A 125,123-nucleotide genomic window follows, 5' to 3' on the forward strand; every position below is an offset into this window, starting at 1 on the left:
AATATACTAACCTGTCTGATCAGCCATCTCCAGATACATGCACTCCCTTTTTCAAAACATACTGCTTATGCAGTAGCTGTTCCACGAGGGCTTTGTGCTGCTGATTGTATACAATGTCGATGACTGGGATTAGATATGTTGACTGTATGTTGTAATATGTTGTTTGATTTGGAATTTGGAGATTGAGTAGTCCGGCCCAATCATAAATTGTCGTTTATGTGGCGCCAGTGAAGAGAACTGATGCTGCTATAAGAAGATTGTTCTGTGGCATCCCTCTAATATCTGGACAGGAAGTCCACTCTCCCTGATGCTGATTAATGCACTCCCAAAAATTTTGATCAGGCTCCCAGATTTGTGAACATTTGTTTTGTCAATTTCTGATCCACACTGATGGCACGTCTTAAAGAGCTGAAACAACTTTGACTCACTGACCAGCCATTTCCTCTCATCCCAGGTTCCCACGTCTTCATTTTCCTCAGAGGTTGGAGTTGAGGTTGATGTTGAGCTTGGCATTTTAAAACTGGTGTCTTTGGGTTCCAGAGGGACAACAATTGAGGCCATGCTAACATCCAAACCTTCCAAACATTCCTCTGTCATCTGTGCTTGCACATCCTACAATCAACAAAGTAACTATTAGACTTTTTGAGGAATCATATTTAGTCGCTTTCAGTCACTCACAAGCAAATGCTTTAACGATTACTTTGGCCATAGCAGCCAGTGAATGCGTACTTACAGTTTGAGATGACCATGTCAGGGGGAAGGCATGATAAACTGCCAGATGTGGACGGACGTGTGCATTCTTTGCTTGTTTCCGGACTTGTAAGGATCAGCTTCAGTCTTGCATGAGAGTGCTCAGGTTGATCACTGGGTTTCTTTGGTTTCACTGGTGTGGAGTGTGGCACATCATCGAATGAAGACCCTGTGTTGTCTGTGTCAGTCAATGCAGCTACAGGATGGTGTGAAATATCCTAAAACAAGAATTGTCCAAGAATTATTTCAAACACTAATTATGCTATATGAGCAAAATATATGAGCAAATCAAAGCTGCAGCGTCTAAAAAAGGTATTATGCGGCACTGAAAGTCGTTCATTTCACAAAAACTTTATCATGAATCTCATTAGTATGCCCCTGTGTGCGCAAAGTAGTGGTGTTATTATCATCTGGATGGTTTTTTTATTTCAACTCTAACAACTTGCTGACAATCACTGACATGAGCAGCTGCAGTACAGCTCACTCACCCTGTCTCACTAAATTCCTGAGAATTAATTTGTTAATTGATACATTTATTAATGTCGAATGAAATTAAAATGATGTCACTATGAACTGTGGAGCAGGTGTTAGTAAGTAGTTAGATTGTGGTACAGTTTTGAAGATATTGAATGACAACAAAATTAAAGTGAAATGACTGGTTTAACAGGCCAACATTATGTAAAAATTCATGGACTACTGTCAGAATCAAGGTATTTTTGACATTAAACATCTTTTAACATGATCACGTTTCCAAAAAAAGTTAGTTAATATAAAACATGTAAGCTGAATAAATGATCGACAAAGTACATGCCTCTGTTCTTACCTGTAACACGGTCGGCACAGCTGTTATCTTTAATAAAGGTCTTCCTTTACACATTCGAAAATCATCCTTCGAAAAGTGTTGACTACAGACCCTGAGCGATTCTACGTTCGCGGTCCCGACATCCTTGCCAAGAGCTATTAGCCACAGTTTTAGCCTTTCAGGAGCCTGGACAGGTAACTTGTGGAAAGTCATGGAACGGGATCTCCTCAGGCACCTGCGCTTCATTTGATTGAAGCACCCAGGATAGGCACACACTCAAACCATTTTTTTAATTTGACAAATAACTAATCAAGTTTTTCTTACTTGGGAAACGCTAACCTCGCCCTCTTCAGGCTCACAGCAGAGTGTAAACAGCGGACTTTCTTCTTCTACGCTTGCAATTTCGCACAGTAGTCCCCGAAAGCGCGCATGCGCCTGGCTTGGTCTGCCGCGGCTTCTACAGTTCAGGGAGCGCGCATAGACGTGCACTGCGGAAGAACGATATAGCACTGTTTAGGCTCTAAAAATGTACTAAATGGCCTCATTTCGAATTATTTATGGACGTTACCCGTTCAGGACACTTGGATTACAGCGGACGAGCAGTATGAAGGAAAATAGGCACGTTTTTGTGGACTTTTATGGCCCTTTTTCTCTCGGGCTCCATCGGCCCCTGTTAGCTGGAAGTTTGTTGACAGTGAAAATCCCCCCGGATCTCCGGCTGCATTTGAGATATCAAAAAAGTACTCCAGGGTGTTGCTCAGCATGAGGGTGAGTAGAAAATGAAGGCATATCATTCTTTGGGTGTAGTATTCCTTTAACACAACCAGTCTACAGTCCTGGGGGCAAACTTCCCCCAGGTGGCGTTGCCGAGTTCTCCTGTACACCTTAGCCCTGCCACATATGGAATGATGGATCAGAGTTTGAAGTCTTTGCTTCATCATCAGGCTCTATGTACGCCGTACGTGGAGTAGGCTGAGGACAGGATGGATCCTCAGAGTGAGACATCAAAAGGAAACATGGAGGAGGAAACAGGATGGTCTAATACTGGAAACTAAAGCCTTATCAAGATCAGAAATAACTTAACTAACTGAAGAAAGAAAACACAACATATGGCACTGAACTGTTGCAGTTGGACAATCCAATAATCAAAACAAACACACAGTCCCTGAGGAATGTTGTTGAGGCTACTGTACCACTGTCAGTTGTGCCTGTGACTGTTCAGGAGCTGACTGTACCCAGCGTAGATATGCTTGATGTGTCTGCAGGGTCTGTGTGGTTGTTTTTTGTGGATGAATGATGTCATTTGAGCACCCTCACGCAGTCCTTTTCAAGTGGAAAATTTCAGCGTAATGTGCCTCTAAAATGTTCCAACTTCTGAGCAGAGATGCACAGAGAAACCCGAGCTCCCAGTGTCCAAAGAATCAAAAACACTGGCATTTATATGATTCATCACACAGAGACCTCTGGGATAATCGTGTGGTGAACAATTCCTGGTGTGAAATTGTGGCCAAACTCGGCAGACAAGAGGAATTGGAAAAAAAAAAATGTAGCAAACAGTTGTAAGAGGCTGAGCTGTCAGGTGGTGGAAGGGGTTCTCCTGCAAAGTGGCTCACAGCCATGATTGACAACAGGTGTGTAAAGCCACACACCTGCAGCTGACCAGGGAGTTGAGAGGAGAAGTGATCAGTAGGACAGCTGACAGAGGATGCTTCTCAAAGCTCCAAAGTTCCATCCTTGCCTCCTCCACTCGCCTCCTCCACTTGTGTCTTACTCCCGCCCACCAGAGATGCATGCCAGAGACGTAAGGAAATGAAGAGAGGAGACGAGGAGGTTGCTATAAGCACTTAACCCACCCCCCTTCTCCTCCCCCGCAATTATATTGAAATTTGTGGTAACAATGTGATCCTGTCAGTGGTCTCACACCAGCTGAAAACAACCATGTCAAATCATGCCAGCTGAGTCTTGTTTGGGCAAACAAGATTCAGCAAGATTCAGCCATTATTTCTTTTAGTTTTGTCTGAAGTCCTACATAAGCTTCAGTTGCGGCTCACTGAAGATTCTTCAACTGTTACTTCTTAAGAAGTAAAAATCTCTTTTCTGATGTGCTTAAATACATTGATTGGATGTGATCTATATGTTTACACTGTGAGGGGTCTGAGTGAACTCATATCATAGATGACATTGCAGCTATACACTCCGATGCACCAGGATGATGGGAGAGATTGAATCTCCCAGATTGTGAATAGCACATCTTCATTTGGGCACTAAATCTGTCTAGAAACTGTACATAATGTCTTGCATTACAGTAAAGTTGTTTGAATGACCTCCCGTATGTTGGTGTGTTCTATTTAACTTTAGGGTATACTGCAGCCTGTTTGTGTGTCAATGGGGGACACATAGAGAGACAACTCTTAATTCTTGGCAAGCCTAATTTCAAAGCCTCAGCCAAAGCAGTATTGTCTTTTGCTTGTTCATGTCAAGAGGTTTCACATCACTTTGATAAATTGTAAATGTGTACAACCTGACATGTAAAAGAAGAGAACTCACCTATCCTGAGGTAGGTCAGAGCTTTTGTAACATGTACATATTTGGCCTACATTGCATTTCCATGTGTGTTTTTCTTTTCAAATGTTTTCCAAGTCTCATTTCAATAAAAACAATCATGGCATTTCAAAGACTTTTTTTGTGATCAAATATTTATTGTCTTTGCAATATAGAAAAACACAGAACAATTAATTACAAACTAAAACAAACAAACAAGGTCCAGGACATTACAGACAAGAATTTGCATCTGCACATGACAAAATGATATAACATACAATCATACAACAGAACACATGAATACAACAAACCCATGCACGCACACCTCATACCAAAAGGGCTTTCAGATCAGTCCCACTTAGGTTCAAGAGCTCTATAGTTTCTTCCTTTGCATTATGCATCCGCGCTGTGGATAATTCTAAGTAGGCCACGTCGATCAAAGTTAGTACCCACTAACGGTGAGACAGCAAGTGTGGAGGTTTCCATCTTATGGCGACCATCTTCTTAGCAGCAACTGATGGTTTAGAAAAAAAGAAAAAGAAAATAATCACACCAACTGATAACTTTAAAAACCAAAGCGAGCAATAGAGCAAACCAAAACCTAACTACAACTAAAGCTTAGAAAGTAACACTCAAACAAACTAAGAAAAACAAAGCCCAAACAAAGCAAAACCTAAACAAAGCAAAACCTAAACAAAGCAGCAGTGGCAGTCAGCCTATAAAGATATCCAGTAAAAAAGGTAAAAACGCTGCTCACTACAACATTTTAAAATCAACACAAAACATGATTGGGGTACCTTAACAGACAGCAACAAGTATGAGTCAGCTCCAGCTACTCAGAGGGGCATTGCACAAAAGTAGGATAAATACATCCAGGATAAATGAGCAGGGGGGTATTCCACGAAGCTGGCTTAGCTCAAAGCCTGGCTTATTTGGGTTAGCCTGGCTAACTTTAGCGAGAGTTGGGTTCCACAAACGAGGCTTAAGGCTAGCGTGGCTTGGTAACCATGGTAAATTAGCCAGTGCGACTAGCCTGGTCCCGGTCAGGCTAAACGTCAGGCTTACCTTAGCTGCATCTCAGAGAAGGTCAGACCGGCTTCTAAAAGACGCCTTGTGAACTGCAGGTGTCACATTAAATTAATCTATACCTGTAATATTTGATGTTGTTGTTCAGAAACATAAACTGAGATCTTTTGGTAACTTTTCTGACACCTGCTTAAAACCCAAAAAGTCAGGAGGATCGTGAGGCTCCGCTTTCACGGTCCATATTCATACTGAAAATCAAGATCAAGCGAGCTTTTGTCTTTCAGCTCCACGGGAGGTTTCCGCCCTCCCTGAGCTCGCTTTAGGACACCTGCGTGATCCTTTGACAGGTGAACCGCCCCAGTTTTACTAGACTGGAATAACCATGAGTCAAGACATGTCAGATACTAGACTGTCTGTCCATAAGGTAGGAAAGTTTGTGGTTGAGAGGTTAGAGAGTAGGGCACAGACGCACGGGGATCCATGTTTTATTTGCGGCGTGGGTTCAATCCCACTTGTGGTAACTATTTGAAAATAACTGATTTTCTTTCTTCTGTCACCCTCAAAGTACAGTCAACATATAACAGAATAAAGGCACAAATTGTCTTATGATATAAAAGGTGACAACAGCCACAATTTTCCATAGAAATACCTTCCTTTACCAGCAGTCCGTTCTGATCATGATGATAATGTACATGTCTTTTTCTGCTGTTTTAGTCAGTGTTTGATGAAACATCACCCCATGAAGTATATAGGCCTATATATATGAAAAGCTTTAATTTAATCAAGGTCAATCTCCTCTGGGCCACAGCAGTGTGAGGAGCTGCAGAGTGAGAAGAAAAAGGGTCATCAAACTCAGCAGAAACAGTCAGTGTTGATTTGACACATAAGCATGATAATCTTGAACCAGCAGCGTCTCTGGCTTTAATTATTGCCACCGTATCACCCTTTTATGTGATTTTCACTTTGTAGTCATCATACGACTCCATGAGGAGTTTTTTCTCCGCTGAGGGAAGCGTCTCTGCTCTCAGTTTTGACATGATTTGGCCATTTCGACAATCGACACGTCAGGGCTTTTTATCTACCGCGGACGCGCGCTTAGCCGCAGCTTGGATCAGCCTGGCTTGAATAAGCGTCTCTGAAAATCAGCTGAGCCTCGTTAGTGGAACGACTTGCAGCTCAGATTAAAGTGGCAGTTTATTCAAGCCACGCTTACGGGGGATAGCCCAGCCTATTTTAGCCAGCTTCGTGGAATACCCCCCAGGCACGGCTTGAATAAGCCTAGTCGGCGCTTTCTTGGATTAGTTGGCTGCACGTTTGCCGAGCCAGGATGAAACGACGCGGCTTAGTCAAGGCAGGTGTAGATCATTTGGATAAGTGCGCGTTCAAGGCCTTCTTAAGAAGACCACGAGATCGATCACAGAATCACAGATTGAAAATAGAACAAAGACGTGCATCTTCCTTCACGCAGGACGAACAGGCAATATTTCTTCAACTATATGAAGAAGTAAAACATATAATCCACAAGAGAGGCAACACGAGTGTGGTAAAAAAAAAAAAAAAAGAGAGGGAGAAAGCCCTGCAGTTAATAACAGACCGGCTTAATGCGTAAGTAACGCGAACATGTACAATTAAGAAACAGCACTCCACACACTGTCATAATTACAGTATAAAGATGTGGAGCTGATGACTTTTCAAGTCTGTGAATCACTACTTATGTTTTTCTTTAATGTGGCCCATAGAAGTGCATGTTACTCAGGTTATTTGAAGTATAATTAAGTTCAAAGAAAATGGTCACTCTGTGTTCGTGTTATCTATTGAATCCAATGTTCTTATGTTGTGTTCTGTTTATCCCTCATCTGTCATGAAGAACAAACCTGTCTGGCCAGAAAAGAACCTGGCAGCAGGTGAAAACCAAATATAAAATTATTCTGCAGTCTGGTAAGTTACTTATGCGTAGCCCAAAGAGCAATGAATCAAATGAAGTGATACATTTGTTGTATGCTGAGAATGAATTTCTGTACAATTTTAGCCATGAAAAAAAGACACATCAAACCAGCGCAGGGGGTGGCCCACCAAGCCAGGACCTGACCCCATCAGAGGAGCTGGGACTCCACTTAAATAAAAGGAGGCCAGTGATGGAGGGGATTCAGGGGGGACTGTGACAATATACATATTAATTAAACCTCTGACAGCAATTTGACAAGCTGTCTTTATTAGTATGGCAATATAACAGTAGGGCTGACAATGAGACCGAATGAATGAATAGAAAGATTGTTTAAGTTAAAAAGTGAAGCCAGAATGATGTGGGACCCTTTCACTCCTAGAGGTGGAGTCCTAAAACAGGACAATTTTCCTATTTTCGCAAAACAGTTAAGACAAAATTATATTCTGTCTGTTATATTGTAGTCCATTTCAGTGGTGTGATATATTTATTTTCCTTTGTTTCTCCTACTCATTCTGTAAGTTTAGGGTTGTTGTTTTTTTTCTTTCTTTCTTTTTTTAATCTATTGATTTATTTTTTTTACATCAGTTTGGTTTAGTACCAATGTCAGTAAGGCCTGTTTTTTCCATTTTCTTTATAATAATTTTAAACCTTTTATTGTAGGACTTGTATTAATAAAGAAAGGATTCTCAACTGTCTGTGTTAAAAGTTATTTTTGTCTTTGTGTAATCTGTGCAAATAAAAAATACTAAAGTCAACCAGCAAATGCAATGACTACAGTTGTAAGATTCGGATGCAGGATGATTAAATGATGTACTGTGTAGAGAAAAGCATGGAAATGCTGTAAACCATGCTCATTTCTTACATTACATAGAGCAGAGCCAGCGCAGAATTAATCTTATCCTGGTAGTTAGCCTGGTCTGGAGCAGGCTAGCTGCAGAGAATAAATCACCATGGTAACTAGTCTGGGATAAACTTGACCAGCTTTTGTTCAACCAACTTGAGGCTTACTTCATCCAGGATAACCAATGTTTGCCAGCTTAATCCCTTATCCTGGTTTTGTGCAATACCCCCCAGGACCAGAGGGATATTGCACAAAAGTAGGATAAATACATCCAAGATAAATGAGCAGGCGCGGCTTGAATAAGCCTAGTCGGCGCTTTTTCTTGGAATAATTGGTTGCACGTTTGCCGAGCCAGGATGAAAAGACGTGGCTTAGTCAAGCCAGGTGTGGATCATTTGGATAATTGCGCGTTTACGGCCTTCTTAAGAAGACTACGTGATCGATCACAGAATAACAGATTGAAAATGGAGCAAGGACGTGCATCTTTCTTCACACGGGACAAACAGGCAATACTTCTTCAACTATATGAAGAAGTAAAACATATAATCCACAAGAAAGGCAACACGAGTGTGGTAAAAAAAAAAAAAGGTAAAAAGCCTGGCAGTTAATAACGGACCAGCTTAATGTGTAAGTAGCGCGAACATACAATTAAGAAACTGTACTCCACACACTGTCATAATTACAGTTTAAGGATGCGGAGCTGATGACTTTTCAAGTCCTCTAATCAATACTTATATTTTTCTTTAATGTGGCCCATAGAAGTGCATGTTACTCAGGTTATTTGAAGTATAATTAAGTTCAAAGAAAATGGTCACTCTGTGTCCGTGTTATCTATTGGATCAATTTATCTAATGTTGTGTTCTGTTTATCCCTCATCTGTCATGAAGAACAAACCTGTCTGGCCAGAAAAGAACCTGGCAGCAGGTGAAAACCAAATATAAAATTATTCTGCAGTCTGGTAAGTTACTTATGCATAGCCCAAAGAGCAATTATCAAATGAAGTGATACATTTGTTGTCTGCTGAGAATGAATTTCTGTACAATTTTAGCCCTGAAAAAAAAGACTTGTCACACCAGCAGAGGGGGTGGCCCAACAAGCCAGAACCTGACCCCAGCAGAGGAGCTGGCACTCAACTAAAAGAAAGGGAGGCCAGTGATGGATGGGATCCAGGGGGGACTGTGGCAGACAGTGATATAGGCTACGTATTAATTAAACCTCTGACAGCAATTTGACAAGCTGTCTTTATTAGTATTGCAATATAACAGTAGGACGGACAATGAGACCGAATGAATGAATAGAAAGATTGTTAAAGTTAAAAAGTGGAGTCAGAATGATGTGGGACCCTTTCACTCCGAAAGGTGGAGTCCTAAAACAGGACGATATCCCTAATTTAAGGAGACAGTAAAGACAAAATTATGTTCTGTCTGTTATATTGTAGTCCATTTCAGTAGTGTGATATATTTATTTTTCCTTTGTTTCTCCTCTTTCTCATTCTGTAGGTTAAGGGTTGTTTTTTAATTTTTATTTCTTTTTTAGGCCCTTACATCAGTTTGGTTTAGTACCAATGTCAGTAAGGCCTGTTTTTTCCATTTTCTTTATAATAATTTTAAACCTTTTATTGTAGGACTTGTATTAATAAAGAAAGGATTCTCAACTGTCTGTGTTAAAAGTTATTTTTGTCTTCATATAATCTGTGCAAATAAATAATACTAAAGTCAACCAGCAAATGCAATGACTACAGTTGTAAGATTTGGATGCAGGATGATTAAATGATGTAATGTGTAGAAAAAGCATGGAAATGCTGTAAACCATGCTCATTTCTTACATTACAGAGAGCAGAGCCAGCACAGGATTAATCTCATCCTGGTAGTTAGCCTGGTCTGCAGCAGGCTAACTGCAGAGAAGAAATCACCATGGTAACTAGTCTGGGATAAACTTGGCCAGCTTTTGTTCAACTGACTTGAGGCTTACTTCATCCAGGATAACCAATGTTTGCCAGCTTAATCCCTTATCCTGGTTTTGTGCAATACCCCCCAGTTCATGACTTTTAGGAAGAACCCAACACCAAAATACAAACATATGAACTTACCCCTGAGCATCTCATGCCTGATGCTTGCCAGACAGCGGTCATGACCAGCCCGCCTTCCCACAGTGTTTAGAAATACATCAACTACTCGTGGGAAAGAGTGATTTGTAAGTGACTAGATATCAATCAAAGAATCAGACAGCTGAAATAAATTTAGCACCTGGCTATCCAGCTCCTGACCTGGGGCCAGGTCCTTCAGGACGCGGTCACACTGGAGGAAAGTTTGCTTTTAATCCAAAACTTTGAAGAACTGAACATAATTTCAAGACTGGACCAACACTCGCAATATGGGGTATAATACCGTGATTAAAAAAAAGAAAAAACTGTTGTCCTCTATCTTTGATAAATCTTGTGATGTTTACGTTTTTCTGCGCATGCCCCATTGAGTATTCTGTTTGATTACAGCGGCGCATGTAGACCAGAGATTGGAATATTCCTTTCCATTTATACTATTGTTTTTGGTAAAGTTATTCAGAAAGATTCCATTCGTAAAGACGTAAAACTCCTCATCTAACCTTGGCTACTCACTCTGTCACAAACAAGCTCACTTTTACTACCACTCTATCGCTATCTGTATCACTATCTTTGACTCTTCAACCTACGAATAAAACCACAGAGTTTTTCCTTGTCCCCTGCACTTATATAGGATGATGTTCATTCCCCCTCCTGTAACCTATAATCTTTCAATCATTCAATTTAGGGTCCTTTTTGCAAATTATATATATATATATATATATATATATATATATAATTTCCTTGAATACAGTAGTATGTTTGAATGTGAAAAAACTGCCATTAGACTTCAAATGTGGATGTGATGGATGTTTCATGTTGTATCACAGGTTAATCTGATCAGTTACTCTAACACAGGTGTGGACTGACTTTGAGCAAAGCTCAAGAATAAAACTGAACTCACACAGACTTTCAGTTGTACTTAGAGATTTCTGTAGATATGAGCATTGGATAAAGAGTCCCAAAATAAATTAGTGAGGGAAACTTGACACAAATTTTCAATTTTTATTGAAGTCTGAAGTGTTTTGAACAGGCATCAACTTATCCACCTATATATTCATTTCGCCTTAATAAAATAGGACAAGAAGTCAACATTATTCCTGTTGTATTAGATAGAATCGACACCAACACAACATTTTTTTTTGCATTCATTGATCTTCTACCGCTGATTCTGTGAGGAAACTCTGCAATGAGCTGTTATAGGATGAATGATACAACAGCTCATTGCACAGATATCTAGAATTTGACTTTGTGTTGTATTTCTAATTACACAGCCTGCTGGTGTTTGTGTCCATCAATCTAATCCAAGCAGCAGATCGGCATTTATTGTTGGTGTTATGGTACCTGACAGAGCAGGGGCCCAGGAGACTGCAGAGTGGCCCCTCAGTCCTGGATGGGATTAGAGAGGTCCCCTGTCACATCTAACAAAAGCCAATGAAAGAGTGGATAGATGGTTCCTTGGATCACACAGACCTTGAATAGAGCCCAGACACAACATCAGAGCAGACAGACCTAGATTCAGGTTGGACCTGGTTACCTACAATAGACAGGAGCAGCAGAGCCCTCTGTGTTTTCACGCAGACTGTCTGGACTCCTGTGCTGCCATCCTGCCTCTGACAAAGGAGTTAACCAGCCCCACAGCTGATGGAGGAGTTCTCAGTGATGTGCTTACTCTCTGGGCTTTGTCAGGAGCAGCCTGGGAATAAATAGCAGATAGGATTACAGAGAGAGGCAGATAAAGTCCATCCCGTTATTTTGGGCTGGGGAGTTCATGAGAGCTGAAAGCTTCAGTCAGGACTTTTATCTGGTCATAAAACGCACACAGTTTATTACCGACACCTCGTTATGACCTGCATAAAAAAAAAAAAAAAAAAAAAAAAAAAAAAAAAAAAAAAATGACAGGCAGAGCAGGTGATAGCGTGCATGCTGCTGATACAGGCTTTACCACATGCTTCTTGGAAGCACCAGTTATACAAATTAAGGTCAAAGTCATCAAAGACTGCTCTGACAATAGGGGGCACTAAAATGCTCACAAATTGAGTTCACAAAGTGGAGGGGGAAAGTAAGACTGGACTATGAATCAGAAAAACAGAAAGAGTTGATCCCACAGCTGAAGGTAAGTGATGCCAGAGCGGTTTGCCAGTGTCAGCCAATCAATCTTTCTAACCTAATTCAAGCTAGCAGTATAACATGTATACACCTGTGGTAGTTATGCAATGTTTCCACTGTTCACATCTTTGTTTAAAGAGACACACTGCACCAAAATGTCTTGAAATTGCAAGAACTGCTATGCTTTCCCCTCCTCTTACACTGCTCCTCTCATTTACCAACTGCTACAGTACAGAACCATCAGTATTAGCAGAGAGCCAACATGGAGACAAGACAAGGGGTGCGTTCGAAAACTCCTTCCTAACTCCTTTCCTTTCGACTCTACCTTAACCCCGATGGAAAACATCACAGGGTCAAGGAAAGGAGGGAGTAAGAGGAAAGGAAAGGAGAACTGCGGTAAAAGAGGAATTGGACTGCACTTTCACTTTGATGTCATATTTATGCGACGACGGCTTCTTGTGACGTTGTAAGCCATGACGAACGACAATGTTCTGAAAAAGAGAACTACAACAACAGCCCTTCAGATCTGCTTTACCTCACTGCGATGTTTTGTGACCTGCTAACATCAACAATAGGTGTTTTTTCTATGACCATGCATTGTATTTTCTGCTCACAGCTGTAAGGTTAGGGTAAATAATGTAAAATGTTTACATATAATATATATTGGCGCTGCCCAAGTAGCTGCCTGTTACAGCAGCTCTCTCGTCTTTGTCCGTTTCTTGTAATTTTTTTCGTCTCTTTTTCGTCATCTTTGTATTTGGAGTGGATCATCACTTTGTATGGTTCATTGTCGGTCACAGACACCAAACTTTTTGTGGCTTCGGCGATATTTTTTACTACTTTTCTCCTGTGTTTGTCTGGAGATCCTACATGTAACCATGGCTGCATTGTTTACATGTGAAATTAGCTGTTAGCAGCCTGTAGCATGTCAATGCTAACTAGTGTAGGGCTTGATGATTTCCCTCGAGCTGAGGAGGTGAGGACGACGTGCTGGTTCTTGGATGTGAGCTGGGAGGTGATGACGTGGACCTGTCCTTCCATCCATCGTTGTTGGGAACGTGGGATCTAGCTCCGGGGGATGGATGAGCTAGCCGTGCTAACCCAGCGGCATCGTGCTGATCACGGACGTGGCTGACGGAGCTAACATCGGATGCCAGCGCCAGATTGGAGGAGCTTCGCCTGCTGTGAGCAGACAGGATCCAGGAGACAGAGACTGAACGGACTGCTGGGGAGGCTCAGTCCTGGACCCTGTGGAGGTGGAGACTGGCTGGGCTGGAGAATGATGGACAGGCTGTCGTAATCTAATTTCTTATGAATTTTTTTGTGCTTTCTATACTCTTTCTTACTTTTGTTTTCTAAAATGCTGCGGTGACTCCTGAATTTCCCCTCGGGGATAAATAAAGTATTTTCTATTCTATTCTATTCTATTCTATTCTATTAAAACCTTAAGCCTGCTAATACATGTCTATCTTTTTTTTATTAACACATTATCATTGAGAACAATTGTAAAGTACCAAATATGTCTTTCTTTTATTGATTGTTTTATAATAAACATTACTGGAGACCCCATTGTTCTGTCTTATTATTGGAATGATTAACTTCATATATTAAGACGGATGAAAATATGGTAATTGGTATATAGTATTAATATAGGAAACAAGTAGCACAGTTGTTTGATATCCATCAACATTATGGGTTATTATGGAGAAAAGTAAATGCTTGAAAGTAACTGCTTTATAAATAATAATTTGCAATTATTTATCTGTCCACCAATAAATTAAATGTTAAAGATATGAACAGAAGGTTATCTTTGAAGCATATATTTTTCTTTATGCCTTCCCAAATGTTTACTCTGTACTGTCTACATATCTTCAGTGTCCCTCAAAACTAAAACATAAAAACACAAAGTAAAATGTTATGTCTTATCTACCTGTTCTACACAGAACTCAATGTTTCCGTACATCTTCGGCAGGTGACGTATTTATATACATCAGCTGCTGCAATGCATTATGGGGTGCCCTTTCTCCTTTCCTTTCGGTAAGTGTTTGTGTTGTGAGGACATCCTTTTTTTGACACAGTAAAAATGTGTGTGTTATCTCTGTGACTTTGGTCTTTCTGAAATACTCCAGAGGAGGTGGATTTTCTGGAGGTGAGATGTGTGTTCCCCTCATGAATTTTTCTCCTCAGACAGCATCTTGTTTGTTTCCTTCAGATGATTGTTTCCTAAGCTAAAGGAGCTAATGAAGGAAGCAACGACCTTCCTTTCCTTAACATTTGAAGAATTCAAACAGCCTTTATCATGGCCGATGCTAAAATACTTCCAGGTCATTCCTTCAGTAAGGAAGGTTCCTTACCAAAAAGGAGTTTTCAAACGCACCCAAGGAGTCAGCTCTCATTATGACTTCTAGTGACAGAGGTCAGAGGGAAACAGGAGCCTTGTGTGACATCATCAACTCAGAATTCGGCCATATTGGAGGCGTTGTCACAACACAATGGAATTTAACCAGGGGTAACAACAGAAAAAGTAATCTGGGGTTCAGTGATTTTTCCCCTGCCAGTTTGGCATTTGACTGCAGGAACTTGGACCAAACTCCTGATCTACAGAGGGGACAGCTCCCCTAAATCAGCAGGACCTAACAGCATCCTCTCAGCGGCTCGAGCTAGAGGTGGCGGTTGGGTGCAGCTTAGACACATTCACCAGGATTTCATATAACAATAAAATATTGTTAACTTATAATACCAACAAATAATTCTGGAGACTAGTGAGGGTTAAAACATAAAAACATTCATACAACTTCATGAAAACTTCACAACTTGCAAGAATAAGGTACTCCAAGATTTCCAGACTTAAGTGACCTCTGGGCATTATAGAATAGAATAGAATAGAATAGAATAGAAAATACTTTATTTATCCCCGAGGGGAAATTCAGGAGTCACCGCAGCATTTAAGAAAACAAAAGTAAGAAAGAGTATAGAAAGTGCAAAAAGGTCCATAAGAAATTAGATGACGACTTCCCGTCCACCACCCGTCCACCACTCTCCAGCCCAGCCAGTCTCCACCTCCACAGGGTCCAGGACTGAGCCTCCCCAGCAGTCTGTTCAGTCTCTGTCTCCTGGATCCTGTCTGCTCACAGCAGGCGAAGCTCCTCCGATGTGTCGCTGGCGTCCGATGTCAGCTCCGTCAGCCACGTCCGTGAACGGCACGATGCCACTGGGTTAGCACGGCTAGCATGTCCATCCCCTGGAGCTGGATCCCACGTTCCCAACAACGATGGATGGAAGGACAGGTCCACGTTGTCATCTCCCAGCTCACACCCGAGAACTGGCACGTCGTCCTCAGCTCCTCCTCCTCAGCTCGAGGGAAATCATCAAGCCCTACACTAGTTAGCATTGACATGCTACAGGCTGCTAACAGCTGAGTTCGCATGTAAACAATGCAGCCATGGTTACATGTAGGATCTCCAGACAAACACAGGAGAAAAGTAGTAAAAAATATCGCCGAAGCCACAAAAAGTTTGGTGTCCGTGACCAACAATGAACCACACAAAGTGATGATCCACTCCAAATACAAAGATTACGAAAAAGAGACGAAAAAAATTTCAAGAAACAGACAAAGACGAGAGAGCTGCTGCAGCAGGCAGCTACTTGGGTAGCGCCTAGCAACGGAAAGGCATGGCACGGTTTCAGGTGTTTCTCTGAGCTCCGGTCTGAACGTCAACAGAGCACATGAAGACTTTACTACCAGACAGTCTACTGTGGTCTTTTCTCATACTGTTGAATTCATTCACATTGCTGCGACTGCCAATACCTAACACGTCTGTCTACATGTCATGGGTGGTCTGACTTTACTTCCACTAATTCAGCAGACTTAGAAGTTTCGAGTGTTATGAATTCTTTGTGATTTTGGACTGATAAAAACTTTCTCCAATGAAATGTCTTAATCCAGAGTATCTGATTCAAAACAGATCAAACTCAGTCTGATTCTTTCTCTCCTGTCTTAGACTTAAGCAGGGGCTGGGCCCACTCACAGACTGGTGCTGCCTGGCTGCCTGGCTGCCTGGCTGCCTGCCTGGCTGCCTGCCTGGCTGCCTGGCTGCCTGGCTGCCTGGCTGCCTGGCTGCCTGGCTGCCTGGCTGCCTGGCTGCCTGGCTGCCTGGCTGGTAGAACCCTAACAGGATTAAGGAAGGCTGGGTTAGGTGCTGCTCCCTCCTGGTGAAACTCAGTCTGATGTCATTCTCATTTGTCTGGCCTGGCTCCCACTGTCCCCCTCTGTCTAATCCTTCACTATTCTCACCACCGTCCATCAGCCTGACTAATCTTCTGGCAGGAGGAGCGGAGGCTTCCACACGCCGACTGTCTCAGATAAACTCAGGAGGAAGGAGCTGCTTCCTCTGCGTGGGAAAACACACCTTATCAGAGCTCTGTGGACATCAAACTGGTGGTAAGATAAGAGTTTAAAATAGAGCTGAAGCTACACACAAGGTGCTTTTGTCTTACGCCTCAGGATTAGCCATCATTAGCTCCTCTGGATGTGTGCTGTGCTCTGCTTAGCCAGGTATGAGCGCTGTGTGTCATGTGTCAGTCCTTGTTTGTCTGTGATGTACAGCCCGTCATTTAAGTGTTGGTATCACTGGCTTTAATTTATCTGAGGTCATCAGAGCGACCCGTTGCTTTTTATTGCAGCAGTCTTTCATAGGGAGGAGGTTTAAGGCCTTAAAGAAGTTATGGGTACGTGAGCTCGCTGTTGGACAGTTCTCTGGGCACAGGTTGGTGCATTTACCTTAAATCTGTCAGTTTGAAAATGTAACTTCCTGATCTAAAAGGAACCTAACTTTAAAAATGTGCTGAAATGTCTTTTTGCACAATTTCTGTACAATAAATTGTAAGTGTTGATGTCTAATTTGTTCTTTTAGAAGCTCTAGAAACAAGTTATTGTGTTTGCAAACTGCCTCTTTAGGCATCCTGTTGGTCTCAAAGGTGTGCAGAGTGAATCTAAAGATCCAGCACCTTAGTTTTTGTCCCCTGTTTTATGTGTGACTATTTAATCCATTACAATACATTCATGAAGTATTCACAACACTTGAGTACTTTTCCCAAAAAAATTCTACACACAACCTTTGTAGATGAGATGATGCCAACTCATAATTATGTGTTATCACAACTTCAGTAATCTTTGTCATCCTGACTTAAAATTAGATGTTAGAGCAACAAATGCATTTTACAGTTTAAGTGTTAGATGGATGGACAAAGTAAATGATACTTCCAAATCACTTTGCAGCTCTTCGTTTGATCTTGATACTGTCCTTTACACCTCTGCCTGTTTCATCCATGATCTGACTCTAGATCTGCAGCAGAACCTCCTCGAAAACTGCCTCCACTACGAGAATCTGCTGAATTACATAAAGACTAAATGAGGTTGTTTTTAAGTGTAAGGTTTATTGACATCGACAACAACACTGCTGTAATTCAAACTGCAGATAGCCCAGTAACCGAGAGAGAGTGTCATAAATGTCATAAATATCTGGAATGTGTGGAGATGAAAAGCTTACTTTTAAAACACACTTTGACTCTCTGTTCCTCAGCACTCCTGCATATGAGGGTTCCCTTTGGGTAAACGTAAAGCTGTGGAGAGAGTAAAGCTACACACAACACCCCGTATCAGAATATAATAGAATGGTATTTATAGAGCACATTTCTTTATTCACATTTCTTTTTCACAAACAAAGTTCCTAACGGATAAATAAAGTTCTTTGAATTTAATTTATATGTAAGCTCAATGTGCTTTACATTGAGGATTAAAAGAAAAAAAAAGAAAAGACAAAAAAAAAAAAAAAGGGATTATGATAGAAAATCAGATTAGTGGCCAGTAGGTGTCAGCCAATTTGCAAAAGCTACAACACGAATGCAAATGCCACAACAGAGCAGAAGTACAGCCACAATGAATTAAAAGAGGTTAGTTGTCCCAACAGACACAGAAAAGTTGTTTAAGTAAATGATTTTCATTTTTTAACTTCATCTATGATAAATAGAGCTTCATAGGCGTGTCACCTTGTAATATCCTTCATAGTACTCGTATTTCTTTAGTACTGATAATATCTCATCCTACATTTAGCTTTATGAACCAGTCATGATATAACATTAGCATCAGAGCTATATTTATCAAAGCTGAAGGTACAAAAGGAAACAATCGTAAAGTGACTCACAACTTTTCTGTGGCCATTAGGAAAACTGTCCTTTTAACTTCCACTCTGGCTGTACTTTCATCGTGTTGTGGCTTTTACATTTGTATTGTGGTGTTTGCATTTGTGTTGTCACTTTTGCGAATTGTCTGACATCTACCGAAGGTTAGGGACAATTATTAGTATAAAACAAAAAGAGAACAAAAGAAAACACTTACACACCCACGAATACACAAAGAGTAATTATTCGTATGCTTGAGAGAATGGGTACATTTGAAAATTTTGGCTTTGAAAGACAGTTGAGATGGACCTCAGGTCAGCTGGTAGTTAGTTCCAGAGAGAAGAGCCACAGTAACTAAAGGCATCTCTCCAGACTCTGACTCTCCGGACTCTGACTTAAATTTTGGGATCACTGTCAGACTTCCACCTGATGGCCTGAGAGCCCTGGTAGAGTTGTAGTGTGTGAGCAGATCCACTGACTGCTTTATAGACTGATCAAAGGGTCTTGAAGGTGGTTCTGTGTTGTATGGGGAGCCAGTGGAGTGTTTCAAGGACCAGGGTGATGGAATCAAATTTTTCTCTGTGTGTCAGGACTCTGACTGCTAAATTTTAAAAGAGTCGCAGTCATCTGATAGATTGTTTGGGTAACTTGACATACAGGGCATTGCAGCAGTCAAACTGGGTGGTGATAAGTGCATGGACTCATTTTTCTGCACCTGTTTGGGATAGGAAGAATCTTGAGTTTTAATATTTTTTAAATGCTAAAATACTGTTCTGGTAATGTTGGAGATGTGATTTTCAAAGCTAAGGTCAGGGTCTAAAATAACTCCAGGACTTCTGGCCTGCTCGCTGTCTTTAATGGACTTTGATGAGAGGTGTGTATGGATGTGTTGTCGCTGAGTTTTTGGACCAAAAATAAGTAAGTCAGTCTTATTTGTGATGAGTTTTTGGAAGTCACTGAACATCTGGGAGTTGATATCTCTCATACAGTCCATGAGTTTAATATAGGTCAAGCTCAGGTCAACGTGTTAACAATGACAGGACCTGAAACCTGCAGTGGTTTTGGAGTATGAAGCTACAAACTTGACTCACCTCTCTTTGGGCAGTGTGGTCCATTCCTCTTCACAGCTCCTCTAAAGCTCCATCAGGTTGGATGGGGAGCGTTGCTGCACAGCCATTTTCAGATCTGTCCAGAAATGTTCGATGAAATTTAAGTCTGGGCTCTGGCTGTGCCCCTTAAGGACCTTCACAGAGAAATTTGTGAAGACAGGTTCAAACTTCTGGAAAACCACATTAAAGAGTCTCTCCAGTCCATCTATCAAAATTACAATCCAAACGTGTGTTACAAGTGGCTTCAAAATACTTCATAAATACTCTGCACTGTGGTGCAGTGGTTAGCGCTGTTACCTCACAGGATGAAGGTCAAAAGTTCAAATCCTGGTTCAGCCAAGGTGGGTCACTGTGTGGGGATTACATGCTCTTCCTGTGTGTGCCTGGGCTCTCTCTGGGTACACAGGCTTTGTCTGTCACATGTACTCCTTTGTAGATGAGATGATGCCAACTCATAATTATGTGTTATCACAACTTCAGTAATCTTTGTCATCCTGACTTAAAATTAGATGTTAGAGCAACAAATGCATTTTACAGTTTAAGTGTTAGATGGATGGACAAAGTAAATGATACTTCCAAATCACTTTGCAGCTCTTCGTTTGATCTTGATACTGTCCTTTACACCTCTGCCTGTTTCATCCATGATCTGACTCTAGATCTGCAGCAGAACCTCCTCGAAAACTGCCTCCACTACGAGAATCTGCTGAATTACATAAAGACTAAATGAGGTTGTTTTTAAGTGTAAGGTTTATTGACATCGACAACAACACTGCTGTAATTCAAACTGCAGATAGCCCAGTAACCGAGAGAGAGTGTCATAAATGTCATAAATATCTGGAATGTGTGGAGATGAAAAGCTTACTTTTAAAACACACTTTGACTCTCTGTTCCTCAGCACTCCTGCATATGAGGGTTCCCTTTGGGTAAACGTAAAGCTGTGGACTCAGACAATCTGTTACACAAAAGTACCTGAACTTTGACCTCTCTAAGAGATGAGGGACCAGAGCCAGCTGGCCCTGAACCTCAGCGTCACTCCTGCCTGAACCTGGGCAGTTTCAGTTCATTATTTAAATATCGCTCTTTGTTTGCTTAACTTCACAAACTGACATGATATTTACAGTTTCTGTTAGACTGTTAAAGTATTAAAGGTTAACATCAAACAAGACCAGGAGAGAAACAAACTGAGCTCTCTGAATCTAAACTCGGACTTTGACGTCACTAAAGATCTGTCCTCAGAGGCCAAATGAAGCCTGTGTTCTGGTCTTTAGCTGCTTTGTACTGCTGTGGTTGTGTTTTGTCAAAGTCTGAACAGCTGAACACAGATGACATTTCTGATATTTATTTCTAACACTGCCTCTTCATGTCAAAGATATATTTATGGTCAGTTTATTTTGCTTAAAGGGGACATATGCTGATCCCTGATTTAATACTTACATATAAAATAATGAATTTGAAAACAAGACCTTTCACCCCCTGAATTTTCAAAAAATGACATAACAATTTTTCTGATATCCTAGAACGAGATTTGATGCCTCTGAAAATAGGTCATTGCCAGTTGGCCGAGAGATTTCAACCTTCGTGACGACACGAGGATCCTTTTTTTTTATTGGAGTAATCTGATAAAGCTGCTCCTCCTATGTGATGTCAGTTAGTCACACAACCGCCACCGAGGGATACACCCACCAAGAGCCGACTGACTGAGTGCTTGATGCAGGGACTCTGCTCTGCTGAGCAGCTCGGCTTTACATGGTGAATTAGCAGTTAAAACACTGTAGTTTTAGCAGACGTCGTAATAATTGTGAGACTGTGATATTTGCATGCTTGTTCTGAACCTGGACCACAATAATGCTGCAGTAATAACATAGTGAGGAACTGACGGTAGAGGCGATCTTTAGACTACACTTTCAGCATGATGGATAAAACAGACAGAGAAAAGTGAAGGAGCAGGATGGAGCCCTGTTATAGAAATAGTTTATTGGTGAAGTCTGCCTATATTTCCAGGTATAAACTATACATGTTACAGTACCGCTTTGACTCACCACACTGAAGCGTCCTGAGATGATCTGTGTCCAGGTGGATTTTCTTCCTCCTGAGCTGCAGAACCGTCCGGGTCTGACTCGGGGTCCAATACAAAAGGATGTATCCTACATGCTGCCATTTTATTGGTGCTATCAATGCCTTACGGTGAAGTTTTGGCAAACAGCAAACTCGCTCGGTCTGCTCCATCCAATATGGCAATCTTATAAATACTGCCATGCTGCAAAAACCGCCCCCTGGCTCTACCCCCTCCGCCCCTCTGATAGAACTGACCAATAAGAGCACAAAGGGCTGTGACGTTGCGGGATTACTGGAGGTCATTCTGGAAACTGAGTGTTTCAATGAGATCTTCAGAATGGCCTAAAATGAGGATATTGAGAACGATATTGTGGGGCAATGAAGGAACTAAATGACTTGTACTGAGGGCAGAACTGCTTTACAGGCATCCTAGTCTGGCATAGTGAAAAAGAGAAACAAGCATGATATGTCCCCTTTAATCACACAATTTGTCTTTTTATTTGCTCTCATCAACAAATCAAAGTTTTTGATCAACAACTTTTTTAGCTTCATGTCACCAAATAAGTAAACCAAAAAAATAAGTAAACTAACTAAAACTAGAAATAGTAGATAGATAGATAGATAGATAGATAGATAGATAGATAGATAGATAGATAGATAGATAGATAGATAGATAGATAGATAGATAGATAGATAGATAGATAGATAGATAGATAGATATAATGGTGATGGGAAACAAATGTTTATTTTTAGCGCCATGCTCAGCGTTTATTCCCTCTTTTGCTACGTCTTAAGCAGCTTCCATCGTGTACGAGCCCAAAACGTAACGACCCAAAATGTGAAGAAAAATAATGTTAATAAAACCTAAAATGTAAAAACTGGCTCAGCACTTTAGTTACATTTTGGGTCAGAGATGTTATTAAAAATGTAACAAAGTCCAAAATGTAATACATTTTTGCCAAAATTTTAACAACTTGTTACAACTTGCTGGCTTGTTGTTACCGCTCAGCCTGTAGGCCACATAGTGCAGCTGCAAGCCAATCGATGTGTTATGTGCTCTTTTTTTTTGGCAGTGTTAGTATTGTGAGGACATCCTTATTTTTGACACAGTAAAAATGTGTGTGTTATCTCTGTGACTTATATACTTTCTGGTGTTTTGGTCTTTCTGAAATACTCCAGAGGAGGTGGTTTTCTGGAGGTGAGACGTGTGTTCCCCTCATGAATTTTTCTCCTCAGACAGCATCTTGTTTGTTTCTTTCAGATGATTGTTGTCCTGGGTCAGTGTTTGGAGGTAGGTGGTACCTCATCTTAATCTCTTCTTTACTACTGTCTGAAGAACCATACCACCTCAGCTGAGCACTCTCCAAATGTTTTGTTCATGTTGCTCAGAGACTTACTGAGTTTAGGCTGAGTATGAAGCTGACAGCGGAGGGCTCTGGGGCATTTGAAGCTTGTTACACAGGAGTCACTGTTGGTTTTCACTGGTTGAGACTGAACAGATGCTGAATAAAAAGCAGGTCACATTTATGAAGAAGGTATGGATACCTTAACATATTACACACCTGTCAGACCTGTGACGCAGTGTTTGGGATAACCTACACACAGAGAACTGTCTAAATACTTTTACTGATTTTAATAACAGCTGAGATGTACCTTATTTTAACTAAATTTCAGGTTTAATTGATGAATTATAAATCCACATTTTAAAAAAAAATAAAGATTTTTTTCTAATGACGTAGGTAGAATGTGGACAAATGTTTGCTCATGTATTTCTTTGTGTCTCCAACAGATCTGATGCTCCGGACATGAGAGAACAGCCCCCAATAGAGCAGACATGACCACAGAGGAAACTCTGGACCAGTGGGTATCGAGTCCTGTGGAGGGAGTCAAGTTATCACATGAACAGGAGCTGGAGGAGGAACTCAACAGATTCAACCAAGAAACACACCAACAAACTGACACAGCGAGTGAGGAGTGTCCAGCGCTCAGCGACAGGTGCAGTTTGAGAAAAGAGGAAACAACACACTGTATGTTATCAGTCCGACTCCTGTTCATGTTGATGAAGTCAGAGGGGTTCTTGTGTGACAAACGTGTGGTCCAGTTTAACACTCAGTGTGGACTGAGTGATAGAGGAAGCAGGTATTATCTGTTCTTCTCTCTGAATCAAAACATATTACTCTGAGCCTGCCCCATTTCTAAACCCACATCCAGAGTTCCATACCTCCACTTTAGGCTGATGTAAATTCAGTGGATCCTTGATTCTACTTTTCAATACTTGAATAAAAGTCTTGAGGGAAAAATTCTCCAAGACTGGATGAACAAAACCTTGGGAGCTGTGGATTTGTGAACCAGGCAGTTAAGTTTCTTTATTGGAGTTCAGAGGTTCTTGATGCATGAAAATGTTTGTGAAGACTTCTCAAAGAACTGTCATGTTAGCAGAAGGTGCTTTTCAACCGGATGGTTCAGGAACTTTTAGTACCTGGTGAGACATTTTAAGGAACCGTGACTCGCTTGTCAAAGCTTTCACCAGGGTAGATTTTGTAAATCAGATCACAGATGTATAGAGAAATATGTCAGTGCAAAACGTATCAATACTAATCAAGGTAACTGTAAAACATCACCAGGCCGGTAGTGGGAGGTAAGATGGTGACACAGGGCTGACCGCTCCCTCCTCGAAAGTATGAAGAAGAGAGCACGGCAGAGATGGAGCCACGTTTGAGCTTCAGAAGGAGCCTTTTGATTGAGGACTTCTGTGTTTGAACAGCTGTTAAAAAACTGGATCTCCACTGACACGTTCAGCTGAATGTCTCCAGTTTTCAGGGTCACTCTTTAAACTGGAACACCAGGAGCTGACAGAGACACATTCACACTATCAGGCGCGAAGAAGACCATTATGATTAGGAGGAACTTAACGAAGACCATCACAGCTGGGGGTCAGCTTATTGTGGATGGAAGGAGAGGGAAATAAAAGCACTCAGTACATTTACATGCAGGGGTCAAGGCTCAAGTGTAAAGTCACAGTGGCTGAACTAGCCTTGTCCTTGTTCACATGCAGAAAAGAGAATCAGACCGTTGGCAGAGAAGGTCTCACTCGGTTACAAGAGGTGGTGCTGTGTCTGTTTTTTGATAAGCCAAGCTGTGTGCGCATAGAACTGCTGTAGTTTTGGGTCATTCTAACAACAATAGTGGAGATGGATGCAGCTGTAGCTCTTTATGTTTTTATGTCTGTAGGTGTCATGGTGAGTGTGTAAAACTCTGCACGTCTCTGACCCGATGCCTGTCCTTCCTGTGCTGGTCTCTGCAGGGACGAGCTGTTCTGCAGGATCTGCCATGAAGGGGAGTCGTCAGGGGAGCTGCTGTCTCCCTGTGAGTGCTCTGGAAGTCTGGCCATGGTGCACCAGGCCTGCTTGGAGCACTGGCTCACCGCCTCCAACAGCAGCCACTGTGAACTCTGCCACCATCACTTTGCACTGGAGCGCCTGCCAAAACCTCTCACCGAGGTAGGAAGTGTGTGAGTGTGTGTGTCAGCTCCTCTCTTCTCTGAGTCTCCACTTGTGAATTCATTAATTTTTAATTGACCTCCTCAAAGTTTTTCTACACAGATGAAGTGTTTGTGCTGCAGGTGTTATTTAGCTAGCTTTGCTTCCACACATCCACTTGATGATGATTGGTTCGCAAAGATTTTCGACGTATCAGAAAATCAGCTTGTACCCAGCAAACTCATGCACATACTACGGATCAATAAATGTAATGATCAGATGTTCAGGAAGAAAAAAAACGTTATTCATTAGTACATTTAAGGCTTGGATTAAAATTACTCAAGAAAACACACAGAAATCAGCACAGACTTTTTACATGTCCAACAAGAACAACAACACTTGGAAAAGGGTCAAAGGAGAGAGTGAGTGTTTCTTTGACCTTTGACCCTCTGTGGTTTCTGTGTTTCTGACCATGGACTCATTTTGTACAACACTTGGCTTCTTCTACCTGCACAAACACTTCCTGTCACTCAGTCCTGTTTGGGATCAACCGTCCCTGTTGTCTAATCCTCACCTTCCTGTTCAAACCTGGATGAAGTGTTGACTCATTTCCATCCTTCATGTCTGTCTGGGCTCTGCTCAGCTTTTCTTTGGAATCCAGGACGGATGCAGACCCCTGGCTGAACAAGCTGGCTGAGTGGGAGTGGAATAAAGTCAGATTGCATGTGTCCTATAAAATCTCCAAAGATCTCCACATCATGTTCCAGTCTTCTGTAATGGATGTCAATAATAAATAAAAGCAGACATGACGCCCAGCATCAGGTCGCTTCACAGACTTCTTTCAAAGCTCCTCAAACAGCCGTTAAAAGTAGAAGGTCCCAACAAACTAATAGTTCCTCAGCCACAAGTACAGCATCGTCTCATCCAAAATCCAGCCATCACTAAAGAAGAAATATTAATATTTTTAACCCAGGAATTTAAGGGTATAAACAAATTAAACTAGGTTTCAATTTTTTCTAAGCCAAAGTGGATTTTTTGAAAAACACCAATCCACTTTTGTAAACTCCACAGCAAAGAAAAAGTTTTTAATTATTTTCTTCTTCTTCTTCTTCTTCTTCTTCTTCTTCTTCTTCTTATTATTATTATTATTATTATTATTATTATTATTACGTATAATAATAATAATAATAATAATAATAATAATAATAATAATAATAATAATAATAATAATAATAATAATAAGTTTTATTTATTTTTTTAAAGAGCATTTCAAACAGGCACATGATTGGCGTACTGGGTTAGTCAAGACTTTGAGACTTTGATTGTGTCCCTTATTTAATAATTATGAATATAACTTTGAATAACAAAGAAGAACAAAAAAGTCAAAATTATAAGATAATAGAGAAATTATAAGAAGCTTTATCCACACTATGAGATAAGTCTAGATAATAATAAATAGTCAAACTAATGAGACTTTGATTGTGTCCCTTATTTTATTAAGGGGACGATATGAGCAAAATATCTCAGGATGGTTTTAAGGCAGGGTCAGGATCTAGATTTGACTAGGATTGTTTTTCAGATTCAGAATTTTTTTTTTTTACATCAAACAGTAATTTTAGACCCAAATATCTCTGATCCTGCATTCTGAACTCATTTTATTAACCATTGTTGCTTCTCCTGATTTACACCGTCCAAAAATTGAACATGTCCTTTCACCCCTTCCTCTGCATCAGCCCCTCGACTGGAATAACCCGCTCAAACCTCTTTAACCTGTTTAAAGTGTTTCAACTGTGATCCTGTCTTATAATTTTGATAATGTTTCCTCTGTAATGAATATTATCGGTTATTTTGCTCCTTGCAGCAGAATCCAGCCACGGCCCGTCCCCTGGTAACCACTGATCTGGGTTTTTCTGATCAATGGGGGAGCACATGTCGCGGTCAGCAGACTGTCTGTAGACTGTGACATGTTAACTCATGCTGCCCTCACGTTGGAGGACCTGCCTCTTCTTGCTGGACTGCTGGGACCCACAAAGCCACTTAGCCTGAAAGCCAGATTAGGTGGTGCCTTCTCTCCTTGCTGCTCTGCAGAAGACACTGTGGCTGAGTATTAGTGGCCACCTCCACTTCCTCACTGTGCTACATGTGTGGTCACAGCCTCTAATCTGATGATTAAGCACCATGTGCTCGGTCAGGTTAAGCTATACAGTGCACAGAAAAAGCCTCTGCCTGGCAGTGACATGCACAGATACATACTTGGTGGTGATGTCATGGAGCGGGCGGCGTCAGCAGGTCCTGCACACTTAACGTGCACCCAGGGAACAGGTCCACTGAGTGTACACACCTTCTGCTGCTCTGTGTTGCTGTGGGCGTGCTGTCCTGTTTGCTGCCACCATGGGCTGGGATCTTTGTTACACTTCACAGACACTCTGGTTGTCATGAGTCCAGGTCTGAGCAGCTCTGACTGGTTTTTTTATTTGTCTTTTTTTTTTTCAACTTTTTGGGTGTACGCCAGTTTTAATGATAAATAATCACTTTGTGTCACTAATAACTATGAATATAACTTTAAATAACAAAAAAGAATAAAAAAGTCAAAATTATGAGAAAATAGGGAAATTATAAGAAGCTTTATCCACACTATGAAATATGTCTAGGTAATAATAAATAGTCAAACTAATGAGATAAAAAGTCAAAATCTCAAGTTTGTGGTACACATGCTCTTCATCATCTGCTTCCTGACCTTAGGATGTGCATTTCTTAGGGCACAAGAAAATCCATATCTCAACTTTTTTGTCTTATAATGTCAACATATTAACTCATGATTTTGACTACTAATCTCATAATGTCAAAATAATATCTTGTAAATTGGCACTTTATTTAAAAAAAAAAGTCACAATAACAAGATACTAAGTTGCGTTCAAGAGTTAATATTTGGACTCTCTTGTTCACACGTCCTCTAGAAATGCACATTCTTTGCATGGACAGCTCACCAAGGGGAAGCAGAGACATCTGTGTTGAAGGCACCACTTGGTTTCTTACAATTGCAGCTTTTAAACCTCATAATTCAGACTCAGCATCTCAGAAATTGCAACTTATTATTATTATTATTATTATTATTATTATTATTATTATTATTATTATTATTATTATTATTCATTTATCATTCAGGACACCGGATAGAACAGGAAACAGGCCACAGGCTGAATTCAAACTATACTGAACTTCATGGCTCGTGACCTGGGCTGCGAAACCATCTGCTCCCCATTTCGACTTGATTTAACATGACACGAGTGTAGACCTGAGTTTAAACCCTTGGATATCCTTTGAGACTCCAAACAGTCTCATTGTTTTACATATGATTAGGTCACTTCTCTGAGATTGTGTTTATTTACAAAAGTGTGCAGCAGAACTCTATCCTTAGACCAGTAATATAATCTCTGTACATCTGTGTTAAAACTTATCAGACGCTGGACACCAGTACAGCCCAGTGGAACAGACTGAGGCCAGCCCTAAGTCAGAGGCCAGGGTTCAGACTCAGCTCCTTCCCTGCATGTCTCTCCCCACTCTCTGTCTGTTTCCTGCTCTATCCACCATCCTGTCCTCTCTGAAGAAAAGAAGAAAAATCCAGAAATATAATTTTAAAAGAAAAAACAGAAACAGAATTCTAAAAGTATGAAACACGTTCTTCATTTCTTCGCTCACACTGTTGGGTTTTTAACTCTTGCACAGACATAAGACCATGCTTAAACTGTGATCGACTCAAAGTCTGGGTCACAGAGTTACCAGATGTTTTACAGCCTTTGGAAATGAGCCGGGTTTTTGGACAGAGCAGTGTTTTAATAAAAAGATATGAGCTGCACCGGGTGAAAAGCTGAGGATCAGATTCAGTTTTTGTTGTTTTTTTTTTTTTTTAAAAAAAAAACAAGTTTCCTCTTTTATTTCTGCAACTTAGTCCAGTTTTTTTTTAGTAATTCCTTTTATTCTTTCTATATGCATATTGATTAATATATGTTCAGTTTCTTATTATTATTTCCACGCATTGCTCAAACTGTAACGCTCTGACTCCACGCTGTGAGCTCTTCCTGTTGGCTGATACACTGGTACTCCTTCATGTTTGGGGCAGTCCTTGGCCTGCACCATGCTATCTGTGTGTTTCTGCTGCTCAGAAAAGAGGCAGACAGTAATTATTGAGCTTCCAGACCTCTTGGGTACGCTGCCCCTTCAGATTTTAATCTATCAGAGTTTTTTCAAACTCAAGTTTCATCAAAGCTGGATTCCTTGAATGTCTTAAATTCTGAATCGGGATGTCGTTGTCTCCGTTTATTTCCCCTGTTGGCTGTGAATGTCAGGTCTCCCTTGAAAAGAGACTTTTAATCTCAGTGGAACCAACCTGGTTACATAAAGGTTGAATTAAAATCATGTATACAGTCTCATAGCATCTTTGTTGAATTCATGAGTTTACAGGCTTCAGCTGTTGCGCTCCATCTGCTGAGCTCCATCTGCTGAGCTCCATCTGCTGGCCAAATGCTGCACTTGGCTTTCTACTCCTGGTCTCTGAAGTCTGAAAGCTGGACTCGCATCGCGTTGTCATGAAGTTTTCTGTTTGGCTGTGAACCTGTCTCCACCATCTGTGTCTCTGTGTCCACAGTGGTTAGGCTCTCCATCCATGCAGCAGCAGAGGAGGACGCTGTGCGGGGACGCAGTGTGTTTCCTCTTCATCACACCTCTGGCCAGCCTTTCAGGGTGGCTGTGTGTTCAGGGAGCCAGAGACCTCTACAACACTAACGGCATGGAGGCCCTGGGACTCCTGGTCCTCACCATGGCCCTCTTTACCATCTACGTCTTTTGGACCGTGGTGAGTTCAGGTTTTAATTGGAATCGTTCACACAGCACACTGAGTTTCTCACATTTCCTCCCTGACCTTTAGCATAACCAGGCTGAGTGAAGTTAAGAATAAAGTCCAATTATTTTTTTGTACTTGTTATAAGAAATTCAGACTTCATTTGTCTTTAAATTACTTGATATAATACTTTTCTTTCTGGTCAGGTGGTTGTGGCTCATATTGAGTCTAAAAAAACTTTTTTACTGAAAATAAGACAGGAACACTTGATAATAGACAAACAGTTGTTGATTTTTACCTGCACATGCTGAATAACAAACACCTGTGTTTCCCAGGTATCCGTGCGCTATCACATGCACCTCTTCAAGACCTGGAAGACCACAGACCAGAGAGTGAAGCTCCAGGTCCCCCTGCCGGCCAACGCCACACAGAACGTACAGACTCTGTCTATAAACACTGTGAACAGAGCGACCAACAAAGAGACCATGGTGTAGAGGACAGCCACGGCTCTGAGCTCGACTCCAGAAGGAGTAGACATAAAGCGCACATCCTGAAGGAACAGTCTGGACTGAGGACTCTTTCAGGAGCCCGGGACTGTTGGATCCTCTGTTAAACCTTCACTAAGGTATGAAGAGGAAAAACTGGGTCAGAGGAGGAAACTCAACTCATGAGTGTGCTACAGTAAAAACTGTGACCAGAGAGTCATGGAGATAACTTCAGAAACTTTCAACAGTTGCAAGGTTTCTGATTAGCCTTGGACCGGACGGGTCTGTCCGTCTGATGGAAAAAAAACACGCATTGCCAAACTGAACTTTACTGATACTGATGTATGGAAAGTGTGTCCAGGTACCACTCACTGTTTCACACACAGTCGACAAGCACTGCTCATCATCACTCACGTCACAGCTGAGTGTTCAGGTCAGGCAGAGGAGCTGGATGCAGCTTTGGGAGGACCTCATGCTGCTCAGGAAGCTTCACACCTCTGTTCACTGTTTTACAAAGAGAGCTGAAAGAATGAGTGTTTGCATTCCTGAAATACAGACCTGATCAAAATCTTAAGACCAGCTGAAAAGTTGATAAAATATGCATTTTGCACATTTGGACCTTAATGATGTTTTAAGTAGAGCTACAATATGAAAAAGCAATAAGGGGGAGTGTGACAAAAAAAAACATTCGGAACTTATCATTTAAAAAAACTGAAATGGGCTGTTTATCAGCTGATCAAAAGTTTAAGACCACAGGTTATCAAAGACAAAATCTACTCCACAAATAAATACATCTGCGCTTACACGGAGGATCTGATTGGCTGTCTGTCAAGACACAGGGCGGTCCTTCCCACAAATTAAGCCCCTTACTGGTGCCAACTGTAGTGCAATAACCATCAGACAGCATCTACAGGGAAAGGGTTTCAAAAACAAAAAACGATTTCTAAGACCTTGACCTTCAATGCCACAAAACTGACGGTTTAAATTTTACCAGGGAGCATCATGGGACATTGAAAGGTGGAAAAAAGTTTGATTCTCTGATGAGAAAAAAAATTAACCTTGATGGTCCAGATGGCTTCAACGTTGCATGACAAGAATATCCCACCTGAGATATTTTCTGCCCAGCACAGTGGAGGGGGTCCATCGTGATCTGGGGCTTTGTCATTCAGTGAACACTGGAGCTTCAGGTGGTGCAGGGTGGTCAAACGGCGGCTGGTTGTGCAGATGTTGCAGCAGGCATCCTTAATTTATCTGAGGTCATCAGAGCAACCCGTGTCTCTTTATTGCAGCAGTCTTTCATAGGGAGGAGGTTTAAGGCCTTAATGACTGAGGGCCCTGGTCTGTGTGGTAACAGCTGTTTTTTAACAGGACAACGCTGCAGGTTACAATGCTGACTTGATGAAGGACTTCTTCAGGGAGAATAACATCAGTCTTTGGACCATCCTGCATGTTCCTCTGATTTAAATCCAATAGAGAACATTTGGGGATGGATGGAAAGGGAAGTTTATAAAAAAGACCATCAGTTCTTGACAGTTGATGCCCTTCATGAAGCCATCTTCACCTCTTTGAGCAATGCTCCCAAAAGCTTCCTGGAAACACTGGCATCAAGCATGCCCAAACTAATTTTTGAAGAGATTAACAAGCACAGTGGAGCTACTCATTACTGAGTCCTACTGAGAAAAACTTTGTTCTGGTTTGGAGAGTTTTTTGACATTTTTTAAGTGATGGTCTTAAACTTATGATCAGCTGAGAAACAGCCTATTTCAGTATACTTGTTGTTTTCAATAAATTACTTTTTCAAAGTGCTTTTTTCACACTCCCTCTTCTTGATTTTGTATATTGTCCCTCTACTTAAAACCTTGTTAAGATCCAAATGTGCAAAAGGTAATTTTAGCAAATTTTCAACTGGTCTTAGGATTTTGATCCGTTCTGTATGAAAGTTACTTTCAGGACAATCTGAGATGAACACGTGCTGTTTATCTTAGTGGTGTTAATACAAACAGCCCTGGCTCTGCCTGCCCTGACGAATCTTTTTCTCCTCATGTTGTAATAAACAGGCCATGAAACCTAAAGCCGCGCTCTGATTGAATAACTTTATTAGACAAACAACTTTATTCCCCACATATAGAATTTGATAAAACATATCAAGGCAGCAGCAGCAGAGTTTTGTGGTTAGCAGCTCCAGCTGGTCAGTCCAGACTCTCAGGCAGACGTGAAGAACAGCATAAGATAAAGACGTCACATGAAGGCACAGTTGGCCTCCTTAGGAAGGTCCTGGAAGAAACAAAGCCTTTGTTAGATCCTGATCAGATCCTATCACTCCACTCATGCAGGCGTTAAAGTTAAAGGAAGCGCTATCGTGCAGTTAGGCAAAGCAGGGGTAGTTTTATTTTCACTGAAGGATGTCTGCCCAGCCTTTCTGAAACTGTTACAAACCAAAGACTTTTCCAAAACCCAGAAACATGACACCTTTTTCAATTTAAGCAAAGCATTATTGTCCAACTGGTTTGTTTTCCTGTTCCATGTGGTGTTGTTGCTACGTTTGTACTTGTTCATTAAAAAAATCCCCTGATGAAGTTATACTTTTAAAGTTTAAGTACACATCTTGATATCAGTTCAGTAAAAGCTTTAATTTGGACAGAAACAAACTTAGGATTTGCCTATTTCAGGCCTTGTACACACGTAGCCAGGTAATGTTCAACACTGAATATACTCTCATTCACTTTTGAAACTCCAGATCTGCTGTACTACGAGGCTCGTTATCAACTCGATAAGTGAATCTGGCTGGGATCTGTGCGTGCACACATAAAATGGGCATGGTTAGCGGCCCCGGAGCATTATCCACAGTGGAGAAGAGAGCAGCCTATTTTACAGCGGAGGAGCAGCAAATAATACTGCAAAAATACGAGGAGTATCGCAGTATTATCCAGGCCAGGAGCAACACGACTGTGGCCACGAGAAGCCGGAGGGATTGCTGCAAAAAAATCGCTGATTCTGTGAACGTGTAAATTTCCTAAATGCAGATATTAATAGACCTATCTCATCAGGTGACGACACGGCCAATTAGGTCCTTATTCATTCATGTTGTCAGTCAGTGTGTGTGTGATCAGCATCATATCCGACCTCATAATTAAAAAGAGTCCACTTTCCTACAAATCCCAAGGAAAACTCTCATTATAGGCAGTTTGTATTGCAGATGCAATAGCAGTGGGGAAAAAAGGACGTGGGAGCAAATAAAAAATAAATATAAAAACATCCTTCAAAGTGCTCAGTATGAAAGATTCCATTTGCACACATTTCTACTTTTCCCTGACAACGTCTCAGTTATGATGATCAGTAAGATATTGTTTGTTCACAGCCCATAAGAAAAATGTTGGTCCAAAAAGACAGGGGGTGGTCCCGCGCTGGAGGACTTCACTCCGGCTGAACTAATTGGTGACTGTGCGGTCTTTAATGCCCGCCCAAGAGAACCGATTGGTCAGCGGGCGGTCTGTCACACCCCGTGAGCTCTTATCCTGGAACTTAACCTGCTCCGGACCAGGTTTGGCATTCAGCATCAGTTACCAGGGCAACGTGTCTGGATAAAAAGAGATCCACATTCGTAGTACGGATAACCCGAAACATATCCAGGAAGTTATCTCTCTAAGAGATAATCCAGCTTCGTAGTACAGGCCCCTGGTTTCTCTCTTGCATTGATCTGAGATGGATGAGTTTAAGTTGTCTTGGTTTTTGCTTTATTTCCTGAGTGCATGCTCCAGATCTGTCTTTCTAACCTTCTTTTCATGTTCCAAACATGATATGGAAACATGTGGAACATGCACAAAAAAGCAAAAAGCAGACCAAGGGAACTTTAGCCACAGACAGTAGCCTTGGATTAGGGGGCTGTTGGGATCAGGAAGTGGACCACAAGAACGGTAAAGCAGGATGAAGGGTCTACATTCTGTCACAATGGGAGCAGCTGGTTGTGCAGCAAAGGGAAACTGCAGGTTAAAGCAAACTGTAGGCTCTGCTCGCCTCACTGCTTTCTAACATCTCTCTGCTCACTACTGAATCATTTTACACGTTTGTTCACTGTGTTTACAACTGGTCAATACTCAGGTTAAGGTCAAAACTCTGGTTTCAGATTAACCCGTTTACACACGTAAGCTAACAGAGCTATTCCTGTTTATATGGTGTCACGATCGAAACAGCAACGCACAGAGAACATCATGATGCAAAGCGCATCGTTTCCACTTCTTCTTCCTGTATCCATAGCAGCAGCAGCATGGCTAACTTCCTGTACTCAAACAACCAAGATTCCTTGCAAACATAACATGAGCAGAACACAGAGTAATGTTCCTTTGGATGGAGATTTCCTGATAGGCGTATACATTACAAAATATTCAGATTATAAAAGGAGGAACCCAGGGGGAATGTGCACATGAATGGTTGTCTGTCTATGTGCCAGCCCTGTGATTGGCTGGAGACCAGTCCAGGGTGTACCCCACCTCTTGCCCCAGCAGGGATATGCTCCAGACACCTGCAACCATGAACAGGATAAAGGGTTCAGTAAATAAATGAATGAATGAATGAATGAATATGAGAAAAAATTTTAAAGGGTCAAAAGGGTTTTTGGTGTTTACCGGCTGTGTGCAATTAGGTTATTGCTAATACTCTAAAAATTAAAGGGTTACTGACTGCATGTAAACATAGCCTGTGTGAAACACACAGGAAGCAGCAGTTTCTAGAGCAAAACAAATAAGCCGTGCACCGGAGCAAAGCAGGTGGAAGCAGCAGCAGCAGGGAAATGCCTCCTCACTTACTGTGCAACACACTGATCTCTGCCCTCAAGAGACAGAACAACACTTCTTCTTTTTCTTGGGCTGAAACACAGTGATCAATTCACAGAGAACAGCATCAGTGTGTGTGTGTGTGTGTGTGTGTGTGTGTGTGTGTGTGTGTGTGTGTGTGTGAGTGTAATATCATGCTTACGGGTCTACAGTGAGCTCCTTCCAGCGTTTTCACAAACTCCTCATACTCCAGTTCAGCATCTCTGCCCTGCACACACATCCTGTATTCGGCCATTTCCTGGAAACACGTCACATGACCCAGATTGAGTTATGTTTCACATTGTTTGACAGATTCTAAACATCATGATGAAAACAAACTCAGCACCCCTCCATTCCTTAGCAAAGCCTAAACAAATACTGAGCTCCTTCCTCCTCCTGCTGCTGGAGCAGAGGTCTCCTCAGCTAATGTTACAGGTAACGGACCAAGAAATGTAGAAGACACCTGAGAATGTGTGCGTTTATAACATATGTGTCATTTACCTCACGGTTTCGGTTCAGGAGCAGCACCCTGACGTCAGGAATGGGACCCCAGCTCTCATGGCCCTGCAAAACCAGGTCTCCAGATTTAGCCTCTGTGCCTGAGCCCTCTGCCCAGATCTAAAACACACATATACATACATACACACACACACACACACACACACACACACACACACACACACACACACACACACACACACACACACACACACACACACACACACAGTAACTTAATTCCAGTGAACCTGCTTTGGAGAACAATAAACAGCTCGATCAGATTCCCCTCTGAGCAGCTTTCAGTGAACGTCTTTGTGCAGAGAGAAGGTGAAAACACAGCCAGAGTTACGCACTGTGAGTGACTCCCCACTGGCCAGCGTGCAGGACAGAGGGAAGTGGAAGGAGATGTCCCTGGAGTCTTGGCACATCCTCCGAACCACCCAACCACCGAGCGGCTGGTCCTGAAGCAGCAGGGAGGAAGAGAGATAACGGTTTACTCCACAGATCTACCTCTGCTTTAAATAACCTACATTTCTGTCATCATAAAGTGGATTTGAGCGTGATCTAAAACTGAAAACAGATTTCTTGTAGACTGCAGGATTCTGATGTTTGAGAGATGAGTTTTAGAGTCTCAGCAGGCCACAGTCAGCAACAGTTTTCTAATTATCCATTTTCATCAAGCTTTAAAAACAGTAACTGATTTCCTGATTATAGTCCTCAATGCAAGCAAAGCTCTGAAATCATAAGATCCTACATTTCCCACAATTCAACCAAATCTTAACCTGAAAGGACGGCGCTTCTTTGGCAGGATAGGTTTAACTCTTATCACTTTTAACTGTCCTTTGTTGGTAAATGTAAGCAGCATGAGTATAAAAAGAGCCTCACCGTGTCAGACTTATTCTTCAGTCTGATGTATTTCCCCTCCACGTGGATCTCTGTCACACTAACGCCGCCGCTGCCCCCGTGCTCTGTTAGATGACTGGACATTTTGAAAGCTGGTGAGCTGCCTGAGCCTCCTTCATGTTTCCTCTTCTTCCCTCTGATCCTGCAACTGCTGTGTTCATGTGTTTGTGGCACAGCTGGGTGTTGGGAGGAGCTGGGCGACACCTTCAGTCTTAAAAAAATAAAACCAAAGACCTGAGGAGCTGCTGAGGAGTCGCTGGAGGTCGTAATGAGTAAATGTGTGGAACGGAGCCCCATACCTCTGTTCCTCCATCTCCAGCATCTTTCTGTAGGCACTGATCTCCATATCCAGAGACAGCTTGACCTCCAGCAGGTTCTCATACTCCTCCAGCTGGGAGTTCAGCTGCCTGCTCATGCTTAAGACCTCCTGATCCTTCTGACCAAGTTTCTGCTGCCAAATCTCCCGCTCCCTTTCAAAAGTCCTGTCCAAGTCCTGAAAGCGGCTTTCCAGTGACAATTTCTGCAAGAGAGAAGAGACTTGTGTCAAACTTTTACATTTCTTAATGTTTTCCACCTAAAGACTCTCCATCCTGCTCCTCAGAGTGTAAAAGCATCCTGAACAGCCGTCTGCTGGTGGATCAGGTCAGCTTTCTACTCAGGTCAGTGTTCTGTAGTAATAGGGTACAGACAAGATGTAGACACTGTTAAAGCAGCAAAATAGATTTAAACAAAGTTTCTTTAGTTTGAGCTCCCATCCAGAAGTTTAGTATACAGGAGACACTAACAAGAAACCCACCAAACCAGACACTGCACTCTCTTTAGTCAGAAAATAGCAGTAACAGGTTGACAGAAACGTAACAGTGACCGCTGTAGTGAGAATTATGGCCTCTGTGTATTGGGCCTGAGCTGGAACCACGAGGCCAACCAGCAGCGCTCAGTGCACGCTTGGTTTCCAAATCCACACTGGCTAGCATAGCTTTACATCATTAACATTAACTTTTAACTTTTCTAAAATGCAAAATAATGAATCTCAAACATAGGGAGTTTGAAGTGAGGTCCCCACAAAAACTGCTCCCCTGGTGGTTGGCTGCAGTATTGGTCAAAAACTGTCTCCCCAGTCATTCCAGATGGGCCGTGGTCAAACTTCAAAAAATAAATTCACCTGGTAGACATGTTTCTCTCATCCGTTTGCTGTTTTGAAATGAAGATATTATTGGGCTGTGTTGTGTTCAAGTTAGGGATGTCCTGATCCAATACACTGGCTGGTATCAGCACCCAATATGGCTATTTTTTGGGAGGATCAGATAGCATAGGATTTCCTAAAGTGATCAGGACCAATCCAGTTCACATGTGTTTTCAGCACTGTCACGTTTTACGGCTGCTGTAAATCAAACTACATTGCAAACATGTCTGCTGCATGGGACTGCTGAGGCCTATATCATGAAGCAGGATTAGTGTCTCAGTGAGATAACTTCAGGGTTAACTCTTGATTACCAATAGCACAAAGCCGGTTCTTTTTTTATCAGAGTAGATCACCATGGTGACCTACTTCGAACAGCTATCCTGCTCTGGAGCAGGATACGTTGGAGGTTGAATCTGATCCTATAAAAAGCTCCTCCCACTTGCCAATCGGCTTCTCAGAAACAATGGCCTGCCCTTTTCTCCCACACCTGGTGGACAGAGGCGCACAAGTTGTAAGAAGAGCTTTACAAAGAGAAAGAGTGTTTAAAGATCGATCAGATCCACTCGATCAAAGCGATGATTCGCTGTATGAGAGGTATAGGTTGTGACGATCCTGTATTTGTTTTTTGTCTACTCCCATGTTCTTCTGACTCCAGAAGGATTACATCTGGGAGAATGACATGATAATTGGAATACACGCAAGTCATTTGCACAGTAGCATTTATTATTTTATGAGATTTAGAAGTGTGATCACTATCATACTGAGCCACTGATGAGTAACTCAGGCTTTTACACAGTCCGCTATGCGTTGCCATGCATTTTGCCTGCGATTGGCCGCTGCTACCGTGCTACCGTGTTCACTCCTCCTTGTGTTGCTGCATTATCAGCCGCTGCTCTTCAGCAGTGAAGTATGGAGCTTTCTTAATCGCTCATGATTGTGATTGGTCAGCTGCCTCTGAGCCTTCCTCTTATACATGTGCGTTCACGGCTCTTGATGAGACAATCCTGGGTTGAGTTACCGTGTTGATAACTTGCGTCGTGCTATCAATTATCCTGATTGCCATTGTTACGGTTACTCAATCCTGGATCGATGCGAGTTACCGCGGATAAGTTGACCGCGCTTCGTGCTATAGGCCTCTGCTCCTTCGAAAGCAATGATAGTAAACAGCATCTAGCAACATTGGTAAAGTGAGTGTTCCTCGAAGAGCTACCAACAGGGCTTTAAGACAACAAATATGATTCGTCATTTACAACAGAATCACCCAACGGAGTACGGAATTAATCAGAGAAAGGTATCAGTATTCCATCGATATCTGCAAAACATATCATGAAAAATCAAATCGGAAGTTTCTTGTCCATTTGTTCTTACAGGTAAAAAATTAGGTATTAGGCCATATTTAATGATAACGTTCTTTTGTAGTTTTCTTCGGAAGTAGTGAGATATGTCAGGAGAAAGAGCCGAGAAGAGATTAGACTTTCAACAGAAAAAATATATTTTCCGTTACGTGGCTTCACTCCGATTTTCTGAGTCTCTCTACTGCTCAGACTCTGGCTGCCAATGGCAGCGCCTGTGGCAGGGGGAATTTCAAAACTTCAAAACTGAACAAAGGTAAAAGGCAGAGCCACTGAATGTTGGCTGACAGTCAACAGTTAACAGGGTCACAATTCCCTCTGAAACACCAGAGCAGTCTATAAACAAGTCATATTAAAGGCAGGGTTGGCAGTCCTGAAAAACTAGCATGAATTTGACTGTAGCATCTCGTCAGGACTCCTCCCAGCCCCTCCTCCCCCTCCCCTTGGAGCTCCTTCAAAGCAACGCCCCCGCTCACATGCAGATTCGCGACTATGATTGTGAATGACTGAAAGACGGACTCAGCACATCATTTTAGGTTTTGCACTACATAGAGTCATGTCTCATTTAGAGGTAAGGAAACACCAAAACGTTACAACGTGAAGCTTAAAAAACAAACAAACGTGGCTTTGTCAGTACTCACGACTGTCATGCTAGAATTGTCCACTTTTACCTGTGACATGATATCAGGAGTAAAGCTATAATACAAATAGTACATGTACATTTTCTCTAGGACTTACCAAATATCACAGTTTTTTTTTTCTTTGCTTGTCAGAGCCCCTGTGGTGAGAGTTTATTAGACTCTGATCCGAACTACAGCCCAGAGCAAAGTACCCCATCAGGTCAGAGGGGACATGCCCGAGGTCGAGCGAGAGGGGCAGTAGTTGGAGGCAAGGGAACAGAGCAAGAAAAGAAAGCCTCTGTCTTTCTTTCCTTGCTCTGTTTAGCTGGAGGAGCGGCAACGGGAACGGGCAATCGAGGTATAGGTAGCTTCTCCGCCGTTCTGCAGCGCTGCTCCTTCCTTCTCAGCTCGGCCACGCACTCTGAATCATGAGCACGCCAGTGAAATGTACGCGCAGGAGGAGGGCAGAACGGCGACGGGATTTGATTGGATTCCAAACAAGGTGTCCCTGGAAGACGACTGGTTGGTGTTTTCCCTGTTTTACTCCTGCTGTAGACAGCGGATATTTTCCTCTCTACTTTAAGAACACATCATGTATTTCTTGCCATCGGTACATATAGATCATTTTAACCAGCATAACAAAAAGTATATCTAAATCAAACTACCAATTATACCTCTAACAGAGGAAACTCTGAATCTAGATTTGACTTTGTGGAGTTCAAAAAAAAGTTGGTTTGAAGCCGAGGTTATCACCAAATATGGACTCATTATGGAAGGTAAATAAGAAGAAGTTTAATCATCATTAACAGAAACAGATTTTATGTTCAGACCTAACAGTCTGAACATTTCCTATGGATAATGTAGCCATAAGCATCCAGGGGATAATCCTTTCCCCTTGCTGATGTCTGCCATCGACTCACAGTGGAAAATAAAACTGGGAGTTATTGCCCGTTTCTCAAAGTTTTTTAGTTTAATTTACCTTTTTGGGGGTGAAACTTGAGAAGTTGACAATCTTTCCTGTTCCTAGAGTTACACGACCAGACACAGTGAGGCAAGTTTTGTTCTTCCTCCCCAGATGTGCTCTTCTCTGCACCCTCCCTGAGTAACACACCTGGTGTTTTTAACCACTCTGAACTTACTTCTTTCTGCACCTGCTGGAGCTGGGAGCTGAGAGTCTCCACCTGTAATCTAGCTGTTTCAAGATCCTCTTTGGTGGCTGACGCAGCTCTGCTTTTCTCCACTACGGCCTGCTGGGCATTCTGCAACTGTGGTTCAGTTCAAACAAACAAGAAAACTGGTTTCAGAGGTCTTAAAGACTCCAAATTTAAATTAAGAGAGTATGAATGAAGACACCTCTACAGGAGGTATGTTCTGTTTCTCACCTTTGAACCGAAGTTTCTATCCATCTCTTCTTTGTACTGCTGCAGCTGAGACTCGTGGTCCTGGCGGAGCTTCTGCATTAACTCAGCGACCTTACTCTCAAATTCTCTTCTTCTCCCCGAGTCCAGCTCCACCAGACGACTCTCATGTCTGTTTCGGATTTCAAAGATCTGTGGCAGAACACAACAAGGTGCAGAGGTGTGTAAATAAGACCAGAAGGCCTGAGGAAATACAACTGATGCAAACAATAATATACTTTTAATGTTAATCCAGATTACCCAGTCCTACAGGCACACACAGATGTGTTGGACACAAATGGAATTTGGTCACTGGGGTCAAGGTGATTGATTCACTAGATTGATGCTGCAGCGTGTGTGTGTGTGTGTGTGTGTGTGTGTGTGTGTGTGTGTGTGTGTGTGTGTGTGTGTGTGTGTGTGTGTGTGTGTGTGTGTGTGTGTGTGTAGGACCTGCTCACTGATGTTCCTCTGGAGTTCCAGCTGCTCTTTCAGGGTCAGCACCTGGTTCTCCATTTCAACTCTCCTGAGGATCTCAGAGCTCAGCTTGTTATTTGTGTCATCCAGTGCATTCTCTACCTGGGAACAACACACACACACACACACACACACACACACACACACACACACACACACACACACACACACACACACACAGAATAATATACTGCACATTTAACAAACCATGATTACGGTATGACTGTTTCTGTCAGGGTTACTTGGAAATAATTCAGTGACAGTAAAACAATAACAGAAATGTCAGGTCAATGAAATCTTTAAGCAGCAGCCATCTCTGAGAGTGATGCTGTATCATCACAAAGTTCACTTCTTAAATATCTGAGTTTTTTTCTCTTTTTTCTGTCAATTTTAGTCCCTGGTTAAAACTTTCCAGAGAACTATTCAGTACCCAAGGCCCCTCGTATGAATGAGACAGACTGTCCAAATCAGACCAAAAATGCGTGGAGACGGAAATAAAGGTTTTTACAGAGACAACAGCCACAAAGACCATTCAGCAGAATGAAACCTCAGGAGGAGAGGACCAGGGATATGTGCATGTATATATATATAAATTATAAATATCCGGACAGAAATATATCCTTTGATCTAATGAGACATTTAAAAAAAAAACTGTCAACATAGGCATATTGTCCTGCTAAACTGTTTTGAATTACTGAAGCCTTATGTCTGATGTTTCAAACTGCAATTACTTCCTCCTGAGTCCAGAAAGACTTTATATGACATGATTCTTTTCAGCGGCTCCTAACAACTCAGGCATGTTAATCAGTCAATCAATTCATGACTGAGAACTGAAAGCTGCTTTGTATTACAGGAATGTTTGTAAAATTAGAGAACGTTGCCACTCAAATCAAACCTTACATTTCTCAGCTGTTCCTGCATGTCTGTGAAGTCCTCGTTCAGCCTCCTGTTGTTGGACAGCAGCTCGGTGCACTCCGCCTCTTTGGCGCTCAGAGCAGCCTCCGCTTTCTTCCACTGGGATAAGGCATTGGCCAGGTCGCTCTCATCCTTCTGGCTCCTGAAGAAATCACATCATTGTATGTTTCATGTCCATCCATATAAGGGGATGTGAGTGCAAATAAGGTTAGATATAAATAGAGCAGACTGTAAACAGTGTCTGGAGCAGCTCTGTGCAAACAGACACTGTTTGAAAGTTGATTTCTCTCCTTGTCAACAAGAATGTAACCTTCACCGTAAAATACAGAGCTACATTATGACTGAATGGCTGAATTAAATATAGGCTATGTATTTATGCATGCATGCATTTTATGTATTAGTAATATCAAAGTGGACTGAACAAACAGAGATAATTTTTTAAAGAGTTCCTTAAGTTTGTGAATCTAACTCCAAACTGGACTTCCATGGTATTTTGGGCTCATGTGCGGTCACACGCTTCGTTCTAAAACCTCTACCTGGCTTGAAGTTTCCTGTACTTGTCGCTCAGATTTCCATAGTCGATCTGCAGCCGGGCCTTCTCCCCAGCCACGCCGTCCAGACACTTTCTGACATCGGCCAGCTCCTCCTCGTACAGCCGCCGCAGGCTGCCCATCTTCTGGCTCTTCGTTTCGTCCTTTTCCTCAAGCTTCAACAGCATGGAGGACCGCTCGCTTTCCAGCACCTGGACCATCTGGATGTAGTTGGCCAGGCGGTCGTTGAGGGATCGGAGCTCATCTTTTTCCTGGATGCGGGACAGACTGGTCGGGCTGGACGGAGACGGGCCGGCAGCGCTGCGGCGGCTGGCGGAGCCGCTTCCACAGCTACCGTGGACGGCGGGGGTGGAGGTGGAGGTTGTGGAGGCCATAGCTACACGAAGCCAAAAGTTTTTCCTTTTCGATAATAACAGGTAATGTGCTGATAACCGTCACAGTGAACCTGCTGTGGAGTTCATTGGTCTGCGCAGCACATGGGATCGTGGATCAGCTGTGCTCCAATCAGAGCTCCGGGCTGAGGAGGTCCACAGCTGTACTGAATCACACATTATGAGTCAGCGCTCTCTGATCCGACAAGAACCGGCCGTCAGCATCATATGACCCCAGACCCCTGCACGTTTCCGGTTAGGATTGTAAAAATTATCAGCTGTGTCCCAATTCAGGGGCTGCAGCCTACGGAGGCTGGATTTGAAGACCGATTACGTCACAGCGGTGCGTCGGAGGCTGTCCCAATACGGAGGCTCCTCCAAATGCGGCCGACGAATCTGTCCTCCGTTTCGGGGGCCGCGAAGGACGGGTTTGGTGAATCCTTCATAGCCTCACATATCCCAAGATTCATTGCGCATGAACGCCGAACATGATGGACACGGCCGAACTCCAAAAGGAGTCCTGATTTATACAGATATGAAGGATTTCTGGCAACAACTATGTGATTGTGTTTTTAAAACGTGAAAGAATATTTTGTTTTTCTGTGTGAAAATGTGTTGTTTGGGCTCTTTTCAAGTAATATAAAGTGGAAAAACAGTTCTTTATGAATCTTCTCATTATTTTATAAAAATATGTCCATAAATGTAAATTCTCTTGGGAAAAAAACTTACTTGGAGTTTTTATTTATTTATTTATGTATTTTTTTACAGGGAATTCACAAAAGACATTAAATCATTTCAGCAGCTTTTATTTTATACTTATTTATTTATCATCCCCCCAGCACTTGATCAAATGTTGAAAATGTACGTTGTTGCCTTACTCTCATGTAAATGGTAGATCTATACTCTATCAATAGGGATAATAATAATACAAATGATATAATGATAAAAATGATGATAATAATAATGATAATAATAATAACAACGCAATAAAAAGATAGTAAAAATCATCCTGTTTAAATGTGAGGTTTTGGTTTACGTGTGTTTAAAAGTAATGTAAAGCCTGACAGGTGAGGGCGGTGCTGTGTGACGTCGAGGGTGACAAACAGGAAATGCTTCGTAGACCAGACCGTCTCAATTCAGTTCGGCCTTTGCGGTCTTCGCAGGCTATAAAGGCCGGGTCCTCCGAAGGCTACAGCCTCCGTAGGCTGCAGCCCCTGAATTGGGACACAGCTATCATGTTGACTATTTGTGTGTGCGCATGCGTGTGTGCGCATGCGTGTGTGCGCATGCGTGTGTGCGCATGCGTGTGTGCGCATGCGTGTGTGTGTACAGACAGCACAACAAGTTTTTGTTTTCACAATGAAGCGACACACTGCCTTACTCTCTCAGGACAAATGTGTGCAAAACGGCACAATGTGTTAGATTTAACAGGTGCTGTAGAAGCTCAGGGACACGTGTGTTGAATTAATCAAAATTATTTTGTATATAGCTATGTTCCTTTGACACATCTACTGTGTCAAATCAGTCAACACCAAGAGTGTGTGATATTTTTAAGCAAAAACTTGTAAATTTGAAACAAAATCTGTTTTTTTTAGTCTTTTTCAACAATGACAACTTTGATTCCAAAAATATTGTGTAATATTTTGTACATTTCTTGGCCCTTTTCGGGACAATATATATAAATATATATATATATATATATATATATATATATATATATATATATATATATATATATATATATATATATATATATATATATATATAGTAAATACACTTCTCAACAGCAGAGAGATAAAGCTTTATTTCAGGGAAAGCCAAATATATTCCTGAGAAAAACGAGTCATTAAGGAAAAGAACACTCCATGTTGGGGCTGTTCTTGCTTCCTCAGAGCTACAGAATAAAAAAGATGGAGAATTGCTTGAAGAAGGCAGAGGAAGGAGATGGACAACAGCTATGCAAAAGAAACGTGTTTCTCAGCTCACATTCTTCAGTGAAACACAACAGAAATGTTACAGGAATTAACTCTGTGGTACGACGCCAAGAGCGGTACGAGGCCCAGCCAGCAGCCAAAAAGTCAGGGTAGATAGAAGATTAGGAGACGACTTTGAGGAGAACCTGCCAGCTTGATGATAGTCACTGGAGTCACTGTTGTTACAAAGTTAGCACAGCTCTTTTCCTGACAGAGGGAAAGACTGCAGCATCTGGATGAGGTGAAGGAGACCTCAGAGAAGACGCCTCGGCCTCAGTTTAAGACGCCACAGGTCCTTATCAAACAGCTACAGGACATGGAGATAATTGTGAAGTCCTCAGAAAAGAACAGACAGAGCAGGTGGAGGACATCGAGCAGCATTTGAAGGATGTTCAGCTTCAGCTTGCTGCTATAGAGAAGTGCTTCTATCAGGAAATTAGTATAGTTACTAAGCCAGGCTGGAGAATCCCATCCAAAATCTCAAACACATCAAACTACCTGAGGACACTGTGGTCGAGGTGTCTCCTCAGAGGAGTTCTTATTGGTACTGTAGGCTGAGGGTGAGATGACGCTGTGGATGCAGCAATTGAAGTTTCAAGGAAAGGATCTGGGTGCTCCTCTGTACAGTCTACACTACATTAAATGACCCATACACCATTGCTACAAAAGAGGCTACACAGTCAATAAGATCAGCATGTTGTCTTGCCTCCGATCACACGTCTACACCATCACAGCACATCTCCAAGCTATCAGCAACAGGACCTAAAAAGTCATTTGATGTCCCTCTGTGGTGGATGGGTTCAGCTGACACAGTGTTTGTTGTTGGTGTAGTCCAATGGTCACCAACCTTTTCAAGCCCAAGATCTCTAAACCCAACCTGTGTGAAACAAAAGACCTACCTATTGGGGGCTTTAGGAAAAATGGACAACACATAATGTGTTTTCTGTTTTAAAAAGCCTATTTATATGAATAACACTTCCCTTCCCTGACATTCAAGTGTTGTAAACTGTTTTGCTTACTTGCTGAAACAATGGGCTGCTTGTTAAAACTTTACCTTTTACATTCTGAGAAAACTGTAATTTGTGTTTAATGAGCTCTCAGTCAGTGCCATAGTGTTAACATCAGTTACAGTCGCATCTGTACATCTGTCACTTCTAAAGCAGTATCACTTCAAAACACCATTTAATAGACACACAAGTTAGTAAGATGGCTGTGACTGAATACTGTCTGTGAGGAGCTTGTAGTCCGACTGATAGCCACAGACAGCAGGTCTGAGACAGTCATTGAGGTACCTGTCAATAAAATGGCTCCTGTGCTTTGATTTGTCTGCACGTAACTCTTGCCTATCAAATTAATGAGACAATTAATTGATAAATCTAATAAGAACTGTTGCACACAGCTTATTTTTTCATTAAGTATGTAATTGTCTTTACTGTTTAAACGTGCCTGCAGTTGTAACTCAAAGGTTTATCTTTTTATTTTGACTTGATTTAAAATGTTGACTTTCAGAAATATACACATACCAGACATTGTAAAGTAAATTCCTTAAATAGAATTATAACTAATCAATACTTCAAAGCCTAGGCAGAGCTAAGATTTTTGTTTTACTGTTAATACTTGTAGATATAAATTGTGGAGCTCACAGCACCATTTTTGAAGGATGCAGTGTTATTTGTAAGCTTTGAGATTCCAGATCAAATCAGCTCAATAAGTACAAATGTTTATTGTGATTTCTGTTTAGTTTTTGTGTTTTGTGTTTTTTGGTTTTATTATAAGTTTTGAACAGGTTTAAGTTCTTTGATACTCTAGACCCCAGTCCAGATTTCATATTTTGTAAAGTGATTTTATGAACTATTTTGAGTTTATTCATTAATTTAAATAATTGAGTCAAGTATTTTCTTTAAATTATTGTTTTCTTTTTTACAAATTTATACATTTTTATGTTTGTATATTTATGTATGTAATTTATACTTATTTGTTTATTTATTTATTTCCTCATTTTATTGATACAATTTAACGTGTTTTTTTTCTTTATTTTTCTTCTTCTTCTTCTTCTTCTTCTTCTTCTTCTTCTTCTTCTTTTTTTCATTAAACTTTGTTTTGAATGTATAAAACAAAACCAAAGGTCAATCTTGCATTACAGTTATACATATGCAAAGAGATTACCAGTTGGATCATTTACGGAATTTTCCCCCTTGGGATGAATAAATTCTGATTCTGTTTTATCATAAATCAATCAGTGGAGACGACAAAGTCGTACAATGGCAGATAAGGCAAAAGGTATATAAAATAAATTAATAAATGCATTTAAGCAAGAAAAGAGATTTGATTTCATTGTAGTACAATTTCTGGAAAGTCTTTTCAGTAAGTGTATTTCTTTTGTGTGTGTTTTTTTTATCCTTTTATTATATCCCATGATTTGAGGCACATTTCAAATTCATTTAGAAAAACAGAAAATTAAAGGGAAGATTTCAGGGTCCTGTTTTCATGAAATAAGATTAGTCAAGAAAGGCATATTAGTACAGCAAACTTTTTCATTTTCAGGGAGCAGACACTGTCTCCGAACTTAAAACGTGCGCATTGAAACTCATTAGAAACATAATGCTGTACATAATTTTAGAGAAAGAAATGTGAAGAAAGAACCTAAATAAATCCTGATGTAATCCACTCTGTGCAGTAGGTGGCGGTATTTACCCGTAATGTTGGCTGCGAATCTTCAATGATTTCGAAGAAGAAGAAGAACGTAAGCAAGTGGGTCTGGCTACAGTCATCTTCGACTTCCGGGACAGTAACGTGAGTTTGATATAAGCACATGTCTTTATTTTGATCCATGTCTGACGCTGTACCGTTAAGTTATTGTCCGATCTTATCATCAGACCGTTTGTACCGGACTGTACCATCATTTTATCATATCCAGCTCTGGTTTGGATTTGCCGGCATATTGACGTCAGTTTGTCATTCCCAGTCCACTCTCCTTATCACCACTTTGAATTTGTTTTTATTGTTGTGGACAAGCTATTGATTGACAGCCCTCTCTGCCAACAGCCAAATACTGTCACCTGTCTTTGCTGTGTTGCCGTAGCGAGCTAAGGTGTTAGCCAGATGCTAAAGTCCGGTACATGTTCCTAATCCCTCCGTTTGTTCGTTTCAGGTGTCAACAATGGGACACATCAGCCTGGACAAGATTGTAGCGCTACAGAGAAACCCCGTAAACACCAGAAATCTCTGCATTCTGGCTCATGTTGATCACGGTGAGTCAACACACTGACATCAGTCGGCAGTAATGCTCTCTGCTTTAACACACTGAAGCAGTTAGCACTCCCAAGTTGCTCGACTTTGACAGAAGTGTGTGTGAGAGAACCACTTTGTGTATGGTAATTACATGCATTCAAAACCAGAGCTTAACATCCACTATATAGAAATACAGTTTTTTCCACCTTCTGTTATGACATCAGACTACACTTTACTTGTTTTAGAACAGTTAGGATTACCAAAATTACCCCTATGTCCTGAATTACAGAACAATGTCAGAGAGCAACTACCGTAACTGAAAATTGTTTTATTACTTTCTTCAAAGTCAAAAGTTTGCATACTCTAAAATTACTTTGCCTTTAAACAGCCCAGATAATGATCCCAGGTCTTGGGAAGCTTTTGATGGATTAATTAACATCATTAAAGTAAAATGGATGCACACTTGTGGGTATATTTAAGACACAACTCAAAGACACTGCTACCTTGTGCCACATCATGGGAAAATCAAAAGATGTCAGGAAGGGATTATTGACCTTGACAGCTGTGATTCATCAAGTTTAATTTCCAGGTGTCTTGAGGTGCAGATTTTTTTACACTTTTTTTTTTTTTTTTTGATAAATCCTAAGCATGCTGCCAAATTCTTTTCAGACAGCAAAGTCAGTGTTTTGAAGTGACCATTAGGGCTGCCACGTTTAGTCGACATAATCGACTACTTTGACGATAAAAATTAATCGACGCAAATTTTAATAGTCGACGTGTCATATTATTGTTTTTATTGTCATTGTCACATGGTGAAATCAAGTACCAGGGGTAATACTCATTTGTAACTTCAGTTCACAGCATGAGGTACTGTGTTATTTGATACTTTTATGGGAAAAGATCACTAAGTTCATACGTGAGGAATATTGATGAGGAAAAATCTCTACTTCCAGAGAGTGCTGTGCGCTGACGGAGGCTCTGCGTCTCCGGCTTGGACAGCCTGACAGCTCCCCGAGTTTAGCGTCTGATAACGTGATTTAGAGAGTCTCCTTCACTCTCTGTTACAGACAGTTTTTCAGGATCTGAGTCACAAACTTGTGAAAACTAGTAAAACTCCCCTAACTTTTGAAAAGAGAGGACATTTATCTGAAGGAGCTCTCACTCTCAAGCTCACGCTGCAGCGGTAACACTCAGCGGGGAGGAGGAGGGGCGGAGAGCGCATGAGCGAAATAACCCATGTAGAGAAACGAAACTTAACGCATTGTCATGGAGAGCTGGAAGAGAGTCAGACGGGATCATACAGAGAGTAAAGCAAGCCCCAATAAGCAAATAAACATTAGAAAACAAGCCCAAAGTCACTAATAAGCGGTCTGTCCAACACTGCACACAACTTCATTTCCCTGTTACCTGCTTCATTCATTAGAGATTTTTTTTGTATAGTACCTACTTATATTTTTTTTATGTCATCATGAATGAAATAAAGACAAACAGACATGACACAGGGCTGACCAATCAGAGGTGAGAACCTAACTGGATAAATGCAGTGAAAATGCAACTCACAGGTTGAGTTATCAAGGTCTGCACATTTTAAAAGCCAAATTAGGTTGAAACACAAAATAATCAGGATTAATCGACTAATCGAAAAAAAAATCGATAGATTAGTTGACTTTAAAAATAATCGTTAGTAGCAGCCCTTGTGACCATCATAAAGCCTCGATCTCGTGGCATGTTGGAGCCAGGAGGCCTACAAACGTGACATAATTTTACCAGCTCTGTCAGGAGGAGTGAGACAAAATAACAGCAAACTGTTGTGAGAAGCTTCTGGAAAGACACTTGAAGAGTTTGACAAACAGTTTAAATGCATTGCTACCAAATATCAAGGAAGTGTATGCAAACATTTGACTTGGGGGAAATTAATTTAAAGTAAATACAGTAAATAAAACAGTAAATAAAAACTTCTGGTTACCAAAGCAGCTGGGATGTTAAGTGTTAATTCAAACCAAACTGATTGACGTAGCCATAGGCGCCAATATATGTTTGTGCTTTTGGTTGCTTGAAATTTATTTGTGACTGTCTGCCACTTTAATAAAGCAGCTAAAATAGGTGTTTAAGCATATTTTGTTACTTAAAAGCACCGCAAGCACACAGACAACACAGTAGCAACCAGCATTGATGCGCACACACACACAAATGCACATTTTTGTCTCCATATGTTATTTAATTGATGCAGCAGGCTCTTGTGTACAGAGAGAATACAGTCCAGGCTCTAAGAAATTTAAAATCTGACTCTCCACTGATTAGACAGCTGAACAATCTACCACTTATCAGCACCTGCAACAGTTCACATGATCAATCAGTTCTGCTCTTACTGCTCATCGTAGAGCTTTAAGGAGACGGATTACAAGACAAAGTTTACAGTGACACACACTAGAAGAGTAATGACTGCTGCACTGGCATGATCAGCACACATTGCTGCTCTGTACTCTCTGTGGGTGCTCAGGCTCTGATGCAGCCACGAAACTGGCCATAGCATGATAACCTGTGAGTAAGAGTGTTGAGATCAAAGCTGAATATGTGGACTCATAAGGAACCATCCTCACCTTGACAGGTAAAACTACTCTGGCTGACTGCTTAGTGGCAAGCAATGGCATCATATCAAGTCGACTGGCGGGGAAAGTAAGTGATGGTATTTCCTGAAGAGGTCCCTCAGAAATCATATTAAGATCTATGTTTAGTGTTTTGTCACTATTTGTGAGTTTTGGTGTTGATTTTTTTCTTTTAGCTGAGGTATCTAGACAGCAGGGAAGATGAACAGCTCAGAGGAATCACCATGAAGTCCAGCGCCATCTCACTTCATTTCAGAAACGGTGAGGCTGTCAGCGCAGGGTAACACTCGTTTCTCTTTGTGGGGGACATGCTTCACTGTTTCTTATTTATTCATTTAATTTCTTTGTGAATAAAGTAGTATTCATTTCTAAATTTCATGTGTATTCAGTTTACAAAATATCAATAGTAAATGTGACGTTTCAGAAACTGACTCTTGTTTTAACCTTTGCTCTGTGGCTTTGTCTCATTTTTCTCTAATGTAAAAGACAAACTTCTCAAACATACTGTGAGTTTTAGCCACAAAGCTGTTAAAAGTTTGGCATTAATTTGATTTTTTGGGTTGAATTGGTCGTCAAGCACGAGCCCACTGAAGCTCTACATGAATAGATGTTTGCTAACATTGTGTCATCACTCCACAGGGGAACAGGACTACTTACTAAATCTGATCGACTCCCCGGGCCACGTTGACTTCTCCTCAGAAGTTTCCACTGCTGTCCGGCTGTGTGATGGTGCTATTGTGGTGGTTGATGCTGTTGAAGGCGTGTGTCCTCAGGTACGAATCTTTCTCTCAGCTTATGAGCCAGTACAAACACTTTCATGTCTGACACAAGCTTTGAATTTTATGACAGTGGATTTGGGATGAAGAGTGCTGGCTCTTTAGGTCTCTGTGTACAGCACAACAGGCCAGTGTCATGAGTTGTAGCTAAGAAGCATGTCCTGAGTGAGAGGGATTTCCTGAATGAACCACAGTATCTAGAGTCTTAAAAACAAATTGTCATACAGTACGATGTGATATTTCTCACACGTGCAGACCCAGGTCGTCCTCCGTCAGGCGTGGCTGGAGAACATCAAGCCTGTTCTGGTCATCAATAAGATCGACCGACTCATCACAGAACTGAAGCTCACCTCTCTGGAAGCCTATGGACACGTGCAGAAGATCCTGGGACAGGTGAGGGGAGGTTCAGCTGTCAGACAAAGAAAACTCCAGTTGTTGTTTTGTTAAGATGTGTATTAAGGTGTGTGTTTGTCCTTGCAGGTGAATGCAGTGACAGGGACACTGTTCACGTCCAGAGTGCTGGAGGAGCGGGCAGAGAAAGAGAAGGAGGAGGAGGAGCAGAAAGACAGCGAGGCGTTCAGTGGAGATCAGCTGTACGACTGGAGTGCTGGGCTGGAGGAGACTGATGACTCCCATCTCTACTTCTCTCCCGACCAGGGGAACGTGGTCTTTGCCAGCGCCATAGATGGATGGGGCTTCAGGTGAGGCTAGTAAAATAAAGAAATGTTTGTGTGAGCTACAGCTTTACAAAGCAGGCGATGGTGCTCATGGGAAATGTAGTCTTTCTTCCTACACTGCAAAAACTGTAATGGAAGCTTACGGAAATCTTCTCTCTCAAATCTTTTCACCATGTTTCTTGAAAGAAGAATAATGTCATAATTCAAGAAACTGAAAAAAAACAGTTTTCCTGGCCTTATTTTTGTCTCGATGTCACCTCATCAGGTGAACATGGCTCGTATTAAGTCTAATAGACATTTTTCTTAAAAAAAAGAAAGAAATACTTGCTTAAATTTCAGTTCTTGAGGATTAAAAAGAACCCACAGATTTTTACTGAAGGCTAACATGAATCAAAGCTCAAATCATTCATCACATCAACAGCTCCACTGAGAGGCAAAGACGCTCTGGCAGCCTGTGTGAGTGTTGTCTCTTTGAGGGAAACACTGAACTTAAACTGCCGGTAGCTCAAAGAATCATTTGTTTGTTGGCTCGACTTCTTCTTTTATCTAACAAGTACTTGTAAAAATAGGCTCTCTTGTTTGCAAACCACTCAGAGATACCACGTCAAACCTGCTGAGACCTGTTCTGTGTTTTGTAGCATCCAGCAGTTTGCTCAGATCTACAGCCAGAGGATGGGCATTAGGGCTGAGGTGCTGCTCAAAACCCTCTGGGGAGATTTCTACCTCAACGCTAAAGCAAAGAAAATCATGAAAGGAGCTCAGGTAATGTGCTTAGAGGAATGTTTACATCTCTAAAATATAATTCTTAAGGAAGTCAGTTATTCATAGTAACCTATTTAAGTGGGTTACCACACCTAAAGGTAGTTGACCCAGCGTCACCTTTGCTGATCAGAAATGGATATCTTGTGTGTGCATGTATGTGTGTGTGTATCCCTTTCTCTCTGTCACACCCCCCCCTGAAAAGACCAAGCTCATGGTCTTTTCAAATTCAAGTGAGTTACCAGCAAATGTCCCAACAGTGGTAACTCAACAAGGAAACCCAATTGAGCTGGTCTCCAATCATAAGTACCTGGGCTTTCTTTTGGATTGTGAGCTTTCTTTCAAGCACACATTGCTGGCTTAGTCAACAAACTCAGGATCAAGCTTGGTTTCTTCTACAGAAACAGATCTTGTTTTTCATTCAGAGCCTGAAAACTGCTTGTGTCAGCAACATTTCTTCCCCTGATTGACTATTGAGATGTGCTGTATTTCAGCGCTCCTTTAAAATGTCTCCAATCCTTAAACACTGTTTATCATTGTGCACTGAGGTTTGTCACGGGTGATGGTCACCTCACACATCATTGTGACCTGTACATTTGTTCTGGGTTGCCCTCTTATAGTGTGCGAAGGTACACACACTGGCTGACACTGATATATAAAGCAATTCTTGGCTTAGTTCCATTTTACTTATGCTCTCTCCTGCGGAGAACTCCAAGCCACTATGCCTTACAGTCCTGTGATATTTTACATCTTTCTGTTTTACATCGTGTAAGAACAGAACTAGGGAAGAAAGCATTCAGCTTTGCTGCTCCAACAGCGTGGAACTCTCTACAGGCTGAACTGAAGCTCTCAGAGCTCATCTCACTTGGAGCCTTTTGATCCTTGTTGATGGATGAACAGCGTGAATCCATTAAGCAATGCCTGTGTTTCTGAACAGCTATGTATGTTTAATAATCTTCTGCCCTTTACTGCATTTCCCTAATTCACCAAAAAATGTATTTCTAATCATTATTATGTTGTATACTGTTTCTAACAATATGTTTTACTGTGAAGTGTGTTGCTGACCTCTTGGCCAGGTCACCCTTGTGAAAGAGATCATGATCTCAATGGGTTTTTTACCTGGTTAAATAAAGGTTAAATTAGATAAATTCTGTTATGACTACATGTAAAGTTTAAAGTGAATCCATTAAAGGCGTCTGTTGCCCCCCTCTGTTGACTGCAGGCCAAAGGAAAGAAGCCACTCTTTGTGCAACTTGTGCTGGACAACATTTGGAGTTTATATGATGCAGTCGTCATCAGAAGGTGAGTTTTGAGAGTTTCCAGTTATAAACTCAGAAGTTTGATGTTATCTAACAATGCAATTCAGGCAGTGTTATGAAGACAAGGTTTGAAGACATTTAGCAAACCTGTGCCTTTGATGGTGTTCAGGTCAGCTAGCAGAATGTGGATGACTACACGTGTGCACACCTGGCCAGATTACAGCAACGACTTCTGCTTTACAGCCAGCAGTGAGACCTGTGTTTTATATTTCTGTCACCAGAGATAAGCAGAGGGTGGAGAAGGTGGTGACTTCTCTTGGAATTAAGGTGATGGCGAGAGACTTGAGCCACTCGGACCCCAAAGTGCTGCTCTCTGCCATCTGCTCCCAGTGGTTACCGGTGTCCAAGTCTGTCCTCTGTATCCTTTAAGTTTCAAACTGGGACTGTGTGAAACGAACCAAGTCGACTTTGATCTGGTCTTCTTTTGAAGCTCTGAGTTTGGAGTCTTTAACTGAGCCCAGCAATGGTGTGTGAGAAGCTTCCCAGTCCTCTGGACATGGAGGTGGAGCGGGTGGAGAAGCTGATGAGTGTTGGCGCACGACAGTTTGAATCCATGCCGCAACAGACACAACAGCTTAAAAAAGGTAAGAACACACACACACACACACACACACACACACACACACACACACACACACACACACACACACACACACACTAGCATGTATGTGCGTACACGTACAAACCATCCAGCATCATGAAAGGCTTTGATCCAGACTCTTTCTGTCTTGGTGAGTGGGCCTCCCTCCTCTGCACATTTCAGGATTCACTTTCAGATTTAATAGTTTGGTTTTAAATCTTTGAACAGACAAAGACACTTATACTTCCTGTGAATATATATCTGTGACTGCGTCTCCCAGCATTTCTCCAGTGCTCATGTGAGGAAAACGCTCCAGTCATCGTCTTTGTGTCCAAGATGTTTGCTGTAGACAACAAGGCACTGCCCCAGAACAAACAGAGGTTAGTGTGTGTGTGTGTGTGTGTGTGTGTGTGTGTGTGTGTGTGTGTGTGTGTGTGTGTGTGTGTGTGTGTGTGTGTGTGTGTGTGTGTGTGTGTGTGTGTGTGTGTGTGTGCGCGCGTGTGTGTTTGACTCAAGAATCAACTACTTAGGCAAAGTATAGTTTATGATCACAAGCATAGATTTCACCTTCTTTAAAACAAAAACAAACACAAAGGTTGAATGCTTTCAGCTCCCTGCTCTCTAAACTATTCACTCTCCAAAGCAGGTTCACTGGAATTAAGTTACTCGTGTGTGTGTGTGTGTGTGTGTGTGTGTGTGTGTGTGTGTGTGTGTGTGTGTGTGTGTGTGTGTGTGTGTGTGTGTGTGTGTGTGTAGGCCTTTAACTCAGGAGGAAATTGCCCGTCGTAGGGAACTAGCCAGACAGAGACAAGCGGACAGGATGGAGAGTAACCAGGGATTAACGGAGAGCCAAAGAGCACCCAGCCCCTCAGAAGCCGCTCCACAGGAAAGCCAACCTGTACGCCTCAATCCAGGTAAGCTCATGTCTTATTTTGACCTTTGGTTTCTCTACACACACCCCCAGTCTGACGTCTGTGTCCGTTCTTTTTTCTATGTCAGTGAAGACCGAGAGCCTGGTGAGCCCAGACTCCAAGTCAGAGAAGGAGGAGGAGCAGAAGGAGACTTTCATAGCCTTTGCACGAGTCTACAGTGGAACAGTCAAGAAAGGACAAAAGGTCTTTGTGCTTGGACCAAAGTATGATCCTGCCCAGGGCCTGAGCGTGGTGAGTCCACAGTCCACCCTGACACTTCAAACTACAAGGAAAGCGTTAAGGTCATTCTGGTTTCTGGAGTTTTACACGTCACAGTCTGTACAACACATCAATGACCACATCAGGCGCCAAGGAGAGACGGTGAATCAGAGCTGAGGTTTTTGGGCATAAACAATTTTTAAAAATATTCCAACAGAGGAATCTCTAACACAGCTTTGTGCTCCACAAAGAAGTAGGGATGGGTACCTTTAACATTTAAAACAATACGGTACCGATGCCCGGTACCTGGCAAATGGAATAGGTAGTCAACGGTACCAATTTTCTGTACTTTTTGTGTTTATGTGGTAAAAAAATATCAATTTGTTTAATAATAAGATATACATATTTTTTCAATTTAACATAATTATTCTTTAAAATATAACCTTGCAAGGCTGTGTTCATGTGCAGCATGGAAAATCTCCTACTCTTCCACTCCCTCACAGTCACAAGGATGCATTTAGGTACCTAAACATGGGACCTTTTGATCCTATGTGAATCTGTGCCCGGTACTTTTGACAGAATTCGGTCGGTACCCATAAAAGTACCTAATTTGGTACCCATCCCTACAAAGAAGATCTGCTTTCTCTTCATTTGCTTCAAAACAAACATCTTCAAGTCTCTCCCTACTCCTCTTAAATCCAGCTGCCCACTTTTTCACTCTTGATAAAGCTGGAGTGTCATCCCCTGATGTAGCAACCATGTCGGCGCAAATGTACCTGGGGATTAATCCCTTTTCTTTTTCCTGCAGATATTTGATAACAACATGGTTCCAAGTTTGATTCACAATCACAAAATGTCTCTGGTTCTACTTTTCAAAGTCCTCAAACACAACATCAGTGTCAGTTAATCTGAAAATAAACCATGCCCTAAGTGCCAGAAAATGTTGAGTTTAATGCATGCCAAGGTTCTCCTTCCCAGTCAGGCTACAAACTTTTCAGCCCTCCTTCATATACCTCATTATTTTATTCAACAGACTAAACAGCCTTATGTTATTTATCATTCTTAAAAAAGAAAAGCTGCTGAAGGAGTTATCTGTTTTGGTGGTGTTTACTTAATCACAACTTTAACTGGAGGGGAAGCAGCAATACGTTGTCTCTTATAAATCAGGGCCCGTAAGCATGTCCAGCCATTAGAGATGAAAACGAACCGTTTGTATGAACAGCAAAAAAAAAATCGATGAGTGTCATGCATGAGCCAGGTTAACAGGCTTAAATAGGGTTAGATTTAATGGAGGTAGACCCCACCATTACAGGTGCTAACGGTAGGATTTACAGCGCCTGTTCAGCTGTTCAAAGACAGACATTGATCCATGCGTTACCATTTGAAACAGAATACACAAAAACAGTGGACAACCCTTTGGAAAGGTGGTGATGTGTAGCCAAACAGCTAACTTAGATTTTGGAGACACATTCTTTCAGTCAACAGATGAGATAATGGAGACAATCGAAGGCTCAAACCAGCAAGGCTCACTGTTTAACAAGTTTGATTTGCTCTTTGCTTTTCTGTCTGGGTCCTTCAAGATGTGTGTGGTGAAATGTTGGAGTGCTTGTTCCACCAAGCAGCTTTCATATTACTGATTGTTTTTTCAGAGGTTTTTACTGTGCGCTACACTGAACTACTACACTACTACACTATGTTTTACAGTGACCCAATGATGTGACCCCGACTTGGCTTTTAGCTAATGGAAAACCAAACCGGTTTTTAGAAATGCTGTCCTTTAAACCAACTAAGCACTAGCACTGGTAGAAAAGGGGTGTCAGTCTTTAAAAGGGCAGCCCAGCAGATTGGAGTCTGTGCATACAGTGAAAAAATAAATTGATTATTAGCCCTGAGGGGTTAGTGCACACTAGCAAGGTTTATCCAGCGTCACACGACCAAAGTATCCACCGTGTACGCTCATATTCATACACAGTTCAGCATTCATCAATCTGAGCGTGGGTGTAGGCTCAAATATCACCCCAGGTTTGAGTTTGTGTACGCAAGTTTAAGGTCTGAGGAGGACTTTATTTCTAGTGCTGCAGACCTGCTCTCTGCATTTTCATCCCTCAAACCTCGGGGTATCTAAGTTGCATCATGTGTGCTCCTCCTGGCTCATCCTGCTCCTTCCCTCTCTCATACCTGCCAGCTGCCAGAGAGCTGCACTGCGTCTGACTGTGAGCTGGAGGTGCCTCACCTGTCCTGCTGCACGGTGGACAGCCTGTACCTGCTGATGGGCAGAGAGCTGGAGGAGCTGAAGGAGGTCCCTGCAGGAAACGTCCTGGGTCAGTCTGTCCATCTGCTTACTGAGTTTTTATTTTATTAGTGTTTGTAGTTTCATCCTGTCAGAGCAGCTGTCAGATCATTTAGTTTCTAGCTTTGATGAATTTCAGCAGCGACAAGTGGAAAACTCCTGCAGAGAGGAGGATGTCATGATTTATAGAAGTAGAACGAGCCAACGTGTTTGTCTCTTTTTTGTAATGTGGCCTGAATTTTGACTCAGATGATAACACCTCACAGCCTCTCCTCCATCTCTGATCTGTTTCTGTGAGAGCCTTGATTCTTCACCAAGTGATGAGTAGATGTAGACCGAAATATCGGCCGGCCGATATATCGGGCCGACATTTGGACATTTGTCTCTATCGGCCATCGGCCGTATTTTCTTTTAAAAAGCCGATTTTTGATCCGTTGTATAAAATGACGCAATTTTTGATCAGGCACAAAAAAGATGAGCACCTCAAACTTGTGGAACCACTTGGATACATTGCATACTTTTGTTCAAATTATATTAATAAGTTTAAATTTCTTTTTTGACATTTTAAGAAGAGTGTGAATGTTTACTACTGCTTGTTACATTGTGTGTTTACTCAGACAAAATATTTAATTGTTTTGAAAGCTGAATAAATGTTCAGAGGACTGGACACGACTTGTAATAGATTTCTTTTAGTTGCTCAGAAATTGCTGGGTTTCACAAAAATGTGATAAATATATATTTATTTAACAATCGGCCTGAATATCAAATTGGAAAAATCGGCTATGCATATTGGCATCGGCTGCCCAAATTTGGAAAGCATCGGCATCGGCCCCCAAAAAACCCATATCGGTCGACCTCTAGTGATGAGTCCAGTGGTCAAACAGATGTCGATTGTTTAACTGAACTTTGAGACTGAGTTGATCACTTCTGACCCAGCTGAGGGAGTGTTAATAAATCTGGATTAATGAGTCAGTCAGTGTTTTGGGAGCTAATTAGTAAATTCTGTTAGTTTCTTGGCTCATGATGTGTGAAGGAAAGTGTTCCTCTTCTTTTTCCTCCAGGTATCGGAGGTTTGGAGGAGTTCATCCTAAAGTCTGCCACTCTGTCATCGTCACCCGCCTGTCCTCCCTTCACGCCGCTTAACTTTGAGGCTACACCCATCGTACGGGTTGCTGTAGAACCAAAGCATCCCAGTAGGTTTCCTGAGCTCCATGAACAATTCTGTTTTTTTTAAATAAATGAGTGTTGAATGAATGCTTTTTCATACAGAATATATTCATAAACGTGTTAAAAATAATTTAAAATCTTTTCTTTCAAGGTGAAGTTTGAACATTATTCTGTGTTCCTGTCTGAACAAAAGCAGAAAAAGCTCCTGTATAAGGTCACCTCCTCTGCTGTTCCTTCTCCCCTCCAGCCTCAGCTCACACCGTCATCTCTTTTTTTGTGTCTTTCTGCGTCTCTTTCATCCAGCATTCTTGCTGTTTCTTTCTGTCTCTCGTTTCCTTTCCTCTGTTTTTTTTTCTTTCACCACAGACGTCAGGGCTAAAGTGGTGGTTGTGTTGTTCTGTTTTTGTGCTTTAAGGTGAGATGCCGAAACTGGTGCAGGGTATGCGCTTGTTGAACCAGGCAGATCCCTGTGTTGAGGTCCTGATCCAGGAAACTGGAGAACACGTCCTGATCACTGCTGGCGAGGTGCATCTCCAACGCTGCCTCGATGACCTCCAGAGTCGGTCAGTGTGTGCCTGTGTGTTTGTGCCTTACACCAGAGTCCTGCACGAGTCCAATTTTCAAGATCCGCCCCGCCCCGACCCGGGGACGTACAAACCCGCACCCGAACCGCAAACCCGCACATCAGCCCAATTAGTTATGCAATCCGATTCCGACCCGTTGAAACACGACCCACAGCGCGACCTTTAACCTTATATAAAGTAATCATTTTGGGTCATATTGTCTGAAAATTGAGCGGTATATCGCCATAGTTCAGATGCCAGTGAGTAAACAACGCACCTGAATGAAGCAACTCCTCCAATTAAAGCCTGACTTCAGCTCCATCATCAACCCTCTGTGATCTTCTCACATACAACTGTAAAATCACTCGCTTTTTACGTTTAATGCTTTTAAACTTTTAATCTCTTAAAGGACCTTTGCATGTGTAGTAGACTTACTTTCTGTCCAGACTTAAGCGACGCTCAGCAGGTACGAGCCGTGATCATGTCACAACCATGGATGTATTATAAGAACTGGATAGCGTGGCTCAGCCTTCCACCATGTTACGGATTTATGGATGAGGTCCATGTTTTTTTTACAGTTTAAATGGTCACAGCCTTACAACCAGCTTACAACTTACGTTTTTATTTTATTGTATTTATTATTATTTCATATCCAAAATTTTGATGTGTCAAACTAAAACCCGCAACCCGACCTGCATGTTATTTTTTCCACCCAGATCCGAACCAGGGAAAAAAAAAGTTTTTGAAAAACCACCCGCAAATCAGCTGTTTTTGCGGGTACCCGACCCAGTGCAGGACTCTGCTCACTGCTGGTATTATTGAGACACTTCACAGATTGGATAAATGACCCGAGGTTGAACTCCTGCTTGCACTGTGGACTCCTTAAGGAGTTTTTTGTGTGTGTGTTTTGTTGTTTCTATCATAACTTTGTAATAATCTGTTGCTGATCACAAATTTAGTCTTGACACTCATGGTCAAAAGTTATAGAACACAAACATTTTACATTTTTTTGTTGAAATTCAAGCAGTTTAAGTCCAAATTTATAGTGACACAAAAAGTCAGTGGTGAGCTACTGGAGGTTAATAAAAATGAAAACATTAGAATGTAGACTTATTTTCATAATTCTACAGAATGGCCCTTTAGAAACATAAAGTTGCTCATCATTGAAGATGAGTCAAGCCTTGAAAGTTGGTGCTACCAGTTCCTCCAGGTGTCCCAAGTTTCTCTGATCCCTTTCAACTGAACCAGAGCCTCATGGTGAGCGTTACTGAACAGTATTGTTCTGCTGAAAGTCGAGTAACACTCTGAAAATGATTAGTCCATGGGCCAGACCAGATATCGGTACCTCTCAGGGTGACGGAGGTTACTTATATTTTTTTTAAAGATCTATGTCTGTAGATGATATTTTGGTATGATAGACCTTCCAGAGTGGTAGCTAAATCATAGTTATCAGCTCATGAAGTATACCCACCCCTTCAAGAAATTGCATTTCAGATAACGCTACATATCATGCTTTAGACTTGTGTACAGGACATCTGTCAATGCTTCACAATATTGTCTCTGGTATCATTTTAAAGGGGGCGATGTAATCTTTCATTCAAGATAAAATGTGAACCTTTCATGCCAATATAGAGGTTACTAGAACTCCTTGAACTGTCAAAACTTAGGCAAAAAATACATTTTTCGCCTAAATGATATACTATCTTTTAGCCCTGTGTCATTTAGGAGCAACAGGGACACAAAATTCAAAGTCTACAACACTCCCAGGACCATAAGGATTCAGAAAATGTATAATATGCCTATACCGTTTCTTGCCATGGGTGATTGTGAGCCTTAAATTGGAAGAGCAGTACAAGTACATGATTTTCGCCTAAGCAACATAGAATTTCTTATTACTGTCTCATCTAGGACAGGGACACTTAGGAAGTCAAACTGCAAATAAATGCCTTTTATATAGGCTACATTTCATTTCTTATATTAACATTTTGATATTTTGTTATATTTCTCATTGTAATGTAAAATTCTAAAAGACACACAAAAATGTTAAAATACTACTATTTTTTGCAAAGTGCATGGCTTAGGCCTACTTTATTGTATTTTATTGCCTACTCTACTGAGTCAGGACTTGCAGTGAGAGCAATCAGTGTACTCTCTTACAGGTGCAGCTAATGCTGTGAATTAAGGGGGCTGCCTGGGCATGTAGGCAGTGTGTGCAGTGACAGTCAGTCAGTTTAAATTCAAAAACTGGGATACACCACAAAGATTCAAATAATATATAATTCACTTTTTTCATTCTTTTTTTCTTCTTTATTAACGTAATACACTTACACTATATTGATACAGGTCACCCTTAAATTAGATGGATATTATTAACTGGTTCATATAGGTCACAAACTAGTCTTTCCCAGTTACATCTTCATTTCATTACTTCAGGGTTTGAATTAAATTGGGATTTCTGTGTAGCAATAGAAAACTGAGTAAGTTAAAACTCTTTATGTTTAAAGAGTTGACCTAGCTATTTTAAAGAAACAGATTTTTCTGTAAGCTTGTCTGTTAATGTATGAGAACTTTTAATTTATGTTTCACACACCTACTTTTGAACAACAAATCTGTAGCTTGTTTGTCCAACATTTCACAAGTGCATACATTTCACAAGGCTATGATCTTGGATATTGCAGTTGAAACTGCCTGACTATGGCCACCAATGAAAAAACAAGTTGTATCCCACCACCAAAGGTGGAGTGCATCATCCATTGTTCTGATGACCAAGGGAAAATGGTTTCTCCAAACAATGCTGACTCTTGAAAAGCACTGCTCAGGGCAGCTCAGATAAGAAAATATCCACCAGTTCTGGATCTGGCAAAGGACATTCCTGAAGGACAAATGCCAGTTGCAGTCTACTACCACAGAAACTGTCATAGTGTCTTCACCGTGAAGAAAGATCTTGATCGTATCCTTGAAAAAGAAAAGCCAATTTCTAGTGCTGCTGAAGAGGAAAAAAAAAGAACTGCTCGATGTGCCACAAGTACCTCCAGGACGTATCCTGCAGAGTGTATATTTTGCCAGAAGACTTCCAAATACCTAAAAGGACAGAGGAGGCGAGAAGCACTGATACAATGTAGCCAATTGCGTGCTGATGCAAAAACCAGGAGTGCAGCCCAGGAGAAAATGGACAGCAGAATCCTTGCCATAGTGAGCAGTGATCTTGTTGCAGCTGAGGGGCATTACCACATGTCATGCTATAAAATATACACCAAAGAGGTCTCCAAAGAAGAGGTTGTTAATACTGAAGATGATGGTGATTCTGCTGATGCCCAGTATGAAGCTGCTGTGAAACAGTCATACAATGAGCTGTTCCTCTTCATCAGGACAGAGGCCTTTGGCAATCCGTGTGTGATAACAATGCCTAGTCTCACTTCTAGACTAGTGTCTTCAATGAACTCCCAAGGAATAGACAAAATCAAGGAATCGACCATAAAATACATAAGACGAAAGCTGGAGAGTGAATTTGCCGGAGCCTTACACATCATCTCCGATGCAAAGGGAAAACTCTTCCTCTTTCCAGACAACCTTTCCATGAATGAACTTGTCAAAGAAAACCAGTCTCTTAAAAGGGAGCTGCAGACATTGAAAAGTAACCCGTGCCCAAGATCTTGTAGCTAACGCAGCCATCAAGCTGAGAGAGTACATTAAGGATCAGGAGGTTCCTCAACCCTGGCCACCAGATGTCAGACCAGAAGCAGAATGTGCTGTCATTCCAGAATCACTTAGAGTCTTTCTCTGCTATTTACTCTCTGGCACTAACGATCCTGATCATGCATTCCAGAGGGTTTTGCGGCTCATACAGTCATTTGGGCATGACATTGTATACGCAGTGACAAGAGGAAAGATCAAACCCTCCAATCACATCATTTTACCATTCTGTGTCAAGTCACTGACAGGGAATGTAGAGCTGATAAATATCCTCAACCGACTTGGTCACAGCGTGTCCTACTCGCAGATGGAGGAAATAGACACTGTCTTGTGTCTGCAGAAACTCACTGCATCAGGACAAGACATGGCCCCACCCAGTAACATCCATCCTGGTGTATTCACCACTTTAGCCTGGGACAATATTGATCATCTGGAAGAAACAATCAATGGAGAGGGAACATCTCACAGAGTCAATGGGATTGCTGTGCAAGCAAAAACAGTCAACCCAGTCGCTGTCCAGCCCATGCCCACTGTTGCCAAAACAAAGAAAAGAAGCATTGACTCATCCCAGCCAATGTTGCCAACTTACAATGCTGGACAACGGGTAGGACCTCCACAGAGCAAAAATGCAGATGCTGATACCAATGCTAATGTTCAGCTTGCCAGAGAGAAGAACCTTGTTTGGATCCTAGCAAGATTGTCACAACAAGATGACCAGTCAGTCAGCAACTGGACCGGCTTCAATATCCTGGCTCGTGGTGATATGACCGTCATCCCTGACAGCGTAGGCTATCTGCCTACCATCAATGCTCCAGCGACACAAATGTCTACTGTCAATGAGGTGTTTAACCGGTCACTAAGCATCATGCAGTGCTTAGACCTGACAAACATTGTCTATGTCTTTGACCAAGCTCTGTATGCAAAGGCCGTTGAAATCACATGGAAAGATGCTGCCAAGTTCCAGAATGTCATCATCAGACTTGGGGTATTTCACACCAGCTGCACACTGCTGGCAATCATAGGAAAGCGTTTCCAAGATGCTGGACTCAGAGACCTGTGCATTCAGTCTGGCATGACCGCAGAAGGCTCCATTGCTGGGGTCATGGATGGTCGCAAGTACAACAGGGCAGTGCGACTTCACAAGCTCTTGTATGAGGCACTCATGCGACTGACATGGAAGGGTTTCCTCTCTTGGTTGGAAACAACTCACCCAAATGACATGGTTCAATTGGATGAAACACTGAAGGTAGCTGACAGACTTGGGGAAAAGGTCTCACAGGCTGCTTTAAAGGAAGTGTTAGAGAACAGCTCTTGTACACACATCATAAAACTGTTTGAAGTGTATCACGAGTTCCTCCGAGGTGGAAATGGCAGCCTCTCCAGCTTCTGGGTGTCCTATTTGGACATGGTTGAAATCTTGCTGGGGCTCATCCGAGCATCCCGAGAGGGAGACTGGATGCTACACTTGGCAAGCATTCGAGCAATGATCCCATGGTGCTTTGCGTATGACAGGATTAATTATGCACACTACCTCTCCTACTATTATGCCCAGATGTCTCAGCTGTCCATCACACACCTAGATGTGTACACAGAATTCATGAAAGGAGGTTTCTCTGTCCAACTGGGCCCCACTAATCCCTTTGGTAGAATCCCAGTTGACCAAGCCATAGAAGAGACGGTTAACAAAGACACCCAGACAGCTGGAGGGACAAAGGGATTCAGCTTGAAGTCAGGAGCTGTGACCAAGTATTACCTAACTGCTGAGTACAGAAGCATGTACCTCAGACAGCTGAGGGACCTGGCAGATTAATCCATGTCCAAACTGTCCCATCCAGATCTACAGGGTCCAAGAATCAAGAGAGATGAAGCAGATGTCCAGTCTCTTCTTGACCTTATGGAGAACACATGGTTCAATCCTATGTCTCCTGATGAGAACGATCTGGTTAGCCTGTCCACTGGCTACTTGGCTCCACCTGATGTGTCAAGAGATCTCCTGAGAGCTCATGAAATAGGAGAAGAGGCATACCAAGTATTCAAACAAATGAAGTTAGAAGCAGACTCACCATCAATAAAATTTCATGATAAGATGACCAAGCAGAGCCTGAAGACATTCTCCAGTGTCAGCACAAAAAAGGCTAAAGGAAAGAAAGGGCAGGATGTGGTGCTGAGGGCAGACAGAAACCTGTTCAGCCACATGATCCTGTTGGCTGAAAGCAGGAAGATAGACATGGAAGATGTCCTTGCCCACCCACTGGGCCCACTGCCATGGGCACTTGCAAATGCTGATGGATCTCTACGTAAAACAAACAAGGCTGCACTTGCCAGGGAGTTGGAAAAGAATGTGTCTCCTGCAGAACACATCCCAACACCATCTACTGCTATCATTGACAGGATGAGCCTGGTCCAGAAAATGAATGGCAACAACAAAACCTTTCGACAGGTGGCAGAGTCACTCTTCACCCAAATCCTCCATGAGGGAGCACAGAGTCAGAGGATTGATGTTGTGTTTGATGTGTACCACCAGACTTCAATCAAAGATGCTGAACGACTAAACCTGGGTGCAGACACTACTGTCCAATACAAGAACTTGGCAGGAGGACACCACGTACAGCAGTGGAGAACATTCTTGTGCAGTCCTTCCAACAAGTCCAGTCTAATCAAGTTTCTGGTAGAAGAGTGGAACCTCCCACAATACAGAGAGAGGCTGCATGGCAAAGTGTTTTACACAACCTGTGAGGAAACCTGTTATAGGTTGACACATGGTGGGTGTGATGAAGTAACAGAACTGAAATCCACACATGAAGAAGCTGACACTCGCCTGCTCCTGCATGCTTCACATGGTGCAAACATGGGCTCAAAAGCGGTCATCATCACAGCCAAAGACACTGATGTCATGGTGCTTTGTCTTGCATTCCAGAAGGACATCATCTGTCCCATCTACATAAAGTGTGGGTCATGGAACCGCACACGATATGTGAACATCAGCAAACTGGCAAGCTCAGTTGGAGACAGCCTCTGTGGCAGTCTAATTGGCTTACATGCCTTCACTGGTTGTGACACTGTTAGTGCCCTTGCTGGCCAGGGCAAGCTGAAAGCCTTGAAGATGATGAAGAAAGATACTTCTTACCAAGAAACTTTCAGTGAACTAGGGCAGTCATGGGATGTCAGTAAGGAGCTGTTCCAGAGAATTGAGGAGTTAAAATGTCACATGTACGCTGCAAACAGCAGCACGGTAGAGGTGAGCCAACTGCGCTACCAGCTCTTCTGTACCAAAAGGGGAGAGATCGAGTCCAGCCAGCTGCCACCATGTAGAAACTGTCTCTTCCTGCATGTTGAACGAGCCAACTATCAGGCAGCCATCTGGAAGAGCAGTATGCAGCCTAATCCTGTGGTCCCAAGTCCTACAGAGCATGGATGGAAAGAAGATGAAGGCAAGCTGGCAATTTACTGGATGCGCTCTCCATCTGCACCAGATGTAGTCCTGGAATTGCTAACATGCAACTGTGTCCGTTCATGCAAAATGCCAAGCTGCACATGCTTATCAAATGGACTGGCATGCACAGATATGTGCAAGCTGCAGACATGCAGCAACCAGAAACTGCAGGATGATCCAGAGCCTGGGCTCGAACTCGAGGAGTCAGAAGATGAGAGAGATGAGGTGTTTGAGTGACATTGCAAGGCGTTCATCATAATGTTGTTCTGTTTAATACTTCAATATGTTGTTCATTAAAAAAAGAAAGAAAGAAAAAAAAAACAAAAAAACACAAAAAATGTATAAAAACATATAAAACCTAAAAAAATAAACAAAAGGGGCTAGCGGTACTGAGCCTTCACACGGTAGCCCTGTTTCCACTAATTCCACAGTACCACACACTTCTGATACATTTTGCTTTGTGCATCTTCCTTGGAGGTTGTTCTATTACAATGTGGTTCCTTATCCCATTTTGGTGTCCTTTATGTTACCATATGTCCTATATGGCTGGTCTATAGTTTACTTAATAGGAGACTTACTGCTCTTCTAATCTAAGGCTCACAATCACCCATGGCAAGAAATGGTATAGGCATATTATACATTTTCTGAATCCTTATGGTCCTGGGAGTGTTGTAGACTTTGAATTGTGTGTCCCTGTTGCTCCTAGATGACACAGGGCTAAAAGATAGTATATCATTTAGGCGAAAAATGTATTTTTCGCCTAAGTTTTGACAGTTCAAGGAGTTCTAGTAACCTCTATATTGGCATGAAAGGTTCACATTTTATCTTGAATGAAAGACTACATCGCCCCCTTTAAAATGATACCAGAGACAATATTGTGAAGCATTGACAGATGTCCTGTACACAAGTCTAAAGCAGGATATGTAGCGTTATCTGAAATGCAATTTCTTGAAGGGGTGGGTATACTTCATGAGCTGATAACAATGATTTAGCTACCACTCTGGAAGGTCTATCATACCAAAATATCATCTACAGACATAGATCTTTAAAAAAAATATAAGTAACCTTTGTCACCCTGAGTAGTACCGACAAGTGAAAATCTGGGGTCAAGCCCATGGACTAGATCAGGAAAAGAAAATTCATGATGAAAGACACACAGAGCATCAGAAAATTTACAGAAAGAGGTCTTTGCTCCAGAGAAATGAAGTCAAAGAAAGTCAAGCTGTGAGTCTGGACTGATGTCTTGTGTCTTGCTTTCTCTTATTCCTGGGGAAGTTAGAGAGAGGTTAGGATATTCTGAAGGTGTGTATTGTTCCTCATCATTGCAGATAAATAAAGCTTTAAACAAATAAAGGATAGATATACCACTCTGTCTTTGATCTTTGTCAGTTACAGGTGTGTCACTCGCCTTTTTACAGGTTTGCTCAAATTGAGATCAGCTCATCCAAGCCCATCATCCCGTTCAGAGAAACCGTGGTCCGCCCCCCTAAAGTGGACATGGTTAATGAAGACCTGGGCAAGCAGCAGAAGGTGGCGATAATCCACCAGGTGAGTCCCCTCAGTCATTGTAATCTTTCTAAGTGAAAAGCAAGAATCAGGATCTGAAGCTCTGACACAGCACTGCACGGATCCTGTGTGTTCAAACACTGTGATGAATGGTGTATAAACCAAGCTGCAGTTAGAGGAGAGCTCTGGTCTGCAGTTTTCAGATGGAGCGGTTTTATAAACCGTCACATTCTCTTTCTGTCTCATCTTTGTGGAAACATGTTGGAACTCAAAACTCCATCCACTTATCTGTCAGTGTACCTATTTGTTTCCAGGTCAAGGAGGAGGCGTCTCAGGGACGTTTATCTTCGACTCTGCACGTGGACACTACAGGCCTCGTTACCTTGACAACTCCAAATAAAATGGCCACCCTGTGCATCCGAGCGATCGCCCTCCCTCAGGGTAAGAGATTGTGAGTGTGAGTGTGAGTGTGAGTGAGTGAGTGAGTGAGTGAGTGAGTGAGTGAGTGAGTGAGTGAGTGAGTGAGTGAGTGAGTGAGTGAGTGAGTGAGTGTGTGTGTGTGTGTGTGTGTGTGTGTGTGTGTGTGTGTGTGTGAGTGTGTGAGTGTGTGTGTGTGTGTGTGTGTGTGTGTGTGTGTGTGTGTGTGTGTGTGTGTGTGTGTGTGTGTGTGTGTGTGTGTGTGTGTGTGTGTGTGTGCGCGTGTGCGCGTGTGCGCGCGAGTGTGCGCGAGTGTGAGTGTGTGCGTGTGCGTGTGTACAGGGGTCTCACGCCTTAGAAAAGAGTAAATCAGGGATCTACAACTCCTACCCTGGAGGGCCATTAGGCTGCAGGTTTTCTTTCCAAACAAGAACTCCACCAGCTGATTTCACTGATTAGTCCCTGCTCTCTGCTTGAAGGTGAGGTAATCAGTGAATTCAGCTGGTGGAGTTTTTGATTGGAAAGAAAACCTGCAGCCTCTTGACCCTCCAGGGTAAGAGTTGGAGAACCCTGGTGTAAATGATGACTGATTAGACTACACAGACCAAGACCTTGTTCTGACCTCACCTTTCACTTCTCAACACCCACCGCGTGTCGTTCATGAAACAGGTTTTGTTCCTGCTGTCAGGTTTTTATCTTTTAACACAAACAGGTGAACATGAGCTCTGAATGATCAGTTTGATAGCCATAACAACTCCTGTTAATATTTCTTAGTGAAAAGCCTCCCTTCATCTGAACAGAGAGTACAAATAAAAGATTTGATTAAACACATCAACAATCAAAAACATATTGAGAACAAAAAAGTAATAACATCAATCAAAAGTAAACCAGATAATAAAATAGAAATAAACCAAAAATGATCCAGATTTACTTGGATATAGATGATTTTTGTTACTTAGTAACACCTTACTGTCTGTCTTTCCCAGCAGCCTGTCTAACTCTGGGACCAGCTGTCACATATTGGGCTGACAGCTGAACAGTCAAGCTCTCTTCACCCAGAATCTTCTGGATCTGATCCTCTTTGGGGGGGCTCAAGAAACTCAGGGTATAAATTTGTAAATTTGGGAGAAAATCTGTCTGTAATATTTGTCTAATTTGAACAGGTGATGAGGAAATGATCTCAGTTTCTACCTGTCCTGTGTCACTGAGCCTACAGACTCTGAGATCTCTCCAACCACTGGTTTCTGTACTGACCAGTTTCAACGGCCAGTTTGTGATCAGAGGCTATTTAGAGTGTGCCTGTCTCTTAAGGGCTTTTTTATTTAGGGATGGTACCTTCCACGTTTGAAATTATGCAGTACCCATCCCTGGTACCTGGCAATCGGTATGGGTGCTCGACGGTACCAATTTTTGGTACTTTTGTGTGTTTATGTGGTAAGAAATATTAATTTGTTTATAGTAAAAGCTCAAAGTTTTTCAGTGTGACATTTTTATTTCTCAATATGTAATAACACTGTAATGCTGTGTTCATATCCAGTATGGAAAACCGCCTTCTCTTCCACTCTCACAGACACAAGGATCGTTTAGGTACTGAAACATGGTACCATTTGATTTTACATGAATCGTTACTCTCTACTACAGACAGAATTTGGACAGTACCCATAAAAGTACCCAATTTGGTACCCATCCCTACTTTGGTTACTGTACAATAATGTATGGATTTAAATTCTCTCTGTAATAAATTATAACATTCCAATTAGTTAATTGATTGCGTTTCCAGCTTCCAGTGATGGTAATATTTGTCATTATTTTGGTCTAATTTCTGTGATTTCTGAGTTGGTGATGACTTGTAGGTCCTTATTTTGAAAATCAGATCTCATTTCCTGTGGTGTGGTGTTTTTGGGTTCATAGGATGCTGGTTTTCTTAATAAGCTCGGAGTTTGTATGTTGAAATAGCATCTGCAGAGAGTGTGGCTGCTGTCAAGCATGTGTCCATTTGGCCATCATGCAATCCACCAGCGGAGCTCGGCTGCTGTGGGATTGTGGGAAATGTGGCAAGACTTGAGATTATGAGCAAGAACAGTAACAGCCCAGACGTACCAGAAGACTTCTATTAGATCGAGCGGAGCAGGAATTCATGCACACATTAAAGCCTTCAGTCACTTTCTAAATAAAACAAAACATGTCGACACCTGATGGTAGTTTTCTTGACCCCTACAAACTGACATAATGAGCAGAGCAGGACCAGCAAGGTTTGAGGTTAAGGGCCAATAAAGACATTATGATGAAGAGACGCTCATTACTGAAGTAGAAAATTGTGGATTCAGTAATCATGGGAAATCCTCGGTCCCAACAACGTAGCCAGTGAGGGAAGAGGATTCCAGAAACAGTCCCTGTTATAAAAGAGTCCTCAACACCTCCTTCACCCTGTGCACATCCCAAACCTCATATTTCCAATCCACCTGTTGATGCACACTTCTTGTTTTATAGTAGCTCACTTGGTGAGCTTCATTTCTTTGCTCCCCCAGCAAAAAAACAAAAAACAAACACCAGGCCAGGTATCTCTGTAGGGTATGCCCCTCAGTTTATAGTAACTCAGAAAACAAATCCAAGATTTAAATTCTAAACCTGAGGGAGAAAATCACCAGTCTGAGGTCAAAAAGTGTGTAAAATGTTATAACATGATTGAAACTCAATCCAACATTAACTTTCTTTTGTCGACAGAGGTGACTTCTCTCCTGGAGAGCAACACAGAGCTGATCCGGACTCTGGAGCACATCAACATGACGCTGAGGGAGAGTAAGAGTCTGGATGTCAGCCTCAGAACCCTCGAAGCCATCGCTGGACTCAAGGCCCAGCTGGAGAGCCTGCTGAAGGGGAGGAAGTGGAGGAATGCTGTGGAGCGCATCTGGGCCTTTGGGCCTCGCAGGTATTCTGTGTTCATATGAAGTGATGAAAGCTGTCAAAGGACCCACAGAGGGGACAGAATTTATGTGAGACAATTTACCTGTTGAAGTGAAAACATGTAAATCAAACATTTGGCTAAATCATCAGGATTACTGAGTTCACCAGTATAATGATCAGGGCCCGTATATATGACCAGGCTGTTGCGAGGAAGACAGACCGTTTATACTAACTGTGGAAAAAATAAAGATTATTGGTATGCATGAGCCAGGTTAACGGCCCAAAGAGTGTTAAATTTAATGGGGGCAGACCCCACTGTTAAAGGCGCTAACAGCAGGATTACAGCACCTGTTCAGCTGTATAAAGACTGACATCACGCTTTGTGTTATTGTTTAAGATGAAATACACACAGACAGCGGACAATCCTTTGGAAGGGTGGTCACGTGTAGCCAAACAGCTAATTTAGATTTAGGAGTCAATTAACAAGTTTAATCGGCTCTTTACTTTTCTTGGTCTGGGTCCTTCAAGATGAGTGTGGTGAAATGTCGGAGTTCATCAACTGCTTTAAGAGTTATTCATGGAGGTACTGGGGCACTGCTGCAGCGCTTGTTTCACAAAGCAGGTTTTATATTACTGATATTATTTCTGAGGCTTTCTACTGTGTGCTGTGGAAACTCCTCACACATTTACTCCATGTGTATTCTTGAAATATAATCTCTATTTCTCCATGCATGTGGCTAACGCTGCAGCCAAACGAGCCGTTCCATAACAGAACATCAGAACTAATGGTCCGTTTGTTTAATGGCTGAACGTGCATACAGGCCCTAGTCTTAACTGAAGTATTTAAAAGGACTTTGGGGAGTTTCTACACTGACAGACACTGTAGCTGTTAGTGAGCAGACCAAAGGACAGCCTTAAATCCTCTTGTAACCTCTTTGTATTGCACCAGGTCAACTGTAAGCTGTGTACATTTAGAACCTCAGAAACCAATGGGCCAAATCACAGAGACTGTACGCAGTCTGTCTTAGAAGACGCAGAGACACACGTTCACTAGTCTTGGAGGACGGCTTTTGTTTTTCAGGTTTTTTAGATCCAACAAATTAGAAAACATCTGCCAAAGTTTATCTTCAAGATCTTTTTCCAGTTTTGTGGTTTTTAGTCCCTGAGTTTAGATGAACCACTAAGGAATTGGACTAATCTGTGGCCTCAAATGTCTCGTTTGTGTTGTTTTTCAGGTGTGGTCCAAACATCCTGCTGAACAGCGTGGAGGACTACCACCGGCTCTCCGTTTGGCAGTGTCTGGGCAATGCAGCCACTGATGTTGGGAGTCAGGCTGCCGTCATACGAGACTATGACAACAGCATCATCAGTGGTTTCCAGCTGGCGACTCTGTCAGGGCCCATGTGTGAGGAGCCTCTGATGGGGGTCTGCTTCTCTGTGGAGAGGTGGGAAGTTCAGTCATCAACCCTCCCTCAACACCAGGACCAACAGGAGGAGAACGCTGCGTGTCTGGAAGCGTCTGAAGCCGGCACAGCTGAAGAAGGGGGTATCAAGAATTTGTCTGAGGGTCCATCAGGAGGGCTGAGCCAGATGAAGTCCAGGCCTGAAGCTGCCTCTGCAGACTGCTACGGGCCTGTGTCCGGCCAGCTCATCGCCGCCATGAAGGAGGCTTGTCGCCAGGCATTCCAGGCTCAGCCACAGAGGCTCATGGCTGCGATGTACACCTGTGAGATCATGGCCACCGCTGAAGTGCTAGGTAAGAGAAATACAGCAACGCTCCGCCTCTTTATTTATACTACCTGATTTACAGGTGTAACAGGGGGATTGGTGATCAACAACAGACTGACTCCCAGCTACCGCCATGCTCTGACACTTCAGAAAAAGACTTTGGATTTAAAAGAAAGAAGATTGTCCAGGCTGACTACACCCAGCAGGAGTGAATTAGATTGACAACTCAATCACTGTCCTGTTGATAGGTTCAAAAAAATGGAGGCTAAAGACTAAAACACAAGCTAATGGCTAAGACATGGGCTGTCAGCTGCTAAATATAGTAAGCTACTAAACTGCATACAGACTGACAGTGCTAACTTGTTGTCACGTTAGCCCACAGATGCCTTGGAGCACTGGGATGACGATAGCACTACATATAGCCGGCTGCAACAATGTTTGCTTGATGTCAGGTTTCAAACAACAGCTCTACGTAACTGTACTGATAAATACCTTACCTTGTTGCGTTGTATCCAGTAAAAAGTCGACTTGAACAAAGAAAATTTGTTTTGATCCTATCTCAATTTAATTTCAAAACAAACAAGCACCTTGCTAAAAGTCCTTCTGGGCCAGAAGGTGGCGATACAGTCCAATCGAAACAGATCCTCCTCACAGTATCTTTAACAAATTCAATAACTCAGCCCAGCTGAAAAATGGGTTAAAACAAGATTTAAAGTCCTCAAAACTTGAGCGCCAGGTCGTTTCTTTAAGCATCAGCCTTGGTTCATACTCCATATGCCTCCAATAACACTGAACGACATGTTCACAGTTAAACTAAAATGTACCGATTAGATAAGGGTGCTGAGACAATGACAAAGGTCAATCAGCAAAAAATGAAACCACAGAAGGAGAAGATGAGTTGACATCTTAATGTGTAGCACTGCAGTTAGCCTGTTAGCATGGAGGAGTTTCAGCCTGTGCTGCTGTTGATCCAGCTTTAGCGTTTTGCAGATGGAATCCTTGACACTTTAGGAGACGAGCACTATTGACAAAGCCATCCTCAGACAAAGCTGTTTCTAAAAGCCAGAACAACCGGACCACTCTGCCGTTGACAGCTTAAAGAGATCGACCCAAGGTTTGGCTTTAATGAAGCTCGTTGATGAAGGACTTTAAGGACTTCTCAAACAGCTTTAGATCATCACTACAAACTGATCTGATGAGGAGATTGTGACATATGTAAAAAACTAAACCAGGATGCCAACTGGGTGTAACCTGGATCTCCACTGACACGTTCAGCTGAAGGTCTCCAGTTTACAGGGTCACTCTTTAAACTGGAACACCGGGAGCTGACAGAGACACATTCACACTATCAAGCTCAAAGAAGACTGATGGTTAGGAGGGACTAAACCAAGTCCATCACAGCTGGGGTCAGCTTATTAAGTCCTGGGGTAAACTTGATACCCAGAACTAAATTTAGACTGCAGTTCCCTGGAAACTTGTTGGTTGATGGGGTTAGAAGGCTCCTGTAGTCAGTGGTTGTTGAGCGTTGTTGTGCAGACAGACAGACAAGACACATCATTATTTCTTCTGGACAAAAACACGCAAGTGTGTGCCAAGGTCTAAATCCAAACATATTCCTCTCATTCATGTATTTCCTGTCACCTGAATTTAAAACTGTAACAGGAGATTTGTCATGTTCCAAATGTTCAAAGTGTGTTCTTGTACCAGGGCGAGTGTACGGCGTGCTGGGGAAACGAGAGGGGCGTGTCCTTCATGAAGAGATGAAGGAGGGAACAGACATGTTCATCATCAAGGCTGTTCTTCCTGTGGCTGAGAGCTTCGGGTTTGCCGATCAGATCAGAAAGAGAACCAGTGGACTGGCCAGTCCCCAACTGGTCTTCAGCCACTGGGAGGCAAGTAAAAGATTTACGTTTGTTCATGAGCTGTGACGGTGAGCAGCAGAATCACAAATAGGACTCCAAAACCTGAGACCTTAATTGTAGTATCGTTGAATTCGTCTCCTCTACTCTTCCTCCCAGGTGATTGCCAGTGACCCGTACTGGGTTCCCACCACAGAGGAAGAATATCTGCACTTTGGAGAGAAAGCCGACTCTGCTAACCAGGCCCTCAAATACATGAATGCTGTCCGGCGGCGTAAAGGCTTATACGTGGAAGAAAAAATTGTGGAGCACGCAGAGAAGCAGAGAACGCTAAGCAAGAATAAGTAGAGACAGACGCCATCATCTGAAGCTATTTTTAAATTAAACTGTTTGTTTCTAAGACATGGTTCTGCATTAAGAGAGCATGTGCGATACCTGCTGACCAATCTGATGGTTCCATTGAAACTTCAGTACTGATTCAATTGTGTTGGAACTTGTAAATGAACGCGAGTTGTCATGATGCTTAAGATGTGTTATTTTGCTGACCGGCAATAAAACGATGAAAATGGAATGATCTCTGTAACACAGATCAGGTTAACAACCTCAATGTCACCAAAGGCTGCGTAAAGAATGAATATTTATGTCTGTAAATATGAACTTCCATTTAAGGTCCAGATACGGCTTAAGATGGAAGGACTGATCATTTGCGAGTGATTTTTTTTATTTCAGTGTATTAATTTAAACAAAGGAGACAGACATGAATCCATACCATCAAACCCATCAAGCAATGCTCATTTACGGTTTATGTTTATTATGATTTATGTTTATGATTGTATGACAAAGCCTATAATGCTCTGGACTTTAAGTAGTCCAGATCATCCATCTGTCTGTTTCAGTTTGTTGTCCTCTGTCGCCACCATGTGGCATACTCAGGTTAGAACCATAGACAAGAAAGAGGTGGCAGTGTTCTGCGGTACTTTCCTGATCACATGGGGAGTTTATTTTCCATGTTAAAGCTCAGGACGCGTCAGCAGTTAAGGAGCACACACTTTTGACACACTTTGAATCCAACATCATCAAAAGTTAGAGAAATGCTTTTATGTTTATGTTTGTGTATAAGAGGAAACAGAAAGTAAGTCTTATCAGATGTTAAGAACTATGTCATTGCAAAGCTACTTTTCAGTAAACTCCCTGAACTTGTTTTTCTCCTTTTTCACTTTTGTCTCTTGATGTGCACACTACAAGCCAAAAGTTTGGAAGCAACTTAAAGTTTCTGTTCTCAGAGTCTTTCTTAAAAAGCAGCACGAGTTATCTGTACTTTGGGATGCATGTACTGCATGATTAGACTTTGCTTTAGATAATATGCACTATTTTCCTCAGTTTACCTTTAGGTATACGCTGATGTTACCAGACTGATGCTGAATAAATGTCAGCCATAGAAAAGAAGGGCTGTGTTTGAGGGTCTAGAAGAGTTGCAGGAGTCACAACTTCATTGCAAAAAAAAAAAAAAAAATATATATATATATATATATATATATATATATATATATATATATATATATATATATATATATATATATATATATATAAGCAAATCTCAGTTTGCATTTTTCACTTTAATTTTATGGCTTTTGAAAGTCTGCAGACAGAAATCATTGTTTGAAGTCAACAGTTTCATGAAGGAGGAACAGCACAACTCCATCCTCCAGCATCATGCTGCTCCATCTGGACTCAGACTTGTGGGGCCAAAGTCTGTTTTACTGTGAGATAATGACCCTAAGCATTCTGCCGCGCTCTGTCAAGGTTACCCAGACAAAAGCAGAAGAGGAAAAGAGTTCTCCAAAGAGGATTTGGCTCCCTCAGTCTCCAGACCTCTCTAACTGAGCTTGTGCAGGATGAACTGGATCAATCAGTCAGAAAAGCATGTCCCACATTGCACCAGTCTCTGACTGATGAACTTCAGAGAGCTTGGAATGCTAATCCTGATGCACACCTTAAAACACTTGAACAAATGCCTTATAAATGTCCTGCTGTTGTTTAAGGCAGAGGAGGTTATTCTGAAGAAAACAAGACAAACTAATGATAGTTATCTGATGATAGTAAAAAAAAGCGTGTCTGATAGTTTTCTCTTTACATAATCATGTTTACTTGGTTGTAAACAACCAACAATGACGCTGTGGGCTTTTTTTTGTGTGTGAATACTTTGATCTTTTTTCCAAACTTTTGGCCTGCAGTGTAACTTTTCCACAGGGGTGAGTAAAAAAACCAGCTGGTAAATCAGTCATTCAGACGGATGGAGGAGCTGAGCGACTGAAATCCTGCTGATGTTTGGAAGAAGTGAAGGATAAGATCGATGATCAGCTGACGCTGTTCCTCTGTGGCTTTCTCTCTGCACAGCTTCGACCTTCAAAGGGTTTCAGGAGGTCCGATCTTCATGGGGAAGCAGCACCCACCACTATAACATGTGAAACATCACCCATAGGAGTCCAGTATCTGGTAGGGAATGTTAGCAGCAGTGTGTGGATGGTTTTTCTGAAAACACCACCATCACCAGTGAAGCCAAAATGTCCAGTTTGTGTTTTCATACTTTTGATTTTCAGCCACAATCAGCCGCAGTCCCCCAGCCTGGGTTCCCTCTGACTGGGTAAGTGGTGCATCATGTGTCTTTCATTGGCCCTCGTGACGTCCAGGTTCAATTTCAGAACAGCCCTGGCCCCCGTACCAGACTTAAATGTGAGCGTTTTTTAAAAAATTGAACTTAACTAACTTTTTTCAGTACAGTACAACTTATACATTTTTCCTTTTTTTTCCCCAGCTGTACGCTCTTACATACCTCCATAGGTGATTTAGGATAGACAAACAAAGAAAACAATGACACATAGTAAATGAAAAAAAAAGGCCCCAAACCAAGTCAAAAACAAGATGACTGCATTTTGATATACAACAGGGGGGTTTTACATCACTTAGAAGTTTTATTATTATTGCAGAAATAACAGTAGCATAGGTCCCCATCATCTAATAAAGGTGACTTCCTGGAGCCTTAGTGAGAATGTGATAGTCCTGTTTGAGAATGAAATATCAAATGTCGGTGATGAGTGAATAATCAAAATGTTGAAAATAAACCAAAGCTATGATAATACATAAAAGTGTTAGCACATACAGAGACTTGGCTGGGAGGGTGATACTGACTCTGAGTGCTTCCTGCTCATTTCACTCCAACATTTAAAGAAAGATATCTGAGAAAATGTTTATCAAGAAAAAAAAGCCTGAGTTTGTGAAACAAAAAACAAAGCTTGTTCAGTCAGTGATTTTCTCTTATTTTCGGTAGAACGTTTCTTTTTAGACTTAGTATGAGCCACATTCATCTGACCAGCCTCGAAGGAATTTTTGTTTCAGGTTATTAAGAGAAAAAAATGAGCTCTCAATTGCTGCAACAAGTAAAAACATCTGCCAAAGGAACAAGAGAAAAGTTACTTGTATCAAGACATTTTTCTAGTTTCAAACAAATTTTTCTTGCTCAATTGGCAGATTGTTTTACTTTTAACAACAAGTTAAGACCTCATTTTGCCTTTAAATAGCTTGATATGAGCTACATTTAACTTATAAGTCCAGAAAATGTCAAAAACTCTTGGTAAGATTTCATTTTTTGCATTTTTTCTTTCAATCCTTTCGTTCCTCTTGATTCACCTGTCCTTAAAAAAAGAAAAAAACAGTTGTGCAGACTTTTTTCCATTTTGCTGCTTAAGTGTCTGAAATGGTTGAGAAACTTAAACCTTGTGACTTTTATGAAGAAAAATTTGTGTTGTGCAACCTTCAACACTGGATTAGAGGAGATGGATTGGTTTCTTTGGCTGTGATAGATATAGTAGAAAACAGCAGCAGAGGTGGATGAAAAGGGGCGTGCAGCTGTTTTTATTGATTTACGCAAAGCATGTGACAGAACAGACTGTTCCTAACCGCTGCAGAAATCGGAAAGCTCTGACATGTAGAAGGAGTGAACACCAACATGGACTGAATTAAGGAGCAGGAAGTGAGCTAGTTTGGTTAAAAACGCTGATATTAGATCCTTATCACACCATGATAACTCAATCAGTGAGGATAAAATTACATGTAAGGAGTTTAGAGGAAACAGGCTTTATCTAGAATAACTCAGTATTTAACCCCTGGTTTCCTTTCTTCTGTCTGTCAGATGGACTCCAGCACAGGGCATGTTTGGCCCTGATGTCTTGGGGCCCAACAGGAGGGGCCTGAGTTTAAAGTATCACAGGGAAAACAGAGTGGGCTGGTGGGGTCTGTCTTTGAGGAGATGATGAAACACTGTATTTCACATTCAGTTTGTACTTGTGTAATCATCATTGAACATATCATATTTGATACATAAGTTTCAAAGAACTCTGTTTCTTTAACTTGATAAAAACCTGTTAAAATAGAAAAAAGAGGACTATCATTCCACTACAGGCAGCTGAAGTTGTTTTTTTCGCCCTTTTCTAAATGGCTGCTGTCATGGAATCATCCATACACTAATATTCAGTAAATCATCAATAATTTTCAACAAGTTGCGTTAAGAATTGCATCTCAATTCTTACTCATTTTTTAAGGAAGGTTTTTCTGCGCTGAAAGAATGCACAATTAGAAAAAACTTCACTGATAAAGTTGTCCAAACACCGGCTGTTACCTTGTCAAATGGTTAGACTCTGTTTCTGGTACCTCAAACTCACTCCGTCTTTGGTCAAAGAGCGTTCAGTGTTTTTGCTTATTCGTCTTGGTCTGAGCTAAGTAAGTAAGTAAGTAAGTAAACTTTATTTGTATAGTACTTTTTACGGACACAAGTCACAAAGTGCTTCACAGTAGAAAAACATAGTACACTAACCATAAAACAACATACTTAAAAGCAACATACTTAAAAACATAGTACAACTAAAACATAAAACAACATCTAAAATCACAATGCTCAATCAGTGCCACCACTGGACGTGTTAGGACGCGAATGCTCGCCTAAATAAATGTGTCTTCAAGAGCTTTTTGAAGGTGTCCACTGAGTCCAGGGAGCGCAGGTCCTGGGGAAGTTCATTCCAAAGTCAAGGAGCAACAGCTTTAAAGGATCGGTCACCCCGTTTTAAAGCGGGTTTGAGGAACCATCAACAAGTTTTCCCCAGACGATCTCAGGCTTCTGGCTGAGCTATACGGCTTGATTAAATCCACAATGTAAAAAGGTGCCTGTCCATGCAGGGCTCGGAAAGTTAGCAATAAGATTTAAATTGAAAACGGTAGGCAACTGGAAGCCAGTGGAAAGACTTGAGTACTGGTGTGATGTGAGCTCTCCTGCTGGTGCTAGCCAAGAGCCTTGCAGCTGCATTTTGGACTAACTGCAGACCAAGGTTGTAATAGTTAACTAAAACGAAACTAAAAACGAAAACTAAAATTTAAAATTCATTGCAGTTAACTCAAACTAATAAAAACTAGAAAAGAAAAGAAAAACGATAAGTAAACTAAAACTGTATTTTGTGTTCACAAAACTAACTGAAACTAACTAAAATGATAGACAAAATTCCCTTTGTTATAGTTTTTGACAATATTAATACCCTTTAGGATTTAAATTAATCCGACACATTTTCCCAACCAATTTTAGACAGTTTTAGGCAGTTGTCAGTGCTGCACAGCACCATCATAGCGGCGTATAGGGACGAGCTTGTTTACTGCACTGACTGGCTGTGCGCTGTGCTGCAACAAAACATAGATGTTGTTTGGAGCAATGAATCAGAGCATCTATAATAGTTTGTTACAGAGTCCAAGTTTTTATTGTATTTGAGTCTGCCTGTATTGTTACAGAGTCCAAGTTTTTATTTATTGAAGCTCATATTATATTGTTTTTTTATATAATTTATGTTAATATTATTTTTATGTAATTTATGTCAACATTATTTTATATAATTTATGCTTATATTTTTTATACTAAGTTTATATTATTTTCATGTGTTTAAGGCAGCAGCCAACAGTTCAGTATCCGCATTGACTGAGCAGTGAGCACTACGTTGGACTTGAAAATAAACAGTATGACAAAATATTTACTCTGGCCTTTTTGAAACCTGCACCTGGTTAATAAGGTATGAAAAAACTAAAACAAAACTGAAACTAAACTAAAACTAAACTAAAACTAATCCTTGTTGCAAAAATCAAAACTAGATAAAAACTAGAATACCTGCTCTAAAACTAAAACTAAACTGTAATGGAAAATTAAATGTCAAAACTAACTAAAAATAAACTATAATGACAAATCCAAAACTATTATAACCTTGCTGCAGATGAGCCAAGGCTTTCTTGTTCAGGCAGGTAAAGAGACTGTTGCAGTAGTCTAAACGTGAGGACACAAAGGCATGAATAATCATCTCAAGCTCCTGTTTAGACACCATGGACCTGAGCTTAGCAATATTACGCAGCTGAAAAAAAACAGTTTTTTAACCAACTGCCTTGAGTGGTGCTCTAGTGACATGGCCTCATCAAAACTTACCCCTAGATTCCTCAGCTTAGTTTTGACTGAAAGGCTCAAATCGCCTAAGTGCTGTTTAATGCTGGGAATTGCACTGTCTGGGGCAACAATAAGTGTTTCCGTTTTGTCAGCATTCAGTTGGAGACTGTTGTCACTTAACCACTGTTTAACTTTTGTTTAACAGTTGAATAAGGAGCTCACTTTGAGAATTTCAGATGTTTTAAATGAGCAGTACAGCTGAAGGTCATCGGCAAATAAGTGATGGAAAACATCATGATACTGCTTAATTGACTTGCCGAGAGGAAGAACATACATCAAAAACAAGAGCGGTCCCAAAACAGAGCCCTGGGGCACACCACACCACAAGTTGCCGGGCTTAGACAATATGTGGTTAGTAGACACACTAAAACTTCTTCCAGCTAAAAAAGGAAGTAAACCATTGTAACACTGGACCAGACATCCCTATCAGATCCCGCAATCTGTTAATCAGAATCTGGTGGTCAACAGTGTCAAAGGCCGAAGACAGATCTAACAGGACCAACACAGTACACCTTCCTGAGTCAGCGGACATCATAATGTCACTAGACACTTTCAGTAATGCGGTTTCTGTGGAATGATGTTTATGAAATCCTGACTGAAAGGTGTCATAGATGCCGTATGACTCTAGAAATGAGGTCAGTTGTTTTGCAGCCACCTTCTCCAACATTTTGCTACAAGACCATCTGAAACTGGACAATTATGTTTGTTTGGACAATTTCAAATCCAGGATCAAGGATCATCTGATGAGCCTGTGCACTTGTTATTTCCGAATGTTGCTAATTAATGAGCTTGTTGTATTGATTTCTTTCTGTCTATTGGCTCTGTCTTGTCATCTGTGCTGCTGTCTTGGCCAAGACTCGCTTGTAAAAGAGATCTTGCGGCTCACTGGGATTATTTCTAGTAAAATAAGCTTGCATAGATAGAAATAAATCTTTCATTTCAACACAGAGACGCCCAGACCCCTGTTCCAATCAGCTTTATCCCACACTGATCCGGTTGATGCTTAGAGCTCCTCTATAAGGTCATTGACACCGGATTACTTGACTATCGGAGTATAAGGAGTGAAAATGAGACGTTTTTAAACGAGGTCTGACTGCAGATATTAATGACAAATCATCTCTCGTTATCCTTTGTGCTTATCAAATGTTGGTTATAACACACAGTATAGCCATGGTAGAGTTATGGTGAGCTTTTGATGTTTCAGAGGCCTGAGAGGTTTGGTCTCAGCAGGTTTGTGTTGGGTTAAGGCTGTGGGACCCAGCGATGTAGCCCTTAATGACACCCAGGGTCCAAGCACCCTCACCCCTCCCATTTCCTGTCTTTTTCAAACTTCCCACTTAATACAGGCAAAAAGCCTCCACAGATGGACTGATTCTATTTTTATCCAGGGTTAAAGTTGTGATTCTCACACACCTCAGGTAGATTTGGATCCCCACCCTGGTCTTTGGAGCTGGTTGGCTGTAAAGGAGCTGAGCAGTGGCAGGTTGGCTCACTCCCACTGTGGAATCGTCACAGTCTGCTCTCAATAATTAGGCCACTGTGATAATCCTGCTGCCTCCAGGCTTACCTAAGGGAGCCCTGTGGGTCAAATGTAAACTATCACACTTATATAAACGGCCTCCTCACATCTGTCTGCTCTGAGCACAAGCAGGACACCACACACACACATCCACACACCCACACACCCACACACACACACACACCCACACACACACACCCACACACACACACACACACACACACACACACACACACACACACGCACACACACAACACACAGACTCTCCTGAACATACCTCTTTATTGGACTTGTATATAAATACTTAAAAAAATGTGAAATAGCACCTTTACTTAAGGTTTACATTTTATCACTTATGATTTAAACATCAGAAAAATAAACTCTTGATACATTTCAAATCTGGTTTCAGCAAATATAACAATAACATTTGACCACTGATCCTTTATCATAAAATAAAGTGTACTTTGTTCTTAAAATCTGCTTAAATTTCATTACGCTCAAGGAAAATCCCCAGCATATACAGAAACGAGTTGTAAACAAATGTATTAAAATAGAAATACTAAAACTACAGTGGTGCAACAGAAGCCTGTAAATCCCACTGGATCTAATTCATACAAATTTAAGACAGCATAGATGTTCAACTTACTAAGTAACGTACCTTCAATTTTATGCTTCACTCGCATAATTATGCTTTTAGTTAGTGAATTAAAAAATATGCTGGGTGAAGAATGTTTAAAATACTTTTTATGCGATACATATAAAAACTCCACCCTCTCCTCCTCATTGTAGTCATGCAGTAAACATCGCCATAAGGCTGTAATAAGAAAATAAAAAAATTCAACCCAGCTACAAAAAAGCTCACCGAACATAAATAATGATATCTGTAAACATCTTTAAACATCATAACAAATATAATCTTCAAGTCGAAAAAAAGGATAAAGTATTTCAATCTGTGTCGATGTCGTTTCAGACTCTTGCGGAAATATACATTTAGACGTAGGATATGTTTAACCCCTTAAACCAGTCATGGCCTGCCTCCTGTTTACATTCAATCCAAGATACAGGATGGCTCAGCCCCTAACAGTCTGCAGGTTGGCCTCGGCACATACACCCGGGCACCCCTGGGTAAATAAAGGGGACACTTTACAAAAACTACTGGATACTATGCTGTTATAATTTAAACATGCACTTAGATGATAGAAAATACCTCCCCAGGCTGCAGCGTCTCATGATGGACTCCTGCACAGCTCCAAAGGATGCCTGTTGTTCTCTTTACACGGCATCTTCTTCATTACAGATTTATATATATTTTCGTATGTACATACCAAACTGACGTTGTGTTTTGTCTCTGAAAGCGGTGTGAGAAATCTTCTGTCACTGCTGAAAGGGTCTTATGAAAAGATGCGTATGGCTTGAGTGACACCGATGTGGCAGACGGGGCATTTAGGCTCAATCTGCTCACAGATACGGACGGCACACTCCATACAGAAGAGGTTGTGCCCACAAGGAACCAGAGCGGCGATGACCTCGCTCTCAAAGCACACTGAACAATCCCGGCTGCCTTTACGACTGGAGGAAGAGGAGGAAGAGGAGGAGGATGAGGGAGAAGATGAAGCAAAGGAGTCACATGCCACCTCATGGAGATGAGAGCCCGGCAGGGAGTAGCTGCTGAAACTGAGAGGGCTTCCTCCAGGGTCAGTGTGGGTCAGTGGGTGTTCAGTGGGGCCTCCAGGGTGGCTGTGGAGGGGCTGTGAGGGACAACCATTGACCCTCTTCCCACTGACCACTGCTCCATTGTTCCTTAAAGAGAGGTTGGGGGGAAACATATCTGAGGAGGAGGAGGGAGAACTGCCTCCAGTGGAAGAAGGGGTGATGACACCTTCATTCTGCGACCACAGGAGGCCGGCTGTGGTGGGAGTGGGGTCGAACCCTGGTGAGGAGTCGAAGGAGTGGTCGGTGCAGGCGGGTGAGATCACTTCCCCTCTGTAAACAAACATGTTGCTGTTTGTGTTGACATTGATGGAGTTGTTGTTGTTGTTGCTGTTGTTGTTGGAGGTGGTGTAGCTCGGTGAGGGCCTGTCAGGGCTGTAGTCGGCCACGCAGGAACTGCTGTTCCCAAAGTAAGAGTCAGTGGAGGCGCTGCCCAGGGAGGAGGAGGAGTCGTTGCGGTAGTTGGAGAAGGGTTTCCGTGTGGAGGTCGGGGTCATCCCAACGCTGAGCTTGGACCACAGGTTGGAGTGCCCGTGGAGATCAAAACCAACATCCGTCCCATTGGCGTGGAAGTCGTTGTCGTCCTGTAGCTCGATTAGGCCTCCTGTCCTCATGGCGATGTGGGCTTCGATTTCCTCACGCGCTCTGTCCACGTTCTCCGGCATTCCCGTCACCTCAAACACTGGCTCTTTGTCCCGGCTGGGGGTCACGATGTAAGTGTGGGTCTGCTGCTGGATGCGCTTGACCGTGGCGCCCTTTGGACCGACCACAAGTCCGACCACACGGTAGGGCACCCGGACCTGAATGGTGGTCTGTCCGGGCAAATTTGGCGGTCCAGGTGCTGGGGTGCTGCTCCTGTTCAGGCTGGTGTTCTTGTTCCTTGAAGCCCTGATCATGGAGAAGTGCTCAGCGGCGGAGATGATCTCCCTTCTGGCCATGGCCACATCCTCTCTCCTGCCGGTCACCACGAACACAGGCTCCTCGCCTCGCACCGGGGTCTTGATGTAGGTGTTGGTCTTTCCTCTGAGGGCTTTGATCTTGCAACCTGTGGTATGCACACAAGGCAAAAATGAGGGAAGGTTGCATAATAACAGAGCTCAAAGTGAGTCACCACGACTTCAGTCTGTCCCTAACATGTTTATTTTTGCCTCACAGCCGAAGATTATTTTAGACACCAGGTCTGACCCCAGTGTGACTCCTACACAAAAAACAAAAATCACCTCTGGATCTCAGGCCAACAGCTGCTTCTACACTCTTTGTTCTATGTTTACACCCAAGCCTATTTCATGGCTCCATGGTCTCATTGGATGTGTGAAGTTTGCTCCTCATCAGTCTCACTGTTTGGCACTGTCAGTTTTCACTTCACTTTAGGGCTAAATAATTTTAGAAAACTGTCTAATTGCGATTATTTTAGAACAATATCATGATTGGGGGGGGGGGTTCGTCTTCTGCATGCTGTTTCCCACAATGCACAGCACTGATGCTGTTTGTTTCTGCGGGTGGCACTCAAGTTGAAGTGAATTTGTCTCTTTTTAAACTTGCTTTTACTCTTCTTTTAATGCACTTTTACTGATACTTTATGTCTCTGCTACTGATGTAAGGTGACCTTGAGTGCTATGAAAGGCGCCCTGAAATAAAATGTATTATTATTATTTAATTTTTACCACCATCTACTAAAATGAGTTGCCATTATAACTACAATACAACAACACTAACGTTAGACGGTTCATGAGACAGAAGTGAAGTGATGCCAAAAACTCTTTTAACCCTGTCAATTCTAGTCTTAAAGAGGTGTTTACATCTACAAATTCATTAAAGCCTAAATAAAACACTAATGTAATTTTAAAAACAATATGTGAATTGTAAAGAAGTGTTTCTCACCAGCTGTAAAAATAAAAAGTCAATTCCTTTCAGATTTATTTTTAGTACACAACACAACTTTTGGTGTCAGACTGAAAATCAAATATGAAGATTCTGCTTTGACATATTTTTTCCTTTTAATGGTTGTAAGTCATACAAACAGTATCCTGAATTGACCAAAAAAAAAAAAAAACACTTTACACTTACTAAAACTGACATTGACATTACTTAAAAATACTCCTCTCTGAAATCTAATCACCATTTTCTTCTCTTGCTTAATATTGTTCATATTTTATTTATTTTTTCTGTTTTGTATTATTCTTGTATCTCCAACACCAATTTATTATAAATACTCTGGTAATCTTTTTGCATATCAACCACTAACATGTCTAGATGTACCCACGGTTTGTTTTGTACACTTACACCTAAAGCAACTAAAAAAAAAATCCTTCAGCTCCTTAAGCCTTGTGCCAGATCATCTTGTCTATTCGTTCCTGTGCCACCTTGCTTATTCCTCCTTTTAAGTTTTGATCACTGATTTTATGCTGTGTATTTGTAGTTACTGTGCTTCTCTCATTTAGGCTGGTAAAGCTGTGATTTCTTCTTGTTTCTTTGTTCTTAGCCTCAGGCGTTTCAGTTGTGATTATGCTTTGATACTTTGCCTTTTGTTAACCTTGCTTGCTATAATAAAGCCCCTTTCTATCAGTTATGTGTTTGGGTCCTTCCCACCAGTTTCTGTCATCCATAGTGTAAAATGTGGTGCATAGGTATAAATCTCCTCAGGACCAAAACGAGAAGTGTGGAAAAAAATAACATGATGAGTAATGCACTCAAACTCCGCATATTTTAAGTCTGATAACCAAGTAGATCTAGGTTAGCTCCTTCAGCCACATGCTGAAGTCTCCCTGCAGGACACACTTGCTTTCACTGTGATGCAGCAGTGTGTGAATGTGTATGTATGAGTTTGGAAACTACCTCTGGTCCCCAGACTCTAACTTCAGTGTGTGTGGGGAAAACAGTGGTTGGTATAATGGTGGTGAATGCATCTGAAGGTTTATGGTGGTGGTTAGTTGTTAAGGTGTTTTGTTGCAGCCCTCCAGCTGCTGGTGGTGTTTGCATGGTCTGTGCAGCAGCGGGGCAGCACCTGAGGTGAGCTAAGATCGTGACCGTTTTCCTTTTAGGTTCCTCACAGAAGAACATTATCAGTGATTTAACTCCATTCATCACGTGAAGGATGATTAGGATGGCAGTGTTCCCTCTGGTGACCTCAGTCTTTGTTCATGGCCCTGATCCCTCCCTCTGTCTATGAGGGTAAGGGTTATATAAATGTATGCATACCATTATATTTATATAGATACATATAAAACCTGCATGCGGGATGCAGGCTGCTCCTTGCTTCCCTGCAGCTCTGCATGATCAGAAACACTTTCTGCTTCATTCACTTTATTCTCCCACCCACCTGTCTGCATTTACAGGACCAACGGGCCACGTCTGACGGTGTTGTCCAGAGATCACAACAATAAGTGGGAATTCGTGCTCTCTGCAAACCCTCTGCGCCTCACATGGAGATAATTAGCCTCATTAAACGCCCGTGTATGCCACTTCAGACAGGCACCACCAGGTTAAATACGCGCAGTGTGGGAGTGCATGGCTCTCTGTTCCTCCCACACAGACCCACGGCTCGGGACGTGCTCAGACCTTAGAGGTCTGGGTGAACGGTCGGCCCCGCACGGCCCACCTGAAGACGTGATAAAACTATGAAGAAGAAGAAATGCTGAAACACACACCCTGTCTGCCAACGATCTCGGCCACATGCTCGGAGCTGGGCACCGGGACGCACTCCGTCATGTTGACGCTCCTCTTCTTGGGCTCCTGGTCGTTGTCGAAGAGGACGTTCTCGTCGTTGTCCAAGTCGAGCAGGGAAAGGTGGTCCAGGGCGATCTGCAGGGCTCTTTGGTCGTCCGGCGCGTCCCCCTGGACGCTGCTGTCCGCAAAGACAGAGCTGGGCATCTTCGCAGCGGTGCTGTATTGAATGGAAGCCAAAGGAGGGTGGGTAAAAATGAGAAACCGGGTGAAAAAGAAAGGACAGGGAGGGGGTGCGGTTTTCAATGAAGACTGGTCGGTGCAAACAAACCAGTGCGGCTCACAGGAGAAGCAGAACAGTCATAAGAGGAAGAAAAAGCATGCACTCCTTTGTTTCCTACAGAAAATGGATGTCCATGGTGGAGCCTGGCCGGGCTTCGAGGATCAGACGCGTTTGTTCCAGGGCCGGAGCTAAGATGATGTTAGTATTCCTCCAGACAAAGGGCCCCTCCCCTGGCTCCCTTCAGGTCCTCTCTCACTCCTGTCTGAGACTTTGCAGACCCAGACAGAGCGTGATGGTCAGGTGACGTCACCGCCTGGGCAGGGTCGATGCAGTGCAGAGAGCTCATTTGCATATCCCTGAGCTGATTGGCTGCTCTGTGGTTGATTGGGCGAGGCTCAGTCTTAAAGGACACCCGCTTTCATTGGCACTAATGTTTTTTTCCTGCTGTTCTTTCATTCAACATATCCCTGCTCAGAGTTACATCTGTGATCCTGGACTGCTCTAGTCTGTGGGGGCACTGCAGCCTCAGACCCAGACAGACATGTGCAGCCTCATCACTGGTGTTTGTTGTTTGGTATTAGACATGAGCCAGCTGCTTAGAGGTGATTACTGGCGTGCCTTTAAATGAGAGGGAGGAAAGCTTAGCCCGGTCTAACCCAGAGAGCAGCAGAGACAGAGAGGGCTTAGGGATTGCCCTGACACTCACGATCCTGTAGACACAGACAGTGGGTCACAGTAAACTGCAGGTCACAGGATGCAGAGCAGCCTGTCTGCACACTGCTCTGCTAAACTCTGACCTCATATGGCCCACAACACAACATGATCAATGCAAAGTCTTCCTGCTGCATTCTCTGGTCGTGAAGATTACACTGTCCTGAAGCTCCTGTAAAGTTTCTCAGACACATACATATAAAAACACTGAAAGGTAAAGCCTCCCTTACACTGTTTCCAGTGTTTTTTTTTCAGTGATAAGATTGATCAAATATATATACTGAGTATTTCCGACTCTATATTGATGTCCAGAGTACAAACAAAAGAATTGCGATACTTGATCAAACTTACACGAGGCTACAACCGGTGTAGCATAGCTTGTTTACATTCCCTACAGCTGAAAGGAGGAGGGGCGACGGAGCGCACTAGCACTGGGCAGAAGGATAAATGACCAGTTAGTTAGGTCCAGATAAATGTTTATATTTCCGAAGACTTAATGCACTTAAAAAAATATGCGGAGAAAATAGCCTTTGAATTTGGTACCGTCTCTCCCTGTTAGCGTCTATTTCCTCGTCACCATCGATTAAAGTTTGTGTCTTACTGAGGGAGAGGAGACAACTTTCTACTGTATCTAATGTCCTTAGTGGTCACATAGAGCTCATACAACCCCACTTCAAAAAAACTGAACTATCCCTTTAATTCCACCGCACGTGCTGTGCAGCGCAGCGCCGCGCAGTGCCGCACCTTTGAAATGTAATGCGGAGCACTTAGCTTCCATTGTAATCTATCAGGCAAATCCCACTGTATGCGCTGCCTAAGAGCTGGAAGCTGGAAGAGCGAGAAATACGCTTCAGGTCTACTTTCTGCGTGGCCGTTTCCAAACCTCGTAAATTCACTGTCAATAAGAAAGCACTAGACAGGAAGTCACTGTGTGAAGTACCTGGAAGATTCCAAATAAAACACAATGCACAAACTCTCAATGGTACATTTCCCCCATATGTTCGAAATACGTCACATCTGGAGGCACGTGCATCAGGTAAACAGTCAGTCAGAGGGTCCAAGACGCAACATGACGCCATGGATGAAGAGAAGCTGATCTTAGAAGTGGAGAAGTTAAACATTCTGTATGTTCCCAAACATTCTTTTTATAAGGATACAGGCAGAAAGGACAAGGTGTGGACTGACATATCAAGAGTAATGGGAGTGGATGGTTGTGTGATATCGCTATTCACATGAGAGCCTGTGACTCATCGAGGACCAGCCCTCCCCCTCCGAATTGAGCGGCGCAGCGCTGCTTCTAGTGGGGTTTGACAATTGGAGCAAGACCGCGGCGCGGCTCGTGCGGTGGAATTTAGGGGTTAGTCTTTTAGTGTAGGTGCCTATCAGTGTGGCACATCTTGACTTGGTGATATTTGACCAATCTTCTTTGCATAAATGCTCCAAAACTGTCAGATTGTGAATAAAACTCCTATACAAACCCTTCTTTAGATCAGGCCACAGGTTTTTATGTGGGATCCAGGTCTGGACTCTCACTGGGCCATCCCAAACCTTGAACCAGATCTTCCTCTGGTGTAGCCTTTGTTATGTTGATTTGGATGCTTTGGGTTGTTTTTGAGCACAGAACCTGCATGAGGACAGAGAACGATAACGCACTGTGACAGGGTGATTGGTGACAATGACCACAGTGCTCCAAAGTTTCTAACGGCCCACATACGAGTATACTTCACTTTACTGTACTTGTAATGTTATGACTTCAAGGATTCAAAATTTTATTTGCCATTTGTACATGGACTAACAGTCTAGACACAAAGTAATTCTTGTGCTGGGCTCTCTCAGAGTCCAAGATGTATTAAAAAAATCAGAAATATAAACAATTTAGATAAAGGATATACAGAGCATATATATAGCTAATCAGCCTGAGCTGGACAACACAAAGGTGGACAGAATGTGGTGGGATCTGCCTTCTCTGACCTCGACTGCAAGTCCAACGTTTGAGCAGTTCCTTGGACACCTTCTGTTCCTCTGGATGACCAAGAAGCTTTGACATGTGCGACTGATATGTCCACATCCAGACTGTGGCAAGTCAGAGCTTACCTCAGCTGGTTTGTATCACAGGGTCAGACAGGTGGTTGGTGAGAGCAGCTGTTAATATTTGGTATCTGAATACCTTACCTCTAAGGAAAGGAAATAAAATTCATCAGTTGGAGCCACAACATCGTCTCACATCTGGAAATCAGCCACCGCCTCCAGTTCCCGTGCTCGCTGACCGACAAGCTGGGCTGTGACATGCAAGTTGTTCGCCTGATCATGGTTTGAGAGTGGCAGCAGCCAGCTTCAGAAGCAGCTAGAGGAGCAGCATGCAGAGACCTGGCTCGAAAAGCAGATCCAGTTCCTCTCCTCACAGAGTACAGGTGAGTCTCACATGCCGCCTCTTCTAGGCTCAATTCACCTGTTCTGCTGGGGGACTTGCCAACCATGGCTGCAGTCCCAAAAACATGGCTGGCTGATGTGAGTTTATGCTTAAGATATCCTCAGCAGAGTGAAAGACGTAAAGGCCTCCATCACTTCACTCTTTGGCCAGGTCTTAGAGATGGTCTCCACTAAAAAGACTGAGGAAGCTGGCGGAGAGGGCTCAGGCCTGGCACCCCATGAAGAGGTTTGCCGCTGGGTGCACAACAGACTCCCATGCTCTCTACACCAGCTTCATGGCTCAGCTGACCGGCTGCATCGTGTCCTGACTGGGACTGAGTTTGACTTACTGTTGGCAATACGGACCAAGCTCTCACTCCAGAAATACAGAGCCTGAACAGCCTGTAAAAACAGACCATCAACTCCATATTCACGAAGCACAACCCACAAGATACCTTGGGGGACATGGTCAAAAGCCTTTTCCAGGTCCACAAAGCACATGTGGACTGGTTGGGCAAACTCCCATGCCCCCTCTTGCACCCTTGCAAGAGGACAGAGCTGGTCCAGTGTTCCACGACCAGGACAAAAACCACATTGTTCTTCTTGAATACGAGGTTCGACCAACTGTTGGACTCTCCTCACCAGTACCCTGGAGTGGACCTTACCAGGGAGGCTGAGGATTGTAAACCCCCTATAGTGCTTTAAAGTGCTTTGTAAAAAAAAAAAAAAGTCAAGTAGTTGGATTACACCCTCTGGTCCCCCTTCTTAAAAAAGGGGAACCACCACCCCAGTCTACCAATCCAGGCACTGTCCCCGATGTCCATGCAATGTAGCAGAGACGTGTCAGCTGAGACAGTCCTACAACATGCAGAGCCTTGAGGAACTCAGGGCGGATCTCTTACTCCCTGGGGCTTTGTCACTGTGGAGTTGTTCAAATGCCTCAGCAACTTCAGCCACAGTAAGCCGGTGTTTTCAGTGGAAACGCTGACGTCACACGAGCGCATACAACAGGACAACAGTACCGTTGTTACGATTGTCGCAAACTACCGTGTTGTGCTTGTGCTGCTCAATCTGCTGTATCTGCTGAATGTCTTTATACAAAATGTGCATCTGTTGCTCCACTTTTGCTCTTAGTATTCCCCCTATACACCAGAAGTTTGGCTCAACTCTACTTCGGTGGAGATCCCCCAAAGGTGGCTTCTGGACAAGACAGTTAAAGCACCATCTACAGGCCTGGCATACTTACTACAGCATTTTAAGTCCCTTAGCTTTTCCATGTAAACGCAGATTTTTTTTCCACTGCGTTTCAGCGTTTTCAGATGAAACGTTGTCATTTAAACAGGGCCTTAGTCTAATTTTAGTTGACCAGCAGATTCTAGTCAAATGTCAACAACCTAACTGTTGTGAAAACGTTCTGCAAACTGTGTAAAGTTCTACAAATTTGTAGTTCTCCTCCTGTGTAGCTGCTGCTAAGGGGCTACAGACAGAGAGGTTTACAGTTCAGTTCTGTTGCGTTGCATCGAACTGTAACAGCTCTGCTATTAGCTGGCTCTGCTTTGCTCATCTACCCAGAGACGGACAGTGTATCCTCTACAGCACCAAGAAACTCTGACCAAAGTAAAGCGGCCTGACTGCAACTGAATCTGTGAGGCAGTGTTTGTCCTGCTGTGCCAAGAAACCAGGGGATCCAGACCTGTAGAGGGGGTTAGATACAGACAACAGACCTGTGTGACACGGGCCTATCTCCACATCTGTCAGGTCATTCTCATCAATGACACAGTGATGGAAAAGACTGCAATTCAGCTCACAGTGATGTATAGAGCAACCGTCGCTAGATGGTGAGTTGTTAAAAACTAAACCAAGTTAGGTAATTACCCCCTATCTGTGTCAAATTATTTGTAGATATGCATAAAGTTTTTCATTGCATACAAAACAAACATAAATGCTTTATTTTTAGGCACTCTGAGCTGGAGGAAAAACCAGGAGATAAATAGGGGCATCTCTTCACCAGAGAGCTAGCTACTTGCAGCTGAGAGGAAAGGCAGACCCTGCATGTCCAGCAGCAGAGTGGTCAACCCAGATGGTACAGCTCAGATACAGACTCCAGGGTATGTTTGAGAGTAAGAGGTTGTGTTGCATTTATTTCCTGAACAACAGTGTGGCTGAGGATCTCCTCACCAGCTGCTGGTGGTTATTTGATAGACCAGCGTTACCTCTTCATGCCCCTCTGCTGGGAAACTGTGGTTGGAGAGCCCGGCTCTGGCCCCTGTGATTAGAGCAGCTTCTCTACAAACCCAAAACAGCAAAGCAAAGGACCTCTACAGAGAAACCACGAACACGGAATGGGCTGTCCATTTTCATGTAAACTGCTCTCATGCTTTCGGTTTGTTGGATGATTCTTTCACGCCCTCTAGTGACAGAAACCCATCACTGCAACTTCACACAGATAGTTTGATGGATTTTTTTTTTTTTGCAGCACTTTATTTTGGGTCAAAAATGTAGTGCAAGGAAATTCCAGTTTATGTGTAAATGGAGTCAACAAAAAATCCACGCAAGCACTTTTGTACATAAAACTAGCAGTCACAGCGTCACAGTGTTTATCTACCACAGGATGTGGTTTGTAGCAATTAGTGATAAAATAAGGAAATTGTAAAGCTTGACACATTTAACCTTCAAACAGAGGACTTTTTAAACCATGTTTTTTGATTCAGTATCATCATCATCATGGATCAGGAAAACAGGCCATGTGGTTCAGCTGAAACTGAAAGTTCATCCTGTGACTCCCTATTTTTCCTCCTCATCCTCATCGTCTGCCTCTTCACTATCTGTACTTTTTTCTGAGCCTGATACCCTCTGCTCTTTATCCCTCACACCACTGTCTTCTTTTTCCTTACTTTGTATCTGCTTTGTTCCTCTCCCAGTGGACCTCTGCACATCTAAGTCTTCAGGTTTCTCCTCCATTCTCTCTTTGTCATTTCTATCAATCTCTTCTTCTACTTCTTCTCCTGCTCACTCTTGCCTTTTTTTTCAAGTCAGAATTCTGACTTTAATGGTGTATGATTTGGAAGCTTTGTACATCTTAATAAAACTGTTTATAGGGCTGTTGTGGTCATATGGTCCAATTTAGACAATATAAAGACCAAAAAGAATGAAAAAATCCATTCAGTATATCATTCAGTATATCCAAATCCATACTAGTTGACCAATCCGAACCGCGCATGGCATGCGTGGTTCAGATTGGTCCGTGAGTCCATCCAACCCCCTGTCTCCCTCGCTTTGCATTGTCATGCCCATGGTCCCAACTCGTCCTTCCCCACTACTCCTCTCACGTCAGCTAGCTGCTCAGCTACCAAAGCGTCATGGAGCCAGAGAAGACCGAAACCAGGAAGCTGTTACTGTTAACCTCCACAGGGAAGGGAAGAAAATGAAAAAAATTCAAGGAAAAGGCTGAAGCAAGGAAGAATTATGAGCGATACAGGTGCCAACAGAGACTGAATATTGGAGAAATGTACGACCAGTGGAAAAAGCTGCAGAGGGATTTGGGACTGAAGACTGACGCAGAGACAGCTGAGTTTCTGTTGAACAGGTAATGACTTTGTTTACCGCAGTGGAAGATGTCAGCTGAATAATTCTGGTTAGTCTGTGCTTGTACTGGCTAATGACTGAATGCTGCTGGTAGGAACGGGTCGGCTCTGTCAATAGATTTTAGCATAAGTTAACCACACATCTTTAGCATTGTAAACTGAGCTGGTGAAGACATGCCGAGAAAGGTAAAGCCTCGCCCACAGTCGACTCTGCTCTGATCAGCTGGCAGTGGCAACGCCAGACCTGCTTCGCCGGCTAATTCATGGTTTTGATCGCGCCGGTCCAATTGAAAAGCTACCACTGTGTGTTACAAGGAGGATGACTGTCTTGTTTGTTACATTTTCTGCCGGCTGACTTCTTGCTCTGTTGGAGGGGGCGTGGTGTTAGGATACAAAGAAGGGCGATACAAGCTGGGGGGCAGGATCTTGGAACACGGAGGGGAGGGGTGAGTGAGGCTGCGTTTTTCAGATATGTCTCAACAGCCAAACTGGGTTTCAGATCGTAGACCATATCTTTGAATATGAACATTGGTTTAAGTCACATGTGATGCTAGGTCTGTGTTATGTGCAGAGCTCAGACAGTAAGTCTGTGCTGTAAATACCTGACAAGTAGTCCACACAGTGTGGAGCACAGACAGCACATGCCCCCATGCAACAGCTCAATGTACAGCAGGGTCTGATATCCACTGTGCTCCCTCCTCACTCACGATTACAAAACAGGCCACAGTGTCCTCCACTACCCAGAGTCAGCAGCAGAACACTCTTTACTGTTGATACACTGGGGTTCAGTGTTGTATGGTAGAGTTAAATTTTTAAAACCAACCCTGTCAAGTATTATCAACGCTATTATTCTTTTTAACTCCATGGGGTGTTGGATTTAACACCACACGGGTGTAAAAAATGTAACACTTTGAAAAGTGTTAGATTAAAACTGAAAAGAGTGGACACATATGCACTCTTTACTATTGTTACATTTAACTATCAGTGTCATAAAACTGTTAAAGTTCAAAAGTTAAGTATAAGTTTAAGCACCATAACTGCAAGGCAAAGATTGAAATGAATGAAAGAACCAAATAAAATCCTAAGAAAACTACTTGCAATTAATCAATCGATGAGGCAGTGAAACACTGAACAACATAAAAAAGAACATCATGTCCGAATCTCAGTATAAATAGACAGCTCTTTGGAATCTAAAGAATCTTGTCTCCGTCTCATCTTAATGGTTAATTTCTGAAACACAAGAAATACTGGGATACAATAATAGAAAAATAGAACCCTAATGACAGCTGTTTCATAATGATGCAGAAACCACTCATTCACTGCTGAAACAGTCAGGCGCTGATGGCTCCAGGTGTTATTGTCCAATCAGAAGCCTATTCTCTTCTCAGGCCCGCCTAAGCGTTAACCCGATTGGTCAAATGTTAATACGCAATCGCGTTACGGGCGGGGTCTCTGGTACTACGACGAGTGTAATCCAGTTGTTACATGAGAACCAGCACCTGGTGGAGGAAAGACAAGAAGAAACCGCAGCTTCACGGTGTGTTATCCCTGGGTGAGTGAAACACAGCCACTGAGCATCAGTAACGGGAACATTTCACGGTAAAAATTTACTCATGAAAGATGCATATTGTGCAAAATATGTGTGTGCTATTCCAGAAGTGGACTTCCGTTCAGTAAATAGCGGTTTATCACAGTTGTTCAAAGCAGGAAACGATACTGCAGCGTCGCACAAAACTCCAGGAGGCGAAATATGTTATAAACCTGGTTACGGAGCATTTCTCCAAATCACTCTGGTTTGCGAAGGTTATGCAACTGTGTCTCCTCCCTCCAGCCAGAGTTCATCTGGTATGGGACCCGCTGCTGCTAAAGGAAACACACACACACACCCCTAATCATTTCTATTGTTGGTTGAGGCATCGTATGATACCATAGCACGGAGAGAAAGAGTGTGTGTGTGTGTGTGTGTGTGTGTGTGTGTGTGTGTGTGTGTGTGTGTGTGTGTGTGTGTGTGTGTGTGTGTATGTGTGTGTGTGTGTGTGTGTGTGTGTGTGTGTGTGTTTGTGTGTGTGTTTGTGTGTGTGTGTTTGTGTGTTAGTGTAAGCGGGAGATAAAGAAGGGCTCACAATAGCAGCTGCACAGAAAACACAGTTATAAAGAGACTAAGTCATGAAGTTGAAAGAAGATGAAACCCAGTGTCCCTCTTGTACTTGGCAGCTTTATCAATCTGGCCTCCACTCTCTGTTATCTCAAATCTCCAAGGACATGAGACTTAAGTTCCCACAGGTACCTCCTTATCAGGGTTGGCTTGTGGATCTAAACCATGACCCATGACACGTCTGTTTTCATGCACAGAAAAGAAGATAGCACAAGGTTGGAAAGTCAGTTGACACAGCAAGATGTGTTACATTTGGCTTGTTGAGTGTTACTGTGTGTATTTTAGGCTATACTTAGACCAGTGGTTCTCTAATGGAGTGTTAGACGTTAGGGGTGAGTGTTAGCAAGACCCTCACGATAGGATCTGCATCACGATACTTGGGTCAGGATACAATAATATCAAGATATCACAATAGTGTGATATATTGCGATATTCTACCCAGTAAACTATTTGATTGAAAACAGCTTTTCTATTTTGTTGTGGTTAAAATAAGGTCAGATGCAGTGTTTCATTCACACAAGTTAAAGACATAAAATGCATCAAGTTTGTCACTTAAACTACTGTGACATTAAACTGATGTTGCAAAAATATATATATATTCGGTGAAACTGGTAAATGTCACTTGGTGGGACCAATGTTACTCATAAAATATCTGATATTGCACAAAACATGACTATGATTATTATTTTATTAGTCTACCACATTGTAAAAATTAAACTTAAAATGATTTTAAACTAACTGACCCAAGAACAGAGAAACAAAAATATGTTTACGGCATTAAAACCCACATCATCGAGTTTAGAAATAAAGTATTTTATACTTTGAGATTATATTTATTATACAGTTTATGGGCAACATACAGTGGGTTGGCTCTCTGGCGCCATCTACCACAGCGGAGGTGCGGAAGATGTATTGTACTTCCAGCTGACCTAAAATCTGATATTGATATATTGGGCTCTAATTTCGTAGACCAGGCGCAGGCGCAGGCGCAGGCGCACCTGCCCTGCGCCAGCCTTCGCAGTGCGCACAGGGCGTGACCGGCGCACTTTGCAAGTTTCCTTCAGTGCCAAGAGAGGCGCAGTACAGGCGCACATGAGCGCAGAGCTGCGCGTCCACGCCTCCCTCCGTGCAAATGGCAGAGAGGGAGGAGAAAAGCTGCGAGTGGGTTTAACACAGCCGAGCGCTCTTTTCACCAATCAAATGAGCGCCTCTCCTCGCCTTTAAATGCCCTGCGGCCGAGGCGCAGCCTCTGATTGGTCTGACTGATCCTCCGCACCGCGGAGAGTGCTGGCAGCGGAGACGGTCAGAGCCGCTGTCCCTGCAGCAGGTCAATGGACAGCGGGGCACATCGGAGGACACGACGCGCGTCACCGTGTGGGCCAGCTCCCGGGACAGATTTAATCTGTTCCTTTGTCTTTATCCGGAGTAAAAAATTAAGAGACAGTTACACAGCTGGCTTATCCATTCAGAATACTTTTGATCCACCTGCACTCCTGGTTTGTCATCGCCAAATAGCAGAAACTTTGGTGATATACTCTCCCAGTGTCTCCACCTCATCCTCCTTACAACAATGTACTCCATCTTTTTAGATCAGGTTAAAAATAAAGACTAAAACAGAGAAATATGGGAAATCACGGGTAAATCCTGAGTAACATACATTTATTTTGTCCGTTTTTTCTTCGTCTTTTCTCTCCCTCTTTTCTTTGAATTAAATGAAATGAGAGAACCAGATATACTCAGTATCAGATGTTGAGGCTGTTTATTGTTTAATTGTAAGATGTGCATCAAACTTCCAGCTGCCGTCAGGTTAACTTTCCATTATGACAAACGGCTTTAATCTGACATCAGATGTGACGGGAAAGTTAATATAGATACAAATGTATATGCTGGTTCAGACAGTTACATTAAATAGTGATTACTGTGATTGTTTACTGCATCAAAATGTGCCTGACACTCTGGAAACCTGCCTCTGAGGCTTTGATGACATGTGCGCACATGTGCGCCTGTCACCAAATTACAGCTGCGTGGGGTGCGCTCAGCCTTGCACCGAGGATAGACCAGGTTGGAGCTGGCGAGCTTTCAGCGCACTTTTTTGGCACAAAATTCTCACTGCGCCAACATGAATCTGCTGACACCTCCCCCTGGTGCGCCGTCAACTCCCCCTGGCGCGCCGTCACACCCATCTCGGCGCAGACGGTCTACCAAATTGTCAAATTGGCAGTGCACAGCGGTGCGTCGCACGAAATTAGCACTGCGCAGGCTGCGCCAGGCTTGCGCCCCCTGCGCTGCGCCACGAAATTAGAGCCCCAAGAGTTGAAGTATTGATATTTTATCACAGGTCCAAATATTGCAATATATTGCTGTATCAATATTTTTTCACACTGCTAATGCACGTACCCGTGGGGATATGTGAGGGCACTCCAGGGGGTATGCAAGATTACAAAATGTATAAAAAATATCATGTTTGAATCAAATATAAGTTTAGCTTCATAAACTGAATTTTCTATCCTGTAGGTTATTTATTCCATTATACCCCCTAAAAGTAAGCATCTCCCTCATACCAGGAATGCTGTTGAAAATACTGAAGGGCGCCCAAAAGAAGACAAAACCAGAACTGTCAAAATTGTGTCAGTATTTGGAAAAACTGGGACTGAATTCCACAAATTGCATCCAACATAAAGCACATCTTTACCAGAGTTTTTTCTTATCTAAGCAAACCTTTTATCTGAAATTAAGTTCATATTTTTCTTTGTGAAGAAACATTTATATTTAAGTTAATCATTTCAGTTTGAGAGCAGCTCTTTGTTTTGGTGCTGATATAGACCACTGTATCATAAAACACAGTACAACATGTGACAGCATGTCTGATCTGATCTGATCACAGGATCACATCTTGATAAATGTTGATTGGCAGGAATGAGCGGTGCAGTGGCCATGGAGGCCACCAGGAGACGGACCCAGCAAGGTGTCAACAGTAAACCATCTGTACCTGAGGACCAGTCGGCGCAGTGGGGCAGAGCATGGTAAGCTGAGGGTCTTTTTGTTTTCACCTGTACCACACAAAAGATAAAGAAAAGAAAGTACAAGACGGAGTAATTTGACTGACCCAGAGAAAAACTATGGAGCCAGAACACTGACATTAAGATTTGGTGTTGAAAAAGGAATTTGGCATTGTTGAAAAAGTTGAAGTGAATTTGAATCAAGTATCGGCATTGTAAAATGTTAGATTGAACAGACATAAAATAGACAGTTTTTTGAGGGTTTTTTAATGTAATGATGGGTTTTCCAGAGCCAATATTCAGATGTGGTATTAGGGAGGGGTGAAACAGTCATACTGGTGGTTTGGGAGTTCGAGGTGAACCTGCATACATTACTGTCCAGTGTAGGACCACAGCCCCAGGCAAAACAAGTCGCTGGTGCTGGTCCTGAAAACCTGGAAGCTACTTAGAGCAACTCCAGCACTAAACTGACGTTTATATTAATCCTGCAAAGAGGCAGGTTTAACATCAGCTTAGTACCCTAGCTCCCTTAGTTTGTGAAGGGGAGCACACAGATGGTTTGGGAGCATGGAGTATTTGTAAAATCTAAAGGAAAACCAATATCCACTGCAGAGGCTAGCCAGACCAACACTTGTGGTTCAGAGTAATCCATTGAATCAGTTTGATGAAATGACTTTCCTAGACTGCTTTCGTATGTACAAAGAAAACATATAGGAGATAATCACTTTGCTTGAGCCTAGACTTTCCTCCATGTCTCATAGAGGAAGGCCTGTACCCAGTTCCCTCCAAATTCTGATCACTTTGACCCCAATCACTCCTCTTCTTGTGTTCAGTGTCAGCAGTATGGCCTCTACTTATAATAGAGCACTAATACTGCATGATTTCCCACAATTTGTTCAAGTAGAGTTTTTTTTCAAACTCAGTAAAGTTCTTTGAACACATTCTTCTGGCTTCACTCATGTTTGGTGTCAAAATTCCTTTCAGCAAAGCTCCCCCCAATTCCACTCCAGGTTTTTGTAATCACCGTTAGGCTGATGGGCTGTGCTCCCACTCAGGCTAATGAGAATTGATGCAGGTGATATCACATAGCTTACTCCAGGACATCCTAGTCTGGGACTAACTAAAACAAATGCAAGCTACACTCATGTAAGCTACTTAAATGACCCAGCATTACTAGTCTGACTTAGGCCTACTCCTGGCTTAATATAAGTCTTGTCTGTGAAACTAGGCCTTACTGTATTTAGTCGACTAAAACTAGACAAAGACTAAAAGGTTTCAGATGACGAAAATATGTTTTGTTCAGAAGACTAAGACTTAATCAGATTTCGCTGTCAGAATTAGCACTGCTATTACCTTTACATGATCTTCAGCTTAAAAGAAAACAAAGAAAAATATAACTCTCCCCAAGTTTCAGGGAACCTTTATTTCAGAATTTACCTAAAACTTATACTCTTTTGCAAAGTCAAATACTTTGCATAATTATTTAACTTAATATTTTAAGTTTATCACACTAAATTGCAAGTTGATGTTATTTAAATAATATTTTAAAAATGTATATAATTGTTGTTGCTGTAGAAAATTCTAATTAACAGCAAATAAAATGGTGTTCTTCTGTTTTATTTCACACTCACATGCACATTTTTTTTCTTCCTTTTTATTTTCAAAAACAAATTGTAGCTTTTTATGTGTTTTTGTATTAAGCCATGCTCATTCTGCACCTGTCTGTTTTTCTGACTCTTCCAGGGAGGTGGACTGGTTTTCTCTCATCTGTGTGACTGGCCTGCTGTGCTTTGCTCCTTTCATCGTCTTCTACTTTGTGATGGCGTGTGATCAGTACCAGTGCTCCATCACCCAGCCTGTGTTGGATCTATACGGAGGTGAGGCCACCCTGATTTCCATCTGGAACAAGTCGCCCTCCCTCACCTGGACTGCTGCAAAGATCTACAGTGTCTGGGTGGCCTTCCAGGTAAGAGTGAGAAGTGTTACAGTCAAACAGAAGAGCTCTGTGGCCCCGTAGACCCCTGCTTACAGAGCACCAATGTTTTACCTGTGTGTGGGTCATTGGTGAGCTCTCTGTAGCCAACATCTGTTGTCTTGACTTTCCAGCATTGTGCTTCAACCACACTGAATAATTGATTCATCTGTCATCTGAGCACTGAGCAACAGGCTTAAGATTGTAGCAGCTCAATACTTGCCCGTCAACAAGGAGGCTCAGAAAGACCTCAAACCTGTTTCATTTAAAGACACTTTATCCAGCATTGTTCCTGCACAGAGATTTTTTAGGTGTTGCTTTCCAATGAGAGAATGCTGGTGCTAAATCATCATCGTGCTCTTGTTGTAGCACCTGCCCTGCGCCGGCCTTCGCCATGCGGTCAGAGTTTGACCGGCGCACTTTGGTAGTTTCCTGCAGTGCCAAGAGAGGCGCAGTCAAGGCGCAGAGGAGCGCAGAGGAGCGAAGAGGAGCGAAGAGGAGCGAAGAGGAGCGCGTCCACACCTATCTCTATGCAAATGGCAGAGAGGGAGGAGAAAAGCCGTGAGTGGGTTTCTCCTCACCTTTTAAATGCGCTGCGGCTGAGGCGCAGCGTCTGATTGGTCTGAGTGATCCCCGACTCGCGGAAAGTGTGCAGGAAAGACCCAGTAGCGGAGACGGTCAGAGCCGCTGTCCCTGCAGCAGGAGAATGGACAGCGGGGCGCATCGGAGGACATGAAGTGTGTCACCGTGTGGGCCAGCTCCTGGGACAGATTTAATCTGTTCCTTTGTCATTAATAGGAGTACAAAATAAGGGAGCAATTACGCCAGGCTTGCGCCCCCTGCGCTGCGCCACGAAATTAGAGCCCATCATGTCAATGAACTACTTTTGATTGAAGATACATAAGACCCTCTTGCTTTACAACTAGCCCAAGCTGCAACATGCCATGGACTAGAAGCTGGCGCAATCCAGACCTCAGCCATGTGGTACTCACTGAGAGTCTAATGTTCTGGCAACTGTGTAGGTGTATGTCTATGCCATTGCACAGGAAGCTGTGTCCCGTTGGCGGCTGCTGTCCCCCCAGAACTACAGTTCAGTTTTGAACTAATGGCGACCATTGCTTGACTGATCAGGTGTTCAATGAGCCTGCGATGGATGATTGTGTGTCTTGCATTGAGTGTAGGTCTAGCTAACAACTTTTCTCTCACTTCTTGCAAGAGAGTGAAATCACCATTTATTTTCTGCTTTGTGAACTGATAATGACTCAGGTGTAACATCTTAGCCAGCAATCTCGGACATGCAAAGATGCATGCCATGCCTATGCAGGCGTTGGTGACTTTGGACCTTATCTAAAATTCTTGGACCTTTTAGAGTCATTATTATTCGCAGCTGGTCAGTTTCCACACCTTACGACGCGGTCATACTGGCAACCCATACTGTGCTTAAGCATGCTTTAACCGTAAAGTCAAGATTGTTTGGCCAGTGTGACCGCAAGTGTGCTGTGCTTCAGCACGATTCACTTCTCTGCTTTGGCACGCGTTGGAGATGTGGGCTTCAGCACGGTGCAGATGTGAAAGTTCTGCTTCAGACCAAAATGACCTAATGGGTCCTAGCGGGTTTGAGCACAGCACAGTTCGAACGGCCTGTGTGACCGCGTCCTTACAGTTAAACAAATTAACCGCGCACGATATACCGTTGTTAATAGTTGTGCTTGAGATAAAAAAAGGTGTTTTTAAAGTTAACAGCTCTCAGCCCCTTTGCACCGTGTTTGATGGGCTCTAAAACTCAAGGGAAGTGATTGAACAGAAAAAAATCACTTTGACTTAGGGTCTTCATCATCGCGTGCTTCAAGTCTGAGCTTTTGAGAGTGCCAGCAATGACAGTTTGTGTTTTGTCCCTCAGGTGTTCCTGTACATGTGTGTTCCTGATTTCACTCATAAATTCATTCCTGGTTATGTTGGTGGAGTCCAGGATGGAGCACGAACTCCTGCAGGTATGATGCTAACCAGCACAGTAATAAAGATACTGCAAAACACCTCATTCATACAAACAAACATACTGTATATCACGCAATGTCTCTAATCGGCTCCCCTGTTGTGTCCTCTTTCACTGCTGTAGGTTTGATTAATAAGTATGAGATCAATGGGCTGCAGTGCTGGCTCATCACTCATGCTCTGTGGTTTGCCAATGCTCAGTACTTTCACTGGTTTTCTCCCACTATCATCTTCGATAACTGGATCCCCCTGATGTGGTGTACTAACATACTGGGCTACGCTGTGGCCACCTTTGCCTTTATTAAAGCCCACTACTTCCCAACAAACGCTGAGGACTGGTGAGGACTGAAGCACATTACACAACGGTCTTAACACTGTCGTGTTAAGAGTGTGGGGGTTTTGTTTGCTGCACCTTCAGAAGTATCCTATAACCAAAGAGATTAACAAGATACTTGCTGTGTTTTGTTACGCTTTGATCAGTTGTTCACGCCCACTTTCTGTTATTCTGCAGCAAGTTCACCGGAAACGTCTTCTACAACTACATGATGGGCATCGAGTTCAACCCTCGCATCGGCCAGTGGTTTGACTTCAAGCTCTTTTTCAATGGTAGACCTGGCATTGTCGCCTGGACTCTCATCAACCTTTCCTATATGGCCAAGCAGCAGGAACTGTACAGACACGTCACCAACTCCATGATGCTGGTCAACCTGCTGCAGGTGAGGTGGTGCAGTGTTTCCCACATCACCGTATCAGGGGAAGTGTGACAGCCCCGCCCCCCTTTCAATCCTAGTCATGTTTCTGTCATTTTTTTTGCACCAAGGTCATCTTTCCTATAGAGCAGGTCTGTACTGCACTATTTTATTCAAAATAACTTGATATCATTATGTCATTGATCTTAGGCATGGCGTTTCTGTCTTAACATGGTTGGTGCTAACTGATCTTAGCTCTCTCATCCTGAGTTCAACTGAAATTCAGCGTGTTGAGTGGGAGTAATTATGCAGCATTATGTCCTCTGTGTTTTCTTTAAGGCTATCTATGTGTTGGATTTCTTCTGGAATGAGGCGTGGTACCTAAAGACCATTGACATCTGCCACGAACACTTTGGATGGTATCTGGGCTGGGGAGACTGCGTCTGGCTTCCGTACCTCTACACACTGCAGGTAAAAGAAGGAAAGTTGAAGAAGTATAGTAGAAAAAAAAGAAATGGAAATGAAGGTTTTCCTTAAAGGTGCCTAAATGGCTGACCTGGTACATGCCACACAGAAGGGTTATCTTTCCTGTGGGGTGAATTACTCTGCTCAGTTTTGTATTTCAGTGACTGCAAAAATTCTAATTTCTTCATCCTCAGTGCTAGTTTTTATACAACCTGATTAGAAAACAAAACAAAGCAGTAAGAGTTTTTGCACATTTCATTCCGGTAGGGTCTGTACCTGGTGTACCACCCGGTCCAGCTCTCAGACACACACGCCCTGGCTGTCCTGCTGCTTGGCATCGTTGGTTACTACATCTTCCGCTCCACCAACCACCAGAAGGATCTGTTCAGACGCACTGAAGGCACCTGCTCCATCTGGGGCCAGAAACCGGCCTACATTGAGTGCTCATACCGCTCTGCTGACGGCGGCATTCACCACAGCAAACTGATGACCTCTGGTTTCTGGGGCGTGGCGCGACACTTCAACTACACCGGGGACCTAATGGGCTCCCTCGCGTACTGTGCTGCCTGTGGCTTTGGACACATTCTTCCTTACTTCTACATCGTTTACATGACCATCCTGCTGGTCCACCGATGCGTGCGTGATGAGCACCGATGTAGCTGTAAATACGGGAAGGACTGGAAACGGTACACAGATGCTGTGCCGTACCGGCTGATTCCTGGTGTGTTTTAGGGAGAGGTGGAGCAGGAGGAGGGAGATGCAGAATTTATAACCAGCAAGAGAAAAAACTGATTTGACAGCATCAAGATTATACCTCACTGATAACATCTACACTTAATTTCCTACGCCCTGTAACTGATGTATTTATGACATGTGCAGGCTGGTGTACACTGGCAAACAAAAACAGAACGTTCAAAGAGAAAACAGAAAATTCAAAAATGATATTTTAACACAACTGATACTGACATAGTTTTTTATTTTTGCTAACCTGCAGAAAGCTTTTCTCTGAAGTCTCTGTTGAGCTACCAAACAAGTTGAACCAGCTGAGAAAGCATTCTGCACTGAGTGATGTTTTAATAGACTCACACAGAGCTGGGACAGCAACATAATGAAGGTCTGTAAGAATAATGCCATTTTGTGTTTTCAGACAAAAGAAAAATACTTAGCAGATAGTTCCTATCAAGATAACAAAAACAGGATCAGATTTACAGACGTATAGTTGAGTGATGTGAACAGTTAGTATGATGAACAGTTAATATGACTTCAACTCTGTTTTGCGCTGCTAACAAAATTAAGCAATGCCATTATGTTTTTATCCCTAAGCTCAGACCTTTGCAAGTTTTTTAATGATTTTTTCTCCAGTTTAGATTCCATACCCAGTGAGGACTAGAAGACTGAAATATTTGTTCATTAACACTGAATTTATTTTGATGCTGCCTTAGAAAGAAGTGGCCCAAATGGAGACTGCCCTGTGAAAAGCTCATCTGCTTTTGTACTAATTCTTAGATACCTTTTATTAGCATTAATGTGGATATTTTCTCCCTGTAACTCCCTCATTATAGTGCAGAGTAAATCACACCTTTTAAAACAATCTTTGAATTCTTTCTGGACTTAACAAGCCTTAAAAACACACGCACGCACACACACACACACACACACACACACACGCACACACACACACACACACACACACACACACACACACACACACACACACACACACACACACACACACACACACACACACACACACACACAAACTCCCTGAAGTTTCTTAACCTTATGGTCTGACAATGTGTGTATGGCTCATGTCAGAACATTACATTGTTGTTATGTTTCCTTTTTTTAATATATTTTAATGGCGTTTTTTTTTGCTGCATACAACAATCAGAAAATGCCTGTTCCCCAGTTCAATATTTTTACAGACAATAACACATCATACAATATCAACCGCTAGTGTCCAAACCAGTGTGTACTAAATTAAAATATCTTCAAATTAAGAAAACAGAAGGACCCAAGGAAGGAATTACAATGTACAAATGACAGCACAGGACCCAAAATCTTATTAAAATTTAATGGACAAACTCTAGTACTAGTTAATTTCCTTTTAACAGAGGAAAGACATGAGGGTACTTTAGCCAGAGATTTGTAGAGGGCAATGGATGATCCTTCCATTGTAGAAGAACTCATCAGTGAGCCAAAAGAGGCAAAAAAAAGCAACGATATTCCTTTGACCGTAAATGAGTTAAATCCTCAGGGACACCAAAGATTGAGACGAAGGGTCTGGGAGGTACAGGTCTACAGAATACTTTTGATATTTATCATAAAGAGGAGCAAAATCATCTTGGTTTTGAATGGGAATAAAACGTGTGTGTATGTGAGAGTGTGTGTGTGTGTGATTAGCAGGTGAAATGGAGCATCTGTCACACAGTTTGCTCATGTTTTTAATAATAATAATAATAATAATAATAATAATAATAATAATAATAATAATATCAGTAGTAGGATGATGGCACAACAATGCTGATACCGATTCATGTGCTATGGCAGTGCTACCACTAGGTGGTGCCATTGTTCCTCTTTGCTCTGTGGAGGAGGGTTGACAGGGTTATTCGCCACCTTAAAACACAAACAGCACAGAGAAGATGTAATGGGAGAAAAAGTGGCTCCTGAATGAGAACTCCATACAAAGACCCTGTAAAAGTGTGGTTAAGAGAAGACTGCAGAAAAGGAGTAAAATCTGCTCCCATTTCAATCTCATTGACAATACCAAGGCAGAGTATAAATGTGCAGGAAAAAAAATCTCTGCTGCTGCTCCAACTTTTAAGCTTTTGTGATTTTTTGTGGCAGAATAGCACGGCCTAGCGACTTAAAACTGAAGATCCCCGGCTACTTTCACTGACATGCCTGAGCATCTTTTTAGGCTTAACTAACACGCCAAGACCCACAAAATGTCTCCAATCAACAAGTGAAATCCAAACAGGGAGTTTGGAAATTTGCCAAAGTTTAAAACTTTTCAGAAAGATGAAAAACCTTTCAGGTCAGAATAAAGAAGAATGAATGTAAACCTTATTAAATGTAAATGACTCCTTCGATGATTATTAGGTTTGTTTACTATATTTTTGGAGATAAATAATTACATATAACTTTGATAGGTGTTTGTATATAAGGAGGTTTCAATATTTTGGCTATAGTTCCTGCACAAGCTAAAAGTTTCTGACAGCAACAAACTTAAAAACAAACATGGCAACTGTGGAGGAGGTATTGCTGATCTACCTCTTGCTGAAAGACATAATTGGAGGAGGTGTTGCAGTACCTCACAGTAGTGGAAGAAAACAACACCTTAAAAAAAAAAAAAAAAAACTTCTTAAAAGTTTTACACCCTAGTTATTATATGCAATGAACAACTGATCTGTTTCATCTGATTTCAGATCTTTCACCAATGAAAAATTTGTGCTTGGCTCTTTAGGGTTGACAACGTCAGTAGTAAGAGTCGGTGAGTTTGTGCAGAATGAACAGAGCTTTAGCTTGATACAAGCAGCTCTATGCACAGTCTGAATTGGACTTTGGTTTGTGACCTTAACAGAAAATGTAATGGACACATAGTTGATAACCTGTGCCTGTATAAAAACAGACCTGTGGGCCCGACTTTGAACTAGTCTTAAGTATAAGGCAAAGTTTCAGTTTAAACTGTGGGCTGTGACAAACAGCATACAGCTGCTTATCAAACCTTCTGAAGTCTGTCAACATAAAAGTCCAACACAGTAATGTGTGATGTTCACTAACTTTCTATGCTACCAGCACAGCTTACACTTTTACTGATGAACTCTAGAGGGCAGCAGAGGACAGCTGATCCATGTGCTCAAAAATGGCTGTATATGTGAACACACTGTATCTGGAGCTGATTAAAAGGCATACATTTGTGTTATATTCTAATAAAGCAATATATAAAGTCACACACATTCAGCACACTTTAATAGGACACAGCCCAAAACAAACACACTGATGATTCTGCTGACTGAACTTTGGGTGAGTACACCTTAATCCCTGCATCATGTTTACACTCAACAAATACAGAAAAGAAATGGATGGAGTAAGAAGAAAATTAATCCCAGTAAAATAAACTTGGTAACAAAGAGTGAACCAATATTTGAAAAGAAAATGAAAAAAAAAAGTCTTTGAAAAATGCAATAAAGCTGTTGACAAGAATCACACACACAAAATAAAATAAATTGTTGCAGCTTTTAAAAAGACTGTGGTGAATTCAAGAAGACTGTGGGGGTAAAGAAAAGTTTGTACACAGAAACAAAGAAAGGAGCCTTTGGGAAGATGTGAGTGGATAGGAGATCTACATTTCTAGTCACTTCTGCATCATAACATCATCGTAAATTAATGAGCAGCTTTTCAACCAGACCAGAGTGGTTTATGGTCCCAGGGACACACCTGTCCCCCTGCTGTCCTGTGGGGTGATGGGGGTGAAAAGAACATGCAGGCAGTGTCTGGTGAATCTCTAGTGGTTGTTAAAAAAAAGTCTTAAAACCTCGGCTTATCTAAGTACAAGTAGTGAAACAGAGATGGCCACCATCCTTCACACAAAGAGACAAAGAATAAAACTGTTCCTACTGAGGCTGGCAGGTGTATCAGTTATTCTGTGGGGTAAAAAGGTTTCAAACATAAGTTGATGATCTGTAATATTTGTTTTAAACATATTTATACATTTTACAGTTACACCATCATGCTGTTACGATACTGTATACAGTTAAAAGATTTGCTTCTTCAAAACATTTTTTCTTGGAGAGGTTGTGAGGACTCTTCAAAACAGTAAGTGTTTTTCCAGGAGGAAGACTCCGTTTCCCATGAGCACTTGCACCTGCTGTCAAGAGGATGTGACTCTTGCCAAGTGTGTTTGTTTAGAAGCAAATGAACAGAGAGCAGAGGCCTATATCATGAAGCAGGATTAGTGTCTTAGCGAGATAACTTCAGGGTTAACTCTTGATTACCGATAGCACAAAGCCGGTTCCTTCGTTATCAGAGTAGATCACCATGGTGACCTACTCCAAACGGCTATCCTGCTCTGGAGCAGGATAAGTTGGAGGTTGAATCTGATCCTATAAAAAGCTCCTCCCACTGGCCAATCGGCTTCTCAGAAACAATGGCCTGCCCTTTTCTCCCACACCTGGTGGACAGAGGCGCACAAGTTGTAAGAAGAGAAAGGGTGTATAAAGATCTATGAGATCCACTCGATCGAAGCGACGATTCTCTGTATGAAAGGTATAGGTTCTGACGGCCTGGACTACTCTACCTCTGTGAAATATTAGAGCCGTACATTGCCCGTGCAACCCCCAGGAGCGGTGCACTGACTGTCCCACAGACATTGTGCATCACCCTGCGATTCTTTGCCACAGGCAGCTACATGTACTCTGTTGGGGATGCGGAGTGGCTGAGCAAGTTTACGGCATCCCGCGTTGTGCATCAAGTGGCTGCTGCCCTCGCGCAACTTAAGGAGGAATTCATAGCCTCCTTCTCATTCATAGGATGAATGAGAAGGAGGTTACCTGTGATAGGATGCTGATTCTGAACAAAAGATGAAGGAATTCTAGCTCATATTTAGTCAATGAAATGTACACAAAGCAGTGTATATCAACACTTTTTTGGGAACATTTTAGGGGAAGCTGAGCTTCCCTTGTAGTCTTAGAGCAGTGTTACCCAACCCTGGTCCTGGAGGACCCCCTGCCCTGCATGGGGTCAGGGGTCTCAAACTCATGCCATGGAGGGCCAAGAGGCTGCAGGTTTTCTTTCCAACCAGAAACTCCACCAGCTGAATTCACTGATTAGTCCCTGCTCTCTGCTTGAAGGTGAGGTAATTAGTGAAATCAGCTGGTGGAGTTTCTGGTTGGAAAGAAAACCTGCAGCCTCTTGGCCCTCCATGGCACGAGTTTGAGACCGCTGTTTTAGATGTTACCCCACTCCAGCATACCTGATTCAAATGAATGGCTCGTTTCCAGGCTCGAGCAGAGCTTGATGACGAGCTGATCATTTGAATCCTCCAGGACCACGGTTGGGTAACACTGTCTTGGAGCAATCACCACTGCTTGAAACAGACTTATCAGACGTGATGATGTTCTTGTATTTGTTTTTTGCCTACTCCCATGTTCTTCTGACTCCAGAAGGATTACATCTGGGAGACTGACATGATAATTAGAACACCATCCATCCATCCATCCATCCATCCATCTTCTTCCGCTTATCCGGGGTCGGGTCGAGGGGGCAGCAGCCTAAGCAGGGAAGCCCAGACTTCCTTCTCCCTAGCCACTTCGTCCAGCTCTTCCGGGGGGATCCCAAGACGTTCCCAGGCCAGCCGAGAGATGTAGTCTCTCCAGCGTGTCCTGGGTCTGCCCCGGGGTCTCCTCCCGGTGGGACGTGCCCTGAACGCCTCACCAGGGAGGTGGAGGGAGGCTACCCTCTCGTCCACTGGGGTTAACTGCAATGTACAGGCACCGAGCCAGGGGGCAACGAGTATCGCCACCCCTGCCCGCCGCCTCTCACCATCGGCAACTCCAGAGTGGAAGAGAGTCCAACCCCTCTCGAGAAGGCTGGTTCCAGAGCCCTTGCTATGTGTCGAGGTGAGACCGACTATGTCTAGCCGGAACTTCTCAACCTCGCGCACCAGCTCAGGCTCCTTCCCCGCCAGAGAGGTGACATTCCACGTCCCTAGAGCTAGCTTCTGCAGCCGAGGATCAGACCGCCAAGGTCCCTGCCTTCGGCTGCCGCCCAACTCACATTGCACCCGACTCCTATGGCCCCTCCTGCAGGTGGTGAGTCCACAGGAAGGGGGTCCCACGTTGCCTCTTCGGGCTGTGCCCCATGGGACCAGGCCCGGCCACCAGGCGCTCGCCATCGAGCCCCACCCCCAGGCCTGGCTCCAGGAGGGGGCCCCGGTGACCCACGTCCGGGCAAGGGAAACGTTGAACCATTTCTGTTTGTCATCATTAGGGGTCTTTGTGAGCTACTCTTTGTCTGGCCCCTCCCCTAGGACCTGTTTGCCATGGGACCCTACCAGGGGCATAAAGCCCCCGACAACTTAGCTCCTAGGGTCATTGGGACACGCAAACCCCTCCACCACGATAAGGTGGTAGCTCACTCAGGGAGGGGTAATTAGAACACACACAACTCATTTGCACAGTAGCATATCTTATTTATTTTGTGAGATGTAGAAGTGTGATCACTATCATACTGAGCCACTGATGAGTAACTCAGGCATTTACACAGTCCGCTATGCGTTGCCATGCATTTTGCCTGTGGTTGGCCGCTGCTACCGTGTTCCCTCTTACCAAGTTATTGCTTCTCTCCTCCTCGTATTGCTGCATCATCAGCCGCTGCTCTTCGGCGGTAAAGTACAGAGCTTTCTTAGTCGCTCATGACTGTGATTGGTCAGCTGCCTCTGAGCCCTCCTGTTATACCTGTGCGTTCACGGGTCTTGATGAGACAATCCTGGTTTGAGTTACTGTGTTGATAACTTGCGTCATGCTATCAATTATCCTGATTGCTATTGTTACGGTAACTCAATCCTTGATAGATGTGTGAGTGAGAGCATATCTGTCTCGATCAACTATTTGTCCTTGAGTTTAACTCAGTAAAATAACTTAAACACTGTGTTTAATGAAGTTTCATTGCTTTTTCTGATGCAGGGGCTCTACCATGGTGCAGTGGTAAGAAGATTTCTGGTATGGTTCCCTGGTTGGACGTTTGCATCTTCTCCCTTTGCATGGGTGGGTTCTCTCCAGGTACTCTCGTCTCCTTCCACAGCCACACTACACACCTTGTTCACGAGTAGCGGGGCATTTTCAATAACGAATTTCCCCCAGTCATTCGTTTGTTCGTTTTTATAGATACTTTCATGCACGCGCAGTAGGAAAACCTCAATAAGTGTGGCTTGAAGCATGCCAAACCCATAGCCGGCAGTGTTTTTCAGATGTGAAACCCGCGCCAGCCAATCAGAGTGTGAGAGTGAACCCCTGTTGGTCAGCTGTGATGTTAGAGAACCTGGCATCTACACAAAACCATGAAACCAGCATTTTCCAAAATCTTCACTTTGGCTGGAGTTTTCCAAAAACACTTTTTTAATGATGTAAAACTGCAGTTTCATGTGTATATGCAGTTTCCCAGATACCTGGCTCAGTTTGAGTATGTTCCTGAAGGATTGTCTGTCTCCAAATGTTAGCCCTGTTATTAGCTGCAGACCTGTCCAGGATACACTCGTTGTGCCAAAAGACAAGTGGGATGGGATCTGAAAAGGAAATTGGGTAGAATGTATTTTTTTTTAAGGGCGACCAGTTTACCAGAATATTTCTGCACTTTGTTTGTGGAAGATCAGTATGTAGAGTCTAGTCTGACCTTTACACCAAACACAACTTGTGATTCCAAACAAAAAAATCACCCCTCAATGACCTCAGGTTTCAGTCGCCACAGATAAAGAAAGAAAGAAGAAAAAGAAAATCAGACACTGGAGGTCTTGAGTCTTTGATATATCCGTAAAACTCGTCTGATGAAGATAACTGACAGCAGTGTCAGGTATTAGAGGTGTTTTTTTTCTCTTTTCTAAAGCTAAAAGTATAAAAACAACAAGCACATCCACCGTATATTCTAAAAGTGTAAAACGTGTGGTGAAGAAGTGTCTGGTCATAATTTGACAGCTTGTTCTTGAGTGTGAGATCGATCCCACCTGCTGTTCTTTTTGTGGTGTAAGCACCGACCCACTCTCTGCTCCTCACCATCATCAGTGTAATGATCCAGGTTATGGATGTACATCAGTTATGATAATGGAGGAGTCATTGATCCCTTCCTGCTTTTGTTCAAAGCTAATGCAATGTGCGCCGGGTTCATTACATCACATTACACTGAACCAAATCATCTTTATCATCTCTTTTCAGGTGAATTGATTCTTGAATCATCCCTGATGGTGAGGAAGTGTTGACTCCCAGTGAGGGGGCTTGACTGTGTGACGTTTGCTCCTTCCCAGCTTGACAGATGGAGTCTGGGGAAAGGGCGGATTTCTCTGTGCCGCCGCTAAAAGCTGGACTGTTGAATATGTGAGTGGAGCTCATGCTCTCATTGGTATGAATGTCCAGAGAGCACAGTGTTAATACGGTGAAATCACTCTTTTGACAGCAGCACATTTGTCTGCAGTGAGAGTGTAACAAAAGGGGGAGAAGTGGAATCTGATGCACTGAAAACACAATGTGAAATTTGGAGTTGGAGCCACAGTAAAGCTAAAGTTGGCTTGATTTCCCAAGAGGCCAAATTAGTTTTTATAGTAAGTTTGGGGGGTGGGAGACTTGCGGGTGAGTCGTAAGCTGGGAGGAAAGGGGCACCCTGAGAGAGGAAAGTGTGTGATTTGTCAGCAGATTGTGGGCACTGAGGATTCTGTGGTGGCTGGGGTCAGTTACACTGGCTGCCTGTGGTCAGCGGCACAGGAGAAACAGCAGTCGTCACAACGTGGGTTTCTCCTACTTTGGTTTGATGGCTTCATTTATTTCCTGAGTTTCTGTTGAGTTTTTTATTTTTGATTAGGGTTAGCGATGGCTTTCATGATATCCTGGTATCAGCCAAAACAGTCTCTTTAAAAGTGGAACATTTGCACTACAAGAAATAAAGAAGATGGTAATACTCGGTACACTGTGATTAAAAATAATAATAATAAAAATGATAATAAAGTTGGGAGCACTCAAAATTGTAAGGTAAAAGCTTCAGCAAAGTTTTGTGTTAAGCTAATGAACCAAACTTTTTGAGTTTTGCTTTTGAGTTGGAAGTTGCACTCACTCATGTTTTCACATTATTATTATTCTTTAAATTTGAACTTATATTTAGTAACTGTTAGTTGCAGTTAGTGTCAAACAATCACCAAAGGTGGATGAATGGAGCTGACCCCTTATTCACACAAAGCGTGAGCACCATGCTGTGCAGCGCCATGGTTTTGTGGTACCTGCCAATTCATACTGGGTGCTTCTCTGCAGCACAGCACACAAGATCACAGGAGAGCCACATGTTCCTGCAGGAATCCCACACATTACAACAGACATGCATGGTAAAAAGTAAGTATGTTGAACTCACCTGGCCCTCCCAAAACTTCAGCAGCTTCAGTCCATTCCTTCTGCTTTCTGTTGGCGTCCTTATAGAAAGGATGTGTTGTGTTGTATTGCAATATGACGTTTTTCACCTCCAAGATGAACTTTCCCTCGTCCAAAAAGTCCCATTTTCTCTGGCTGTGACCCTCTGATGAGTTCTGACCATGGGCCAGGGACGTGGCTTTGATAAACAAGGTTGAGATTTACGATCAGGAGGCTGAACGAGGAGCTTTTTTTAAAAATACGTTTTCGTGTCTGATTTGCTGTTTGGTACGATCTGCTCTGCAGAAATTGACTTGCAGTGAAACAGCCGCACACAGCGGGCTGTGATCACGGCGCAGACGGACTGCAGAAGGTGCTGTGTGAATGGAGTGATTGACATGAGTGGTTTCTAAGTACTACGGTAACAGCAACCAAAAACATCAAACATTGATTATCAAACAGATGTTAGGTGGTGTTTCTTCGCTGGTGCTCATGAGATGACCACACCAGCAGTGCGGTCACTGGCTTTATAAAAAGCTGGCGCCCCCTGCTGTTGCAGTTGTTCAGAGATCTTAGACAACTATGAGCATGTCTATGTGTCAATGGTCGTACCCTGATTATAAGGTAACCCCACTTTTCACATCATTTTCAACAAAAAAAAACCCATACTGTCTTATATTAGGGCTATTAAGGTAATTTAGCAAACTCAACATCAGGTCGAGGTGCTGCAGCTGTTGGTCTTGTTTTTCATCTCTGTACTCCTTTCCTTTCTACACCTCTGATCCTCTCATTGAACATGTCTGACAACAAAAGGAGTCTCTCATACGTCCTCATGTGTTTTCTTTCTTCCCTCATCATTTCCCTCATCTTGACCTTTGACCTCAGGCCTGTCCTGGCCAGTCAGCTGATGGACTGATGAGCTGGACCATCAGACTAAACATTCAGGTTGAAGCTATAGGTCAGAACATGGGGTTAGCACTGATGGGCTTCTAAAGAGTGACGATAACCCCAATACCAATGACACTGCTGAAAAACACTGGAGGCCGGGGCTCCAGCTGAATATCTGTTCTTCCTCAGCTGAGCAGCACCTTGGACTTCATGGCTCCAAACCAAAAGCATCCATCTTTAGCCCGAAGCCAGATAAAACGTCCTAGCTAAACTCTGACAGTCCTCTACTGTGCTCCTCCAGACACACTGGAACAGGTCTTGTATTGAGAAAAAGTGTAACCTGACAGAATCCTCTGCCTATATTTCAGGCCTGACTCCTTGTAAGTCACCCGGAGAGTTGAATTAAAAAGGGATTAAGAGCAGAGAAAAAATCAGAGGGATTAAAAGGATTCCTGGGCTGCGCCACAAATCCATAGCTGATGTGGTAAAAATGATTGGATGTAGATGCCACGTCTCATATTAGGAAGGCTTGTGAGGTGTGGAGGCGCTCTGGTCACACATCAGCAAAAACACAAACAGGAGCTCAGGCACCATGCTGTCCACATCTTGCATGTTTGGAGTGAAAGAGTAGAGGGTCTTCTTCCTCTCTCTCCTCCATTGTCAGGCTCGGCTTGAGAACAGCTTGAATCCTTTTCTCTGACGCTGAGCCAAATTGAGCCTGACAGAGCTGCAGGGAGCTCCAGTGTTTAACCTTACACTGTTTACCAGATTATTAATGATGCTGAGAGATCAGCTGGATCCAAGAGTCCTCCCAGAAAGACCTGTGAAGTCCCTGATAATGGATTCACTTCCAGTGGAATCACAGTCACATTAAGAAGTGCATGAAACTCCTGAGCATCATCTCAAGCATTTTAAAGCAGGACGTGTTTACATGATATGTTTGGTTGCCCTGGGGACAGGTAGGCATGTATCTGGGATCTGGGAGTGTGAGGGCATGTGTGTGCAGCAGAATAGCCCGGGTGACAGCCAGTTGTCCAGGGGGCAGGAAGCAGAGTAAGGGATACGGGCTGGCACCAGAGGAGTCCAGTTATGAAGCTGACAAACTGAGACAGACAGAGCTTCAAGACCGAGGACGCCCCCGTACCAGACTATCACAGTCTCCCGAGGCCTCGCCCTGATGCAGAATTCAAGATATTCGATGGGGTCAAGGCATCCAGTGAAAGTCTAACAGTCATTGTTGGGGGAAGGGGCAGTCAGACAGATGCACGTCCTAAATTGAGAGATAATTAGTTTCACAGGATCTCTATTCCTGACTGTGTATGTTGTTTGTGGTCTCTTAAATATATATACCACAAGAAAGGAAACTCAATGAGAAAATAAATAAATATCCCCTTAATATTATAATAAATCAATTTGTGGTTTGAAAAGTGTATTTCTGGGTTTATTTTTCTCACATTTACTCTCTCAGCCAGGTAACTTACCTGCACTTTTTATCTTGGCTGTTTTGATCGACTGAATTTTGATGTCGTGATGAGGAGGTGGCTGCAGGTGTGAGGACACCACCTCCTATTTAACACGTTCTTTCCTTTAATCAAACTGTTTGCCTGATGAAGGTCTGTAGCACGAAACCTTGCAAAAAACATTTATTTTCTTTGGAAGTTGGATGGTGAGCAGGTGTTTTGTCTCTGAAAATGGGTTGTTCGAAATAATAAAAGAGAAAGAAAGATTTTCCAATCGTGGTTTCAGTCTGGATCAAACCTTCAGTTTGTGTTCAAAACTTTTCATTAGGATTTGGATCACTTTGATCCAAAAACAGGATTATCCTGATCCCAACAGGGGTAGCATTCAAGGTGGGTTTTACGGAGAAAATGTAGTAAAACTTTAAAATTGGTCAAACAAAACATTTGTAGAATTTAGTCTTTATGCTTAAGTTTATATTTTGCACTTGACCTGTTTAACAAGTAAAGTGATAAAGTAGATAAAGTAGAGGCTACCTTTCAGTAAAGTAGACACTAAAATGATCCTGTCTGCATGAAACAATCCCCCAAACAGATTTCAAAAGCAAACAGAAATAATATGTCCAGTTATCTGTTATTTGTCACTCTATAGTAACGTCAAAGAAACAACCATCAGAGATGAACCTGTGATACCAGATTACCTGATCCTGAACAGCAGAAGATGGTATTTCTAAATCCAGATCATTTTAATCCAGATTAAATTCTTTGAACAACTGGCCCCTGACCCCTCCATCAGCAGCAGGTGTGTGGCCTTCCACACCTGCTCTCAACCTACCTGTTGGGAGTTGGAGCCAGCTGGCAGGAATGTAAACACCCTCCACTACCTTACTCGCTACCTTTAGTCCATGAACTGTCCCTGTAGCAGCTTTACATGATAAACAGCTCAAAAACCTCTACTTTTCTCTCCCTGGTGTTTTAAAAACCCTGATTCCAGCTTCTATCTGATACACTTTGTTTGAGCTGCTGTCTCTTTCAGACCCTCACTCCACTAACACCCCAAACCTCCTCCCTCTCATTGGCTGACCTCTGGAGGCCTGTCAGGGCTATGGCTGTTTTCCAAACTACCTTCTGGTAGTGCCTACTGTTTTTTTGGTTGTTTGTTTGTAGTTAGTGGTAAGTGTATAGTAGGTTGTACGTACGTGAAAAGACCAAAACCTGCAGCATGCCAAAAACTCACAAACAATTTTCCCCCATGGATCAATGAAATATTTCTGATTCTAATATTCCCAGATTTTGTGCTGATACAAGAAAATTTCTGTGTGCAACAGGCCAGTCTACATCACATACTCTGAAAAAAAAATATGCCAAAAGCCTTGACTCTGAAGGAACTGTGAGGACTTTTTGCAAAAGGTAATGATGGAGCTAGAAATAAAGACTCTGCTTCCCATGAGCACTTGCTCCCCACTGTAGATACAAAGTGACTCTTCCAAAGGTGTGCTGTTTTTCAACAGAGGCAGAGGTTACTGAAAGGTGGTCAGGATTTTATTGACTATAAATGTCCGCAGATCGTGGGGAAAGAGGGAGGAACAATCAACATGAGCGTAGATACCAGAAACAAACCACTGTGTTGGTTTGCATGCTATCAGATCTTTGTGTGGTCAAACTGAGGAAGGATCAAATCAACAGACAGGCTTTTTTTTATACTGTTTGTGTGCTGCTGGTTTAGAGTCATTCACTAACACACCTGCAGTCCATTTGGTCACTCTGGAGCAGGATCGAGTGAGTAACCATGAAAAGTACCGAACCTGTTCTGTGGAAGACAGATGTTGAAATTGTATATTTTCTTTTAACTTAGCAAAGTGAGACACACTTCCTGTCTCCAGTGGATTGAGCTAGACACTGAGGGTTCTAATTTCGTGGCGCAGCGCAGGGGGCGCAAGCCTGGCGCAGCCTGCGCAGTGCTAATTTCGTGCGGCGCACCGCCGTGCGCTGCCAGTTTGACAATTTGGTTGACCGTCTGCACTGAGATGGGTGTGACAGCGCGCCAGGGGGAGTTGACGGCGCACCAGGGGGAGGTGTCAGCAGATTCATGTTGGCGCAGTGAGAATTTCGTGCCAAAAAAGTGCGCTGAAAGCTCGCCAGCTCCAACCTGGTCTATCCTCAGCGCAAGGCTGAGCACACCCCACGCAGCTGTAATTTGGTGACAGGCGCACACGTGTGAACATGTCATCAAAGCCTCAGAGGCAGGTTTCCAGAGTGTCAGGCACATTTTAATGCAGTAAACAATCACAGCAATCACTATTTAATGTAACTGTCTGAACCAGCATATACATTTGTATCTATATTAACTTTCCCGTCACATCTGATGTCAGATTAAAGCCGTTTGTCAGAATGGAAAGTTAACCTGACGGCAGCTGGAAGTTTGATGCACATCTTACAATTAAAGAATAAACAGCCTTAACATCTGATACTGAGTATATCTGGTTCTCTCATTTCATTTAATTCAAAGAAAAGAGGGAGAGAAAAGACGAAGAAAAAAAAGACAAAATAAACGTATGTCACTCAGGATTTACCCGTGATTTCCCATATTTCTCTGTTTTAGTCTTTATTTTTAACGTGATCTAAAAAGATGGAGTACATTATTGTAAGGAGGATGAGGTGGAGACACTGGGAGAGTATACAGTATATCACCAAAGGCTCTGCTTGGCGATGACAAACCAGGAGTGCAGGTGGATCAAAAGTATTCTGAATGGATAAGCCAGCTGTGTAACTGCCTCTTCATTTTTTACTCCGGATAAAGACAAAGGAACAGATTAAATCTGTCCCGGGAGCTGGCCCACAAGGTGACGCGCGTCGTGTCCTCCGATGCGCCCCTCTGTCCATTGACCTGCTGCAGGGACAGCGGCTCTGACCGTCTCCGCTACCAGCACTCTCTGAGGTGCTGGAGATCACTCAGACCAATCAGACGCTGCGCCTCAGTCGCAGGGCATTTAAAGGCGAGGAGACGCGCTCATTTGATTGGTGAAAACAGCGCTCGGCTGTGTTAAACCCACTCACGGCTTTTCTCCTCCCTCTCTGCCATTTGCGCGGAGGGAGGCGTGGACGCGCAGCTCTGCGCTTATGTGCGCCTGTACTGCGCCTCTCTTGGCACTGCAGGAAACTTGCAAAGTGCGCCGGTCACGCCCTGTGCGCACGGCGAAGGCCGGCGCAGGGCAGGTGCGCCTGCGCCTGCGCCTGCGCCTGAACCTGCGCCTGCGCCTGGTCTACGAAATTAGAGCCCTGAATCTGTGAGAGCTCCAGGCAGCCCCAAACTGTCTCTGGACCTAAGACCTGACCTGTGTTCACCGTGAGTCCACCTGCTGCTGAGATGAGTCCAGGACAAACATAACAAACAGAGGAACAGAGTGATTGTCACTTGACTGTACAACTGTAATAACATCAGAGAGAGAGAGAGAGAGAGAGAGAGAGAGAGAGAGAGAGAGAGTGTGTGTGTGTGAGTGTGTGTGTGTGTGTGTGTGTGTGTGTGTGTGTGTGTGTGTGTGTGTGTGTGTGTGTGTGTGTGAGTGTGTGTGTGTGTGAAACACAGAGCGAGAACGTTTTTTTTAGTGAAGTGGTGGACGTATATCAGAGGTCAGTTTAACCCTGCACACAGCTAATTTTAATCAATGTTCTAACCTAGACATTGAAGAGGGGGATTATACTTTACCATATTTTTATCATGGATATTAAGCACCAACTCTGGATGTTCAGACTGAGCGTGTGCAGATTTTCAAACCTCTACATGATCACATGTTGCAGCAATCCCTGAATCTGTCTGTGAACTGATCAAAACATTCACAGATCTTCACAAAAATTGTAGAAAGACTTGCTGAGATGACGAGGTCCTCACTTAAAGATGCTGTGAGGAGGATCTGTTTTAACTGGACTGCCTCGCCACCTTCTGGGCCAGAGTCTCTCACACACACTGTTGTAAATATGTGACTTTTAACCAGGGGTGTAATTATTTTGGAACAAATTTTCTTTGTTCAAGTCAACATTTTACTGGATAACAGCACGAGGTAAGGTATTTATCAGTACAGTTATGTAATACAGATTTTTAAAAAATGAAAACAAGCAAACATTGTAAGTTTGTCCCATAAGTCTGTCCTTACCAGTGCCATACACTGTTTATAAATATATAATTCATTAATTACATTAATTAGTCACATTAATTAATTACAGCACAAATTAACTTTAAGAATTAACCCGATTAACTTATTCACTTAAATGATCTTTCCAGACCCAAATAATAGTTTTCTATGACTCTATAAACACCAAAACTACCTAAGAAGAGTGGACTCTCTTTCATGTGTGTATTCCTGTTTTTTGATCCAAAAAACAGAAAAACATACAATTTTTTTATCACGTTCATCTCCAGCATTCAAACCTTTGATCCTCTCCATGATCTCCATCTTCTTTTCTCACAATGGCTCTGTTCCTACTCTCTGAACTACGGCGACACATCCTCAGTTGGTGCGTGAGCTGCCTAAACTTTTCTGACTTGCAGGGTCTCGCTATGTCTCTGTCATCTCACATCTTCTCATTATATCCATGCTGAGCTCTCATCCAAAGAGCGCACCGCTCTCACCCACAGTAGTTTACGTGCAGGGTTTTGATTGGCAAGCTCTGCCAGACCCCGCCTCCCCCAGCTGAAAAACTTAATTTACCTCTATAGACGCAGAGTAAATGGTTGTACAACATCAGTGGCAAGGATGTTATATATATATATATATATATATATATATATATATATATATATATTTATATATATATATATATATATATATATATATATATATATATATATATATATATATATATATATATATATATATATATATATATATATATATATATATATATGAATAGTCATTAAAGGTGAAAATTGGACTTGTTTCCTGCCTGCTGTGCCACAGGTAAACCTCAGATTTTAAACAGTATCAGCTGCAGAGAGTAACTCAACATGTAAAAATGTCTTGCAGCTCTGCATGTTTCTCAGCAGATCTACAGTTAATGGATCTGTAACATACACATGCTGAATGAGCCTTCAGGTCCTCTCACCAATTAGCTGACTGGTCTGAACTGGACCTAATGATCACTAAAGCAGCAGCAGCTCCTAATAGCTTTCTTCTTAATAAATCACACGAGGCAATCACTCATCCATTACCTTCACTGGCCACAATCACACACCATTAAAATTCTGCTCTGTAAAGATTTAACAAGATGACAGCAGCATCTTTCTTCATCTTCAACAAATCTGGACGCTGTATGTTAGCAGAGCCTGCTGTGAAGTCATCGTTATTTTACACATGTGCCTCATAACGGCTCAGTCCTGATTTTGTTGGCAATCCAGCAGTGTTTCCCTGCTTTGTTTCACACATGAAATACCCAGCTCTCCCCTCCACAAGCCATCTTGCTGCTGAGCCCAGCTCTTCCTTGCCACATTATTAGCTCTGACCTTTGCGTGCAGGTTCCAGGGCTGATACCGAGCCAGGGAAACTGTGCCAGAACCTGAGCCAGAAATAAAGGGCTAACACATGTTGCATTTTATGAAGAGTCTTGCCGTGGAGTGTGCTCATATATTTATGAATACAGTTCTGAGGGGACTGTGAAAAAACCATGTACAGAGTCCATTCCTGTCCACACCCTGCAGCTCCTCCACAGCTTGGGGCTGAACTCTGAGCGTCTGTATGTCAGCACATCCCCTCACACACTCCCCTCTTCACTTTCATGCAGGACATTTCTGAACACATGCTCTCATCCAACGTGACTCTAAGCCCCCACTCTCTGACTCTCAGCCCCCACCCTCTGACTCTGAACCCCCTCCCTGCGGTGCACCCTGGTCTCTCTCCCTCTGACACCCTCCTCTGTTATCACAATTCCTCAAGTCTCCTTCCTAACACCACCCTGAGCCAGGACTTATTCATGATCACCCCACCTCTACTCCCCATCAGCATCCACGATGACCTGCAGTCGAGGCAGAAGTGTCATGGTAGACTCCTGGCTTCATGCCTTC

At 42.6% G+C, this 125,123-nt stretch overlaps 5 protein-coding genes across 8 annotated transcripts; 3 read left to right on the forward strand and 2 right to left on the reverse strand.

The window, feature by feature from the left end:
- Nucleotides 1–23,251: 23,251 nt before the first annotated feature.
- On the forward strand, nucleotides 23,252–30,559 carry LOC141787391 (E3 ubiquitin-protein ligase MARCHF3; the record flags this gene model as incomplete). Its single annotated transcript, XM_074665680.1, has 4 exons — nucleotides 23,252–23,451; nucleotides 24,761–24,956; nucleotides 29,581–29,787; nucleotides 30,108–30,559. Coding segments are annotated over 4 exons (762 nt in total), but the record flags the coding sequence as incomplete, so codon positions are not given.
- A 1,777-nt stretch (nucleotides 30,560–32,336) lies between these two features.
- Nucleotides 32,337–43,638, reverse strand: lmnl3 (lamin L3). Of its 2 annotated transcripts, XM_074666720.1 has the most exons (12): nucleotides 42,944–43,638; nucleotides 42,393–42,549; nucleotides 41,469–41,594; nucleotides 41,004–41,171; nucleotides 40,761–40,886; nucleotides 36,766–36,986; nucleotides 36,449–36,677; nucleotides 35,917–36,024; nucleotides 35,567–35,683; nucleotides 35,229–35,324; nucleotides 35,060–35,119; nucleotides 32,337–32,531 (listed from the first exon to the last, which is right to left on the reverse strand). In XM_074666720.1, the coding sequence occupies exons 1-11, from the start codon at nucleotides 43,330–43,332 to the stop codon at nucleotides 35,084–35,086; spliced, it is 1,773 nt and encodes a 590-aa protein (XP_074522821.1). In that variant the 5' UTR covers nucleotides 43,333–43,638; the 3' UTR covers nucleotides 32,337–32,531; nucleotides 35,060–35,083. The 2 variants fall into 2 exon arrangements, with proteins under 2 accessions (XP_074522821.1, XP_074522820.1); XM_074666719.1 differs by lacking the exon at nucleotides 35,060–35,119 and having other exon boundaries at nucleotides 42,944–43,637.
- Nucleotides 43,639–48,041: 4,403 nt separating this feature from the next.
- On the forward strand, nucleotides 48,042–77,318 carry efl1 (elongation factor like GTPase 1). Of its 2 annotated transcripts, none has more exons than XM_074667057.1 (23): nucleotides 48,042–48,095; nucleotides 48,454–48,553; nucleotides 51,142–51,209; nucleotides 51,316–51,400; nucleotides 51,779–51,912; nucleotides 52,171–52,308; nucleotides 52,396–52,616; nucleotides 53,231–53,354; nucleotides 54,574–54,653; nucleotides 54,892–55,028; nucleotides 55,132–55,254; nucleotides 55,531–55,630; nucleotides 56,007–56,164; nucleotides 56,250–56,413; nucleotides 58,566–58,701; nucleotides 59,732–59,863; nucleotides 60,253–60,400; nucleotides 68,945–69,074; nucleotides 69,347–69,473; nucleotides 72,174–72,378; nucleotides 73,589–74,109; nucleotides 75,789–75,973; nucleotides 76,100–77,318. In XM_074667057.1, exons 2-23 carry the CDS (start codon nucleotides 48,463–48,465, stop codon nucleotides 76,286–76,288), a joined length of 3,396 nt encoding a protein of 1,131 aa, XP_074523158.1. In that variant the 5' UTR covers nucleotides 48,042–48,095; nucleotides 48,454–48,462; the 3' UTR covers nucleotides 76,289–77,318. The 2 variants fall into 2 exon arrangements, with proteins under 2 accessions (XP_074523158.1, XP_074523157.1); XM_074667056.1 differs by lacking the exon at nucleotides 48,042–48,095 and adding an exon at nucleotides 48,102–48,248.
- A 6,963-nt stretch (nucleotides 77,319–84,281) lies between these two features.
- On the reverse strand, nucleotides 84,282–89,937 carry mex3b (mex-3 RNA binding family member B). The gene is made up of 3 exons (XM_074667134.1): nucleotides 89,760–89,937; nucleotides 89,343–89,578; nucleotides 84,282–86,740 (listed from the first exon to the last, which is right to left on the reverse strand). The coding sequence occupies exons 1-3, from the start codon at nucleotides 89,774–89,776 to the stop codon at nucleotides 85,377–85,379; spliced, it is 1,617 nt and encodes a 538-aa protein (XP_074523235.1). The 5' UTR covers nucleotides 89,777–89,937; the 3' UTR covers nucleotides 84,282–85,376.
- Nucleotides 89,938–97,790: 7,853 nt separating this feature from the next.
- Nucleotides 97,791–110,722, forward strand: dhcr7 (7-dehydrocholesterol reductase). 2 transcript variants are annotated; one of them, XM_074667190.1, is made up of 8 exons: nucleotides 97,791–97,897; nucleotides 101,415–101,523; nucleotides 103,243–103,465; nucleotides 105,372–105,462; nucleotides 105,588–105,801; nucleotides 105,975–106,179; nucleotides 106,492–106,623; nucleotides 106,885–110,721. In XM_074667190.1, exons 1-8 carry the CDS (start codon nucleotides 97,831–97,833, stop codon nucleotides 107,347–107,349), a joined length of 1,506 nt encoding a protein of 501 aa, XP_074523291.1. In that variant the 5' UTR covers nucleotides 97,791–97,830; the 3' UTR covers nucleotides 107,350–110,721. The 2 variants fall into 2 exon arrangements, with proteins under 2 accessions (XP_074523291.1, XP_074523293.1); XM_074667192.1 differs by having other exon boundaries at nucleotides 97,839–97,944; nucleotides 106,885–110,722.
- The last annotated feature ends 14,401 nt before the right edge of the window (nucleotides 110,723–125,123 follow it).

Source organism: Halichoeres trimaculatus, unplaced genomic scaffold, assembly GCF_033239565.1.
Source record: "Halichoeres trimaculatus isolate MK-OKI-2021-1 unplaced genomic scaffold, fHalTri1.1 fHalTri1_scaffold_3, whole genome shotgun sequence".
Taxonomy (NCBI): Eukaryota; Metazoa; Chordata; class Actinopteri; order Labriformes; family Labridae; genus Halichoeres; species Halichoeres trimaculatus.

Coding starts and splice junctions, on each gene's coding strand:
- efl1 (XM_074667057.1), top strand. CDS start 48,463: ATGGGACACATCAGCCTGGACAAGATTGTAGCGCTACAGAGAAACCCC. Junction 52,617..53,230: donor ATAGATGGATGGGGCTTCAG/GTGAGGCTAGTA, acceptor TGTGTTTTGTAG/CATCCAGCAGTTTGCTCAGA. Junction 58,702..59,731: donor CCCTGCAGGAAACGTCCTGG/GTCAGTCTGTCC, acceptor TTTTTCCTCCAG/GTATCGGAGGTTTGGAGGAG.
- mex3b (XM_074667134.1), bottom strand. Junction 86,741..89,342: donor CGAGATCGTTGGCAGACAGG/GTGTGTGTTTCA, acceptor TGCATACCACAG/GTTGCAAGATCAAAGCCCTC.
- lmnl3 (XM_074666720.1), bottom strand. CDS start 43,332: ATGGCCTCCACAACCTCCACCTCCACCCCCGCCGTCCACGGTAGCTGT. Junction 36,987..40,760: donor TCCAGCAGGTGCAGAAAGAA/GTAAGTTCAGAG, acceptor TCTCTCTTGCAG/AAATTGTCACTGGAAAGCCG. Junction 35,325..35,566: donor TCCTGAACCGAAACCGTGAG/GTAAATGACACA, acceptor ACGTGTTTCCAG/GAAATGGCCGAATACAGGAT.
- dhcr7 (XM_074667190.1), top strand. CDS start 97,831: ATGAGAACCAGCACCTGGTGGAGGAAAGACAAGAAGAAACCGCAGCTT. Junction 103,466..105,371: donor GTGTCTGGGTGGCCTTCCAG/GTAAGAGTGAGA, acceptor TTTGTCCCTCAG/GTGTTCCTGTACATGTGTGT. Junction 106,180..106,491: donor TGCTGGTCAACCTGCTGCAG/GTGAGGTGGTGC, acceptor GTTTTCTTTAAG/GCTATCTATGTGTTGGATTT.